The 144,179-nt window shown below is 37.2% G+C and overlaps 7 protein-coding genes and 2 long non-coding RNA genes across 12 annotated transcripts; 4 read left to right on the top strand and 5 right to left on the bottom strand.

Moving 5' to 3' along the window:
- Positions 1-13,026: 13,026 nt before the first annotated feature.
- LOC104095785 (ATPase family AAA domain-containing protein FIGL1) lies at positions 13,027-25,555 on the bottom strand. The gene is made up of 12 exons (XM_070195903.1): positions 25,236-25,555; positions 24,282-24,420; positions 23,724-24,074; positions 15,832-16,073; positions 15,410-15,656; positions 15,243-15,335; positions 14,988-15,089; positions 14,328-14,430; positions 14,008-14,091; positions 13,828-13,923; positions 13,563-13,690; positions 13,027-13,432 (listed from the first exon to the last, which is right to left on the bottom strand). Exons 1-12 carry the CDS (start codon positions 25,553-25,555, stop codon positions 13,331-13,333), a joined length of 2,007 nt encoding a protein of 668 aa, XP_070052004.1. The 3' UTR covers positions 13,027-13,330.
- Positions 25,556-35,619: 10,064 nt separating this feature from the next.
- Positions 35,620-37,394, top strand: LOC117279224 (uncharacterized). Its single transcript, XR_004509632.2, has 3 exons — positions 35,620-35,789; positions 36,294-36,420; positions 37,122-37,394. It is a non-coding gene; the product is annotated as an uncharacterized lncRNA (long non-coding RNA).
- A 573-nt stretch (positions 37,395-37,967) lies between these two features.
- On the top strand, positions 37,968-39,895 carry LOC138905310 (uncharacterized). Its single transcript, XM_070193823.1, has 2 exons — positions 37,968-38,174; positions 38,234-39,895. The coding sequence occupies exons 1-2, from the start codon at positions 37,968-37,970 to the stop codon at positions 39,893-39,895; spliced, it is 1,869 nt and encodes a 622-aa protein (XP_070049924.1).
- An 11,219-nt stretch (positions 39,896-51,114) lies between these two features.
- Positions 51,115-69,547, top strand: LOC104092231 (vacuolar protein sorting-associated protein 52 A-like). Of its 4 annotated transcripts, none has more exons than XR_011414124.1 (22): positions 51,115-51,244; positions 53,086-53,184; positions 53,267-53,362; positions 53,461-53,543; positions 53,660-53,717; positions 53,867-53,962; positions 55,027-55,128; positions 55,403-55,486; positions 57,053-57,133; positions 57,772-57,915; positions 61,708-61,799; positions 62,611-62,692; positions 63,468-63,650; positions 64,968-65,083; positions 65,226-65,293; positions 65,618-65,718; positions 66,799-66,849; positions 67,441-67,620; positions 67,704-67,838; positions 67,932-68,132; positions 68,275-68,349; positions 68,922-68,984. XR_011414124.1 is itself a non-coding variant. In XM_009597793.4 (22 exons), the coding sequence occupies exons 3-22, from the start codon at positions 53,336-53,338 to the stop codon at positions 69,354-69,356; spliced, it is 2,112 nt and encodes a 703-aa protein (XP_009596088.1). In that variant the 5' UTR covers positions 51,115-51,244; positions 53,086-53,184; positions 53,267-53,335; the 3' UTR covers positions 69,357-69,547. The 4 variants fall into 4 exon arrangements, 3 of the variants coding, with proteins under 3 accessions (XP_009596088.1, XP_009596061.1, XP_009596097.1); XM_009597793.4 differs by lacking the exon at positions 67,932-68,132 and adding an exon at positions 69,052-69,547 and having other exon boundaries at positions 65,226-65,284; positions 68,922-68,979; XM_009597766.4 differs by lacking the exon at positions 67,932-68,132 and adding an exon at positions 69,052-69,547 and having other exon boundaries at positions 68,922-68,979.
- On the bottom strand, positions 59,169-60,242 carry LOC138906817 (uncharacterized). The gene is made up of 2 exons (XM_070196521.1): positions 59,825-60,242; positions 59,169-59,728 (listed from the first exon to the last, which is right to left on the bottom strand). The coding sequence occupies exons 1-2, from the start codon at positions 60,240-60,242 to the stop codon at positions 59,169-59,171; spliced, it is 978 nt and encodes a 325-aa protein (XP_070052622.1).
- Positions 69,548-84,051: 14,504 nt separating the features above from the next.
- LOC104107707 (uncharacterized) lies at positions 84,052-86,487 on the top strand. Its single transcript, XR_688848.4, has 2 exons — positions 84,052-85,536; positions 85,613-86,487. It is a non-coding gene; the product is annotated as an uncharacterized lncRNA (long non-coding RNA).
- LOC104107706 (basic blue protein) lies at positions 86,130-87,351 on the bottom strand. The gene is made up of 2 exons (XM_009616582.4): positions 87,072-87,351; positions 86,130-86,669 (listed from the first exon to the last, which is right to left on the bottom strand). Exons 1-2 carry the CDS (start codon positions 87,238-87,240, stop codon positions 86,317-86,319), a joined length of 522 nt encoding a protein of 173 aa, XP_009614877.1. The 5' UTR covers positions 87,241-87,351; the 3' UTR covers positions 86,130-86,316.
- An 11,938-nt stretch (positions 87,352-99,289) lies between these two features.
- LOC104107709 (triacylglycerol lipase 2-like) lies at positions 99,290-104,307 on the bottom strand. Its single transcript, XM_009616585.4, has 9 exons — positions 103,719-104,307; positions 103,467-103,586; positions 101,339-101,479; positions 101,056-101,166; positions 100,629-100,772; positions 100,483-100,523; positions 100,318-100,397; positions 100,132-100,227; positions 99,290-99,757 (listed from the first exon to the last, which is right to left on the bottom strand). The coding sequence occupies exons 1-9, from the start codon at positions 103,923-103,925 to the stop codon at positions 99,435-99,437; spliced, it is 1,263 nt and encodes a 420-aa protein (XP_009614880.1). The 5' UTR covers positions 103,926-104,307; the 3' UTR covers positions 99,290-99,434.
- A 2,333-nt stretch (positions 104,308-106,640) lies between these two features.
- Positions 106,641-109,949, bottom strand: LOC104107708 (uncharacterized protein At3g27210-like). Its single transcript, XM_009616583.4, has 3 exons — positions 109,540-109,949; positions 107,685-107,765; positions 106,641-107,308 (listed from the first exon to the last, which is right to left on the bottom strand). Exons 1-3 carry the CDS (start codon positions 109,739-109,741, stop codon positions 106,884-106,886), a joined length of 708 nt encoding a protein of 235 aa, XP_009614878.1. The 5' UTR covers positions 109,742-109,949; the 3' UTR covers positions 106,641-106,883.
- Between the last annotated feature and the right edge of the window lie 34,230 nt (positions 109,950-144,179).

Below are 144,179 nucleotides of genomic sequence, written 5' to 3'. Positions count from 1 at the left end.
ATATATATATATATATATATATATATATATATTTTTTTCTTTTTCTTTTTTAAATTTTTTTTTTTTTTTTAACTTCAAGAATAAACTGAGAGTTACTCCATATAGATGAATTTACTGCTATTATATGCCATTAATCCAGTGAATATTTTAGTACATTCATCCATACAACAAAATATGAATAGCCCCCACCCCACACTTAGGACTGTGCGTTGTCCCCAATGCACACAAACAAGGTAAAGTAGGGTGAGAAGAACTCCCTCAAGTCAAGGTGGAGGGCTCATCCGCAGTCTGTGGAAGAGCATCTGCATCCATAGCATTCATCAGGACCCCCTCCGGCCTTTCAACATCATCCTCACGCATAGGGAGAGCTGTCATTGTCCTATCATCAACAACTGGAGCTGATTCTGTAGCAGGTGTTACAGCGACCTCAGTAGGCCTGTTGTGTGGAGCCTCAGTGACTATAGGAGGAACAGGAGTGGATGGTCCGGCAGTGGATGATGCAATCAGCTGTGAGATGTCTGTACCTGCACATTGAACCAGAGCTCTGAGGAGTAATGATATCTCCTTCATCATCGTGGCCTGCTCGGTCTGAACTCGGCTTAGATCCGCACGAGTCTGTCTCAACTCATCCCTGGTGGCACTCAACTCGACACGAGTCGCTATCAGCTCAGCCCTGTTCTCTTGCATATCTGCTTGCATCTGCTCAAATAATTGTTGAATGGTGAGCTTAGAAGACCTTCCCTTGTTCGGCTCTAGAACATGAGTGACATCGTATGGTCCTGGAGCTTTAGCCTCAATGTCGTCATTCTCCTTGTCCCATAGTACTCCCATCTCTGTCAAGAAAGCTGATAGGGTATTAGCAAAGAACAGCCTCCACTTGTAATTCATCCTGGTGCGCTGCATTTGATCATGCATGATGGCTCCTAAGTTGAGCGGTATCCCCTCTAATAAAGCATATAATACTAGTGCGCGGTGACGAGGGACATCAGTTTTGTGTTGGCATGGCATCAGGCGGTTACATATGAAATTTAGAGCCACACGTGCTAACGCACTCATGAATTCCTTGGCTATAGAATGGTACTCCATACTCCCATGCTTCCATTCTGCATCCTTCCTGGTAGGGCATAGGACAGACTTAATGTGTGCATAATCTGGTGTTTTGCATATGGAGTCAAACCTATCTGTAAGTGTGTGTGGCACCCTTAAGAAGTTATTCAGAGCTTCAGCTGACACATTAATATCTACCCCTCTTACTCGCACAATGTTGCCCCTGGCGTGACGCCAATTGGCGTAAAGCTCTCTAACAATGGTGAGGTTGGCTTTGCCGTGACCTTTCAAGATGGGTCCCCATTGTTGCACCTCTCGAATTGATTTTAGAAACTCTGAGTACTTTTTCTTAAGTGTTCCGATGTTGATCGGCTTTTCCGGAATATACTTCTTTGAAACCAGTATCTTCTTATAGGCTCGGAATGCCTTCTCATTAACAAAGTTTTTCTCCCAAGCAACTCGGTCTATGGGTTCACCCTCATCTTCATCACTCATGTCGACATGTAGGAGGTCATTATCCGAATCGGATTCGGACTCAGATTCTGTAGTAATCTTCTCCTTCCCTTTATCAGTCGGATCACTCTTTTTGGAGGCTTTTCTTTGGTATGTCACAGGCTCTCTTATCTCTATTCCTTTGCTTGGTGTAATAACCTTCTTCACTGTCCTCCTGACTAATGTTTCCTCTTCCTCTTGCTCTGAATCAGCACTTAACTGCCTAGGCAGCAGTTCCATTTCCTTCTCCGTCCGCTTCTTTTTTTCTGTGGATTTGGGCCGCCTGCTGCCCTTCCGGTAGGCCTTTTGGGCGGTTGCTTGTTACCATCTTTGTCTTGTTGCTTGGACGGTTTACTCGTTGCTGTCATTTTACGAATCTAAGTACCTGCAATGCAAAGAAATCAACAATTAGCATATGAAACAGCGAAGTTCAGCTTTAAAGCAGTTGCAACAGCTTGCACTTCCAATTATTCGTAAAGTCATGCCATTCAATACTTCATGGAATTATAGCTCATGGCTTTCAGCAAGTATGTGATAACTCTCTTCAATTTTACAAATAAGCATTGCGCTATATAGATATCGTTATGCCCAACATGAGGTCTATCCTAGCGACGCTCACTAACCACGGTCAATTTCACATAGCACCTCACTCGACCCCACACCTATTCTCAAGCATATACCAATGTTGCTCGGTTACTCAGACTTCACCGACGCCTAAATTTTCCTCATGGACAATTCGTCGAACATGTGATATGCAACAAGTGTTCCTAGTTCATTCTATCAGTTGGGTAATGCGACTACCCTCCCAAAATTTGACGAGATGAAGGGAATTATAGTTTATCATCTCGCAACCATTACAACTACCAAGAACGACAGCCCTAAACCCCAGGCTTTGTCAGTTCCTTTCTTAATTACATGTGTGATATTTGAAATTGCAAAACCTACTTGTTGCTACCATTGAGAGAGGGAAGAGAGAAGAATTAGGAGAGAAGCCAAAGAAAGAACGAAGAAGATGATGCGTACCTGTCGCGTTTGTATGCTTCGCAAGTTGAATTAAAGAGATTTGTATGCGTTTGTATGCGTCGCAAGTTCGATTAACGAATTTGTATGCGTTTGTATGCCTGACTTTTTTTTCTTAAGATGTGTTAAAATATATAGTACTTACCTGTGCGTGCGAGCTTAGACGCGACGCATCCCCTCTTCTTCCTTCAAAATTTGTTGGACGCGACACGGACGCGATAGGCAGACTTCACTGCCTTGAGCAATTGGCCCGTCAATTTTTTTCATGCTGAGGGGGATGCGACGCATCCGCCTCGTTTTCCCATATCTGGACAATTTATTTTTTTTTATTTTTTATACATACAAGATCTAATTCCTACAAAACAATGAACTAACTAACTTGGGTGGCCTCCCAAGAAGCGCCTGATTTAACGTCGCGGCACGACGCAACATGTTCTTCATGCCTCCACTAAATCCATCGTGGTCTTGTGACGTGCAATGTCACCACCCCAATAGTGTTTTACTCTTTGGCCATTTACCAAGAATGTCGCATTGGACCCCTTATCACACAATTCTATCGCACCATGAGGTTTCACACTAACCACTTCAAACGGACCCGACCATCGAGATTTAAGCTTTCCTGGAAAAAGCTTTAGCCTTGAATTAAACAGTAGAACTTCTTGACCTGGTTCAAACTCACGATGTTGGATATGCTTATCATGCCATCTTTTGGTCTTTTCTTTATACAATTTGGCATTTTCATACGCATGCAATCGAAACTCATCAAGCTCGTTGAGTTGTAGCAATCTCTTCTCACCGGCCAAGTCCATCTCCATATTTAGCTTTTTAATCGCCCAATATGCTTTGTGTTCAAGCTCGACGGGCAGATGGCAGGCCTTCCCATAAACCAACCTGTACGGAGAAGTACCTATTGGGGTCTTGTATGCAGTGCGATATGCCCATAATGCGTCATCCAGCTTCCCGGCCCAGTCCTTTCTATTCATACTTACTGTCTTTTCCAAAATCTGCTTTACCTCTCTGTTGGAAACTTCTACTTGACCACTCGTTTGGGGATGATAGGCAGTGGAAACTTTGTGCTTAACTCCGTATTTTGCAAGAATATTATTCAGCAATTTGTTACAAAAGTGAGTTCCCCCGTCGCTTATCAACACTCTTGGAGTCCCAAAACGTGTGAAGATGTGCTTCTTTACAAAGCTTACCACTACCTTTGCGTCATTAGTAGGAAGAGCAATGGCCTCCACCCACTTAGAAACATAGTCGACCGCCACCAAGATGTATCTGTGCCCGTTAGAATATGGGAATGGTCCCATGAAATCAATCCCCCAAACATCAAAAAGTTCTACTGCCAGAATATTTTGCAAGGGCATCTCGTGCTTCCTCGTGATAGTTCCGGTTCTTTGGCATCTATCACAACTTTTAACGAAGGCATGTGCATCCTTAAATAATTTTGGCCAATAGAAACCTGATTGTAGCACTTTTTGGGCGGTTCTATCCCCGCCGTGATGACCTCCATATGGCGAAGCATGGCAGTCATGCAGTATAGCCTTCATCTCTTCCTCAGGAACACACCTTCTCACCAACTGATCTGCACACTGCCTATATAAGAATGGCTCATCCCACATGTAGAACCTTACATCATGTAAGAATCTTCTTCTATTGTCAGGTGTCCATTCTAGTGGCGTCACCCCACTTGCAATAAAATTCACATAATCTGCATACCATGGGGCTTCACCTGAGGAGACTGCTAATATTTGCTCATCCGGAAATGTTTCTTTGATTGACCCTCCTTCAGCTACATGGTCCCGACTTTCTAATCTGGACAAATGATCGGCCACTTGATTTTCTGTCCCTTTTCGATCTCGGATCTCTAAGTCAAATTCTTGCAAGAGGAGGACCCAACGAATCAGCCTCGGCTTGGCGTCTTTCTTTTCAAATAAGTATCTGATAGCTGAATGATCTGTGTAGACGATGACTTTGGTTCCCACTAGATAGGATCTGAACTTGTCAAACGCCCACACCACTGCAAGCAACTCCTTTTCAGTAACTGTATAATTCATCTGAGCTGGATTCATAGTTTTGCTCGCATAATAAATGGAGTGAAAGATTTTATCCCTCCTTTGCCCCAACACCGCTCCGATTGCTATGTCACTTGCATCTCACATCAACTCAAATGGTTGTGCCCAATCGTGGCCAATGATAATTGGTGCAGTCACCAATCTTCCCTTCAGCTCCTCAAATGCTTTCAGACATGCATTATCAAACTTGAAGGTAACATCTTTCTCTAGAAGCCTGCACAAAGGAGAAGAAATTTTCGAAAAATCTTTAATGAAACGACGATAAAAACCTGCATGACCCAAGAAACTGCGAATGCCTTTAATGGATGTCGGTGGGGGCAATTTTTCAATCGTCTCCACCTTTGCTTTATCCACCTGTAGACCATCTTTTGAAACCTTGTGCCCCAAAACTATACCTTCACGTACCATGAAATGGCACTTTTCCCAGTTTAGCACCAAGTTCGTCTCTTCACACCTAGCAAGCACTTTATCAAGGTTCATCAAACAACTATCAAAAGAACATCCAAACACAGAAAAATCGTCCATGAATACTTCTACAAATCTTTCAACCATGTCAGTAAAAATAGCCAGCATACACCTTTGAAACGTTGCAGGTGCATTACAAAGACCGAAGGGCATTCTCTTGAACGCATACGTGCCATAAGGACATGTAAATGTAGTTTTCTCTTGGTCTTCTGGGGCTATAGCAATCTGATTATACCCTGAATAACCGTCCAGGAAACAGTAGTATTCCTGGCCAGCTAATCTATCAAGCATTTGGTCAATAAAAGGAAGGGGAAAGTGGTCTTTCCGGGTGGCATTGTTCAGTTTTCTGTAATCTATGCAAATTCTCCATCCAGTGACAGTTCTTGTAGGAATTAAGTCATTATTTTCATTAACTACTACGGTTATCCCCCCTTTCTTCGGCACACATTGAACGGGGCTTACCCATTTACTATCAGAGATTGGAAATACAATACCTGCATCAAGCCACTTAATCACTTCTTTTCTTACCACTTCTTTCATGATTGGATTTAGTCGGCGTTGGTGCTCTACACTTGGCTTGTGTCCGTCCTCCATGAGGATTTTGTGCATGCAGAAAGCTGGACTAATGCCTTTAATGTCAGACATTGTCCACCCAATTACTCGCTTGTGCTCACGTAGCACCCTTAATAGCTTTTCTTCCTGTAATTTAGACAAGTGAGAAGAAATAATAACAGGTAAAGTGTCAGAACTTCCCAAATAAGCATATTGAAGGTGAGGGGTAGGGGTTTAAGTTCCAATTTTGGAGCTTCTTCAATTGACGGCTTTGATGGGGGCCACTTGGCCTATTCAGGGGCTCAAACGGGATTATTCCTTGCATGTAAGCACATGATGCATCTAGAATATGCATCATCTCCTCAACCTCATCATCCATCTCCAAGCTATCAAACATCATGATTGCTTTTTCTAGAGAATCGTCTAGATATACACTCGTGTCAAGAAGTTTCTCATCCACCTCCATAACAGATATCATAGAGAGCTCCTCATAGTGGCGGGGAAGTTGGATTGCTCTGTAGACATTGAAGACTGCTTCTTCGTTGTCCACCCTCATAATCATTTTCCCTTCTCTCACTTTAATTATTGCATCACCAGTAGCTAAGAGAGGTCGTCCCAATATGATTGGAACTTGTTCATCAGCCTCGAAGTCTAGAATAATGAAGTCAGCTGGGAAGATGAATTTTCCAATTTGCAGCAGCACATCTTCAATCACTCCTTCGGGGTAGGCTATGGACCTATCAGCTAATTGCAACATCACAGTAGTTGGTCTCGGAGCTCCCAGACCCAATTGCTTAAACAAGGATAAAGGCATCAGATTTATGCTTGCACCCAAATCACAAAGAGCACGTCCCATGTCGATATTACCGATTCGCACTGGAATGGTGAAGCTGCCAGGATCCTTAAGCTTTTGGGGAAGCTTGTTTTGGACCCTTGATGTGCACTCCTCAGTAAGTGCAACCGTCTCGAACTCAGTCAATTTCCTCTTGTGAGCCACTATGTCTTTTATGTACTTAGCATACTTTGGAATTTCACGAAGTACATCCACTAATGGAATATTTAATTGAACCTGACTCAACATAGAGAGAAATTTGTTGAACATGCGATCGTCATTCTTTTTCTGCAATCTTTGGGGGAAAGGTGGTGGTGGCCTTGTAACCTCCATTCGCTCTGAACTTGCATCATTTTCCTTTGACTCTTTTATTGCCTTAGGTGTCAGCTCCCCCTCAGGTATAGGTTTTTCCTTTATCTTCTTTGGCACTTCCTCTAGTTCCCTCCCGTTTCTAAGTGTAACTGCATTAACTTGAGGGTTCTTCTCTGTATCACTGGAAAGTGAGCCTGTAGGTCTAGTATTTTGGTTTGGTGCTAACTGCCCCATTTGCCTCTCAAGATTTCTGAAATCGGTCCTGAGCTGTTGATTGTCTAGCAACAACTTTTTCAGCAAGTCATTCGTACTTTCTTCCATTTGTTGGGGTGGCTTCTGAGGTTGAGTAAAATTCCCTTGAGGTCTATACTGATTCTGATTCTGTTGATTTCCGCCCCATGAGAAGTTAGGATGATTCCTCCAGTTTGGGTTGTAAGTGTTCCCATATTGTGCATGTTGATTCATAGAACCTCTATTTTGTTGCCCCACATAGTATATAGATTCAGGATTCGTTGGGCACATGTCAATCATATGACTGTCTCCGCATAGTTCGCAACAAATAGACATCTGCTGTACATGTTGCATTTGTTGTGTTGTCATTCTATTCATCTGATTTGCCAATTTTGCTATATCGGCTCTCATGGCGGAACAGTCATCAAGCTCAATCAACCCGGCTGCCTTCTGTTTAATTCCCCTTCTTGAATCCCCCTCTCCTTGCCAATTATGGTCATTAGCAGTGAAGTTATTTAGCAAGAGTTGTATTTCACTATACGGCCTTGCCATGCAACTACCCCCACAAGCTGAGTCAAGATTCATCTTTGATGCTTCATCTAACCCATCAACAAAAGTGTGACCCAATACCTCATCAGTTTGACAATGATGCGGGCAGTCTCTGAGTAGCTTCTTGTATCTTTCCCAAGCTTGACGAAGTGTCTCGCCATCCCGTTGTTGGAACCCAAGAATTTGGCTCCTCGGCGACTTTGTCTTCTTAGTTGGGAAAAACTTGATCAGGAATTTCCTTGCTAGATCATCCCAAGTGTGGATAGAGTTCGCGGGCTCCTTTTGCAACCATTCCTTAGCTTCCCCCAACAGTGAAAAAGGAAATAGTGTCAGCCTGACATAGTCCTTGAAAACGTTCGGATAATTGTAAGTGTCCGTAATTTCCAAGAAGTTCTGAATATGCCTCTGCGGGTCCTCGTGAGATAGACCCACATATTGTCCTGTGGACTGAATCAGCTGTACCATGTACTGTTTGAGTTCAAAATGCCCAGTGATATCAGGCTTCACAATAGCCTGAGTCATATTCGCAAGATTGGGCCTTGCGGCTTCAATCACCGGACGCTCTCCATTGCCTGTCATCTCTATTGGTTGTGGTTGAACTGCGATGTCCAACTCTCTTTCTAATCTCGTTCTCGCTTCGAGCTCCCTTCTCACTCTATGTAGTGTTCGTTCGATTTCTGGATCAAGAGGAATGAGGTTGTTTGCACTTATACTCCTCTGGATTCGAGAGAAGATCCTGCGTTGATACAAACAAGGCAAACTGAAAATTAAAACTTGAACAAATATCTAATAAAAGCTTAACTTAGTCACGTAGCTAATTTCTAAGTCCCCGGCAACGGCGACAAAAACTTATCGGGTCCAAACACACTCACGCAAGTATACGTGGTCATCAAGTAATAAAGTAGTGAATAAAGTATCGTTCCCACGAAGACTTATGATTAACTTTTGACTAATTCAAACTCGAATAGCTTATTGATTCAAGATATTTCTAACAAAATATATAATTTTCTAAATTACTACCTAAAGACTATCAAATAATGAATTGCTAAGAAATAAACACAACACTTAAATAGTTTTGAATAACAATCAATAGGATATAATATTCCAGGGTCACGGGTCATCTAACATTCATGTTGCATTCTTGGTTTAAAATAACTAAATGATTTATCTGAATTGTTGATTCACAGGGTTAATTTCACTAGTAAGAATCTGTCGAGTTCTTACAAACCTATTCAAGTTAACTTAATACCTATATGTCTATGGAATTAAGTTTAACAAGAACGCATTTACAATTCCTGTATTGCAACCGAGTAAGGCAATTAGGTATATGTCTATCCTAATCGCGAATCCGTTCCCCGATGCCCGGGTTTGAGAACTTACTCTATTTACTTCTATATGCAATCTAGGGTTCCCACTTTCGAGTTCAACTCTAGATTCGTAGATAGTATTTCACTGTTAGCTACTCAGCAAAATAATTAAAAACAGAATTAAATAAACAACCCAATATGATAAACCCAACGTCGTCAAATTAAACTTCAAACATCAACATTCATGTATACCCATGACCCTAGAACAATAGGGTTCTTAGCCACTCATATTCAGGCAATCATCCAAAATTTCATAAGAGTGCATAAGAATCAATCAAAGAAAGAGAGAATAAGAACTCAAGACGAATTCCGTGGTTTTAGAACTTGGTTATAGCTTCTCCCCCTTCTTCAATCTATCCGCCTCTAAAAAAAGCGTTTTTAAGCTTTATATATTGCGTCCAAAAGTCGTGGGCTAGAGTTCTCCTAACCCTAGTCCAAATCGGCTTCAGGGGTTGATGCTAAGGTGGATGCGACGCATCCACCTCATCCTCCATTTCTTAACTTTGCATGTGAGGGTGGACGCGACGCATCCACCTTCTCTTCTACTTCCCAGTTTTGCATGCGAGGGTGGATGCGACGCATCTACCCTTCTCTTCTACTTCCCAGTCTCGGATGCTATGGCGGACGCTATGGGCCGACTTCACTGCTAAGGGTGCACGAAAGATGATGTTTTTCTAGGTTGGATGCGACGCATCCAACCCTTCTTCCTCTGGCTAGACCACCTTGTCTTCATATTTTGCACTCTAAACACCTTAAATCGTCACACATAACTTAATTAGTCATAAAACCAATAATTAAACCATGTTGGGAATTTTAAAGATCAAATAACATCAAAAAGTGGTTAAAACATGGGTAAAGTAATATCAACACATATCGAAATATGCCAAACATCAAGCTGCTTCTCTTGTCCCGTGAGATATGAGAGGGTTAGGATCGATAAATCGGGTAGTGCGAAATTTAGCAAAATAATGTTATAATGACAATAACAAAGATAATGCAAGTTGATAATAACGGCAATTAAAGAAGATAAAGAAGACACAAATTTAACGTGGTTCGGTCAAGGTGACCTAAGTCCACAAGCGGAGAGGAGCAATTTCACTATACCAACAAGAGTACAAAAGAGAGTACAAAATTAGAGTAAATACTCTAATTAGTCCAAAATACCCCAAGAGAATAACCTCACAAGATTACTCCAAAGAAAGGGTTTATACAAGTGTTTCCCAACACTCACTCTCTTACAAAATACTCTATAATGAAATAAATGAGGAGAAAGAAAGACAAAGTGAAAAGCTCTTGAATTGATGTGTTTACAAATGAGGAGAAACTTCTCTATTTATAACAAAAAATTCTTGGCCTAATAGTGGATATTATATCATGGCAAATGTCATGATTCGCAAATTTGTTATAGTAGATATTATGTCATGTCATGAAAATTTAGTCCCACTTGAGAAGAAACCAAATTAATGGCCATATTACAGAGAGCAACAACGAAGCAGAAGCACTAGCTGTCAATTATGGTGCTAAATGGTGTATTAATCTTAGCTTTTCACAGTTCATTCTGGAGATTATGTTATGTGCAATATGATTCAAAACAAAGATATACTACAAATCTGAAGCTCAAGAAAATTGAGGAAATTGTGCAGTTGATGGCTAATGCAAAAATTCATGTATCTCATTGTTACGTAAAGGCAAACCAAGTTGCAGACTTTCTAGCTAAACTAGCTACTAGTCAGGATCATGATTATGTCTTCTTATCAACCGATGGAAGGGGAAATTGCGTGAATGATGAGACCGACCTAACCTAAAGTTAAGGCTCTTGACTGACACTAGGAACCGATTAGGAGAAAGAAGCATGGCATGAGATAGGTGGCAGATCAATTTTCGATAGCGAATTACTTGACTCGAGGGATGGAGGAAGAGCCCTCCAACTCAAGCACGAAATCAATGTTGAGTCAAAAATCATCGAAAGGGGTACCACCAAGCAAGAGCGAGACCAGCCAAGGGTATAAGTATAGGGTGGAAAACCTGGCTTCTTCAAATATCCCATAACAAACAACAACAACAACAACAACAACAACAACTCAGTATAATCCTACTAGTGGGGTCTGGGGAGGATAGTGTGTTCGCAGACATTATCCCTATCCCGGGGTAGAGAGGCTATTTCCGATAGACCCTCGGCTTCCTCCCTCCGATAACTCTCCACCTTGCTCTTGGGGTGACTCGAACTCACAACATGTTGGTTGGAAGTGGAGGGTGCTCACTACTAGACCAACTCACTCTTGTCGTTTCTTCAAATATCCCATAAATCTAAACAAAATAGGGACTTCAAAGTTTGACTAACAAGCGAGAAAGTTTACTTTGAGAAGGGGTGTCCTAGCTGCAATTAAAAAGAGCGCTAACGAGCTAGCAAGAAAGGCCCTTGCTATAGAATCTTTTGATATGATTCACAGAGGCAAAAGGCCCTTTCCAGTTTGACAAATGGCAATTACCCTCTCTTTGAATCAGATATGAGAAAGCTAACTTCAGAGTTAGTTGAATATTCACTGTAGAAGTAGAGGTGATAAGATCTTTTTTGTTGTTGTATTGTTTTGCGCTAGCAGTATGTTTGTCACCTCTAGTGATGGTTGAGAATAAGGCTCATGTCGTATGTATTGTATCAAAGAGGTCAGGTTTATACTCGGTATAATTTAAATATAAAAAAAGGTAAAAATGTTAGTATATCTTTTTGCCCTCTTTAAAAGACGCAAACCAAGTGCCAATAAGCTAACTACTATTTTGAAAATGATAGTGCGATCGGGAGAAGAAAACAAAAACGGAAAATGGGAATATTTATCCTTATACTATCGAAAATAAGTTATATCTACCTTCTGTTTAAATTTTTTATTAAAAATAACCTTACCGTTATACTTTGGGATTAAAATTACCCTAGATGTTAAATTCTTTTTCAAAACTTTAAAAATACACATAGTACGATCTGAAAAAATTATCTGAAAAATGTAAACCTCCTGTTGTCTCACTTGTTCTCACATTGAATTCCTAATATTCAGGTGGCTCTCCGGCGAATACTCTTTCTCTATCACTTTGACGAAGCTCTGTGGATATGGGTCAACAGAATGAAATCGTACCAGCACGAGAGCATCAAATCATCACTTATTCCCAGTCTCAGTTTTATTCTTATCATCTTCTTTTCATCTCTGTTTTTTCTTTAATCCATTGCAAATATACATTAGAAAGTTATGGGTAAACAAATTCGTAAGTTCGTGTTAAAAGGTTAAGAAAAAAATATGTACTGTATAAAAGAATTGCCTGCTTTCACAATAACATTGGAGTTGGTCTTTTAGATAAATTGAATTGCACTAACTTTCATTATAACACCTAAGAATAAAATAATCTTGAATTTGTTTATATTTCAAGCAATTGTAGAATTTAAAAATGATAGTTTTACCATGAAAAACGGAGGCAAAGAAGCCAAAATGGTTGTTAATCAAGGAAAACCCTTTACAAGAGAAATATTCATCCGTGGGCACTACTGTTGAGATATTTGGTGTCTCTTTTCATTCTCAATATCTTCTTTCGTTCAGATGAGACTGAATTTTGGAGGTTCAATACATGCCTACTGGTTAATTCATCTTGGCCAAATATTTAGAAAACTATTTGCTTAGAATCTTTTCTGGTGAAATGCTGCTCTTCATTGCCTTTCAGCATATGCCTTTCCCTCTCAATTTCCACTCTCAAATCTGAGAGCTCGGCAGCAAGATACTTGGCAAAACGAGCACCACGACCTTTCATAAGCTGTAAATAAATCAGCGAATGTGTAAACAAGGCGTTATACCAGCAGCAAATGACCTTTCATCATCATCCCAATTCAGAAGCTGTAAACAAATCACAAAGAAATGTGAGAGGCTTCGGGCGGGGCGAGTTATTTGGTTGGGTCGGGTTGTTTAAAATGAAAGGTGGAGTGGATCTTTTACATTCAATTAGATTGTGCCACGTGTGATTTTTAAGATTTGAAGAGGGATTTAACTTATGGGGTTACTTATAATCCCAAAGTACAACGGTAAGGTTATTTTTAATAAGAAATTGAAACGGAGGATAGATATAACTTATTTTCGATAGTAGAAGGATAAATATGGCCCTTATCCGAAACAAAAATGTAACTCCAGACGCCCATCTCAAGACCAGTGTTCTGAACAGGTGACATCGATTAGTGCTGCAACAGACCTCCTAAATCGCCTAGTGTATTGGAGGATTCTTGTTTTGGATGGGTCATTAAGGTAACAGAGGAATTTACATGGCAGAACGAAAAAGAGAATTCAATTGCTCTCGCGGAAAATGTAAAAGGCATGCAACTACCAATATTTTCTCGGATGTAATTATTCCTCTGGCTACTAAATTGCTAAGCTTCCAAATTGTTTGTTCCAGTCCTCGTATGCACCAAGTTCAGTCGAAGACACAGAAGGTCTTACCTCTTGTAACGCATCCTCAAAGTCCTGTGTAAAACAACATATTAAAAATGCTGCCATGAGAAATTACCAACAAGTAGGCAACTGCCTTTAGCTCTTTCTTTTTTGTTTTCTTTACAGCATCTGACATCTGTTTTTCCCATGCCTGAAAAATTACCTGAAGATTTACGGGCCTCATGTCCTCCTTCTCTAGCTTTGTAATTTCAATACCCTGCTTAAGAGCTTCCCTTAATGGACCCATGGAAGCATCCTTCACTAAATTCTTCATGTCAGACCCAGAATACCCTGAAAGTTTAAGCAAACAGGATAATCAAAATATCCGCAAACAAAGGAAAAAGAAAAATAGGAACAATGAACGAAACTACAGCCTCATCAGCTGGGACTTGATATTTGCGAATGCTAGCAACATGAGTTGCGAATACCTTCCGTTAATCTGCAAATGGAGACAATATCCTCATCTGAGAGCTTAAATAACCCATCCTTTTCCAATAGACTCTTGATGATCCAAGCTCTTGCCTCTGCAATCCAAGACATATGGTCAACTATACTGGTCACAGTAGTCCATTCCTAATCACACACGAAAAACAAAAGATCACTTGCACCTGAGGAAGGAAGTGGAACATAAAGTCTCTTAGTAAGTCGTCTCCTTGCAGCCTCATCAAGTTCTTGGGGCCTGTTTGTTGCACCTGTTTCCATGAATCATATTATTAATTTTCTACTGCAAGTAACTAAATTACGGATTTTCTGCAGTAAAAAGGAATCTGGCAAATTAAATATCTCATTGAATTGCTCAGTATACAAACTACAACTCATGGATTCATCCATAATCAACACCTCTTGGTCAAACAAAGCAACAAAGGAACTTTTGAGTTGGCATAGGTTTGGAATTAGAACAAGTTACTTGGAGGGATCCAGAAATCACCTATAAGAAGAATTTGTTCGCTCCCAGTGTCAAAGCCCTCCATCTCAATCAGAAATTGTGTCTTCAAGCGCCTACTAGATTCGTGTTCACCTTCTGACTTGCGCTGCAACCATGTAAATTCTTTTAGAAAGGTCTCTATATCCCTACTTAGCAATCAGCTTGTGGAGAAGTAACGTCCAGCCAAGAAACTAAAAACATATTCTGTAATATGCACACCTCTACATGCATGATTGATGCTTTACCTTCTAACTTGTGCTGCAGCCTTATCAAGTTTTCGACCACAATGTCACTCCAGAAATTAAGTAGAGAACACTGAATTCTGCACTAAAAATCACCTTTCTTTATGTTTTGAGTCACCCTATTGTTTCCTTTTTCTGTAATGATTCTAAACTATTTTTTCCAAAATGCCCAAAGTCCCAAAACAGTAGGGAGTAAAAATTAGGTATAATACCAAATTTTATATCAGCTAGCTGAAGAGTTGACAAGAAATAAATTCCTCGTCAGTACAGGGCTCAAAAGCAATTCTGATCAAATCCAAGATTTCCATTTTTCAGAAAGGAAGCACGCAATTTACAAGATATGCTCTTTTTCAAAATATTGCAGAAATCATGCACTAAGGGAAAGGTTTCTCTTCACAGTGAAGTATCAGAGAGTACATACCTGAGACAGCAGAGAATCTATTTCATCAACAAAGATAACAGCAGGCTGACGACAACTGGCAACTCCAAAAAGTGCCCTCACCAACTTCTCCCCCTCTCCGATCTACAATCACAAATTCAAACTCAATAGACATTTCTTCATTTTTCAAGACAATTCCATCCACCTTTGAATAGATGTCTACTCCAAGATAGCTGGACAAGCAAGTACATTTCAGTTTTCCATAGAATAACATATATAAACAAAAAAACAACATACCCACTTGCTTGTCAAAGAGCTGGCAGATATGTAAAAGAAGGTCGCTTTTGCCTCGCCAGCAATAGCTTTCCCTATCATTGTTTTGCCAGTTCCCTAAAGCATGAGAGAGTTATAAGTTGAAACTGCTTCTTTTGAACCCATCTTGACTAGGCGGACTAAGAACTTACTGGTGGACCAAACAGAAGAAGACCTCGCCCTGGAGATCGGCAGCCTCTGAATATGTCTGGACGTAATAATGGCCAGATGACCATCTCAGTCACACATTTTTTAGCATGTTCCAGGCCAGCAATGTCATTCCACCGCACATTGGGATCGCGGTACATAATCTCATTGCTGATATGCTCAATAAGCCGAGGCTCTATATTCCTCAATTTCTCAGGTAGCTCACCATCAGGACCAACTAACATTTCCAAACTGAATGTACAGAATATGAAGAAGTAAGACGAGTGTCTCACATTATGAAGCACCTTTTTCAATCTTTTGCCAATCATCTTTTATAAGATAGATTAAGGCAATATAACTTGAATTAAAGAGCATAGTGAGCTCAAAGTAGATGTATACTGAAATAAAACAAGCTAAGTCAACTAACCATCTCCTTGTTGAGTCATCTAATGTATCTTCTCCTTTCCCAGCATTGCGAGAACTAACATTGCCTACATTATTGCCACTACTACCTCTGATAGGAGGAACGAAATTGCCTCGTACACCACGTCGTGGAAAACCATAGGACCTGACTCCACAGCCTTTGTTCGTCAAGGTGTTATCACTTTGTGGGGAGATTGAAGCACTTGGTGATCTACTCAACCCTCGCCTCTGTCTTGTGTCCATTTCCTACAGCATGAAATGATCAGAAGAGACAAAAAGCAAAACAAAAGATTTACAAATCTGAGAAGTTTCAAAAATAGCAGTCCTTAATAAACATGGCAAATTGATAATACAGCTCAAATTTGTTGCTCAATCTAAAACACATCTTTTTTATAAAGTAACGTAAAATTTTCCATAATTTTTAAAACACATCTATCAGATTTTATGATTGCTTTCTGAGAGTAAATCAGTTTTCTTTTTTCATAACCAGTGCTGCTGACTGGATTATAGAAGGTATGATATCGTTTTCAAACTGGAGTAAAAATCACGTAGATTTTAATATCCAACAAAACGCCACGAAGGCTTAACTCTCCAAAACGGGAGTACACAAACCACAAAGGTTTTAGTTTGCAGAATAATAAGAATAACACAAGTACAGAAATAAATATTAAATTCCTTAAGATTGTTATTCCCGGTCAATATTGCTGTATTTGTAAATATTAATTCTGCAAAATATAAGTTAACGTAATGAAACAATAATAATAAATTCGAGCCCACTGAATTCACAGTGTTTCCTTAAGGAATTTAATCCCCTCCTAGTACCCAAGGTAATGGATTATTTCCTCCCAGGATAGAACGAATAACACACTGGTGTAGCGGTACTTCAAACCCCAGTGTTTCGGCGAACACAAAGTTCGGTAGCAAATCACACTTACAGTTGCTTTGTTTGAAGTTAAAAAACAATGCAGAACGAAGGAGTATATACTCAGAAAAACGTATGGAAGTTCTGAGAGGAAGGAATGCAATGTATAGCCAATTTGTTGAGCGAATTGTATGTTGAGTTTTTGGTATCTTTCTTCAACATTTGCTGCTCATATATATAGCAGCCAAGAAGGAGTGCAAGACCAAACGTCCACCCTTCATGGTGGAGCAAGCATTACATGTTTGTGGAGCAAGCACTTCATGTTTGTGGAGCAAGCACTTCATGGTGGGAAGACCATTATCCGGCTGCCAAATTATCAATACACGGATTGGAAAATATCCGTTTACAAATACGGATAATCTTACGTTAATATTTACTATTAACAAATAAATTTGGTCCAAAAAATTAATCAATCAATCGATCATTTGACCAAATCCAAATCCAAATCCAAATCCAAATCCGAAGCCGAAGCCGAAGCCGAAGCCGAAGCCGTAGCCGAAGCCGAAGCCGAAGCCGAGCCGAGCGAGCGACGACGACGGCGCGAGGCTTGCTTTCTTCTTAACTCTTTAAGAGCTACAAGAAGAGCAATTATATATATACCCACCAAAAATGTCTTCCACTTCCAATATGGGACAATGTCTCATTGTTAAGAGGGGGAAACTTAAAATTTTACTCAAAATTTCATTTTCCCTCCATTTCCCATTCACCCTCATTTTAAGAATATTACATCTTAAAATAAAACCTCAACAATCCCCCACATGAATGGGGAATGGCTATATCACGGAAGTATGCATGAAAAACTGTGTGATTTACAAGCAAGGATTAATTGCATCTGGATAAGTAGGTTTCCCTTTGAACTTTCCGTAGTAAACTTATGTCGGATATACTCGGTCAATCGGTAGATTTGATATCTTTGAACCGTCGATCTTTGGTGTATACCTAGACAACCATAAGTCACACAATCAACCCTTAACCGTCTTTGGTTCTCATTGTTGTGTTCGTTTCAGCCATGAACACCGCCTGGTTTCATAAGTGCGTAGAGAACTGGCCTTACAAAGTTCTCCTTGAAGCGGCTCACACTTCACACTTAAATAGGTGATTCCTAAACGTGTCATCCTGTAGATACACTATTTGATATACCCCGTATCAAATTTAGAAATCATTAAAAAGCCTTAATGCTTTATCCTTGGTACTGAACATTGTCTCATCACGAGAATGGACTAAAATTTTATTTGACAATGTTGAACCGTCATTAATGACTTTGTTTGATCTCTTTGAACCTAGATCTTGGGATCTCCAGTCTTCTAGGTAGAGTTACCGCCACAATGACTTGTTCTCGGCCATAGCCCCATTCCCCTTGATGATTTCTCAACTACCTCTCTAGTTAGGCCTTTTGTAAGTGGATCCGACACATTATCACTTGACTTTACATAGTCAATTGTGATAATTCCTCTAGAGAGTAATTGCCTAACGGTTTTATGTCTTCGTCGTATATGACGAGATTTACCGTTATACATGACGCTCCCAGCCCTTCCAATTGCCGCTTGACTATCACAATGTATGCATATTGGTGCCAACGGTTTGGGCCAAAATGGAATGTCTTCCAAGAAATTCCGGAGCCATTCAGCTTCTTCACCGGCTTTATCTAAGGCTATGAATTCAGCCTCCATTGTAGAGCGGGCAATACATGTTTGTTTGGACGACTTCCAAGATACCGCTCCTCCACCAATAGTGAATACATATCCACTCGTGGACTTAGAATCAGTTGAACCGGTGATCCAATTTGCATCACAGTATCCCTCAATCACCGCAGGGAAATTACTATAGTGCAATTCAAAGTTCTGGGTATGTTCTAAATATCCCAAAACTCGTTTCATTGCCATCCAATGAGATTGGCCTGGATTGCTCGTATATCGACTCAGTTTACTTATAGCACAAGCTATGTCTGGTCGTGTACAATTCATGATATACATTAAGCATCCCAATACACGAGCATAATCCAATTGTGATATGCTTTGGCCTTTGTTCTTTGCTAATGCAAGATTCACGTCAATTGGAGTCTTTGCAACTTTAAAGCCCAAGTGCTTGAATTTTTCAAGTACTGTCTTAATATAATGAGATTGTGACAATGCCAGACCTTGAGGAGTCTTATTGATCTTAATTCCCAGAATTAAATCAGCAACTCCCAAGTCTTTCATATCAAACTTGCTATTGAGCATACGCTTAGTAGCATTTATGTTGGCAATGTCATTACTCATTATCAACATATCATCCACATATAGGCAAACAATGACTATGTGATTTGGAACATTTTTAATGTACACGCATTTATCACATTCATTTATCTTAAAACCATTTGACAACATTGTTTGGTCAAATTTCGCATGCCATTGTTTGGGTGCTTGTTTTAGTCCGTAAAGAGACTTAACAAGTCTACATACCTTCTTTTCTTTACCTGGAACCACAAACCCTTCAGGTTGTTCCATGTAAATTTCTTCCTCCAACTCTCCATTTAAGAAGGCCGTCTTAACATCCATTTGATGAATTTCAAGACCATACACTGCAGCTAATGCTACTAACATCCGTATGGACGTAATTCTTGTAACTGGAGAGTATGTATCAAAGTAGTCTAGACCTTCTCGTTGTCTATACCCTTTGACTACGAGCCTTGCCTTGAATTTATCAATAGTGCCATCATCTTTGATTTTTCTCTTAAAAATCCATTTAGAACCCAAAGGTTTATTTCCAGGAGGAAGATCAACCAATTCCCATGTATGGTTGTTCAATATGGATTCTATTTCACTATTGACTGCCTCTTTCCAAAACAATGATTCCGAAGAAGTCATAGCTTCTTTAAATGTTTGAGGCTCATTCTCCAATAAGAAAGTCACAAAATCTGGTCCAAATGAAGTAGACGTTCTTTGACGTTTACTACGTCTTGGATTCTCCTGATTACATGTACTTTCTTTTGTTTCTTCCCGAGGTCGTTTAGATCCTTCACCAAACGACTCACATTCCTTTTTATACGGATATATATTTTCAAAAAACTCAGCATTATCTGATTCTATAACTGTATTATTATGAATGTCGGGATTTTCTGATTTATGAACCAGAAATCGATATGCTTTACTATTTGTCGCATATCCTATGAAAACACAATCAACGGTTTTCGGTCCTATCTTTACCCTTTTGGGTTTAGGAACTTGCACTTTTGCCAAACACCCCTACACTTTAAAATAATTCAAGTTGGGCTTCCTTCCTTTCCATTGTTCATAAGGAATGGATTGTGTTTTGCTATGGGGCACTCGATTTAATATTCGATTAGCCGTAAGAACGGCTTCCCCCCACAAGTTCTGTGGCAAACCAGAACTTATCAACAACGCATTCATCATCTCCTTTAATGTGCGATTCTTTCTTTCCGCAATCCCATTAGATTGGGGCGTGTAAAGGGCTGTTGTTTGATGAATAATTCCATATTCTAAACATATTTCTTCAAAAGGAGATTCATATTCACCACCCCTATCACTTCTTATCATTTTTACTTTCTTGTTAAGTTGCGTTTCAACTTCATTTTTGTATTGCCTGAATGCGTCTATTGCTTCATCTTTACTATTCAGTAAGTAAACATAGCAATATCGAGTACCATCGTCAATAAAAGTTATGAAATACTTCTTTCCACCGCGAGATGGTATTGACTTCATGTCACAAATATCTGTGTGAATTAAGTCTAAAGGATTTGAATTCCTTTCAACTGACTTATAAGGATGTTTAACATACTTAGATTCCACACATATTTGACATTTTGATTTTTCGCATTCAAACTTGGGCAGTACTTCCAAGTTAATCATTTTCCGCAAGGTTTTATAATTGACATGACCCAAACGTACATGCCATAAATCATTTGACTCAAGTAAGTAAGAAGAAGCTGAAATATTATTATTATTTTCAACAACCATTACATTTAGGTTGAAAAGGCCCTCGGTGAGGTAACCTTTTCCCACAAATATTTCATTCTTACTAATTACAACCTTGTTGGATACAAAAACGCACTTAAAACCGTGCTTAACAAGAAGTCCAGTAGAGACTAAATTCTTTCTCATTTCGGGAACATGAAGGACATTGTTCAAAGTCATGACCTTGCCAGAAGTCATTTTTAGAAATACCTTCCCATATCCTTCAACTTTTGCTGTTGAAGCATTTCCCATATAAACTGTCTCTCCGGGTTCAGCAAGAGCATAGGTAGCAAAAGCCTCTCTAACTGCACAAACATGGCGAGTGGCTCCTGAATCAAACCACCACAGTTTAGGATTTCCCACCAAGTTACATTCAGAGAGCATGGCACACAAGTTATCAACATCATCATGGTTTACTACCATGTTTGCTTGACCCCTTTTCTTGTCTTTCTTCGGAGCACGACACTCCGTAGATTTGTGTCCGGTTTTCCCACAGTTGTAGCAGTTTCCACTGAACCGCTTCTTGCTTGGGTTGTATTTCGGACCAGAAGCCTTCTTCCTCTTTTTGTTAGCTTCAACAATATTTGCTCCCATTATTGTTGAATTTCCACGGCCTCTCCTTTCAGCAGCTTTATTGTCCTCTTCGATTCTCAACCGAACAATGAGATCTTCAAGGGACATTTCCTTTCGTTTGTGTTTCAAATAATTTTTGAAGTCCTTCCACAACGGAGGCAACTTCTCAATCATTGCTGCTACTTGGAATGCTTCGTTGATTACAAGACCTTCAGCAAGTAGATCATGAATAATCACTTGCAATTCCTGGACTTGAGTAATAACAGACTTGCTATCTATCATTTTGTAGTCCAGAAATTTTGCGGCAACGAATTTCTTCATCCCGGCATCTTCAGTCTTATATTTCTTTTCAAGCGCATTCCACAATTCTTTGGATGTCTCCATGCTACTGTATACATTATACAGATTATCATCCAGTCCGCTAAGAATATAATTCTTGCATAAAAAATCAGAATGCTTCCACGCTTCAATCACGAGAAAGCGTTCATTATCTGGAGTTTTATCCGGCAGATCAGGAACATCTTCCTTGATGAACTTCTGTAGACATAACGTAGTTAAGTAGAAGAACATCTTCTGCTGCCAGCGTTTGAAATCAATCCCGGAAAATTTTCCGGGTTTTTCTGCCGGTGCCAACGCCGGTGTTCGGCTTGTCGTTGCGTTGGCAGTCGCCATCGGAACAGCTTGGTTTTCGTTTTCAGTCATCATCTTTTCTGTAAAAGAATGACACAAACAAACGTTTAATACACGTTTTCAAACTGGAGTAAAAATCACGTAGATTTTAATATCCAACAAAACGCCACGAAGGCTTAACTCTCCAAAACGGGAGTACACAAACCACAAAGGTTTTAGTTTGCAGAATAATAAGAATAACACAAGTACAGAAATAAATATTAAATTCCTTAAGATTGTTATTCCCGGTCAATATTGCTGTATTTGTAAATATTAATTCTGCAAAATATAAGTTAACGTAATGAAACAATAATAATAAATTCGAGCCCACTGAATTCACAGTGTTTCCTTAAGGAATTTAATCCCCTCCTAGTACCCAAGGTAATGGATTATTTCCTCCCAGGATAGAACGAATAACACACTGGTGTAGCGGTACTTCAAACCCCAGTGTTTCGGCGAACACAAAGTTCGGTAGCAAATCACACTTACAGTTGCTTTGTTTGAAGTTAAAAAACAATGCAGAACGAAGGAGTATATACTCAGAAAAACGTATGGAAGTTCTGAGAGGAAGGAATGCAATGTATAGCCAATTTGTTGAGCGAATTGTATGTTGAGTTTTGTATTTCTTCAACATTTGCTGCTCATATATATAGCAGCCAAGAAGGAGTGCAAGACCAAACGTCCACCCTTCATGGTGGAGCAAGCATTACATGTTTGTGGAGCAAGCACTTCATGTTTGTGGAGCAAGCACTTCATGGTGGGAAGACCATTATCCGGCTGCCAAATTATCAATACACGGATTGGAAAATATCCGTTTACAAATACGGATAATCTTACGTTAATATTTACTATTAACAAATAAATTTGGTCCAAAAAATTAATCAATCAAAAGCCGAAGCCGAAGCCGAAGCCGAAGCCGAAGCCGAGCCGAGCGAGCGACGACGACGACGGCGCGAGGCTTGCTTTCTTCTTAACTCTTTAAGAGCTACAAGAAGAGCAATTATATATATACCCACCAAAAATGTCTTCCACTTCCAATATGGGACAATGTCTCATTGTTAAGAGGGGAAACTTAAAATTTTACTCAAAATTTCATTTTCCCTCCATTTCCCATTCACCCTCATTTTAAGAATATTACATCTTAAAATAAAACCTCAACAGTTTGATTATAAAATGACACAGAAGAACTAAAAGTGTCCTGCATCAAAAACAATTTGAAGCCAAAGGAAACATCGGAGCAATTCTAGTATTACAGAAATCACCTGAAAATGATCAGTTAAGTCCGGAAAGTGCATATCTTTTTTTTGGACAGAAGCTTTTTGGAAAAAAAGGCATTAAAAAAATAACAACTGGTGCAGTTTCAGCTTCGGTTTAAGGCATTGATCAGCCATCTTTTTCTATCAAAAAGCTAAGCCCATAAAAAATTTCTCCTCTTGCACCAATCTTCTTAGTTGTTATTGACATATACTCTTGTTCCTCTTGGATCTAAAATTGACTGTATATAGCACACAAAGTTTCTGTTGAATAAGAAAAGCTTATATTGCTTTGCATTAACTCTTTTCCCCCTCCTCTTGGGGGAAAGATTTAACCTGAATACTTCTGGGTTTTAAATTAGGGAACAAAGAACTGTGAATTGAACTTTCACATAACATTTTGCTGTGCATTTAAGCAAACAAGTCTTAACTAGGCAAATAAAATCCTAAAACATATTGTTCCAGAAAGTGGTAGCATATGATGACATAAGAAACTTAACATTCAAGAAGCTTCCACGAAAAGTACCAGCTTTGTTTTAGCAGTAACAAATCCACTCGCGGAAGCATCAGCATCAGTTTCTTCAGCGCACAAGGAGGATGAAATGTTTTCATCTCTAGAGCCACTGCTTTCCCTGTGCAACCGTCTTGTTTTGGAACCATTGTTACAGGTTCTTTCTTCCTCTTCATCTTTAATGTCCACGACTTGATGCTTTAGGTAGTTATGCTTTGTGAGAAACCTTTCAACAGGGCGAACCTCTGGGCTACTATCATTTGCAAAGCTTCTATTCTTCATCATGGAGAAATCTCTCGGACTCGTTTGTGCAGGCGTTTTCCAGGTCCTGCTACCCACATTGTCACGCCTTTTTAATTGATTCCCCTGCAAGATAATACACTTGAAATGACTTCATGTATTCCACAAAAACGATCACACTTTATTCACAAGCAATGGAAAGTAACTCGAATAGATATAGTAAATTCAAGAGAAACGGAAAATCATAGAAAGACCAACAAGCATGTAAAATAGGATTATCAGTGCTGATGACAGAAAAGCAAAGAAAATTAATAAATTATTTAGTCCACACACCTGTTCACCTATAGTTATGCCTTCGTGTTGCTGAAAAAGAGAAAGAAAGTACTTGGACTGCTTAATCTTCTCAACATCAATATCTTTTTCTTTGGTAAATATGCAGCCTGGATCTCTGCCTGCTTGTTCAAAGGCGTGGCTGAAGATATACAGTGAAGATCAGCAACTTCAACATGTAAGAATGCATTGGCTAATCAAATTATCTATATAGCTAATAAAAGTGAATGATTAAATGAGGAACAAAATGCACTATCCTTGTCAGGTTCTAATTGGGGGGAAAAAAGAATAAGAAACCAATGAAATACATGTAATATTCTGTTTATCTTCAATTTGTGAGGGAAAAAAAATCAATGATGCAATTGCAATAAGATATCCTTTTCAGAGGATTAATAGTTCACTGAAGTAATATCACGCTTGCTTTTCTTCTTTTTTTCGGTCAGATGCTTTACTTCAATTGACTCTTTGTTTTGAATGTTCTAATTTACTGTTGGTTCATTTGACAGATAGAATCGCATCACTCTTCATGTTTTCTCCTCAATTTTACTAAAGTGCGCTGATATTTCAAAACATTTGCACGGCTAACAGAAAATTCAGTTAAAAGGAAAAATGGAATCACATCAATATTCATGTTCTCTCCTCAACTTTACTAAACTGTGACGATATTTCAAAAAAATTAAAATTCAATTAAAGTTTGCTCACGAGAAACAGGTCTGCTGGAGCAGCTTTTTAAAATCATAACAGATTTTTAAGTCAGAGAAATTAACTTCCAAATCGACGCGCGCATTTTAGTCAACCGAGGTACGAAATTCAACATATCTAATTTATTGTTGGAATCCGGATATCAATTTCTGAATTTGTTTTCTACTACTACGATTTACAGGATCTACATAAATATATATAATATAATATATATACTAGTATTTTGCATAATTAAACTACCAAAAAAAAGTGTACCGATCGGATTCAGTAATGAGAGAGCGTCGAGCAGAATCAAACTTAGACAAAGCTTCACAGCGAATTGGACGAATGAAGGCATCGTCGACGTCGGAATGAGAATGCGAATCGAGGAAGCCGATGAGTCCTAATCCAAGTACTGTTGCGGAACTGAAATCCTTCTTTTCGAGAGCTACTTCTGCTCCAAATAGCATTGAGTGGAGCCTCTTCAGATTCGTGTCAATTTCTTTCCTCCATGATACCTCCGATTTTTCGTCCTCCATTTTCGCCGATTTCGAATTCGGTGCCGTATTTTGGGTACTGTCCTCCTTTCCCGCCATTTTTCCTCGTGGATAATTGATGCCAGGTATAAGTATTTTATTCAAAGATATTTTTAGTTGCAGATACGTCCCTGATGTTTCTCTACGTCTTACACAAGTCTCTTATTTTCTCATAATAATTAAAAAAATACTACTTTTAACTTGTAAGTTGTAACTAGTAAGCTTTTGGTCATGAAACTCTCTCAACTTTTACTTTCATCAAGAAAAATTTAATTGTAGCTCCGGTGCTAGAACTATCTATTGCGAAATACATTTTTTATAAATAAACGTTTGACTCTCAATTATTTGAAATTATCAATTTTTGCTTTACTTTATTTTAATGGGTGCAATTTTTGCACTAAGATTATATTCATATAAACATTGGTTTGGACTTAGGACAGTTCAATTCAAAAAAGTTATAGTATTGTTACTAGGATTGTTGAGTTTGGCATTTTAGAATCAACCAATTGTCAACAACAACAACAATAACAATAACCCAGTATAATCTTATTAGTGGAGTCTGGGGAGGGTAGTGTGTACGCAGACCTTACTCCTACACTGGGGTAGAGGGGCTGTTTCCGATAGACCCTCGGCTCTCTCCCTCCAAGAACTCCCCACCTTGATCTTGGGGTGACTCGAACTCACAACCTCTTAATTGGAAGTGGAAGGTGATCACCACTAGGCAACCCACTCTTGTCAACCAATTGTCAACATGTGCTAATTTTAATATTTTCACATGTTAGAAAAAATAAGTGAAGCATTATTCTCAAAAACGAACAATATTGCTTTCAAGGTGAACTTGAAAACTAAAAGGATACGTTTAAATATAATAATATATTTTATAAATCAAAGATTCATACATAAATAAATTCATAAAGAACATCATATCTATCTCGAATCACATATTTTAGTGAATTAGTTGCCATATGGTGAGCATATGCTACTATCATCTTGAACATCAATTGTTCAATAACTCCTGAAAGTTGTTGTCCAGTGATTTAAAGTATGATTAAGAATTTCCTCTATACCTTCCTTGGCAACTTTTAAGCACGTAACATTTGGTTACAAAGAAATTTTATTGATTCTATCCGTTCAAAATTAAGAAAAAATGATCCTTCTAACTCGAATTTATGAAGAAGAAGAAAAAAACCATAGTTATCCATAGCTAAGTATATTAAAGTAGAATAACTAGAAGACGGGTTAAAATTACAAATAACTTTATGAATTTTTTAACATTTTTTTTTCATACACGTAACTGAAAAATAGAATAAATATTTTCTAACGCGTGTTTCAGAACTCTAACAAAGGAAATGGCCACAATTTACACAATGTTATAAAATAAAAACTGTAAAGTAAAGACAAGTATAGAGAGAAACTGATATATTATTCAAACTTCAAACTTATGTACATAATGAACTGAAAACTCCTTTATTTATAGAAGAAAGGAAGCACTTGCGAGGCTTTTCAGGAAGTAGCTGTAAGACTTTTCTTTAGCTGCTTGTAAACTGTCTGCATGAGTTGCTTGCAACATGCTTGTTTAATAAGAAGCTGCTGCAAATCATTTCATTGAGGTGCTTGCAACATGCCTGCATCAGCTGCTTGTAGATAAACTTCAACAGAGTACTAAATGGATAATCTTCTTCAGGAATATTATCTATAGCGGAGTAATAAATGGACATCCACAATATAATTATTTTCATAACACTTCCCCTTGGATGTTCATTAAAAGGTTGTGCCTCGTTAAAACCTTACTAGAAAAAACCCAGTGAGAAAAATTCTAGTGAAGGAAAAAGAGTACACATATTTAGTAATACGCATTTCTAGTTGCCTCATTAAAAACCTTATAAGGAAAACCATGTGGGAAAAAAACTTAGTAAGGAAAAAAAGAGTACATCGCATATTTTACTTCCCCTGATGAAAACCTTGTTTTAAATATTTGAGTCTCCGCATTCCAATCTTGTATACCATCTTCTCAAAAGTTGAAGTTGGCAAAGATTTAGTGAATAAATCTGTCAGATTGTCACTTAAACGGATTTGTTGCACATCAATGTCACCATTTTTATGAAGATCGTGTGTGTAGAATAATTTTGGTAAAATGTGCTTCGTTCTATCTCCTTTTATAAATCCTCCCTTCAATTGGGCTATGCATGCAGCATTGTCTTCGTATAAAATTGGGGATCTTTTATCACACTCCAAACCATATTTTTCTTGAATAAAATGAATCATTGATCCCAACCATACGCATTCCCTACTTGCTTCGTGAATAGCTATTATCTCAGCATGATTTGAAGAAATAGCAACAATTGGCTGCTTTGTGGAGCGCCATGATATGACAGTACCTCCACATGTAAACACGTACCCGGTTTGAGATCGAGCTTTATGGGGATCAGATAAATAACTTGCATCTGCATAACCAACAAGATCTGCACTACCCTTGTTAGCATAAAACAAACTCATATCAAGAGTTCCCTTTAAATATCGCAAAATATGCTTAATTCTATTCCAATGTCTCTGAGTATGAGAAGAGCTATATCATTGCTAGTAAATTAACAGAAAATGCTATGCCAGGCCTTGTAGCATTAGCAAGATACATAAGTGCACCAATTGCACTGAGATAGGGTGTTTCAGGACCAAGGAGTTCCTCGTCCTCTTCTGGAGGTCGGAACGGGTCTTTATTCACTTCAAGTGATCGAACAACCATTGGTGTACTCAATGGGTACGCTTTGTCCATGTAAAAGCATTTTAAAACCCTTTATGTATAGGCAGATTGATGCATAAAGATCCCGTTTGCTAAATGTTCAATTTGCAGTCGAAGACAAAGTTTTGTCTTTTCAAGATATTTCATCTCAAATTCTTTCTTAAGATATTCAATTGCCTTTTGGAGCTCTTCTAGAGTTCCAACAAGATTTATGTCATCAACATAAACAGCAAGTATAACAAATTCTAATGCCATTTTCTTTATAAAAATACATGGACAAATAACATCATTTATGTAACCCTCTTTCAGTAAATATTCACTAAGGTGATTATACCACATGCACCCTGATTGCTTTAAACCATACAAAGATCTTTGTAATCTGATTGAATACATTTTCCGAGATTTCGAATATGCTTAAGACATTTTAAATCCTTTAGGGATTTTTATGTAAATTTCATTATCAAGTGACCTGTATAGATAAGTTGTAACCACATCCATCATATGTATTTCAAGCTTTTCACGTAATGCTAAACTGATGAGATATCGAAATGTTATGGCATCCATAACGGGTGAATATATTTCTTCATAATCGACTCCGGGTCGTTGTGAGAATCCTTGTGCGACAAGGCGAGCCTTGTATCTTTCAACTTCATTTTGGTCATTCCTTTTTCGCACAAAAACCATTTATGACCAACTGGTTTTATACCATCAGGTGTTTGGACTACTGGTCCAAAGACCTCTCTTTTAGCAAGTGCGTTCAATTCTGATTGAATTGCCCCTTGCCATTTGGCCAATCAGATCTTTGTTGACATTCTTCGACAGACCGGGGTTCAAAATCCTCACTGTCTTGCATAATGTTAAGTGCAATATTATAAGCAAAATATTATCCACTACTATTTCAAATCGATTTAAATTAATCCCATCACTAGTCGAACTTATTAAAAGTTCCTCGCTCACTTGAGTCTCGGGTTCAGCGATTTCTTCAGGAATCTCATAACTAATCAGATCTTGGGTCTCTTGAGGTGATCCCTTCATAATATCATTTTGATCATTTGTCGATTTTATTTTTCTAGGATTTCGATCCTTAGAACCCAAAGGCCTGCCAAGCTTCAGGCGTGCTTTAGGTTCACTAACTCTCATACTAGTAGATGATCCTGCTGGGATATCAATTCAGATAGGCACATTCTCTGTATGAATATGTGACTTAGTTATCCTTTATAAATTAGTAAATGCGTCTGGCATTTGATTTGCTATATTTTGTAAATGGATGATCTTCTGGACCTCCTGATTATATATATGGGTATGTGGATCAAAGTGAGATAATGATAAAACTTTCCACACAATTTCTCTTTTGATTTCCTTTTTCTCTCCCCTTGATTGTAGGAAATTTGTTTCATCAAATCGGCAATCTGCAAATCGAGCAGTAAATAAATCTCCCGTCAATGGTTCAAGATAGCGAATAATAGAGGGTGATTCAAACCCAACATATATTCCTAACCTTCTATGCGGGCCCATCTTACTGCGATGTAGTGGTGCTACTGTCACATATACAGCACATCAAAAAATTCGTAGCTGGGCAATATTTGGTTCATGACCAAAAACTAATTGTGACGAAGAATATTTATTATAATGTGTCGGTCTGAGACGGATAAGTGATGCTGCATGCAAGATAGCATGGCCCCAAACAGTAGTAGGCAATTTGTTTTCATAAGTAGTGGTCTTGCTATCAATTGCAGGCGTTTAATAAATGACTTTGCAAAGCCATTTTGAGTATGAACATAAGATACATGATGTTTAACTTTTATCCCAACTGATAGACAATAATCATCAAAAGTTTGAGATGAGAATTCTCCAACATTATCAATGCGAATAGCCTTTATAGAATAATCTGGGAATTGTGCTCTTAATCGAATTATTTGGGGTAATAGCTTTGCAAACGCCAGGTTGCGAGATGATAATAGGCACACATAAGACTATCTTGAAGATGCATCTATTAGGACCATAAAATATCTAAACAACCCACTCGGTGGATGAATAAGTCCACATATATCCCCATGTATACGTTCTAAAAAGGTAGGGGATTCAATGCTAACCTTCATTAGTGATGGTCTAGTGATTATTTTGCCTTGATAACAAGCATCACAAGAAAATTCATCATTTGTAAGAATCTTCAAGTTCTTTAATGGATGCCCACTCGAATTTTCGGTAATTCGCCTCATCATTATTGATCCAGGATGGCCCAAACGGCCATGCCAAAGCAAAAAAGTAGTTGAATCAGTAAACTTCCGATTAACGATAGAGTGTGCTTCAACTGTACTGGTCTTTGAATAGTATAAGCCAAAAGATAAAGTTGGTAACTTTTCTACAATGCACTTCTGGCCAGAAACATTATTTGTAATACAAAGATATTCCATATTCATTTCATCTACCGTCTCAACACGATACTCATTTCGGCGGATATCCATAAAACTCAACAAGTTTCTTCGAGACTTGGAGGAGAATAATGCATTGTCTATAATAAGTTTTGTTCCCTTAGACAGAAATACAATAGCTCTTCCTGAGCCTTCAATCAATCTTATATTACCAGAAATTGTAGAAACATTTGCTTTTTCCTTATGCAAATAAGAAAAGTATTTCTGATCTTTGAATATGACCTAAATTATTCCACTATCAATTACACAAATATCTTCATGATTGGTCTTTGATCCAAACATAATTTGAGGATTATCCATATTCTTAAAAATGACATAAACAAAATAAATATGATAGTAAACAGTATTATCAAAGCATAACTTTTATTTATGTACAACTATTACATAACCATACTATCTACTACAAATAACAAAAATTAAAATATTTACATCTCTACATATTCACTACCGATAACATGACTTGTTTCTCCTTTTGGGAGTGCAAAGTAATCAGCTACATCCAAATGCATGAAGTCTAAATTATCTTCAGAAATAAAATTTGCTTCAACATTTTTCTCTGTCTTCTTCAGGGAGGCTTGATATAGCTCAACCAGATGCTTTGGCGTACGACATGTACGTGACCAGTGCCCTTTTCCTCCACATTTATAGCATGCTTTTTCTAGCTTTGCTGCTTGCACCGCTTCATGCTTTTGCTCATTCCTTTTCCACTGCTGGTGGTGAGGAGGGTTCTTTGGTGCATTATTATTACCATGATTAGAGTTTCTTCCCCGACCACGGCCATGACCACGACCGGGGCCACGTCCTCTTCCACGCTTAGCTTGGTGGAAGTTCGTCTCATTCACTTCAGGGAATGGACAAGAACCAGTAGGTCGGCTTTCATGATTTTTCATTAATAGCCCATTATGTTGCTCGGCTACAAGAAGATGTGAGATAAGTTCAGAATACTTTTTGAATCCCATTTCTCGATATTCGAGGCATAAAAAGTGATGAAAGTTTTCTCCAACATATCATGATCAGTAATATTATCACCACATAGTTTCAATTGGGAAATAATTCTGAACATAGCAGAATTATACTCACTGATAGATTTAAAATCTTGTAGCCTTAGATGAGTCCAATCATAACGTGCCTGTGGAAGAACGACCATCTTCAGGCGGTCATATCTATCTTTTCAATTATCACACAGTATGACTGGATCTTTAACAGGAAGATATTCCATTTTAAGGCCCTCATCAAGGTGATGGCGTAGGAATATTATTGCTTTGGCACGGTCTTGGTTTGATGCCTGGTTTTTGTCCTTGATGGTGTCTGCCAGACCCATCGCATCAAGATGAATTTCAGCATCAAGCACCCAAGATATGTAGCTTTTGCCCGATACATCCAAGGCTACAAATTCAAGTTTAGAAAGATTTGACATTATTTAGAAAAAAAGAAAGTTTGTACATGTGATACTTTCAAAGTAGTTGCTCGAGATAGCAGAGTCTCGTGTTGATAAGTTATAAAATAAAAATTGTAAAGTAAAGACAAGTATAGAGAGAAACTGATATATTATTCAAACTTCAAACTTATGTACATAATGAACTGAAAACTTTTCTATTTATAGAAGAAAGGAAGCAGCTGCGAGGCTTTTCAGGAAGTAGCTGCAAGGCTTTTCTTTAGCTGCTTGTAAGCTGTCTGCATGAGCTGCTTGCAACATGCTTGTTTAATAAGAAGCTGATGCAAATCATTTCATTGAACTGCTTGCAACCTGCCTGCATCAGCTGCTTGTAGATAAACTTCAACAGAGTACTAAATGGATAATCTTTTTCAGGAAGATTATCTATAGCGGAGTAATAAATGGATATCCACAATATAATTATTTTCATAACACATAATAAGATATATCAATTATTAGCAATTTCCTTGCATTTTACTTTATTATTACTTTATTACTAAAAATAAGGGAGAAGGAGAGGAGCTTCTGTTCAATGTGAATTGACAAAAAAAAACCATGATATCTCACTTTATTCTTTTGTTTGTCCTATAATATAAATTGAGGTGCATCCGGTTATGTTTTGGGTAAGGAGAGGGGTACTTTGAAAATTTTAATGCTGTGTGCTTCTGTGGCTTGAAAAGGACAGATGCTCTCTCAAACTTCAACCCTGATTTGGTCTATTATTACTCGAGTTGCCATCCTACATTTTGGTAATTAAGGCAACTTCGCATGCCCTTAAAAGTGTACAAAATGTCATCCTATCACCTTTTGCCTTGCATGTGATGTGAAGTAAGAGTCCACCACGTGGCCTGCAAACGTTTGATTTATGTTCTTTCATTTTCCCATGTTAAGTTATTTCTCTATTACTACATTTTTTAAAATTTCTTTTTTTTGAGAGTTAAATGAGACCAATTGCATGGGTTTTAGAATTATTAAACTGGCATAAATAGTTTCCATTTAATTTTTTGCTTTCAAATAGTTTTTTTACTGTCTCTCCCTCTTAATTTATCTAATATGTTATGAACAAATAAACTAAAATAGCAACAACAAAAAAGTGCCAAACTAATAAACTTTGATAATTGATGAGAATTATAGACTAATCCCTGGGTCAACTTTCCGAAAAAGAATTTCAAATTGAACTTGCTTAATTTTTTATAAATTAAGAAGTCGTTTTCTGCTCTCTTCAAAAAATTGTGTTGCATTTCCCAGCAACAGCCGTAGAAACCACCATTAATTACTAAAGTTTTGGGAGTGTTTTAGATTTAAGATTAAAAAAATAAAATTAGTAGCAAGGGCTAAGAACGCAATAATATCAAGGGTTATTTATGATAATGCTTTTAATGGGCGCTTCTATTTTCATACGATGACAACTTGACTTTTATTACGTTCCCAATAATATTTAGAAGAAAAAGTACATAAATTAATTATATTATATAAATTTTTTATTAAATATAATTAGTTTGATTTGCAAAATTTGTAAGAAATGAAGACTTTTAAACCGGTGGTTTTAAATATTTAATAACTTGTGTGGCTATAAAATTTTTGAAATCCATGGTGGTAAACATGTCACAATATTTTTATCATTAAGGGCAAAATACTAAGTTTAAGTTAAATTATTTCTAAGTTTAAAAAAAAATATTGGAACAGACTAAAAAAAGGTTCAAATAAATTAATAAAGAGCGAACATATAGAATCAAATTGGAACAGGTGAAACAGATAAGTACTATTTGAATATTATCATTTGTAGGTTGTTTGAAGGTGGTGGTAAAGGTGAGGTGAATGGTCGAGAATAAAGATGGGGGGGGGGGGGGGGAGGAGGAAGTGTTTCGTAGGATAATGAAATAGAAAATAGAAAAAGACAGGTTAAATTTTTTAAATAATATAAATAATTAAAATTTTAATGATGTGTTATAGAAAATTTGAGGTGGGCATTGATATGCCATCCATGTTAGGCGATTGAAGAATATTTTTTGCCTTAATATTCTATTTAATATTAAAAACAAAACCAAGCATAATATTAACTACTATAATCGAGCAAAATACAATTTTTTTTATAAAATGCTAATCCTTAATATTATTGTGCCATTTCAAACCAAAATATTAAGTAATTTTTTATTATAATTCAAAATATTAATAATAAATTTTTTTTTTTTGTATATATAACAAGAAAAGAGTAATCTGATCAGGAAAAAACACAGACTCAAATTAAAACTCATGATATTACTGTTCAAACTGTAATAACTTTATCATTTGAATTTTCATGACTATTTTGAATGTCAAGTAAACATTTCAAGGTACAATTGCTCAAACATTTGTCTTTAATTTAAGCACTTAATGAGAAAAGTCTATAAAAGAAAGAGCAGAGAATTGGTATCTCCATTAGAAATAGTTGTTTCTATATTTCGAGGTTCACTTCTAATGTAACACATGTAAGACATCTCATCTTATTTAATATTATCAACAAATGAACTATCAATGAAGAAAAATGCAAACTCTTTGATTATTCACAACTTGACGAAGTTTAAATAAATTATATTTTTTTTCTTAAATATACGCGCTAAGAAACTACCAAAATGTGTTGCCTGTGAATTTTGTTCAACCAAAAATAGAATATGAGGAAATAACAACGCACAAACACAAAGAAAAGTAAGTTGATGAAATATTGCTCACCTTTTATTCATTCTTCATTGATGTTTAATCCCAACAAAATATGTTTAAAATCAAATGATTAACTCGAAAATGCAATAGTTTTTATTGAATAAAGATGTATATGAAATATCCATATTTAAATATATTATTTAAATTAATTAAAAAATCTTTGCAAAATAATTGGAGTAATACAATCAAGGAAATTATTGTTGTAATAAAATGTTGGGCCCATGCTCAGCATAGGCCATCCCTACTCTAGTTGAACACATAAGCTTCTTGTATTGTTTAATAATACTAGTTATAGTGTACGTACGTTGCGCGCGTGTATCACGTTAATCAATATAAAACATATACAAATTATTAAAAAATAGCAACAGAGGTAAAACTAAATGCAATATGTGTTTAAATGATAAAAAATGTATTAGTATATTAATATTAGGGGTGTACATGGACCGGGTTGGTTCGATTTTTGTTAAAACCAAACCAAACTATTTATATCCTTTTGTATTTGTAACACCCCAAATTTTTACTAATATTTGTATTTTCGATTGAGCATCTTTATAATGAGAAAAAAAATTTACTTCGCACTTCCTAAACGTGAAATTTACAATACATGAATATTCCTTACTCTAGGTTGTGTTAATACTAACAAAGAAGTTACATGGTGTTGCTATGCGTAACACTTAATATTGTTTTGATGAATTATTGTTAAATACATTATAATTAAGTTTTTTGGTTGCCATTCTTTTGTATTTATCTAAGGATATTTAGTAGTTGGGCAGCCATTTATATTTCATATTTATCCTAAATTCTTAAAGACAACCTTGATTGACTTAGTCTTCCATAAACTCCCCATTATCATTCTTTCAAGAAAAAGAAAAATACCCCTACCCTCTCTACTTCTTATCACCTGAAAACTTAATGAAAACTACCATAAATTTTCACTAAACCAACCAGCAAAATTCATTCTTGGTGAAGCTCAAGTTGCTCATCTCTTTTGTGGTAAGTTACTAAACCCGTTTTTACACTAGACAGCTATTAGTGTTTTCTTCATATCTTTTTGTATAAAGCTCTGTTTTAAGTGATATAAGACTTTCTGGAAAGATATTTCATAGATCTATAACTCTTATGAAGGAACCAAAATCTAGTTTGTCTTTTATTTACCCAGAAATAGGTGATGAAGTATAGGGAGGGTACTGCCCAGATTTTCTGTTTTACAAACCCTCCCTGTACTACTGTTAGTAAGTTTAGCATAACCTTTTGTACAAAATTGATATGGGGGTTATGCAAAATGTTCTGAAACTCTAAGACACATATCTACAACTGTAAAGAAGACCACACAGTCTAGTTTGTCATTTTTCATCTTCAAATCTGAGTCACAACACGAGGCAGTGATACTGTCTATAATTTATGTTTCAAAAATTTTGGGTAATGTTTACCAATATCATGTTTAGTTTAACATGTTAAATCACTGAACTTATATAGATATTTTATTATGTATTTAAGGTATATATATCCTTGTAAAAGCTAAGGGAAAGTATTTGAGGAAGTGGACGGATTTGGTTTGTCTAGGGCGTAGACGATTCGAACGTCCTCAAGTTGTGGTTGAACTATTTTGTGATAAAACACCAAGGTTTGTGTATAAACTTTGTACTCTTTTACTTGTTGGAATATTTTGAAATAACTTGATATTTTATTTTTTTTCTCTTCAATTAATAGTATTGTATTCGTGTTATATCAAGTATTGCAAGATATTTATTAAATCACCCACTCGTACGGATTGTTTGATCATTTTGCATTCTTGTTGAGACTTTGTCCTTCTTGTGGCAGTGACTTTGTCACTCGTCTTGGCATGCCTCTTGATTTGGATCTTTTGCCATCTTGACTTTGGATTTGTAGTTCATCTTAAATTATGGAACTTGTCCGTGTTAAGTACGAACTAGGAAGCCATTTTTAATATAGTTCTTGATTCTCTTGACTATTGGGTTTTGATTCTACTTTATTTTGGGCTTCGGTCCGTCTTGATATCTGATTTTGCTTAGTGTGATGGCATGACGTACATATTGGGCGAAAAATAAATATTTGACAAACTTTCTTGGATTGATAGTATACGCTTTCTCAACTCTTGAATCTTGAACATAGTTATTGATAATTGGAAATACTTCAAGGGTTGATATTTGATACTTTTGATATATTTGTTCACTTGTTTTAAATTATATTTCATTTGAGCTACCTATGACTAAAAATGAGAATTGGAGAAGTTAATGGCTCTAAGCCCCCAAAGTTTATATGCCACTAAACTTTATGCTTAGCGATAGTTGTTTTCTATCGTAGGTAATGTACGGGATGGAATTTGAAGACGGCCTTATGAAGTAGTCTTTTTGGGAGCACTTATGGAGATCACATTTGCATATGCATCATGGTTTTGTATAGTTTTGGGACTTGTACATGATATATATGTCACACTTATGTATGTTATTTGGAGGCTTGGATATTAAGACCAAAATCTTGTAACTTGAATTTGGTAACTTATTTTATTGTTTTAAGGTGTGTTAATAACTCAAGTCTTGTAATATGTTAAATTTACACTTTGTCTTATATATATGTACAGAGGAGAAAACTAATTTTTCTTTTTATACCCGATAGTTTGAAATTTATGTACAATACAAACCTGCAGTGATGTCGAATGAAAGTATAATTTTGTTAGGAAGTTACTTTAACGTGTTGATTATTCAAGAAGGGTAATATCACCTTATGTTGAAATTTTGACATTGTATTTTATTTTTTAAAAATAAAAAAAAATTATGAAGAGTATTTTCGAAAATAAAAACATTGCACTTTGGACCTCATTGCATGGGCCTATTTTCGCTACTAAATTATTCTGAATATTTTTTAATTAATATCTTCTTAATGTTGTAAGTAGTAAATTAGATTTGTTTCTTAAGTAACACACTCCCGAAGGAGTTGCTACAAGTTTTGGTATCAGAGCCTAGGTTTGTTATTCTAGGATTTTTGTTGTGATCGTACCTAATATTTTTGTTTTTTTTCTTTTTTTTTAAATGACTTGGAGATTATAATTTTTTGCATACTTGTTTAATATAATTTGATGTATTACTTGTGCATATGCATCATGTACATGTCCCTAATGCAGTGTGATCTTATCTTTTATAGGAATTTAATATGGCCTCTTTTTCGAATAGAGCTTTTGAATCCGTTGATGAAAGTCAGGCCCATTATAATGCTCCACCTCAACTCCAAGAAAGAGATGAGGTACCCTTGCCTAACCTAAATCATCATCGAGTTAGTGAAAATGAAGTGGACAATAATCCAAGAGCAATGGGTTATAGTACTCCTATTGGAACTCAGCCATCACTAGATTTGAAGAAGGTTTGTATGGTTACATTCGAAAAACTGTGGCAATCTTGCAACTTGAGGATTTTTCCAAGCTAATTTCAGCTGCTCTTACTTGGGAAAGAATTGACAAGGAAGAAGCTAGTAGGAGAGAAAACAAGTCTAGGAAGGGTAATTCAGATTATGGCGGTCCATCCAAGAAGGGAAAGTTTGAATATTCCAAGACTGAAAGTGCACAGAAGTCATCATATCATAAGCAGAATAAGCCAAATTTCTCTACTGCTAGTACTCCAAGTTATGGCCAAGGCAAAACTTATACACCTACTTGTGCACAGTGCGAAAATAATCACTATGGTGTATGCAGAAGAGCTTCTGGTACTTGGTTTAATTGTGGAAGTATGGATCATAAAGTGAAGGATTGTCCTAATCCTAATCCTCTTTCTTATACGCATACAGAGGGCTCATTTCAAAAGCCTATCACTACTCATTCTCAAGCTAATAGCGGTGCAAGACCTAGAAATATACAAGAGACGGGTTCGGGTGGAGCTAATCAGGCTAGTGGGTCGAGATCTACTGCACGAGTCTATGCTATGAGACAGAAGAATGACCAAGATAGCCCGGACGTGGTTGTTGGTAAATTTTACTTATTGGGTATATCTGTTGTTACATTATTTGATCCTAGATCTTCGCACTCTTATGTTTTCTCATCACTTGCATTTCCCGATACTGTTAAATTTGCAATACTTGACTTTTATGTTCTGGTCACGAGTCCATTAGGTCATCAGGCTGTTGTTAACAGGATTTACCGAGATTGTCCATTCATGATTCAAAATTTGGTCTTTCCTGCAGACTTGCTTGAAATGCCCTTCCAAGACTATGATGTTATTGTTGGCATGGAATGGCTCCATAGGCACCATGCATTGATTGATTGTAGGTTGAAGCAAGTAACTTTTAGAACTCCTGCATACTCGCACATAGTAGTTCAAGGAGAAATATCATTGACAACTAATATTATTTATGCGGTCTTGGCAAGGAAGATGATTTATCAAGGTTGTGATGCCTATCTTGCTCATATAGTCGATACACGATTAGGGAGTCCAAGTCTTAAGGACATACTAACCGTGTGCGACTTTCCTGCTATATTTCCTGATGATCTTCTTGGGTTGCCTCCAGAAAGGGAGATTGAATTTCATATAGAGCTTGTCTTTGGAACTACTCATATTTCTATCGCTCCTTATAAAATGGCTCCAGCTGAATTAAAAGAGTTGAAGGATCAATTGCAAGAACTTCTTGAGAAAGGTTTTATCTGTCCCAGTATTTCGCCTTGGGGAGCTCCTGTTTTATTTGTGAAAAAGAAAGATGGCACTCTTAGGCTTTGCATTGATTACCAGCAGTTGAACAAGGTAACAATCAAGAACAAATATCTACTGCCTAGAATCGATGACTTGTTTGACCAACTGAAGGGTGCCAGCTTGTTCTCGAAAACTAACTTGAGGTCTGGATATTATCAATTGCGCATGAGGGAGCAAGATGTTCCTAAAACTGCTTTTAGGACCAGGTATGGACATTATGAATTTTTGGTAATGCCATTTGGTTTGACAATTGCTCCTGCTGCATTTATGGATCTAATGAACCGTGTATTAAAGCCTTATCTTGATCAATTTGTGGTGGTGTTTATTGATGACATTTTAGTATATTCCAAGAACAGTGAAGATCATGATAAGCATCTCCAGATTGTCATGCAAATTCTGAAATAGAGACAACTCTACGCGAAGCTTTCCAAATATGAATTTTGGCAGAGTGAAGTGGCATTTTTCGGGCATATTGTATTAGCTGAAGGTGTGAAGGTTGATCCTAGTAAGATTCAAGCTATTGTTGATTGGAAACCTCTTAAAACTCCAACCGAGATCAGAAGTTTCTTGGGTTTAGCAGGATATTATAGGAGGTTCGTGAAGGGCTTCTCTATTATAGCTTCTCCTTTGACCAAACTTTTGGGGAAAGACGCCAAATTTGTGTGGGATGACAAGTGTCAAGAGAGCTTTCAAAAGCTCAAATCCTTGTTGACAAAAGCTCCAATACTTTCTTTGCTAGCTGAAGGAAAAGATTATGTGGTATACAGTGATGCAACTCACCGTGGCTTTGGGTTGTGTTTTGATGCAAGAAATGAAAGTAATTGCTTATGCCTCTCGAAAGTTGAAATCGCATGAGTTGAATTATCCAACTCACGATCTCGAACTTGCTGCCATTGTTTTTGCCTTAAAAATTTGGAGGCATTACTTGTACGAGGAGAAATGTCACATATTTATTGATCACCAGAGTTTGAAGTATTTGGGTATGCAAAACGAGTTAAACTTGAGACAACGTAGATGGCTTGAACTTATCAAAGATTATGATTGCACGATTGATTATCATCCCGGTAAAGCTAATGTGGTTGCAAACGCGTTGAGTCGCAATTCCCTTGCAAGTTTAACTCCAAGTCCTTTGCCCTTGCTTCTTGAATTAAGAGCCATGAATGTTTGTCTTTCATTTAATTCTAATGGTTCTATCATTGCTAATTTGTAAGTCAAGCCAGTTTTACTTGAGCAGGTCCAAGAAGCGCAGAAATTAGATGAGAAGCTTGTGAAACGGGTTGAAGAAGTCCAGAATGGAAGAGAATCAGATTTTACATTGAAGAAAGATGATACCTTATCTTATAAAAATATGTTGTGTGTTCCTAATGATGATGAATTGAGGAAGTATATCTTGATTGAAGCACATAGTTCGCCTTATGCAATGCATCCTGGAGGTACTAAAATGTACCGGACCATCAAGGAGCACTACTGGTGGAGTGGTATGAAGAAAGACATTGCGGAGTTCATTTTTAAATGCTTGGTATGTCAATAAATAAAAGTTGAACATCAAGTCCCATCTGCTCTACTGCATCCCTTGTCAATACCTGAGTGGAAATGGAAAGGATAATGATGGACTTTGTTTCTGGACTTCTACGCACTAAAAGGAATCATGATGCAATTTGGGTCATTGTAGATAGACTAACTAAGAGTGCTCATTTATTGGATATTAGAATGGCCTACTCACTGGAACGTTTGGCAAAATTATACATTAATGAGATTGTGAGGCTGCATGGAATCCCTGTTTCTATTGTGTCTGATAGAGATCCAAGGTTTACATCCAGATTTTGGTCTAGCTTGCAAGAAGCTTTGGGTTCTAGGTTGAATTTTAGTACCGCTTTCCATCCACAAACAGACGGCCAGTATGAGAGGGTAATGCAAATCTTGGAGGATATGCTTCGAGCCTGCATTATTAAGTTTGAGGGTAGTTGAGACAAACACTTAGCCCTGATCGAATTTGCTTACAATAATAGCTACCAATCAAGTATATGCATGCCTCCTTATGAAGCTTTGTATGGGAGAAAATGTAGAACGACTCTTTATTAGAACGAGGTGGGTGAAAGAAAATTGGTGGGTCCTAAGATTGTTCAAAAAACTGAAGATAAGGTAAAAATCATCAAGGATCGCTTAAAAATTACCTCAGACAGACAAAAGTCTTATGCTGATCTTAAGAGGCGTGAAATTGAGTATAAAGCGGGTGATAAAGTATTTTTAAAGGTTTCTACATGGAAGAAGATTATGAGATTTGGCCAAAAAGGTAAACTTAGTCCACGATTTATTGGACCTTATGAAGTGCTTGAAAGAGTTGGCCCAGTTGCTTATAAACTAGTTCTTCCACCAGAGTTAGACAAGATCCACAACGTCTTCCATGTTTCTATGCTTAGAAGATACCGCTCAGATCCATCTCATATTCTTCCTATTGAATCTATAGAGGTCAATCCTGATTTGACATATAGAGAAGAACCAATCCAAATCTTAGCGCGTGAGTTAAAGGAGCTTAGAAACAAGAGCATCCCCTTAGTGAAAGTTCTTTGAAAAAATTATTCTGGCGAAGAAGCTACATGGGAGCGAGAAAAGGATATGCGAATTCAATATCCACATTTATTTAGGAACTAGTACCAGGCAAATTTCGGGACGAAATTTATTTAAGGGGGAGAGAGTTGTAACACCTCAAATTTTTACTAATAGCATTTTCGATTGAGCATCTTTATAATGAGGAAATATTTTTACTTCGCACTTCCTAAACGTGAAATTTACAATACATGAAAATTCCTTACTCTAGGTTGTGTTAATACTGACAAAGAAGTTCCATGGTGTTGCTATGCGTAACACTTAATATTATTTTGATGAATTATTATTAAATACATTATAATTAAGTTTTTGGGATGTCACTCTTTTGTATTTATCTAAGGATATTTATTAGTTGGGCGGCCATTTGTATTTCATATTTATCCTAAATTCTTAAAGACAACTTTGATTGACTTAGTCTTTCATAAACTCCTCATTTTCATTCTTTCAAGAAAAAGAAAAACACCCCTACCCTCTCTCCTTCTTATCACCTGAAAACTTCATGAAAACCACCATAAATTTCCACTAAACCAACCAGCAAAATTCGTTCTTGGTGAAGCTCAAGTTGCTCATCTCTTTTGTAGTAAGTTACTAAACCCGTTTTTACACTTGACAGCTATTAGTGTTTTCTTCATATCATTTTGTATAAAGCTCTGTTTTAAGTGATCTAAGACTTTATGGAAAATTATTTCATAGATCTATAACTCTTATGAAGGAACCAAAATGTAGTTTGTCTTTTATTTACCCGGAAATAGGTAATGAAGTACAGGGCGGGTGCTGCCCAGATTTTTTGTTTTACAAACCCTCCCTGTACTACTGTTAGTAAGTTTAGCATAACCTTTTGTACAAAATTGATATGGGGGTGATGCAAAATATTCTGAAATGCCAAGACACATATCTACAACTGTAAAGAAGACCACACAGTCTAGTTTGTCATTTTTCATCTTCAAATCTGAGTCACAACACGAGGCAGTGATATTGTCTATAATTTCTGTTTCAAATATTTTGGGTAATGTTTACCAATATCATGTTTAGTTTGACATGTTAAATCACTGAATTTATATAGATATTTTATTATGTATTTAAGGTATATATATCCTTGTAAAGGCTAAGGGGAAGTGTTTGAGGAAGTGGACGGATTTGGTTTGTCTAGGGCGTAGACGATTCGAACGTCCTCAAGTTGTGGTTGAACTATTTTGTGATAAAACATCAAGGTTTGTGTATAAACTTTGTACTCTTTTTACTTGTTGGAATATTTTGAAATAACCTGATATTTTGTTTTTCTTCTCTTCAATTAATAGCATTGTATTCGTGTTATATCAAATATTGCAAGATATTTGCTAAATCGCACACTCGTATGGATTATTTGATTATTTTGCATTCTTGTTGGGACTTTGTCCTTCTTATGGCAGTGACTTTGTCACTCATCTTGGCATGCCTCTTGATCTGGGTCTTTTGCCATCTTGACTTTGGATTTGTAGTTCGTCTTAAATTATGGAACTTGTCCGTGTTAAGTACGAACTAGGAAGTCAATTTTAATATGGTTCTTGATTCTCTTGACTATTGGGTTTTGACCCTGCTTGATTTTGGATTTCGGTCTATCTTGATATCTGATTTTACTTAGTGTGATGGCATGACGTACATATTGGGCGAAAAATGAATATTTGACAAACTTTCTTGGATTGATAGTATACGCTTTCTCAACTCTTGAATCTTGAACATAGTTGTTGATAATTGGAAATACTTCAAGGGTTGATATTTGATACTTTTGATATATCTGTTCACTTGTTTTAAATTATATTTCATTTGAGTTACCTATGACTAAAAATGAGAATTGGAGAAGTTAATGGCTCCAAGCCCCCAAAGTTTATACGGCACTAAGCTTTATGCTTAGCGATAGTTGTTTTCTATCGTATGTAATGTACGGGATGGAATTTGAAGACGGCCATATGAAATAGTCTTTTTGGGAGCACTTATGGAGATCACATTTGCATATGCACCATGGTTTTGTATAGTTTTGGGACTTGTACATGATATATATGTCACACTTATGTATGTTATTTGGAGGCTTGGATATTAAGACCAAAATCTTGTAACATGAATTTGGTAACTTATTTTGTTGTTTTAAGGTATGTTAATAACTCAAGTCTTGTAATATGTTAAATTTACACTTTGTCTTATATATATGTACAAAGGAGAAAACTAGTTTTTTTTTATACCCGATAGATTGAAATTTATATACAATACAAACCTGCAGTGATGTCGAATGAAAGTATAATTTTGTTAGGAAGTTGCTTTAACGTGTTGATTATTCAAGAAGGGTTATATCACCTTATGTTAAAATTTTGACATTGTATTTTATTTTTAAAAAATAAAATAAAAATTATGAAGAGTATTTTCAAAAATAAAAATATTGCACTTTGGACCTCATTGCATGAGCCTATTTCCGCTACTAAATTATTCTGAATATTTTTTAATTAATATCTTCTTAATATTGTAAGTAGTAAATTAGATTTGTTTCGTAAGTAGCACCCTCCCAAAGGGGTTGCTACAGGATTGGTTCGGTTTTGTCGGATATTTTTGGCTTTTTCGAATTTTTTTATTACATGAATAATATGTCTATCTTACTTTATTAAATTTTATAAGTAAATATATATTTGATAAAAACTAAAAAAAATGGACAAATATATGATCTATTAAAATATTCTTATGGGAGAATTTTCTTAGTAACTCATGATAGTTATATTTTTAGTTGTCTGACAATAAATTTTCGTAAATATACACTTACAAAGTTAATTAAATTTAATAATTAAATATAAATATCAATATGATACCTATATAATGATATGTTCTATTTAATTTTCAATTATCGAAATGCCACTTCAAATTCGAAAAAGATATAAGAATATAATAGATCCTGACATATGAATATGGAAAAATAAAAAGATTGACACATTTCAATAACATTTGATAAGAAAGTGATCATACAACATATTATTTAAAGTTAATAAAAATGGAGCACGTCATATTCTATATAATATTACATCTCATAATAGAATCCCAAATATTTATAGATATTTTTTAAAGAAAATTATATATAAAGTCTTAAAAGTATATATAAAAATTATATATTTATATCCCGTGTTTGGTTCGGATTTATTTTTACTCAATTCCAAACCAAGTTAAAACCAAACCTCATCGGTTTTTTTAATCGATTTGGTTTGACCTTTCGATTTTGTGCGGTTCTTCGGTTCGATTTGTACACCCCTAATTGATATAATATATAGCTGAATTAAACATTTTCTGAATGACAATTAGTTGTAATTAGTTCTATAGTATTTATAGTTATAAATATTTTATTATATAAGATACAAATATGCTATGTTGTTGTATCTCATCTAGCATCTCTTTGTAAACTCTACGTTCATAATGTTGTTATACAAAAAAATATGTCTTCATTCAAAGTTAATCAAAATTATAGCCAAATGAACCTCTTCTTGTGTAAAAACGTTGCATGGATTCTTATTAATTTAAGTCTAAATTTTCTTCTTTGCACGTTCATCCAATACCAAATAAAAATCAATAATATCCTAAACTCACTTTGAATGCGCTCTGCTAATAACAATTTTGAAATTTCAACAGTTCACAATGTTGAGGTCAATTTTCAAAATTATCGGGGGGGGGGGGGGGGAAGGTGACAAATTTATAGTTATTTCAAGGGTTCCAAAAAAAAAATAGTTTAAGTTAAATTTAAAAAATTAACTGTAGTTGCAAATTCACATAGTATGATTGTAGCTTAATTTACTTCTAAATTAACACCATATTAGTTCAGACTTCTAAAAATTTAAAGTTAAGATTAAATTAAAACTCTTAAAAATTTAACAGGAAAAAGCGAACATACATTGCTAACGGATGTTCCATATTTTTAGGTAATCAATTATTGGCAATTTGGAGAAAAAAGTACTATTATATACCTTAGAGGCTAAGAATAAAAAATAAAAAAAAACTTTAACATTCACGTACTAAACTCCAAAAGGATATTTATAAAAACTAGTCAAATAAGGAAAAAAATTTAATAAGGTAAATTAATTGAATTTGAAGACATAAATATTAGGATATTCTTAAATAAAATTTTATTTGATTTTGAGGTCTTAAATATTAGAAAAATAATTAAATAACTATTTTATTTAGTGTGAAATTAACTTTTAAAGGGTAAAAAAGGCGAACGACATTTCGATATGGGCTTCGTGCTTTTAATATAGTATAGATATATATACATATAGATAAATTTAGGCTTGTATATTTTTTTATAAATAAATATGACATTAAATAATTATTTTGGGTGCTTAATTGAACATGAATTAATTACTTTATATGATTACATAAGAATACTTAAAACACATATTTAAATATTCTGCATTGAAATATAATTAGACGTTATTGTATTAAATAATTTTAATTTAATGTATGTGATTTTATGTCTCCATTTTTTAATAATTATAAATTAATTGAAGTCGCCATCGTTCTCATCTTGATTTTATACGTATTCCACAAAGGATGTATTGTCAATTAGTACAATTTACATAAGGTAAAATATTTTACATAAGGTAAAATATTATACTTAACAAAACTTTTGCCTAAAATATTTATAGAAATATAATTGGTTAATGTTTAAGAAAAAGGACTCCTATAGCTAAAAGGATTCCAAAGTGCTCATACGTTTCCTAATATGACTTTAGGAATTGAAAGTGTTCCATCCAAAGATTTTTACATGTTAATGAAACGTACAATTTTTTTTTACAGATATGTTGTATTACATGGCTCAAATAAGGAAGGATTTGGTACACAATCTCTAATTGATTTTGAAGTTCTAAATTTTAGGGAATGAATTAAATAACTATTTCTAAATATTAGAAAAATAATAAAATTATTATTTTGTCTGGTGTAAACTTAATTTTTAAGGGTAAAAAAGGCGAACGACATTTCGCTAAAGGCATTCGTGCTTTTAATATAGTATAAATACTAATATTTGGGCCATCCCTCCTCTAGTTGAACATATAAGCTTCTTGTATTGTTTAATAATATACTAAGATTTAATTTATAAAAATCCTTATTTTTATTATTCTGCTTCAAATAATAAATTTTGTTAATTAAATGAACATTCTTTTATGTAAGATTTTATTTTTATTATATATTTAATTATGAAAATATGGATAATACTGTTATGCTAGTCTTCGATTTTCGTTATACAAGGGGTGACAATGAAGCAAAATGGGTATTATATAGAGGAAATTTCATTTGTAGCCATCTCGGAAAAACTAATGGCAATAGGTAGCCACATAATAAACTATACAATTAATAGCCCAACACCAATTACAAGGGCTAGCCCAAAACCACAGCCACTCTTCCCCTTCAAATTTTGAACTTTTCAATTCCATAACCTACTTTAATCCATACCTTCCCCTTATTCTGCCACCTATAATTCCCCTTACAAATTATTACCCTTCAAACAATTATCTTTTATTTTTAATAGAAGCGAGTCCATAAATAATGAACTGAAGGATGTTTCAAGTTGTAACCACGAAGTTGCATGTCTTTTTTTTTTTTGCTTAATTAGTTAATGGGTTAAGCAGGCGTTATACACGGAGAAGGACCGTTTGTCTATTAATCCACAATTAAATTATTACATTTATTTCTCGGTGAGTGTTTAATATTTTAATTTTATTTATAGTCTTTACGTCAAGAGATCCAACAAACCCCACTTATGACTCATGAGTTCAAATTCATTTTCATTGGCCGATAAAACGATGACATAAAGTAGACTTAACAACATTTGATTACTGCTCCTTTTATAAATAATGAGTTTCCTTCTTTGAAGGAGTCTTCCCTCCTTGGTAAATTCCTTCAGGTGCAATTCTGCAAATCGCCCAAGTTTTATCTTTCTTCACTTTATTCATTTTCGATGCTCTCCAGTTTCGCTCACCTTTAGGTACCCAAATGTGTTGTACAGGGGAGGAAGAAAGGAATGCCACGATACTAATGGAGTTTGAATTTTTTATCTCAATCGTAAAAAATAAAAATACACCAAGTAAGCTAGCGTTCAACCCGACCTAACAAGTAGTTGGGGCATAGAAAGGCCTAGAATTTGGAAGAGAACTGTGGTAAAGAAGACTTGGGCTTCTGAGTATCTGATTACATATTATTTAACTCATATATACTTAAAAAAATATACCATATCAGTGTATTTTAGCCCATTGATCTAATTTTTCAAGTGTCACTATACAAAATATATACTAAATAAACTTTTACTATACAATTTATATATAATAGACTGTTACTATACAAAATAGACTGTCACTATACAAAATATATATTAAATAGACTGTCACTATGCAAAATATATACAAAATAGACTGTCACTATGCGAAATATATACAAAATAGACTGTCACTATACAAAATAGACTGTCACTATACAAAAAATATACAAAATAGATTGTCACTATACGAAAATATACAAAATAGATTGTCACTATACGAAAATATACTAAATAGACTGTCACTATACAAAAATATACTAAATAGACTGTCACTATACAAAAATATACTAAATAAACTGCCACTATACAATTTATATAGAACAGACTGCCACTATACAATTTATATACAATAGACTGTCACTATACAAAAAATATACAAAATAGACATTTCGCGCTATTAGATGTAATATGTTTGGGTCTTAGGGCTATTTCGTGTCAATGAGAAAAAACATGAGCTATTAAAATTTTGAGGGGCTATAGAGGATAGTTTTCTCTATTATATACCGCCAAGTCATATTACACGAGTGGAGATGACAACAAGTAGTCACTATTAAACATGTTGTTTAAAATATATTTATAGTTTACAATTTATTTAAAGATTAGCCAATTCGAACAAATTTCAAGACACAACGTTCTGAATTTTGAACCTCTCCATAAATTCAGATCTTATGTCCTGAATTTTAAATTAGTAGTTCACAAATTTAGAACATTTAGTATTGAATTTTAAATTAGCAGTTCAAAAAATTCAGGATATTTAGTCTCGATTTTCAAATTAGCAACTTAAAAATTTAGGACATTAAATCTTGAATTTCTAATTAGCAACTCAAAAATCCAGGATATAGACTTTAGGATACTTAGTCATGAAATTTGGATGAATTGGATAATTTTTAATTATATTGTAAGTTGTTGATATATTTTTAAATGACTAATCTTTAAATATATTATAAATAATGAATATATTTTTATAGGAATTTTTTCCTTCCTATACAATATTTGAAACTTATTTATCAAAATTATCCTAGTTTTGTATATTACCCACCCTAAACAAGGATTACTTATAAATTATATACAACCATAATTAATGCCTTAAATTAGGGGATTCAATTACACTTTTTTTTTCTCCTCTCCTCTTTCTTTATTTTTCTGCCTCAATTATGGGAGATGAATTGTTCTTACCCAAATTTTTGTGATATACTCAAATAACGTTCAAAACTTTTTGATTCTCATCGTTTTCTCCATTATAGATTCCCCTCTTTTTAATAAGTATATTCACTTATTTTCCCTCCTCATTATTTTGTTCTTTTCTTTTCTGTTTTTTCATTTGTTTTCTCCCAACAAGAAGCTTGTTCTTGTGCTATACATCGTTAGCACTCCGTCCTTGCATTTTATTCTTGCTTTCTCAATTATATTATATTTTCTATGAAAAGGAATTAAATGTATTATGTTTGAATGATGCATGTAAAATTCAAAAGAATGACAAAGTTAATTAATTGTATTGCATATAATTCTTTCTTATTTTTTGGTATTTTTTTTATCCATTAGTTACACAATATTTAGTTATTCAAAAACATCATCGTGCGAGAAGGTTATTTTCATTTTATTCTACCACTTATTAATGAAATAAATAAAAAAAATCATGCGATAAACGATATTTTAAGTGACAACAACACCATACCAATTTGTATGGTACAACATACAAATAAAAAATAAAAATCGTACAACTTTGATACATCTACAATAACATATAAACTAAAAAGAGTATTTTATATAACTAATTATATACTATAAAACTTATTTATAATTTATCTACAACTTTCATACATTATTTTACCCAGTTAAATATAACTACAACATCATACAACTTAAATACAATTTTCATACAAATTTTAGACAATATGTCTTTTGTATGTATTTTGTATATGATTTGCATATATTTTGTATGTGGTGTGTTCTTCTTCCTTTTTGAAATTCCAATCAAAACTTTATCTCTTAAAATAATTCTAATACATATCAACAATTTTATGTAAAAAGATAGTATATATAATTTAAATACAAATTTCATACAACAATTCATACATTACACAACTATTTTTCAACTTCCATAGAATATTTAAATAAAAATATATATAATTACAACAGAATATAACTTAAATATAATTTACATACAACTTTAATATAATTTCATAAGTATATAGTTCCAATCTGCAATTCAGCCAAAATCAAGTCTAATCTTCGCCAAACACCCTCAAAATGGAGATACAAACCCCATATTATATTCTCAATTATTTGCAACAACAACCAATCCAAACAAACAATAATTTTTGAAAATCCAAATTCGAATTCAAAGCTTTGAACTTTTTAATGGGTGTCAATGGTGGAGAATCAAAACAACTTCAAAATTTATTGATTGACAATTTCAATTTGAACAACAATTGTAAAACATGATAAAAAATTGCTAAGTTAAAACTCTATATTAAATCAATTAATTTTTTTTGATGAATACCCTGGAAAAAGAGAGATAAAAAGCATAGAAAAAATGAAGGAAGAAAAATTGGGGAAATAATACTAATATAAAGGGATACTCATTAATACTAATTTATATATAATTGATAAATTGTATATGCCTATGTAATTAAGTTAAAACTTGTAATAAAGTTTATAGGTACTATATGATGTAAAAATCCCATTTTTAAATAGGCTCCAAATTATTTATCTCTCCAATTCTTTTTGGCCTAAATCACAACTTTAGAGGAGAAAGATAGTCCAAAGCTGAAGAGAGAGTCCTAAATCCCAATTCCAAAACTTTAGATCTCTTTTTGGCTAACTATCAGGTAGGTCTCTTCTTCTACCTTTCTTTTTGGATAATTTACGTGTAGCGTACTGATTTCTACAATAGGATCTTGTGGTTTTGAAGTGGTTGTATGCTGTCGATTTATTATGATTTGTTTGCTTTGAAATGCATCTGTTCTACATTATCAGAAACAAGAATTCTGTTTTCTATTCTTATTATTTTTTTTTATGTTAAACGGGATTGTTTTCTAATGTTAAAGGGGTTAGCCTTGCCTGGATTAAGGCGGTGCCTTGAATTGTCCGACTTTCAAAAGAGATACTGTAGAGGGGAAATTCTCTACTGTCGCTTGTTATAGTTTAGGGGACCAGCAATGGGTGTAAATTAATTGAAATGACAAACAATAAAGACAAGTAAATAAGAGGAAGAGCAAGTGCATGATTTTCTTAGAACTCCATATCCATGATCGTACAAGGCTTCCTTTGAATAGCTTAGGATCAAATTAATTCTAGAAAGCTTAAGTATAAAGAGAATGTCAGAAAATACAAAAGTACAATGATAAAGTCTGGTTGTCTTGTGAGAGTGAATACTTCGTAACTGATTGTCCCTCGTTCATTCGAGAGCCATCCTACTTATAGGACCTTGGTCTCTTGGACTCCAAATCCAATCGGAGCCTCCATTGAGGAGAAGTGGGTTGCTAATTGAGGAGTCGGCGGGACACTCAACCTAATCCCCATGACTCGATCAGAGTCTGGCGGTTATTGGCCTAAATTGAATCGTAAGATAAAAAAGGCCCTTTTTCTCAATTTTCTCAATTATTTGATAATTATTAATACCAATTTTAGTATTTGGATTACTGTTGGTATCGATCTTAACCCTGACCTCAATATCTTCTTTTTTGTCTAAGAGAAAAATGGATAATTTTCCAATCAAAATATTTTCTAATTACTAACTATGAGCCTTAGGGCTCGTTTGGTACGAGGGAGAAGGGACTATTAATCTCGGGATTAAATTTGAAATGAGTTTATCCCATGTTTGATTGGGATAAAATCGTGGTATAACTAATCTCGGGATTGTAGTGTTATTTTTATCCCTATGAGAGGCTGGCATAACAATTCCAGGATAACTAATCTCGAGATAACTTGTTTCCGATCAACGACCCCTTAGGTCCTTTCTAGAAGGATATATCTTGAGTGCATGTACTTAAAAATAGTAATTTTTTTAATGTAGCTTATTTGTATCTTCACCCCCGCAACAGAAAACTCATCATCAAGGTCCACACTGATCATCCGAGGAAATATAATTTTCCTCATTTAGAACCCTTAGGTATTTTTATCATATACCTCTGTATTTTCCTCACTGTCATTCATGAGGGTTGCAGAATATGATGGAGAACTATTATCTTCCTTCTGCCTGGATTTTATAAAATCCACAAAATCTTTATACATTGGATGGTCTGTATTAAAACCAGATGTATTTGCAATATTTGAAGCTATTAGCTTCTGGTTTCCCATCTGGACAAGAATATTATCTCTGCCTGCATTTGTTCTTCCTCTTCCCCTTCTATTAGAAGAGGGGTTAAAATTGGTTCTCATCCTGTCAAAGATGAACAAATGGTTGTTAACTCAGAAATTCTCTAGTAAGAAAATCAGGGAGACTATCATCAGACCCTTTTTTTAAAATTATTTCAATATCAAATGGTGCTAATAAAGCTTGCCATCTTGCAAATATCTGTTTAGAAACATCATGCTTGCAATCTTTTATTATTATTATTATTATTATTATTATTATTAATAATAATAATAATAATAATAATAATTGTATTCCAGGGTGTTGTTAGCAAAATCACCCGTGTAACATTCAATGTATTTGTACTGCATGCAGTAAAGCTTGTATCTTTTCTGGCCATAAGGAAGTCGGAACATAGTCGTTGAACTCTAAAGACCATCTCTAGATTATTACCAAGACATCATCACAAAGCAGGTTTTAGAGAATCTTCTTGTTTTGTGTTTCAATTCGTAATATGGAAATGCTTGATCCTGATTTAAAAAAAGTAATAATGTAGAAATGCTTGATCTGGCTCACTCTTAGATAGCTGTTCGCTGTAAAAAGTTCTTGGTTTGCTCAAGTTGCTATGGCGGAGGTGGCTGGCAACACATCGGTAAACACTTGTTTTTCTCATTTCCGAGAAAGTTTCATGTTTTAGTTGGTGCACATTTTCATATCCTTCATTGTGTTGCCTTACATATGTGAATTTAGGGCAATGCGAATAATGGGCAGAAATTTTTCTTGGATTTGGGATCCTTTGTTGGCGATTTGAATATTGATGATGAAACTGCCAGGTGTGGTTTCATTTCCTGGCCTCATTTTGCTAATTTTGCTATAACGCTTGTTTGTTTTTCATTCTTGATCCTCTATATATGAAGAAATTTAGGACCTTTCTCTTCTTTCTTTCCAGCGCTGATATATCCCTTGAGGGGCTTGAGGAAGAGTTACAGGAATGTAAAACTGATGATGTAAGGATATCGTATTTATTTCACTTCACTCATAGTAACAGCTGAATATATTTCTATTAAAGATCGATATTTGTTACAATTTGATCCAGTTTTATCCCCTCTGAGGGACACTAATGATGGGTCTAAATTTGGCTTATTTGAATACAAAGGTTGTTGCAAACATACTTTCTAAAGGTACAACGTTGCGGGAATACGCTAAAGGCGTTGAACACAATTTGCGGCAAGTTGAATTGGATTCTATCCAGGTTTACTAATACATTAGCATTGTTCTGTCTGTATTGATAACTTGGGATTTCGAGTTGTTCCAGCTTTGATATTTAGGTATATCATGCATTTTTCTTTCTGAATCTTTATTTATTTTCTAATTTTAGAAAGAGAGGTAAGATATTTTCGTTCAACTTAGTACCCAGTGAGTGCTAATAACAAAAGTATTCACAAATACAAAGGCTTCCTTGTTTAACTGTGTAGTTTAATCAATAAAATCTAGTCACTTCTCTAGGTTATTTACAGTGCACACCCCAAAGACAAAAAGTATATGCAGTTGGATCTGAACTGAGATGTCACAACTTTACTCTGTTTGACTTGAAGCATCTCCTATTTCTTTCTTTTCACATCACTCAAATAAATCAGAAAGGAATTGAATACCAAAGCTTTCTGTTACTCTTCTGCACACTCCAACTGCATAGCACCTCCTTCACATTACCATGAGTTGGCCAAGGATGTTGAATAGATTCAGAAACATGCTGCATATCTTCCATGCCAGTGGACAATGTAGAAATAAATGGCAGCCACTGTCCTGTTACTTTGACGGCAATAGAATCTATTGCATGGCACAAAACATCTTTTTAATAAATTTTCTTGTGTTAGGCATGCATCATTTCACTGCATCCATTCAAAGCGTACAACTCTAGGTGGTACTTTGTTCTGTATCCTGATTTCACAGAGCATATGCCTCTTCTACCGTGTAACCAAAACAGAGAACTATTTCTGTCTCTCAACCATTCCTTTTCTTCGTAATTACTAAGCTGATTCAATAGACTGCTTAGTTTCCACTCATAGCGGTTCCTCCTTAATGTCCGTGCACTACAGCTTAGAGTTTTCTGTATATCCTTAGTCAAAGTTATATTTCTTTTCAGAAACCGACGCAATAAATCTAGTTGTCACAACACAAAATCATGTGAGACCTAATGAACTCGGGTTATAATGATGATCGATTATTTCATACTCATGTGCTAGTTTTCTTTAAGTGCCTTGTAAACTTGGTTATAATGACATTATTATGATATGTGCTCTTTCGTCAAATTAATAGGATTACATAAAGGAAAGTGATAATCTAGTCTCACTTCATGATCAAATTCGTGATTGCGACATCATTCTTACCCAAATGGAGACTCTTCTCAGTGGATTTCAGGTACTTTCCGTCAATATCATGTTAAAGTGGGTGACAATTTTTGCCAGTGTCACTTTTAGTAATATTTTCTATAATATCATTCATGTTCACGTGCTGGGATGACTTCGGTTTTATTTTGAGACAAAATCTCTAACAGGATTTCTTTGTCTCTGACTTCACTCACCAAACAAAGAAGAAAACGGAAGAAATTAAAGGAAAACGACATAACATCTTAAAGGTCTAGTTGCCTATATCTTTTGTCATTAAACTTGATATTCACTGTTTTATCTGCCAGGGAGAGATAGGTTCTATAAGTTCAGATATCAAAATTCTCCAAGAGAAGTCTATGGATATGGGACTGAGGCTGAAGAATCGCAAGGTATTATTGTTATAGGATGGACCTTCTTTTACTGTTTACAGTCTAGGCTTGAGCTTCCTTTATTTGGTTAAATGTAAGTTACATCTGTAGATAATGCTACCTTCTGATTCAGAAGCAATGTTCATACTGACAACTGTTATTGAAATGTATTTTAATGTTCATATGTGAAGAAATTATCAGTATAAAATATAAATGAATAAAAAGTGTGTACTAACTGTGTTTCATGTGTGAAGAAGTTATTATCTGGTCTGAACGTGTGGTATTGACCATTTCGTTTATCTAATAGATTTCTGGCTGCTCTACTTTTTACATTTATTTTCTGTAAAAGACCTCATGAGTAATGGTCATGGATGGTTGTGCTCCTTTTCTAACACAGACGACATGGAAAAAGAGGAACATAAACGTATTTGAAGGAGCTGAAATCTCCTATGTAGAAATCATCAGAGGAATATTTTTATTTTGATACATTTCCAGAGCATATGTAATATTCCAACAGGTGTGGATTATTGAATACTCTTTATGGAGAATCACATTTCTTTGTAGGCTTCGCTACTTACTGTATACATCTTGTATGTTGGTCTTTACCAAACAATAGAAATGCTGTTTTGCAAGTTGCATCAGTAGTTGCACTTTTGTTTCTCCTTATTCTGCTTGCAGAGTAAAAGCTACAGTATTTACGTGCTACAGTAGTAATGCCAGAGTAAAGAAATCATCCTAAGTTAGTCCTTGGTTTTAATGTCCTTTTAGCTGTTAGGGATGGCAATGTCTGTCTAAATTTTTTTTTCATAAGTTCTGTCTATATATATTTTCTCAAAAGGCATCAACACCCCTAAGGAAACAGAAAAACCTCTTGGTTGATCATCCTTATATAGATCAATCGAATTCTCATATCTTCTAGTACTTTTTGGCAATGATCATTACCACCTGGAGGTGCCTAATTTAAGGACAATGAATAGATGAAAGCATAAATTCTTGCTGTTGCTGTTGTCGTCTTCGTAGGCATTGTTACTGTTAGTGTTTGGATCATCGCATGTGTCCTTCGTATATTTTGTTGAATACCATTCCCTATTTTATTATTGTCTATTTTATTGCATGAACTTCTGAAATACTCTAAAATTAGCTGTTCACAGTTATGTTGACAATAATTTACTGCGAATTTCAATTTAATTTCAGCCTTAAGAATAGAACCATCCTTTTGTTAGCTTTTTGGTGCAGACTTTCTTTTGTAAAAGATATGGATGATATCATTGATCTGATCAGTGCCTTGCATTGTTTTAAAGCTTCTTCAGCACAGCCGTAGCGCAGTTGGTAGTTTTAATAAAATGTTTTAAACTTACTTATCAAAAAAGTATTCCAATTTAATCTCTCAGAAACTTCACTTCTTCCTTATATTTCTTCATGATATACCTCTTCTTAGACTTATTAGATGGATGCTAGTGCAAATTAGTCATGCAGTGGTGTCCAGTATACTTGATATGACAACCATATTTGAGTCCTAGTGTTGAGCTAGGAAGATACTTTCTGATGTTTGTAGTGTACTTGCTAAATGGTTATGTTATTTTGCAGGTGGCAGAGTCAAAGCTAGCAAAGTTTGTCGAGGATATTATTGTTCCTCCAAGGATGATAGACATAATTGTTGATGGAGAGGTACTTTTGGTTCTTTAGTTTGTTCGTCATAATATTTATTCTTACATTGTATCCAATAGTGAGTCAATGATGTGACATGTTGGGGCAACAGACTGTGTAGTAGCTTGGTTTATTCTTTTTTTTTTCTTTCTCAAAGTGATTATTATATCTAACTTTTTATGGTTTATAGCTAATGAATTTATCGAGTTACAATAGAAAACTCTTCTTCTCTGTTGTAGACTGTTAATACTGGACTTTGCTTCTCCCTTCTTTTCATCATTTCCCTCCTGGCATACGAATCTTACAATAAAACACTCTCCTTTTTCGGTAGTTGACTGTTAACACTGGACAGACTTTCTCCTTCTCCCTTCTTTTGCTATTTTTCCCCCTCATTTCATTTTTGGTCTTGGCTCTGCTGGTACTACATTTGATAATGGGGCTTTATTTGGAAAGCTTCTTCTAGTTATTCAAAAGCTCTTCTGAACCAGGGCAATTATTATGCATTATCTCTTTTTCATTCTCTTACCAAGCATTGACCTCTCCCTATTGGATAGCATGTAGACATCATTCTGTCAGATGTTTAATTTTCAAATATTTCATATTTAAATGCCTTGTTCACTCATGGCTTCTAACCTGCCATGCAACACTGATGTTTATAGGTTAATGAGGAATACATGAGGACCCTTGAAATTTTGAGTAAAAAGCTGAAGTATTCGGATGCAGATCTCATGGTTAAAACATCAAAAGCTCTGAAAGATGTTCAGCCTGAACTAGAAAGACTTAGGCAGAAAGCGGTCTCCAAGGTATGTATATGCCGAATAGTCTAAGCATGTTTAGGTTTGACTTTTACCATTTGATTGGAGCATTTGAGCTCAAACACAAACCTTGTAGATAGCTTAACCAACACATGAATGTCTGTGGTGTTGCTCAATGCAGTGCTTGAACACTCTTGTGATTTCATTATCCTGACTTTTGTCTGTGGAAACCATCTCAAGCGGATTTTGAGATGGTTTGGGATGCAATAGTGATTCCTGTTATTCGACAATATTCCTAAATTCGACGATGTTATTTAAGTTGGGATGAGACAGATGAATTGGGATGCCAACCTAGCACATCATTTGGAATAAGCAGGCTATGTCCAGTCGTGTTAGAAACAATACAATTTGAGATGAAACAATGAAATTGGGATGCAAACCTAGCATCTGTTCCAACCTACATATGCATTAACACTGCCTTTCACTGCTGAATGAGTAACCCCCAGTTTAATTCTAAGACTTCTTACATGTATCAAGATTTGAGACATTTTTCCATCATATTCTGAATTTTGTATCAGCCTTAGCTGCAGTGTTTTGGATAGCATGCGGCGACAAATAGTGACGAGGGCCCGCTTCACTGAGGCGAGAGGCGCGTAGCGAAGCGCTTGCCTTTTTGATGTGAAGCGACAATCTATACAAAAACATAAAATATTATATATATATATATATATATATATAAAACTAAAAACTCAATAACAATAATATATTAATAAATATATCAATTCAAAAATTTAAAACTCATTAGATAGTCATAGTAGATTCATAAACTAAAGTCTAAAAGTCTAAAACAAGCAACATCTATTCTTCTTCAAGATTTTCAAATTCTAGAACTTCAAGAATGTAAGTATTATATTGGCTATCATCTTCTTCATCCTCGGAGTCTTCATCAATTAGAGACCGGCTTGAACTTGCTACTCCCTTTCCCTTGTAATTTGAACTTGAAGAACTTCCTCTGAGACCATAGATATTCTCCTCAACTCCAGCCGCCATAGAAACAGTACCCCAATCACGATCATCTCCTACATACACTTGTTCATCTTTATGATTTTGGGAGGGCTCCAGTTAACCATTCATTTGCCTCGTCAATGTTATCCAACAAAATTGGATCAATGGTATCGCAAGCTTCATAACGTCGCCTCAATGTTCTATTGTATTTAATATACACTAGATCATTGAAACGCGATAGCTCAAGCCTATTCCTTTTCGGGGACCAACTTCTCAAGGCATTGATGGTATCCAACCTACACCTCTGAATCCAAAGTGTCTTCTCTAGTATTCTTGTAAAATAATCCCGGGTTCAGAAGATGGTCTGCTGCATGCAAAGGTCGATGGAGTTGATCCGACCACCTGCTATCAATAATCTCAAAAACTTTCCCATATTTCCTAACATCTCCCTCAAATGACGCTTCAATAGTCTCTTCGGCTCTATCCATAGCTTCATAAAGATAGCCCATTGGTGGTTTTCTCTCCCCATCCACCATACGAAGCACCCTAATCAAAGGACCACCAACTTTAAGAGCCCGAACGACGTCATTCCAGAATGATGGAGAAATAAGAACTTTCGCAGTTTCTTTCCCCGCAGCTTCCTTTGCATATCTATTATCTTTCCATTCATTTGAAAGAACTAGCTTTCTCAAGTTTTTCTTTTGCAAGTAAAAACTATGCAAAGTCAAGAAAGCCGTTGCAAATCTAGTCTTGGCCGGCCTCACCAAATTTCTTTCATTTGTGAATTTCCTCATCAAATTCAACAACAACGGCCTCTGACTGATGTAAGAATATATCTTGACGGCCTTAGTGAAAACTGTAAAAGTAACAATAACAATTTTATAGTTAATACTTAATTAGGACATAAGTATAAATAAAGTTAAAGCTTTAAAGATAACTATATTAAAGTTACCTGAAGCATATGGGTTTTCCTTGAATATGTCACCAAACATCAAGTTGATATAATGGGCAGCACATGGAGTCCAATAAATGTGTGGATACATAGCTTCCATCATCTTACCCGCACTAATATTCTCACTAGCATTATCTGTAACAACTTGTACAACATTTTCCTTTCCAATTTTATCAATAGTCTTTCTAAACAAGCTGTACATTTTGCTTCCATCCGTAGAAGAGTTGCTAGCATCGTAAGATTCAAGAAAAACACTCCCTCTTGGAGAGTTCACCAACACATTTATGATCATTTTTCCATTCCGTGCGGTCCATTTATCCATCATAATGGAACATCCAAACTTGTTCCATTCCACTTTATGCTCCTCAATAATTTTATCTATCTTCTTCACCTCTTTTTTAAGATACTCTAACTTCATGATAGCTAGGAGGCTTCATTCCTGGGCCATATTGTCCTACGGCCTCAATGAATTTATCAAAAGTTTTGTAGTTAACACAATTGAAAGGAAGCCCTGCACCGTACATCCATGCTGCAAAGGCACTTACGGCGCGATCCCTCAAAATCTTCTTGGCTTCTAAACCTGAACCAGAATCACCTTTTCCCTTTTCTTGATGTTTTGCCGAGAAATAAAGATTGAGAAGACCTTTCACCGTACGCGCCGTAGATGGCCCATTAGAACTATTTGAAGATTTCTTTTGAGTTTGGAGGGGGGGGGGGTCCCATTTCATCATCTTCATCAATTAGATTCACCGATGCTTCATAATTCATTTGAGTTGTTGTCACATTTTTCTTCTCAACAAATGCTTTTACTTCCTTCCTAACCTCGGGCGGACAAAGAGGATATTGTACTACATTTTTAAATCCACCTATCAAATGTTTGTGACGAGTTATTCCACCATGATATGTTTTTTCACAAAACACACATTTAATTGCGGATCTTGATGAGCCTTGTATAGCATAATTAGTATCAGATGACGCCATTTCAATGCTGTTTTATAGAAAAAAATTATCAAGTCAATAGGCAATTAATTCTACTCTATAAGACTATTAGGTCTATAACTGAAAAAACAGAGCCTAAAAAAAGACTCTACTGCCTCCGCTCTGCCTCTGCTGCTTGCTCGAAACAGAGCCAAAAAAATAAGAGAAGAAGAAAGAGGAAGGGAAGAAAGAAAGAAAGAGCCTCTGCTGCTTGCTCAAAAAAGAAAAAACAGAGCACAAAAACAGACTCTGTTTCTGTTGTTCTCGACAAAAAACATTGCAAAAAAATAGAAAGAAGAAGAGAAGAAAAAAAGAAGAAGAAGGAGAAAGAAGAAAGAAGAAAGAAGAAAGAAGAAGAAAGAAAGGAAACTCGAAGAAGAAGAGAAGCATACCTGGGCTTTCAGATGGCAGAAACTTGATGAAGAAGACGATGGCACTTGGCAGAAACTTGAAGCTTTCAGATGAAGAAGATGGCTGGGCTGGTCGAAATCTCCTTGGCTGCTCTGTTGTTCGAAGGTTGAAGAAGAAAGAAACTTCTGAGAGCTCAATCCCTAATCGCGACCCTTTTCTTTAGTCTTTGCCTTTTTTTTTTTTTTTTTTTTTAAAAAAAGCGACGCTACAGTATCGCCTCTCGCTACACAGGCAAAGACGAGTGCTTTCTGTAAATCGCAACGCAACAGAGCAAAATGGCGACACAGCCTCGCATCGCTACTCGCTATTAGCGACGTAGCGTTCGCTATTTACAACACTGCTTAGCTGCGTGTAATTTTCGTTGCTGCCCTCTGTTTATGTGAACCTCCTTGTCTGGCTTAGTCTCTCAAGCACGTTTCTCCACATTTCCTAACTGTTACACCTGCTGCATTTTAGTCATGTCTCATCTAATCCACTTTCCCGTTCCTATCTAGGTGTTTGATTTCATGGTTCAGAAGCTATACGCTTTAAGGAAACCCAAAACTAATATTCAGATCCTTCAGCAGAGTGTCCTTCTAAAATATAAGTGAGTTGCGTCTTCTTCTGGTTTCTATCATATACTGTATCGCTCATTACTCTCTTCCTGACTACTGAAAACTAGCTAATTTGTTTGTTCACAACACATTTGCTTCTCTACAATTTACTTGAATGACTGCATCCAAGAAGAACCCTCGATATAAATTTTTGTGTTAAACATAACATAGATAGCAGCATTTTTCGTGCTCCCGACTGCAGTTCTGTTTTGTTTAGCTACTATTTCCTTGTCAGCTGTCAGGACATTGGAGAATCTCCGAACAAATTTACTTTAACCTAACAATGACATCAAAATTTTGGCACTTGAGAAACTTCTTTCGTTTTTTTAGCCGTTTCTTTGGAAAAGAAATTGTAGAAAAAGTATGTGCAAAAAGAAGACATGGTTAAAGAGTTGTGGTTTTGTGAGTACTGAAAATCTATAAGTGTTTTGTGTGTGGAAGAAGAATTCTTTAAGGGAAGGTGCTTCATTGTTATTCTTCACAGATAATTTCTTTGGAAGAACTTGAAAAAGCTGTTTGGGAAAAAACTTAAACAAACAGGTTCTTTTTTAAAAACAAAGCAGGTTCTTCAAAAACTTAGAAAAAATCTAAAATCTATGTACAAACGAAAGCCAAACTTATGGCTATCTTGGAGTTTTGGGGGTAATACCTTTTATTGTTATTGTGTTCCACCTAAATGATTTCAAGCTTAAGAGGTCCCTAACTTAAAATTTTGATTATCATCAGCCTCAAAGCTTCTTTCCAATTTCCTTTTCACCTTTGAATTTCCTGGATTTAAAGTTATCTTTGCAATTACTTTCACAGGTATATCCTTTCCTTTCTCAAGGAGCATGGCAAGGAGGTGTATCTTGAGGTTCGAGCTGCATACACTGACACAATGAACAAGGTTAAGTTTTACATTATTAATTCACTTTGGATAATTTTGCCAGCTTAGATGATTGATGAAACAAAAGTAAATGCTTTTGATTTCCTAGATGTCTAACTCATGAGATCAATGTGGTAGCTCTTGACTTGCAAGTTCAGAAAGAGATTTAATATCCTTAAGGTCCATGAGTGCTTAAATTGACTGTTCCTTTGGCGCCCATCCTTGAAGTTGAAGACATTAAGTGGGCGTTTGGACATAAGAATTGTAAAATTCCAAAATAGGGGGAAAATTTTTTCAAGTGAAAATGGTATTTGAAATTTAGAGTTGTGTTTGGACATGAATATAATTTTGGGTTGTTTTTGAAGTTTTGTGAGTGAAAATTTTGAAAAACAGTTTTTTGGAGTTTTTCAAATTTTCGAAAATTTCCAAAATGCATCTTGAAGTGAAAATTGGAAATTTTACGAACAAACGCTGATTTCGGAAAAACGTGATTTTTTTTGGAAAAAAAGGAAAATTTTCTTATGTCCAAACGGGCTCTAAATGTTTGTTTATGAGTTGTAATTGTTTCTCCATGGTGTAAGGAAGTGGGTACAACACCTGATGTCTCTTGAGAGTTGCCTAATATATTGTTATATTTAAAATTGGAGCTTCCCTTTCATCCTCTAAGCTCTAGAGAATGTTATCAATCATAGTTATCAGTTATCACATCTACAAGTGATAAGCGACATAATATGCTTTTTGGTTAACAAGAGATTGTGTTCTTTCATGAATACTAAAGCGAAAATTTGTATCACAGGTTCTGAGTGCACAGTTCCGCGCTTATATTCAAGCTTTAGAAAAGCTTCAGTTAGATATAGCAACATCTAATGATCTGATAGGTGTCGAGACCAGAAGCACAGGTCTTTTCTTGAGGGGAAGAGAACCATTGAAGAACAGGTCTGCAGTTTTTGCTCTTGGAGAAAGGATAAACATTCTCAAGGTCTTCATCTTCTTTCTTAGAGCCTTGATCTTATGACCAAAAAGATTTTGCCACTTTAGAATTCTGCGGAGTGCTGGGATTGTGAATCTTGTGCATTATTGAATGTTAGTGTGCTTTAGCTTGTTCAGGTTTAAAGGTATCTGCAACTTTCACTCTGATAGAATTACTTTTTAGTTTGAATATAACTTTGATTTAGTGCGTTTAGAGGATGGACTGCCTGATAGTGGAGTGAATATATTTGTCTACTGACTAATTCATCAATGATAGCTTCAGACGCGTATGGTCTTAGCTCCTTTTATATAGCGGATACGTAATGGAAATGATGTGAAGCTCGTGTAAGTGAAGGAACCTATCTAATGACTGCTGAAAATCATATATTCTATGCTGCTTTGGTTCTCGGGCTTTTTAATTCTGTAGAATGTCATCTTTTATTTATTTATTTTGCTTATAAAAAAAAATAATCATATTTTAAGTATTAGCTTTTCTTGTTAGGGAGGAAGTTCTCTTTGAAATGTTCTATGAAGACCAGGGAAAATTAAGCTCCAAGAACCATATGAGTTGCATCTAGGTTCATTACTTGGTACAATTCTATACAAAGTTCGTCTTTTGTAGAGAATCATGTTTTGGTGTAAATTCTCTACTTTTTGGTATACTTCTTGTATACGGGAGTTTTTTCTCCCTTTTGATTAATACAATTTACCTTATCAAAAAAATTCTATACAAAGTTTTGCCCGGGTTAAACCTGTTTAGATTAAGATCATCCAAAACCTGCATCTCTGATCCATTTTGAATCTATTGGTCCAAGTTTCAAGGCGATTGAATATATGCAACATATTACTAGAAGAACTTGCTCTATCTTCCATAAACACCTGGTGATATGTGGAAACAAATAAAGTATCCTTCAGTACCACACTATAATCAAAAGGTACAAAGCCTGAGCTACCAGATTTCAATAGATTAGCCATGGAGCCATTCTAAAAAAGGAAAAAAATTAGCACTATTTGGTGAAATAGGTTCTTTTAGTACTAGCCATGGAGCCATCTGCTAGAGGTTGTGAACAATCCAAATAATCCCATTATACCAAGGCTTTTTGGGTGTTGCACAAAGGCCGCTACTTATGTTCAGCTAGCACTAAAAAGATAACTGCAAGTAAAACTGGTAGAATTATCTATTCCAAGAATCAACTATGTACATATTCAGTTTTCTATTAACTCTTGATTTGGTCTGGTCCACCCCATTGGTAGGAGATAAGAAAGTGTTGTAGTATTGTTCATGATGATTAGATGAAATATTGACGGTTTATACTTTCCACTTCAGGAGATTGATGAGCCTCCATTAATTCCACATATCGCTGAAGCCAGCTCAAAAAAATATCCGTATGAGGTCCTTTTCAGGAGTTTGCACAAGCTGCTCATGGATACTACTTCTTCGGAGTACTCTACGATATTCTCTATTTGAATTCCAAGTTTCTGATTTGTAATTCACTTTGAAACAGTATCCCTTTCCTACTGATAAAAGAGTGGTAGCTTTCCTTTTAAATATGTATTAACTTGCTTTTTTGTTTTATTTGATTAGGTACCTTTTCTGTGATGATTTCTTTGGAGAGCAGACCATGTTTTATGATATATTTGCTGGTACGGGAGGTAGTGAGTTAGATTAAACATTTCCTTGTCATGCACCTTGCTGCAGAAAATATCAGTTGTGCTTCTTAGAGTATTATCTGTAAAATAAAACTCAGATTTCAAAAGTATCTTCTCAACTCCAGATTAGCCTGTTTAGCAGAAGTTGTATATGCAGTTCTTCGGATTATCAATTATATCTCATGTTACCTTTAATCTGTTACATTAAGTTGAGATCTTTCAAACACCTTTAGTACATACTGAAATTTGCACTTGCTAACTTGATAGGAATAATGCAAATTCTTGGATTTTCAACGAGATTAATGATAAACATTTGTATGATATCAGGCCCATTTTCAGTAATTGATGAGCATTTCGGTACATTCCTTCTCAATAGTTTTGATGCAATTGGCTTAATGCTCATGATTCGCATCATACACCAGCACCAGGTATATTCCTAAGCTTCTATTCTGGTATTACTTTTCAGAATAAATGCAGCTAGTATTAAAATCCTATAATGCTTCAGAAGAATTGAAATCATCAAAAGGGGAAATTTGTGTCTGGTGAAGTTCCAAGATTCTCTTGATCATTGTGTTTTGAAGTCCTTTGGAAGAAAAACAAACAACTGTTCTGTCATTGTGAGCCAATTGGATAGTGCAATGTACTCAAGCTTAAATCACCAGGTGTCTGTCTATCTTCAATAATTGGCACCAGAATCTAACACCTACTGGCTTTTCACTGTAAAGTTGTCCTTACTACAAACAAATTAACATTACTGAATAATCATTTAAAAGCTTATCACGGAAATATGTGGGCTTAAGTTCGAAAATTGGTTTTCTCATATGATAACCAAACAATGACTGTTACTGATGAAATTGATTTATCAGAGATACTAATTGCATGCGGTGAAATAATCCATTATATAGAGGCCCTTACTTTTTGAACTTCCTTTCCTACGTTTTAAAATGCATTTAATGATAGCAGAAATCCTACTTGTGTGTTTTTAATGGATTTGCTTAGTAGGAATCGTTCTAAGCGTGTATTGTATATTCCTCTTTCTGGAAATTTTTCTATCTTTAAATAGACAGTGGAAGCAGAGATATCTACTTTCTGAATCGTACAATGTGAATTCTCCAAAATCTTTAATTGGGTATTTCAAATATAATTCGCGATGGGCTATAGATTGGACCTTTTGATGACCAATCTTTCACACTTTAGCAATAAGCACCAATTTTACCTCAGTCCTCTTCTATTACATTTTTATGTTTCTTTTTTTTTTTTCTTTTTGATAAAAAGCAAATGAAATGTGTCAGATATTCTTTTTTACATTTTTCCGTTTAATTTAAAGCTTATAGAAATATTTGTCTCATTAGAAAATTCATTGAGGAATCATTTGCTTAATGCACGTATATGATGGTCGTATAGCATGCCAAATCGCGTTTATGAACTTGACAGCAAATGTGGGTCCTTTTTGGCTCTTAATTATTGCTGGAATCTTTTCTTATCAAAGGACTGCTTTTATTTTCCAGCTTGTAATGTCCAGACGCCGAATTCCATGCCTGGATTCATACTTAGACAAGGTATGTATCATCTAATTCACTTTACCACCTAAGTCACCAGCATCAATGGCAATTGCACATGCATGTGGGATACTTGTGTCTAAACGAACTTAAAGGATTTGGCAGTTAATTTCATCAGATACTTATTTTTCACCTATTGCCTTCTGTTGGGGTGATGTTTGTCCTTGTGTTATTTCCCATTTGTTATTACTGTGATGTGGAAAAAGAACAATTGCACAAGCATAGCTGGGACATGCAGGATTTCATGTGCTGAAAGTATATAATATATTGAATTTGGGGTATAAAGTCTCATCTTGGGACTCATGGTGTTTGGCAGGACTACATAGCATCAGTAAAAAGAGAAAATTAAACAGCTTACTAATAGAATATGGTCAGGTGGACCATTTTAAAACGAGGAAGAAGGAATTAGGATTCATAATTCTAGAAAGGTTAAAAAAGGTGAATATAAATGTACCACAACTCCTTATGGTCTTTTAGAAAGTTTAACATGATGTTGGGACCAAAAGAACATTAAAGATAAAATGTTTTCTCCTAGTTATCTTGCCTTTACAATGGACTGCTTTCAACTTGTTTCTTAATGAATCTGGGCAGGTCAATATTGCTTTATGGCCACGTTTCAAGATGGTCTTTGACTTGCACCTCAACAGCCTGCGAAATGCCAATATCAGGACTCTCTGGGAAGATGATGTTCACCCACATTATGTCATAAGGCGCTATGCTGAGTTTACTGCCTCCCTTATTCACCTTAATGTAGAATATGGAGATGGGCAGGTTGGAGAACATGAAGGTCCACTTTTTACTTCATGGTTTACTTGCACCAAATTTTCTTTCATGCTGGCTGCTAATTTTTGTAGCTTGAACTGAATCTGGAGAGACTCAGAATGACTGTTGATGACTTGCTTGTCAAGCTAGCACAAATGTTCGCTAAACAAAAGCAGCAAACTGTATTCCTTATAAACAACTATGACATGATAATATCGGTTCTGAAGGTACGAAGTTACTATATTTTCCTTTTCTTTGATCAACAGGACATGAGTCATGAAAAGTTGAATAAATTTATATGGGTAATGCTCATGTATTAGTTTGATAAATTTCCAATGAAAAGAAAGATGAATTGTAAAGGAAAATGGGGGTCTATCAGACCATTTTCCTGGCCTCCTTGTCTGTCAAATGTAAAGAGATATCAAAGTCATGATTCCTGTTCTTATTACATTGCAAATCTGGATAGTGGCATGTCAGTGGCAGTAATTCCTTTACTCTGAAATTTTGCAAACCATCAAATTGTAAGTGTAACAGTATTGATTAATTCCTATCTGAACATTTGATACCATTGTTAGCAGATTTTACATAATTTGGAAGTCTAATTTATACTATTATTTACTGCTAAAGACTTAAAACACCAAGCAATCTTTCATTTGCTTTCAGGAAGCTGGTCCAGATGGTGGGAAGATCCAGCAGCACTTTGAAGAGCTTCTAAAGAATAACACATCCATATTCGTGGTGAGCACACACTTCAATTCTTGCAATCCAAGAATGTTTGAATTAATTGTAGTTATATATCTCTGATGATGATATTAGTTGAGCTTAAAGAAAGAAGTGATGATTCATATCGCCGACCCCAACTTTGTTTGGGAATGAGGCGCAGTATATTTCTCTGACAAAAATGAACCCCACTTCTATTATTGCTTTGACTATCAGTTAGGTGCCAAAGTAGACTTAGTGATCTGTTGAAAATAAATTCCATTATGTCCTTCCAGAAAACATCAGCTTTGAAATAGATTGAACCAGTAACACAGTTCATCTATATTTGTTGTTGGATACTTGATTTACCGAGAAAATATTTGGTCTTGATTGCAATCACGAATAGTGGATACCTTTTCCTAGATGAGTTTTCTTATTACAGATGGCATAAGTAGGATTTCTAATTAACGTTAAGAGCAACATATGTAGGGGATTTGTTGAACAATTTTCATGTCAAGCCTGTTTTACCTGATTCTACAATCGATATTCGAGCATTTTACAATCATAAACTTCAGTTGAAGGGTTTGTTCTTATGTTTGATTTTATTGCAGGAAGAATTGCTTTTGGAGCATTTTAGCGATCTTATCAAGTTTGTAAAGACGAGAGGGTGTAAGTGTTAACAATATGCATATCAATTTATCTCCAACGTTCTCAGATGCCCTGAATATTATCTTATTGCAGCTGAGGATCCAAGTATTGGCACTGAAAGGTCTATAACTATTGCTGAAGTCGAACCGATTGTAAAGGACTTTGCAAGCAGATGGAAAGCTGCAATTGAACTTATGCACAATGATGTCATTACTTCTTTCAGCAATTTCCTGTGTGGAATGGACATTCTAAGAGCTGCATTAACTCAACTTCTTCTTTATTATACGAGGCTTTCAGATTGTATAAAGAGGATAAATAGTGGGTCTACCTTGAACAAAGATCTTGTTTCAATTTCATCGATAATGTATGAGATCAGAAAATACTCAAGGACTTTCTAGGACATTTTTCTATTTTCGTGTTCGTTTTACAGTCTCTTTTGCCTTTTTTCTTGTTCTTTTTAGAGTCTCTTGAATCTCTGTATTTGCGTGTAAAGAGTTTCAGTTGACCATTGCATTGTTATTAAACTGACATTTTGTAAGATCTTATGTGTTTCAATGACATCTTCTAAATATATGTAATCCTTATGATATTCTTGATTTTGTGTTAGGTGAAATTTTTTATTTTGTGCCTCACACAACTGACACACACCTTGGGTCTATTTTGTTGTGAGACAAAATAAAGCCTCACACAACTAGTGTGCACACTGTAAAGTTTTTTGTGCTTGATATTTTACCGTATAAAAGATGCTTTGAGATTCCCGTTTTCCATTCTCTTTTCTGTTTGTTGGAAAGTTATATGTCCTGACTCCTGTATTTCCTTATAGGATTATAGTTTAGGAGGCTGGACTTATTTTAAATGTCTTTTAAGCTAAAATAGCTTTTCAGTCATAAGTTAAGAATTCTAGCTTTTGGCTTGTTTTTGTCATTTTAGCTTAAAAACAAGTGTTTAAAAGCATTTTTTTACTTTATCCAAATACTACAAATTAACTTAAAAGTTATTTTGACTCCAAACGGGCTATAGGTCCATAGTCCAAACTTAATCTTTTCTGACTTAACAACTCATTTTCACAAAAGAATCTCTTACTCTGAGCTTTCTCACCAATAAAACGAAATTAGAAATATGAATTAGCAGTACTAATTTATTACTACTAGTCAGCTGCTATCTTATATCTTCAAAGGCGTACAAAGTTCGATCATTACTCGTATCTTTAAAAAATTGCAGTTGAAAACAAAATTCTTTTAGATAGTTTCAACTTTCACGGACCAGAAAAAGGAGTTACTCCCATTAGAAGTTTGGACCCATTTTGGAACATAATAACGTAGTTTAAAAAATGTCTTTTCAATTCAGTTATTTGGGTTATCCCCTTCTATCCAAAAGGGAAAGCTCGTTGTGAGCCATTTCTATACTCTCCAATGGCGGTCTCATCCATAGCCAATCTCTTCTCCTTCTTCACTCCCTCAAAACCACCCACGCCCAAAACTACTCTCCTCCAATTCTGCACCGATTCCCTCTCTTCTTCTTCTTCTTCTTCTTCTTCTTCAAGCCCCAACCAGGAGGGTAATTTATTACTACCTCTTATCTCAACCAACGACCATAATAACCACACCCCTTTACCATTATCATCATCGTCTTCAAATTCTGATATTACTTCTGTAGTTTGTCCCTCACTTGCCTACGCAAACACCCTTTTCTTCAGATCGGCTTACAATGTTCAGGTAATTGTGGATGATAATGCGCACGAAGAGAAGCTTATTGGACGGTTTCGAAGGGAGGTGATGAGAGCTGTATTATTCCAGCCAATATTGCTGTATTTGTAAATAATAATATAAGTTATCGTAATAAAACAGTAATTAATTCGAGCCCACTGAATTCACAGTGTTTCCTTAAGGAATTTAATCCCCTCCTAGTACCCAAGGTTATGGATTATTTCCTCTCAGGATAGAACGAATCACACACTGGTGTAGCGGTAATTCAAACCCAGTGTTTCAGCGAACACAAAGTTCGATAGCAAATCACACTTACAGTTGCTTTGTTTGAAGTTAAAACAATGCAGAACAAAGGAGTAGAAACTCAGAAAATCGTATGGAAATGCTGAGAGGAAGGAGTGCAATGTATAACCAAAGTTGAGCGTTTTCAGTTTTTGTGTTGTGTGTCTTTCTTCAACAGCTGCTGCACATATTTATAGCAGTCAGCTTTGAAGATGAACGACCCTCCACCCTCCATTGTGGAGCATGCACTAGCTTGTTTGTGGAGCAAGCACTTGGCCATGGTGGGAAGAGCATTAGGCGGCTGCTATTGCAAGTGGTGGTCAATACACGGATTGGAACATATCCGTTACAAATGCGGATAATCTTACGTTAATATTTACTATTAACAAATAAATTTGGTCCAAAAAATTAATCAATCAATCGATCATTTGACCAAATCCGAATCCGAATCCGAATCCAAATCCAAATCCAAATCCAAATCCAAATCCAAATCATCCGAATCCGAAGCCGAGCGAGCGACGACGACGACGGCGCGAGGCTTGCTTTCTTCTTAACTCTTTAAGAGCTACAAGAAGAGCAATTATATATATACCCACCAAAAATCTTTTCCTCTTCCAATATGGGACAATGTCTCATTGTAAAGAGGGGAAAACTTAAAATTTTACTCAAAAATTTCATTTTCCCTCCATTTCCCATTCACCCTCATTTTAAGACTATTTCATCTTAAATAACAAAAACCTCAACAATCCCCTACATGAATGGGGAATGGCTATATCACGGAAGTATGTATGGAAAAACTGTGTGATTTGCAAGCAAGGATTAATCGCATCTAGATAAGTAGGTTTCCCTTTAAACTTTCCGTAGTGAACTTATGTCGGATATACTCGGTCAATCGGTAGATTTGATATCTTTGAACCGTCGAACTTTGGTGTATACCTAGACAACCATAAGTCACACAACCGACCCTTAACCGTCTTTGGCTCTCATTGTTGTGTTCGTTTCAGCCATGAACACCGCCTGGTTTCATAAGTGCGTAGAGAACTGGCCTTACAAAGTTCTCCTTGAAGCGGCTAACACTTCACACTTACATATGTGATTCCTAAACGTGTCATCCTGTAGATACACTATTTGATATACCCTGTATCAAATTTAGAAATCATTGAAAAGCCTTAATGCTTTATCCTTGGTACTAAACATTGTCTCATCATGAGAACGGACTAAAATTTTATTTGACAATGTTGAACCGTCATTAATGACTTTGTTTGATCTCCTTGAACCTAGATCTTGGGATCTCCAGTCTTCTAGGTAGAGTTACCGCCACAATGACTTGTTCTCGGCCATAGCCCCATTCCCCTTGATGATTTCTCAACTACCTCTCTAGTTAGGCCTTTTGTAAGTGGATCCGACACATTATCACTTGACTTTACATAGTCAATCGTGATAATTCCTCTAGAGAGTAATTGCCTAACGGTTTTATGTCTTCGTCGTATATGACGAGATTTACCGTTATACATAACGCTCCCAGCCCTTCCAATTGCCGCTTGACTATCACAATGTATGCATATTGGTGCCAACGGTTTGGGCCAAAATGGAATGTCTTCCAAGAAATTCCGGAGCCATTCAGCTTCTTCACCGGCTTTATCTAAGGCTATGAATTCAGCCTCCATTGTAGAGCGGGCAATACATGTTTGTTTGGACGACTTCCAAGATACCGCTCCTCCACCAATAGTGAATACATATCCACTCGTGGACTTAGAATCAGTTGAACCGGTGATCCAATTTGCATCACAGTATCCCTCAATCACCGCAGGGAAATTACTGTAGTGCAATTCAAAGTTCTGGGTATGTTCTAAATATCCCAAAACTCGTTTCATTGCCATCCAATGAGATTGGCCTGGATTGCTCGTATATCGACTCAGTTTACTTATAACACAAGCTATATCTGGTCGTGTACAATTCATGATATACATTAAGCATCCCAACACACGAGCATAATTCAATTGTGATATGCTTTGGCCTTTATTCTTTGCTAATGCAAGATTCACGTCAATTGGAGTCTTTGCAACTTTAAAGCCCAAGTGCTTGAATTTTTCAAGTACTGTCTTAATATAATGAGATTGTGATAATGCCAGACCTTGAGGAGTCTTATGGATCTTAATTCCCAGAATTAAATCAGCAACTCCCAAGTCTTTCATATCAAACTTGCTATTGAGCATACACTTAGTAACATTTATGTTGGCAATGTCATTACTCATTATCAGCATATCATCCACATATAGGCAAACAATGACTATGTGATTTGAAACATTTTTAATGTATACACATTTATCATATTCATTTATCTTAAAACTATTTGACAACATTGTTTGGTCAAATTTCGCATGCCATTGTTTGGGTGCTTGTTTTAGTCCGTAAAGAGACTTAACAAGTCTACATACCTTCTTTTCTTTACCTGGAACCACAAACCCTTCAGGTTGTTCCATGTAAATTTCTTCCTCCAACTCTCAATTTAAGAAGGCCGTCTTAACATCCATTTGATAAATTTCAAGACCATACACTGCAGCTAATGCTACTAACATCCGTATGGACGTAATTCTTGTAACTGGAGAGTATGTATCAAAGTAGTCTAGACTTTCTCGTTGTCTATACCCTTTGACTACGAGTCTTGCCTTGAATTTATCAATAGTGCCATCATCTTTGATTTTTCTCTTAAAAATCCATTTAGAACCCAAAGGTTTATTTCTAGGAGGAAGATCAACCAATTCCCATGTATGGTTGTTCAATATGGATTCTATTTCACTATTGACTGCCTCTTTCCAAAACAATGATTCCAAAGAAGTCATAACTTCTTTAAATGTTTGAGGCTCATTCTCCAATAAGAAAGTCACAAAATCTAGTCCAAATGAAGTAGAAGTTCTTTGACGTTTACTATGTCTTGGATCCTCCTGATTACATGTACTTTCTTTTGTTTCTTCCCGAGGTCATTTAGATCCTTCACCAAACGACTCACATTCCTTTTTATACGGATATATATTTTCAAAGAACTCAGCATTATCTGATTCTATAACCGTATTATTATGAATGTCGGGATTTTCTGATTTATGAACCAGAAATCGATATGCTTTACTATTTGTCGCATATCCTATGAAAATACAATCAACGGTTTTCGGTCCTATCTTTACCCTTTTGGGTTTAGGAACTTGCACTTTTGCCAAACACCCCCACACTTTAAAATAATTCAAGTTGGGCTTCCTTCCTTTCCATTTTTCATATGGAATGGATTGTGTTTTGCTATGGGGCACTCGATTTAATATTCGATTAGCCGTAAGAATGGCTTCCCCCCACAAGTTCTGTGGCAAACCAGAACTTATCAACAACGCATTCATCATCTCCTTTAATGTGCGATTCTTTCTTTCCGCAATCCCATTAGATTGGGGCGTGTAAGGGGCTGTTGTTTGATGAATAATTCCATATTCTAAACATATTTCTTCAAAAGGAGATTCATATTCACTACCCCTATCACTTCTTATCATTTTTACTTTCTTGTTAAGTTACGTTTCAACTTCATTTTTGTATTGCCTGAATGCGTCTATTGCTTCATCTTTACTATTCAGTAAGTAAACATAGCAATATCGAGTACCATCGTCAATAAAATTTATGAAATACTTCTTTCCACCGCGATATGGTATTGACTTCATGTCACAAATATTTGTGTGAATTAAGTCTAAAGGATTTGATTTCCTTTCAAATGACTTATAAGGATGTTTAACATACTTAGATTCCACACATGTTTGACATTTTGATTTTTCGCATTCAAACTTAGGCAGTACTTCCAAGTTAATCATTTTCCGCAAGGTTTTATAATTGACATGACCCAAACGTACATGCCATAAATCATTTGACTCAAGTAAGTAAGAAGAAGCTGAAATATTATTATTGTTTTCCACAACCATTACATTTAGATTGAAAAGGCCCTCGGTGAGGTAACCTTTTCCTACAAATATTTCATTCTTACTAATGACAACCTTGTTGGACACAAAAACGCACTTAAAACCGTGCTTAACAAGAAGTCCAGTAGAGACTAAATTCTTTCTCATTTCGGGAACATGAAGGACATTGTTCAAAGTCATGACCTTGCCAGAAGTCATTTTCAGAAATATCTTCCCATATCCTTCAACTTTTGCTGTTGAAGCATTTCCCATATAAACTGTCTCTCCGGGTCCAGCAGGAGCATAAGTAGCAAAAGCTTCTCTAACTGCACAAACATGGCGAGTGGCTCCAGAATCAAACCACCACAGTTTAGGATTTCCCACCAAGTTACATTCAGAAAGCATGGCACACAAGTTATCAACATCATCATGCTTTACTACCATGTTTGCTTGACCCCTTTTCTTGTCTTTCTTCGGAGCACGACACTCCGTAGATTTGTGTCCGATTTTCCCACAGTTGTAGCAGTTTTCACTGAACCGCTTCTTGCTTGGGTTGTATTTCGGACCAGAAGCCTTCTTCCTCTTTTTGTTATCTTCAACAATATTTGCTCCCATTATTGTTGAATTTCCACGGCCTCTCCTTTCAGCAGCTTTATTGTCCTCTTCGATTCTCAACCGAACAATGAGATCTTCAAGGGACATTTTCTTTCGTTTGTGTTTCAAATAATTTTTGAAGTCCTTCCACAACGGAGACAACTTCTCAATCATTGTTGCTACTTGGAATGCTTCATTGATGACAAGACCTTCAGCAAGTAGATCATGAATAATCATTTGCAATTCCTGAATTTGGGTAATAACAGACTTGCTATCTACCATTTTGTAGTCCAAAAATTTTGCGGCAACGAATTTCTTCATCCCGGCATCTTCAGTTTTATATTTCTTTTTAAGCGCATTCCACAATTCTTTTGACGTCTCCACGCCACTGTATACATTATACATATTATCATCCAGTCCGTTAAGAATATAATTCTTGCATAAAAAATCAGAATGCTTCCACGCTTCAATCATGATAAAGCGTTCATTCTCTGGAGTTTTATCTGGCAGATCAGGAACATCTTCCTTGATGAACTTCTGTAGACATAACGTAGTTAAGTAGAAGAACATCTTCTGCTGCCAGCACTTGAAATCAATCCCGGAAAATTTTTTGGGTTTTTCTGCCGGTGCCAACGCCGGTGTTCGGCTTGTCGATGCATTGGTAGTCACCGTCGGAATAGCTTGGTTTTCGCTTTCAGTCGTCATTTTTTCTGTAAAAGAATGACACAAACAAACGTTTAATAAACGTTTTCAAACTGGAGTAAAAATCACGTAGATTTTAATCTCCAACAAAATGCCACGAAGGCTTTACTCTCCAAAATGGGAGTACACAAAATCACAAAGGTTTTAGTTTGCAGAATAATAAGAATAACACAAATACAGAAATAAATATTTAAATTCCTTAAGATTGTTAGTCCCGCCAATATTGCTGTATTTGTAAATAATAATATAAGTTATCGTAATGAAACAGTAGTTAATTTGAGCCCACTGAATTCACAGTATTTCCTTAAGGAATTTAATCCCCTCCTAGTACCCAAGGTTATGGATTATTTCCTCCCAGGATAGAACGAATCACACACTGGTGTAGCGGTACTTCAAACCCCAGTGTTTCAGCGAACATAAAGTTCGGTAGCAAATCACACTTACATTTGCTTTGTTTGAAGTTAAAACAATGCAGAACAAAGGAGTAAAAACTCAAAAAATCGTATGGAAATGCTGAGAGGAAGGAGTGCACTGTATAGCCAAAGTTGAGCGTTTTCAGTTTTTGTGTTGTGTGTCTTTCTTCAACAGCTGCTGCACATATTTATAGCAGTCAGCTTTGAAGATGAACGACCCTCCACCCTCCATTGTGGAGCATGCACTAGCTTGTTTGTGGAGCAAGCACTTGGCCATGGTGGGAAGAGCATTAGGCGGCTGCTATTGCAGGTGGTGGTCAATACACGGATTGGTGGTCAATACACGGATTGGAACACTATTAACAAATAAATTTGGTCCAATCAATCAATCAATCAATCAATCAATCGATCATTTGACCAAATCCAAATCCAAATCCGAAGCCGAGCCGAGCGAGCGACGACGACGGCGCGATGCTTGCTTTCTTCTTAACTCTTTAAGAGCTACAAGAAGAGCAATTATATATATACCCACCAAAAATCTTTTCCTCTTCCAATATGGGACAATGTCTCATTGTCAAGAGGGGGAAACTTAAAATTTTACTCAAAATTTTTATTTTCCCTCAAATTCCCATTCACCCTCATTTTAAGACTATTTCATCTTAAATAACAAAAACCTCAACAAGCTGGAGTTATCCAGGAATGTAAGCGAAGGAGATTTTTTGAGAATGCACAAGACCCGTGAGGCTGCTAAGCGTAATCGTCGAAGGTGATTATGATTATCTCTTCTCCTTTTTTTTTTACTCTGTGTTTTTGGCTTTTCTGTTTTGTTTTTGTTTGTTTTGTTTTTACTTTCCTTCGAATCTTGTTAGTAGAGTAGTGTAGCTTTGCTAGAAGGATTCAAGTTATATACATTGATAGCAGGTTAATTACTATTTTAAACCGATTATCAATGCTTATGAAGAGAACTTATACAAGCAGAGGAAATTGAACTTGTTTGGGCTCCTGTGTATTATTTGAATGCATAGATAGATGCAATTTTAACTCTGTCTAAGCCTGATTGGTAAAGTATAGTCAGTCCACGTCTGGATAAAGGATGATGATTACATAGGTTGATGGCCATTGCAATAATCTAACTATGATGAATCTTCTGATACTGAAATAGAGCAAAATGGATACAAAGGATTTATACAGCTTCAGTTAATTTGACAATGATGATTGATTGATTGATTGACTGTAGATAGGTCAAATTCTAGTTAAGCTGCATTGCACTCGATCTAACTATCATGTCATTAGCTTGAATGAGGTAGCTAAATATGCCCCGCAAGTGATTTTGAAAGATTCAAAGTTGAAATCTTTGCCACTGTTAAGACAACATTTACACTATGCGCTCTATGTTTTTTGCGCCTCTGACATTAGAGTTTAGTTCTACTAGCATGTGTTTCTTGCCAAAGATTATGCTAATTTAATCTTGAAAGGAAAAAGCTATGTAGATTGTGGATCATTTATGCACTGTAGCGTTTGCTTGATTTGCGATGTATGAGATCCAAAAGGTTACTAATATGTGAGCTTTGTTAAGTTGCTCTTTCGATTGCATTATCTGCTAGTTCAAATCTTATGAACCTACTTACCTAACGATTTGAAACAGATGTTTTGAATGCACTAATTTTATGTGCATATTTATCAACCTCACATCACGTCCTTTACTGGAACAGACGTGGGCCACCACCATCAAGAAATTTTGGACAGGATAAGCAAGAGACATCCAAGAACAAGAGGAATGACGGTGATGGAGATAATTGGGAACTTCTTGATGGAGGTATCCCCAATTAACTGCAATTTTCAGCTCTTTTTTCTTTTTGGATCTTGGTAGGTTGTGGTTTATTTTCAATCATGTAGAGGCTTTCAACTCATGTTATATCCGGTGGGGATTGTTTCCTTACTGTATTCTACCAATTTTTTTTGTTGCAATTTACTAATGGAAACATATGATGTCTGATTCTAAAATGTTTTCAGATGCTCACACTAAATTATGGGTCGCCGGAGATGGGGTGGATTGCAGCAGCAAGGGTTTCATTGAAGAAGAAGGGGTTAGGGCTTCGAGGTCTGTAGCTGTCAAATCAGTAGATAGGCCACAAGGACAGCACATGCCTTTAGCCTTTAATTCAAAATTGTCATATGCCAATGAGGCGGGGCCCTATATTAGGTTTAATAATCCAGCCAAATGGGCCAGTATTATTAAGGATGTTGGGCCTAAAACAATTATTATTAAGAAACCAGACAAAGGGGCATGCATTATTAATGAAGTTGGGCCTTCAAACACAAAGAAAACAGATAAGGCTTATAACAACACATGCCCAAAAAGAAGAAATAAGATATTACAGATCTGGAAGGCTAGAACCCAAGACCCATGCCTTCTTAAAACACACTCTTCACCTCCACCACATAATCTTGATCCCCTTTCCATAGAACTCCATGCTCTGGAAATTAAGCGTATGATGTCTGATTTAGAAGGGAGTGTTTGCCCGAGCCTCTGCGATGCTGATAATGAAGGAAAATTGCCCCAGGATATAGAACTTCCTTCTATTCCTCCACGGATCAGGGAATTAGCACCAGTGTTTGGCTCAGAATCTGATTACTCTTCTCAATCTCACAGTGATACTCTATCCCTTCCTTGGTACAGTGATAACTCTTCTAATCAACAAATTGTTCATACTCCTTTTGTTATATCCACTTTGAAATGGACAAAGCTGGTTATGGTGAAGGCATGCAAAGCATTTGGGGTTAATGCAACTGGTTTTGAACACGAATTATTGAATATGATTCTAAGAATGGACCAGAGAAGACAATCTAAATTGCACCAAAGGGAGTCAGAAGGGGGTTGTTCAAAGACAAAAAAGAAGAAAGGATGTGACAGAATTGAAAAAATTAGTTTCGAATTTAAGCCAGGGTAAAGGGGAAGGTAGGGTAAGGGGCAGGATTCACAAAGCTCATTTGGGATGAAAGTAAAAATCCTTAGTTGGAACGTTAGAGGGTTGAATGAGAGTAAGAAGAGGGGGATCATCAAATCTTTATTGATGAAGTGGAAGGAAGATATAGTATGTTTGCAGGAGACAAAAATTGAAGAGTGGTCACAACAATTAGTAGGTTCTTTATGGGGAAATAGATGGGCTAGCTGGGCAGATTTGCAAGAAAATGGCACAAGAGGTGGGGTTATCATTTTGTGGGACAGGAGGTTGTGGAAAAGCATTAACATTCAGCAAGGTATATACTCGGTTTCTGTCATTCTAGAAAGTCTCCAAGAACAATTCAGGTGGTGTTACACTGGGGTATATGGGCGACATTCAAATGCAGCAAGAAAGGATCTTTGGCATGAATTGGCAGCAATAAAGGGTATTTGGGATGAGCATTGGGTGATATGGGGAGATTTTAATGTATGCAGATATGAGCATGAAAAATTCAACTGTCTTAGAAGGTCCAGAGTAATGAAATCTTTCTTTGATATTATATTGGAATTGGAATTGTTGGACTTACCCCTACACGGAGCTCAATATACATGGTCTAGAGGTGAAGAACAACTTCAGGCTTCTAGAATTGATAGGTTCTTAATCTCATCTGAGTGGAATGACAGCTTCAATGTAATAAAGCAGGTGGCTTTACCTAGAGTGGAGTCTGATCATAAGCCATTAATGCTTGAATGTGGGGATTGGGACTCCAATTCGTCTTATTTTAAATTTGAGAATATGTGGTTGCTAGCAGAGGGATTCATGGACTCAATTAAAGAATGGTGGTCCAGTTATCAGGTAGTGGGCAGTCCAGACTTCATCTTGACTCGAAAACTGAGAAACCTGAAGAAAGATATCTCATGCTGGAACAAGGAGGTATTTGGAAAATTAGAAACTCAAAAAAGTAAGGCACTTAATGAACTAACTATACTGGAACAATCATCTGAAGGCAGAGTTCAAACACAAGTTGAGAAAGCTCAAATGATCAACCTACAATCACAAATTCAGCAGTTAGCAAAGATTGAAGAGGTTTCATAGAGACAAAAATTAAGATGCTTATGGCTTAAGGATAGAGATAGAAATACAAAATACTTCCAAAAGATGGCTAATGCTCATAGGAGAAACAATTGCATTGATAGGCTACAGATGGGGGAAGTCATCATTGAAGATAAGGAGGAAATCAAAAGTGAAATCCTGAACTTCTACCAGCAGTTGTACACAGAGAATGAGCCTTGTAGGCGACATCTAGATTTGACAATCTAGCTAGGATTTCAGAAGCTGAGAGAAACTGGTTGGAAAGGGAGTTTGAGAAACAGGAGATTCTTTCAACTATTAGAAAATGTGCTCGGGATAAGGCTCCAGGACCTGATGGTTTTACTATGGAATTCTTTCAACATGCTTGGGAGATTATCAAAAAGGAAGTTATTGATGCAATGAATCATTTTCACCACAACTGTCACATGATTAAATCTATTAATGCCTCTTTTATTGCTCTGATTCCTAAAAAGAAAGGCGCAACCGAGCTCAAGGATTATAGACCAATCAGTCTTATAAGCAGTGTTTATAAGATTGCTTCTAAACTTTTGGCTGAAAGGCTTAAAACAGTCATTGGGAAATTGGTATCGGGGAGTCATAATGCTTTTGTAAAAGGGAGACAAATCACAGATGCTACTCTCATTGCAAATGAGGCACTAGATTGGAGACTTAAGAGTGGAGAGCCAGGGTTGTTATTTAAACTGGACATTGAGAAAGCTTTTGACAAAGTGAGCTGGTCATACTTGGTCACAATTCTGAGGCACATGAGCTTTGGGGAAAGATGGATAAGATGGATCAAGTTCAGCATCACTACTGTTAAGTATTCGATCTTAGTGAACAGGGGTCCAGTGGGTTTCTTTTCTCCACAAAGAGGTATCCGACAGGGCGATCCTATCTCACAGTTCCTCTTTATCTTGGCCATGGAAGGGCTTAGTAAAATGGTGCAGAAAGCCAGTCAGTTACAGTGGATATAAGCTTTTAAAATTGGGAGGAATGTTGGGACTCAAACTGCTGTATCTCATCTACTTTATGCAAATGATACACTGATTTTTTGTGGAGCTGAGAGGTCTCAAGTGATCCAACTAAACCTAACTTTGTTCATTTTTGAAGCTATTTCAGGTTTGCACATGAACATGTCGAAGAGTACCATTTATCCTGTTAATGAAGTCCCAAATCTGGCTGAGTTGGCTGGTATTATGGGATGTAAAATTGGTTCATTTCCATCTATTTATCTTGGTTTACCTTTGGGAGTAAAATTTAGATCCACTGAAATTTGGAACGGGATCATAGAAAAGTTTGAGAAGAAACTTGCATCATGGCAAATGCAATATCTTTCATTTGGGGACAGATTAACACTTATTAACAGTGTATTGGACAACATACCTACTTACTACATGTCTCTATTTCCCATCCCAACAAAGGTTTTGAAGCAACTTGATAAACTAAGAAGAAACTTTCTCTGGGAGGGCAATAATGAACGACATAAATTCCACTTGATCAAGTGGAAGAAGGTTACACAACCAAAAACTCAAGGGGGATTGGGAATCAAAGATCTAGCAACACACAATAAAAGCATGATGATGAAGTGGTTTTGGAGATACAATATAGAGGATTCTGGGTTCTGAAAAGTTGTCATCAAAGCCAAACATGGAGAGCTGAATCACTGGTGTTCAAAAGTCTCAAATGCCCCATACGGTGTGGGATTATGGAAAGGCATCAGCAAATTATGGAGTACTTTTGCTCAGAACATCCACTTTGAAGCTGGGAATGGTACATACATCAGATTCTGGAAGGATAAATGGCTTGGAAACTCAACCCTCCAAGCTGCATTCCCTAACTTGTTCACCATAGCCCAAGATCCTAATGCGGTTATTGCTGCATATAGGGAAGGGGTCAATTGAAACTTGAAGTTCAGAAGGGACATGCATGATTGGGAAATAAACGAGTTGCTAGACCTTTATGCAAGACTACAACAAAGCAATGTTAACTCCCAAGTAGTGGATAGACTTAAATGGGGGAATCATGGTGGAGGCATCTACACAGTCAAGGTGGGATATCAACAGATGTGTTCTAGTAATCCCATGATAGATAACTGGCCCTGGAAACTTATTTGGAGAACCAAGCTGCCACCAAAGGTTATCTGTTACACCTGGACAACATTATATGAGGCATGCCTCACACAAAATAACCTGATGAAAAGGAACTTCTAGTTACCTAACATATGCTACATGTGTTAAAAGAAAGCTGAAAGTACCTGCCACTTGCTCCTACACTGTGAGGTGGCCTCAGACATATGGTACATGTTTTTTTGCCATTTTGGTCTCAAATGGGTCATCCCTTACACAGTCAAGGACGCTTATAAGAGCTGGAGTTTATGGAGAGTTGATGAAGCCATCATGAAAATCTGGTCAATGGTCCCTGCTTGTATTTTCTTGTGCATTTGGACAGAGAGAAACAAGAGATGTTTTGATGGAAACTCAACTTCAATAGGTTCTTTAAAGGCTATGTGTATTGCAAATTTGTACTGTTGGTCTAGACTCTACCCTATCAATAATATCGATCAACTTTTGGATTTCATTAGTTCCTTAGCTCTGGCTTAGCCAATTAAGTATAGAAGCCGAAATATTTTTTGTAAGCTCAAATGCCAAATCATGTACTTCTTGCATCTTCTGGATGCCATCTATTGAAATCACTTACTTTATCAAAAAAAAAGCAGCAGGTTTAATTGGTGAAAAAGTTTTTTGATGTTCACTTCAAAGTGCAAGGATAGTGGCATGGTAGCTATTGGTCATTTGCCCCTAGGCTTTTGTTCACCTGGCAAAGGTAATACATCGGGCAATATGCTATATGCTATATGCAATTGACGCACATTACAAGTTAAAATTTGTTATACAAGTCTGGAACTTAAGTGGAGAATGGTAGAGAGGTGACCCATTGTCTACCGAGTTTTTAAGTTGAAAACAACCATTTCTGGTTTATAAAATTTTTACCGATGGGTCTGTGCAGTTCAAGTAAGAAGGTAACTTTTAGACTGTACAAATTATGATGTGCCAAAAACACTGCACGTACAATCCTGAAATTGAATTGGAGAACAAATTGGATTAAGGTATTGTGACGATTTATCTTTGGTCATGAATGCCTGTTGATGGTATATACCGAATATATGAACCAGGTATAGCAGAAAATAATTTCTGATAGTCATAAGATTATGAAGCTGGAAAACCTGAAAAATGAAATTATTGTCAGATTAGCACTCAGCTTATAGAACGAACTTTTTAGACTTTGTTGGTGATTTCAGATCTTGTGGTGGATGTTTGCTCTCTACTCTTTCTATTTTTACTTTTCTTTTCTTTTGGGTTGGGGGAGGCTGTGTGACTTATCTGTGTTTTTGGTTATATGGTATTTTATTACTCCATCCGTTCACTTTTAATTGTCAAGTATTCTAAAAATAAATTTTTATTTTTACTTGTCACTTTTTGCATATCAAGAAAAAAATAATTTATTTTTCCTGTTTTGCCCTTAGCATTAATAACTCATTCCAAATCATATTTCAAATCCATTAAGACTATACACTAATTAATATGGGTATCATGGTAAATTATGCACTTTATTTATTATTTCTTAAGAGTGTGCAAAGTTAATGGTGGACAAGTAAAGATGAACGGAGGGAGTTTTAGGATAAAAATTTGGACGGTCGAATACATTAAAGATATGATTGCTTGATCACGTCTGTTAACAACTCCCTTTGCTGGTGTAAGGCAAAGTATTGGTTTTGGAAAAAAAAAGGTGTATCTTAAAACTACATATAAATAGGTTTTCTAATGTTTGACATGTTTCATGCCCCAGGAATCAACATCTTATCTTATTTAAAACTGAATAGAAGCAGGAATACTAATGTTTAACAGGTTACATGCCCCCAGGATCCTTGGAGATTAGCTGACTAAAACATCATTTTACATCAATAAATGACACTTTTTTTGTGTGTATTAATAGTACAAACTTCGGTAGCATAGTGGTAATATCCTATGAAACTTGGAACATTATTCGCGGGGACCAAACGAGCGATGGGGGAGACTGAGAGGATGGTTTGTTGAAAATTCACCCGAGAAACAATCTCAATCAATCATTTTCTTGTGAATACGTGTAGATCGAGGAAAATATAATTCTATTGCTTCTTTCGATTTAACTTATATAAAATGGCTATAATATCTGAGTATTTATATGTATTCATCTAACATGTATAAGTAAACTGATATATTTAAGACGAATCTAGTTTACTCGCCTTTATTTACCCAATAGGTTTGCAGATTGAGTTTCTCTTTTGGGATGTTTATTAAACTCCCTCGTCCATCCGTTCAAAATACACACATGTCATGCCATTGACCGATAGTTGGTGAGCTTGCTGATGTAATCATGTAAAGCCACCAGTAATTACACTTCAGGGAATTGAGAAAGTGGGACGAATCATAGAGGTTTTAAAGAACACCACACACAATGGATTTCATGTTGTAGATGGAGCAATACCCGAATTGCATGAACTTGTCTTAAGAACTCACCTTCGTTTGGTGCTAAAAAAGAAGTGGTTCTTGAATGAGAAGAGTAGGAGAAGAGAGGATTGGGAAGTAGAGGAGAAATTCACTTGGATTGACTTAGCAGAAAAGTGGGGCAAAATTGCAGATGTTGCAGTTACAAAGGATGAAATGGAGATGTATGTTGATTTGCATCCCTTGATCAACACAACTCCTTATACCGCGGTGGAAAGTATGTCAGTAGCAAAGGTAATGGTGGTTTTCAGGCAAGTGGCGCTACACATGATCATTGTACCCAAATACCAAGCAGCAGGGGTGAGTATATAAGAACTTTACAACACCAACAACAACAACTACTACAACAACAACGCCTCAGTCCCAAACAAGTTGGTATTAATAGAGCTTTGTTAAGTTTATTTTGCAACAGAAGTAGTATAACTAATTTGTGTCGTGCTTCTGTAGGTATTTCCGGTGGTTGGAATCTTGACCAGACAAGACTTAAGGGCCTGCAACATTTTGAATGTCTTTCCCCATCTAGCAAAGTCTAAGCGCTGCAAAAAGGGGCACTGATCTTTCAATCTTTCCTACTTTTCTTGCAATACTTTGGAAGAGAGACAGCAGAAGTAAATGACAGGAATCCTACAGCCCACTTCACCATCAATTCCACTTCCTCTAGCAGGTAAGAGACATATCAAAGAAATTTTTTTTGCAGCATAAATTATGTAAATAAGTCGACAGAAATGATTTATAAAAACTATTCATTGTCATTAATTTATATAAAATTCAGTTACAGTTGACACAAATTCAAAATTCAAACTTTAGGTTATGAGACTACAGCATATTCTCATTCATCTAATTTGAACATGATAGAACTAAATTGTTAGCTCATACAAACAATACATTTACAACAATTCAGGGTAACCAACACAGGAAAATGATTTCATTAAGAAAAGCATTAATAGGTACGGCAAAAATAATGTGAAACAACAAAAGAAACAAATGGCTGTCATTATTTTATCTCCTTACAAAATTTGAAGTAACAGAATCACAATACATCACATGAACAACTTATAGACAAAATTAACATAGTGCTCCACTCCCTATAAATACCAGCTACTCCGCCTCATCAAGTGCAAAACATAGAACCAAATAAAGCAAAGTTTGACTTAGAACTGGAAGACTAGAGCCATTTGTATAGTCAATATTACTGCTATGAAAGTGAAGAACACAGTAGAAAAACGACGGGAATTAGGCGCTGCAGAAGAGGAGCTAGGGGTGGAAGAAGTAGCAGCCTGATTAGAAGGTGCATTTCCAGTAACAGTTGTGATCTTAAGCTTCATTCCTTGGTCACAGTGACCAGCTGTTCCACAAGCAAAATATCGAGTCCCTGGTTTGTTTAGTTTAACAACATCGTTACCCGCACTCATTGAGTTCACTGAACTGCTTGTATCACAACTCTTGTATGCACTTTCACCCTCAACTTCGACAACGCTGTGAAGGCCTGGATTATACCTAAATACTGCAAAATATATTGAAAAATTGAAACTTGAGCATATTGATGATTGGACGTTATGATATCTGGCTAAATATATCTAAACTTCAATTAATTGAAACATGTATGTCTGATCACTCTGCTCGTGAATCTTCACAAATTTTGTAAATTCTTAACCATGTACCATTTAATTACCCACGTGTACATTAAATTTGCATTTTTACTCCATATTTGAGGGTAATATAGTCCTATATGTAGTATAGATGTAACATACTTTCTACATAAAGGATAAAAGATGGACATTTTAATTAAAGGTTGACTGTACTTAGACAAAGATCAAAATCAAAATTTTATCAATAATTGAGAGACCGAAAGTGCTATTATCCCTAATTTTGGTATATATGAACAAGAAAAAAGCAATGAACGAACCTAGTGTATCTCCAATTTTGAATGTCTCACCAGACGCCCAGGAGTTGAAATCAGTGGATTCATCCCATCCTTGGCTCCCCCCAACAACATGTTGTGCCGCCATTGCTTTATTCTGGATTATTACTGTAACAATAGCAAAAATCAACAAAGATTTTCGTAGAGCCTCCATGTTGCTAAAAAAGTGATTTTGTCCTCGCTTGCAAAGCTTATTATAGGTACTAGTACTAGTTTATTTCTAAAAAAGATGAACCTGATGTATATAAATGCTTAGCAAATAAGGAGAAGTTACAATGGAATAAATACAGTTTTTAAAAGCTGTACGTACTGACATGATTGCCATTTTATTGATTTGGTACCAATCAATCTTGAATCTCAAGAATGTTTATAATTTCAAACTTTTGTGACAAGTGATCTTATGGTTGGAGCACTGCATGTAATGATAACAATCGTTTATTCTTTATCTGCTTGATCATGTTCACACAATTTGGTGTCTGATTGTCCAAAAATAGGAGAATGGGCTTATGAACAAACTTAGGCAGTTGAGTGTGATAGGGGACGCTAAGCAAATAATTCTGGTTGGTACACTGATATTTCGGAAACTTGGGTTCTAATCTAAGTAACCAGTCTACTTTTTTAATGTCAGTTAGGTGCTATTGATTTCCTATTATTGATGAAATAGATCTCTAGAAACCAAAGAAATATTCCGTAATTAGTTGGTGTCATCATCACACGCGAAATGAAGCTTATTTTCAGTAGAATTTTGGCAAACAGATTACTTTTGGATTTAGTAACTAATAGTCGAAAGACTTGTATATTTGTAGGCCAACACATGACTCTTTTGAAATCATAATACAACATTTTGCCCGTTTAATCTTAGCTTTCCTCAAGTGTAAAGTCAAAATCATTAGCGAAAATATATATGCATGCGGTCGAAATAGATTTCGGCCCTCATACGATTGATCGAGGTCAAAACATAATGGATCGAAGTCAAAACATAATGGATCGAAGTAAGGCTCCGTGATGGGTTCCGAAAATAGAACAAACAAGCTTCGAGCCCGAGGGATCGATCAACGTCGAGCTCGATATCATTATCAAGCTCGAATCCAAATCGAACTATGATGCAAAGAAAAGTTATCGAACTTGTGATTCAGAGACCGACCCACATCGACCCAGAATCAATTCAGGGATCCGAGTCAGAATCAAGCTCAAGTCGAGATCGAGAGCTCGAGTCAAGACCAAAAACTCGAGCCAATATCGAGCTCATAGACAAGAGCCGTTGCAATCCCACTAGAGGAGAGGATCTTGGCAGGAATTGTGGAAAAACTGATTTATCATGGGTCTCCCACTATCTATTTTTAATTGTATCTAAAGTAAGATCCCCCTACTATAAAGAGGATGATTATCATTTCTGTTAGGCCCAAGTTTTTGCTTATATTGTAATTCAAGCACCATATTCCCCTACAGTGAAGAATTATTTTTTCAAGCTTCATAAATTGATTCAACTTATTTAGTCCTAGCAATTATCTTCCTTGCAACCTTGTCTACTTTGCATTCTTATCAATCCATACTTGATTTTTCTATTCATCCTTACGGTTTGTATTAAGCTATACCACATATCCTTAGAACTACGTACAAATTCAATGCTATCCGTTTTTCGGGTAAACAGTTTGGCGCCCACCGTGGGGCTAAGGATAACGGTGGTTATTTGATACGAATATGCAAAAACACACCATTTTGCGCTTGTTTCCGAAAGCATTTCAGATTAGCAACAACTGACTACCAATCAAATGGCCTTACCTATCGACAACGAAACCGGTCTTCAAGATGAGAACAACAACTTGACACCCAGTACCGGAAGACCACTTGTCAACGCCGTTGAAGCTCGAATCGAAGTGCCGATAGATATCAATTCGCATATGGCCATTGAGGCGAACCTACATCCTGAACCTGAGAATAGCATTCATGGTGGCACTCGGTCTGCAACTCGAGATACCCATAACGTCGAGGAAAACGGCGTCATCCTGCGCATGATTTTTGAAATGTTGCAAGCTCAACAAGTAGCAATAGCTCAGTTACAGAGCCAAACCTAACTACCAAGCAGACCGGAGCCCAGTCCACTTCGAGAAATCAGCCACAGAACGGAGCCGGCCATAGTGAGGTCAAATGAGCAAGAATCGGGGACTACTTCCGAAATTGCTAAAATGCTCGAGGAGCTCACAAAGGAGTCGAAACCAACGATAAAAAAATAGAAACGTATAACTCCAGGGTCGATCAGATCCCGGGAGCTCCACCAATGATAAAAGGGTTGGATTCCAAAAAATTCGTGCAAAAACCTTTTCCCTCGAGCGCAGCCCCAAAACCAATCCCCAAAAAATTTCGTATGCCCGAAATTCTCAAATATAATGGAACGACCGACCCCAACGAACACGTCACTTCTTATACGTGTGCCATCAAGGGCAATGATCTAGAAGACGATGAAATCGAATCTGTGTTGTTAAAAACATTCGGAGAGACCCTCTCGAAGGGAGCAATGATTTGGAACCACAACCTACCACCGAATTCCATCGACTCGTTTGCCATGTTAGAGGATTCTTTTGTAAAAGCACACCCCGGTGACATAAAAGTTGCAACAAGGAAATCAGACCTTTTCAAGGTAAGACAAAAGGATAACGAGATGCTGAGGGAGTTCGTATCCCGTTTTCAAATGGAACGGATGGATCTGCCACCAGTCACAGACGATTGGGCTGTTCAGGCTTTCACTCAAGGTTTAAACGAACGAAGTTCAACGGCTTCACGACGGTTGAAGCATAACCTGATCGAATACCCAGCCATCACGTGGGCCGACGTACACAATCGGTATCAATCAAAAATTAGGGTCGAAGATGATCAATTGGGGTCTGAACCCGCTGCTCGAAGGGATATTAATCGAGAACAAGGTCCGATCGGTGATCGATACCGACCGTATAACGGAAACCGCAGAATCAGTGAATCGTGACATAGCCCCGGGCAGAATAACAAAAGAAGTGATCCAGGTCAAAGGTCCGGGGGGCTGATGAACAGAAGTAGGTTCGACATGCCTGCCGAATCTAAGGAAGCACCTCGGTTATCGGAATATAACTTCAGCATCGATACATCCGTCATCGTGTCAGCTATCGGACGCATCAAGGACACTAAATGGCCTTGACCCATGCAGACCGATCCTGCCCAGAGGAATCCTAATCAAATTTGCGAATATCACGGCACCCATGGCCAATGAACGGAATATTGCAGGCAGCTAAGAGAGGAGGTAGCCCGGTTATTCAACAAAGGGCACCTTCGAGAATTTTTAAGCGATAGGGCGAAGAACCATTATAAAAATAGGGATTTCGGCAAGCAAAACGAACAAGAAGAACCACAACATGTCATTCACATGATCATCGGTGGCGATACCCTTCAGGGACCGATGCTTAAACGCACTAAGACATCGATTGCGAGGGAAAAACGATCTCGAACTCAAGATTACACACCCATAGGAACTTTGTCCTTCAATGATGAAGATGCAGAATGAGTCATACAACCTCATAACGATGCACTGGTAATATCCGTACCTATGAATAAAACAAAAGTTAAGCGTGTGTTGATTGATCCAGGTAGCTCGGCCAACATCATCATATTGAAGGTCGTAGAACAACTCGGCCTACAGGACCAGATGGTACCTGCAACCCTGGTTCTAAACGGATTCAATATGGCATGTGAAACCACCAAAGGCGAGATAATTCTACCGATAAACGTGGCCGGGACCATCCAGGAAACGAAGTTCCACGTGATCGAAGGCGATATGAGGTACAACGCCCTTTTTGGAAGGCCATGGATCCACAACATGAGAGCTGTACCGTCGACCCTACACCAGGTCCTTAAATTCCCAACGTCGAGGGGAGTTAAAATAGTGTACGGAGAACAACCGGCCGCAAGATAAATGTTTGCCGTCGAAGAAGCGAATCCAATATCCTCGCCTTCGCCAATACAGGGTTTGGGCTCAAAAGGGGAATGAGATACCAAATAGCAATCACAGACATCGGCTTTAACCCGACCAGATAATCAGAAGATCGAAGAAGATGATGATCAAAGGACCCTTCGATCCTTCATGGTTCCTGATGATTCCGGCGCTACCAAATCAACGATTGAGGAGTTGGAGCAAGTCACACTAATCGAGCACTGGCCCGAACGGAAGGTATACCTGGGAACGGGGTTGACCCCCGAGCTCAGGAAAAAACTTATTCAATTTCTTATCGATAACGTAGATTGTTTTGTCTGGTCCCATTTAGACATAACATGAATCTCATCGGATATAACGACGCATCGGCTAAGCTTGGACCTAGGTTCAGACCGGTGAAGAAAAAGATAAGACCCCAATCCGAGGTAAATCACACATTCATAAAAGACGAGGTAACCAAACTCCTCAAGATAGGGTCCATTCGGGAGGTGAAATTTCTCGAATGGTTAGCCAATATAGTTGTAGTGCCTAAAAAAGGGGACAAGTTTAGAATATGTATAGACTATAAGGATTTGAACAAAGCATGCCCCAAAGATTCCTTTCCGCTGCCCAACATCGATCGCATGATCGATGCCACGGCCGGCCACGAGATCCTTACTTTTCTCGATGCCTATTCCGGGTATAATCAAATCCAAATGAATTCAGAAGACCAGGAAAAGACTTCATTTGTCACCAAGTATGGAACATATTGTTATAATGTGATGCCATTCGGGCTAAAAAATGCAGGGGGTACTTACCAACGCCTAGTAAATAAAATGTTCGAGGAACAAATAAGTAAATTAATGGAAGTTTATATTGATGACATGCTAGTTTAGTCCCTGCGCGCAGAGGACCATTTGACCCATTTGCAGGAGACGTTCGAGATTTTAAGGAAATACAACATGAATCTCAACCCCGAGAAATGTGCTTTCGGGGTCGGTTCGGGCAAGTTCCTCGGCTTCATGGTATCAAATCGAGGGATCGAGATTAACCTCGATAAAATCAAGGCAATCGAAGACATCACCATCGTCGACAGTGTAAAAGCCGTGCATAGGTTAACGGGACGGATTGCAGTCTTAGGCCGATTCATTTCGAGGTCGTCAGATCGGAGTCATAAATTTTTCTCTCTCCTCAAAAAGAAGAATGATTTCACTTGGACCCCGAAATGCCAACAGGCGTTAGAGGAATTAAAATGATATCTATCAAGCCCACCACTGCTTCATACTCAAAAAACGGACGAAAAACTTTACTTGTACTTGGTAGTATCGGAAATCGCGGTAAGCGGTGTCCTAGTTCAAGAAGATCAAGGTACGCAATTTTCCGTTTATTATGTAAGTCGAACTTTAGGAGAAGCAGAAACTAGATACCCACACCTAAAAAAATTGGCACTTGCACTGATAAGCGACTCTAGAAAGTTAGGACCGTACTTTCAATGTCACCCCATATGTGTATTAACAACTAACCCACTTCGTAATATTTTACACAAGCCCGAATTATCGGGCCGATTGGCCAAATGGGCCGTCGAGCTCAGCGGGTACGATATCAAATATCAACCCCGTACGGCCATCAAGTCTCAAATTTTAGCAGACTTCGTGGCCGATTTCACGCCAGCCCTCGTACCCGAAGTTGAAAAAGAACTCTTGTTAAAATCGGGTACATCATTGGGGGTTTGGACCCTCTTCACAGACGGTGCTTCGAATGTGAAGGTGTCCGGGCTTGGCATTATGTTGAAACCCCCCACGGGTGGCATCATTAGGCAGTCTATCAAAACCTCTAGGTTAACTAATAATGAGGCCGAGTACGAGGCCATGATTGCAGGTCTCGAGCTGGCAAAAAGCGTGGGAGCAGAAATGATTGAAGCTAAATGTGACTCTTTACTGGTAGTAAACCAAGTAAACAAAACCTTCGAGGTTCGAGAAGGCAGAATACAGAGGTATTTGGACAAGTTACATGTAACTTTGCACCGTTTTAAGGAATGGACTTTGCAGCATGTGCCTCAAGAACAAAACGGTGAGGCCGATGCACTCGCAAATTTGGATCATCGGCCGAGGAAGATGAGATCGATTCGGGGACTGTCGTTCAACTCTCGAGGTTCGTAATCGAGGAGGGGCACGCCGAGATAAACTCCACAAGCTTAACCTGGGATTGGAGAAATAAGTATATTGAATATTTGGGAAACGGAAAATTCCCATCGAACCCTAAAGAGTCAAGGGCACTACGAACCAAAGCTGCTCGATTCACATTGGCTAAAGATGGAACATTGTACAGAAGGACGTTCGATGGACCATTGGCAGTATGCTTGGGACCAGGAGACACCGGTTATATTTTACGAGAGGTCTATGAAGGCACTTGTGGTAACCACTCCGGTGCCGAATCACTGATTCACAAAATCATTAGAGCAGGATATTACTGGGATAGCATGGAAAGGGGCACTAAGGAGTTTGTTCGGAGATGCGATAAATGTCAAAGGTTTGCACCAATGATCCATCAACCCGGGGAACAACTTCATTTAGTCATATCCCTATGGCCATTCATGAAATGGGGGATGGATATCGTCGGCCCCCTACCATCGGCCCCAGGTAAAGCTAAATTTATTTTATTTATGACTGACTATTTCTCTAAATAGGTTGAAGCACAGGCGTTCGAGAAAGTAAGAGAAAAAGAGGTTATAGATTTCATCTGGGATTACATCGTGTGTCGATTCGGGATACCCGCAGAAATAAGATGCGATAATGGTAAGCAATTTACCGGCAGTAAAGTAACAAAATTTCTCAAAGATCATAAAATAAAAAGGATATTATCGACACCATATCACCCCAGTGGGAAGGACAAGTCGAATCAACAAACAAGACTATCATCCAAAACTTGAAGAAAAGGTTGAACGAAGCCAAAGGGAAATGGAGAAAAATTCTGCTCGAAGTCCTATGGGCATATCGAACAACATCGAAGTCCAGTACAGGAGCAACTCCGTTTTCTTTAGTGTATAGATCCGAAGCCTTAATTCCAGTCAAAGTCGGAGAACCCAGCGCAAGGTTTCGACATGCATCGGTGGAATCAAACCATGAGGCAATGAACACTAGCCTCGAATTATTAGATGAAAAACGAGAAGCTACACTCGTTCGAATGGCTGCACAAAAACAACGAATCGAAAGGTACTACAATAGAAGAACCAACCTCCGCCATTTCAAAATCAGGAATTTAGTCCTAAGGAAGGTCACCATCAATACTCGAGATCCTAATGAAAGGAAGCTCGGCCCAAATTGGGAAGGACCCTATCAGGTCCTCGATATAGTCGGAAAAGGATCTTATAAACTCGGAACGATGGATGGCAAGCCATTATCGAACAACTGGAACATATCACTCCTCAAATGATATTATTGTTAAGGTATGATTCTCTTTTCCTTTCGCCCATATATACATATTCGAATCTAACCCGACGCAGGAGTTCGATCAAAGACATCGAGACCTCAGGTTTTAAAGTACGCATTGCACTCTTTCCCCCCTTAGATCGGCTTTTATCCCAAATGGGTTTTCCCGGCGAGGTTTTTAATGAGGCAACAACTATGTGCTACCTGAGGGCAATTCAACAGTATCCGAGGTTTGTTCATAATCAACCTCGAATACTGGGGGGGCATTAGCCCTCAAATATATATCAAGTTCTGAGGCAAGAAAGATATTTCGTAACAACAGGGTTCCAATAGGAAAAGTTGTAAGAGCCAAATGGTCAAAACGAACCATGCTCATGTAGTTAGCCCGAGCCCTGACGCAAAACATAAACACATGTATAATGACTTGCAAAGAAAAGTTATCTTCTATACCGATATCTTATATCCAAGCAAAACTCCTATATTTCGAGATTTATTATGCAAACAGGATCGAGTTCGAATCATTCACTCGACCATCACGCCTACGGGCTATATTACTTCGAGTTAGAATCATTCACTCGACCATTACGCCCACGGGCTACTTTTATTTCGAGTTCGAGCAAAGACTCACTCGACCATTACACCTATGGGCTACATTACTTCGAGTTCGAAGCACGCACTCGATCATTATGCCTACGAGCTACATTACTTCGAGTTCGAATCATTCACTCGATCATTACGCCTACGGGCTACTTTTATTTCGAGTTCGAGCAAGCACTCGACCATTACGCCTACGTGCTACATTACTTCGAGTTCGGATCATTCACTCGACTACTAAGCTTAAAGGCTACATCGCTTCAAGTTTGAGTAAGCGCTCACTCGGTTACAAAAGCTACGAAGTCCAAATTTGATCAAGTTGCCTAAATCCTTGTGAAAATATTCATAAGGCATAAATAAAATCTTCACAAGACAGGAAACAGAACAGAAGCAAGTCGGCAAAAAAGGGATATTATTATATACAAAATCGTTTACATAATTGATTACAACATAAAAATTGAGGACTAAGCTTCTTGGTTATCCCCAGGAACGGTCTCTTCCCTATCGGGCTCCCCCCATTCTCGGACCCGCTCTTACTCCCATCATCATCATCGTTATCATCATCAGAAACCAAGGCTTCAGTTTGGGCTTCGAGTTCTTTGGCCCTTTTAATCTCTTCAGCGAGGTCAAAACCTCGAGCATGGATATCCTCAAGGGTCTCCCTCCGAGATCGGCACGTAGCAAGTTCAGCGACCCAATATGCTCGAGTATCGGCGGTCTAGGGTGCCTCTCTTGCTTGGACCTGGGCAGCTTCAGCATCGGCCCGATAGACGGCCACGAGTGCATCCGCATCGGCTTTTGCCTTTTCGGCGTCAGATTCGGCCTTTGTAAGTTCAGAGGCCAACCGAGCCTCGAGCTCCTCTATTCTTCTCGTTTGGGCCAAGTTTTTCTCCTTCATTTTTTGAAGTTGGTTTTCGGCCGATGACAATTGGGCTCGAGCAGTTTCTTTCTCTGCAGCAAAGCGGTCCATTCCTTCTCTCCACTCCAAAGACTCCGCTTTTATCACATCGACTTCTTCACGAAGCTTTCTGATCATCTCAATTTTCTGTTGCAGCTGTGAGACCGAAAAATTAGCCATCGTTCCGGTATCGAGCCCATAGGATTTTAAAAGTATTATTACCTGCTCGGACAGATCGATCTGATCTTGGTAAGCCTTGGCCAACTCAGCTTGAAGGTCTTTTATTTCTTCCCTCCTTTGGCCTAAGAGGAGTTTTAGGGAGTTCCTCTCCTTCGTAACCCGTTGAAGCTCGGCCTCATATCGACGCAGCTCGGTTCGGGACCGAGAACATGATTCTCGATGAACTGCCGCTGCCTGCAAAGAAAGAAGAAACGAAGTTAGAGAAGAAAAGCAAACTTAAAAGTAACGCCATATAATTTAAGGCTTACCTGATTCAAAGCCTGCTGCACTCCGTGAAAAATATCCGATCCGTCACTCGTACCGATAGTGTCCTCGACACCGATAAACAGGTCACGAAAAGGATCCTCTCCATCATGAGGCCTATCTAATTCGAGGGGTCCCAAAACTTTGGCCTCCCGAATCGCCCCTACGGAAAAAGCAGGGAAGGTGGGCGAGTCTTCGATTGCTACTGCCCCAAGCGAATCACCCGGGGGATTCTCTTCGGTTCAAAAAGATTCGAAAAGAGTCCCTTCAGACATATCCCCCATCCGTTGGCTTCGATGGGAAGTGTCTTCGATTTCCAGCAACTCGGGGACTCTGCCCGAATCTCTCTCCGATATATCCTCAGTTCGAGGCGGAGCCTTATGAATCACCATCGATCCAGCCGTCTGTGGAACGTTGGTGGTCTTCTTTGTTCAGGCTGCCACCGCAGACCCATCGTTCTCTTCATCCCTTAGACGCAGAACTGATTCCACGGTCAAAGGAATGATATTCTTGTTCGGCTTACGAGCCGTCTTCTTCTTAGATTTTTGATCATCGAGGACGGGGGCTCTTTTCCACTTATTATCTTTCACTGGCTTTGGGACAGAGGCCGAAGCCTCTTCCTCGACGGATGAGGGCCTCAAAACCGCATCTTTGCCCACACCTGCATACGAATTTTTTTATTGAAGTGTGTGAAAGGTATTCGGATTACCAAAAGATGAGAAAAGAAATGAAAGAACAAAATAATAGGAGATAACAACAGAATTACACTTACGCTTCATGTTTCACTCCTCGGAAAAATGTATATTCTCGGTCGGAATCAGGTCCGAAGTCCTTACTCGAACGAACCTGCTCATCCAGCCTCGATCCTTATCCTCGTCTATACTCGAGAACAGAGCCTTGGTATCTCAACGTTGGAGTTTTATTAACTCTCCTCGAAAAAGGCGAGGACGGTATAATCAGATAAGATGATCGAGGGTGAAAGGCATCCCCTTGATTTTACTCATAAAATATCGGATCAAAATAACGATCCGCCAAAAGGAAGGATGTATCTGGCCTAGCGTTATTAGATATTTACAATAAAAGTCTATGATAACAAGGTCGAGGGCATCTAACGTGAAATAGTAAGTATAAACGCTTAAGAATCCTCTCACGTGAGTAGTAATGTCCTCTTCGGGAGACGTCACTACCACTTCTTTGTTCTCCCAGTTACAATCTTTTTTTATCCGCTCGATGTGCTCCCGGGTTATCGAACAAATATATCTCGATACGGGCTCACATCGGCCAGGAACCGGCGAACCTTTATCGAGTTTGAAATCGGAGGTAACAACACACGCCGCCGGAACACACTCCTCAGGACGTGGATCCACCGGTGTTTTGTCGGCGGCGGATTGGGAAGAAGAAGCTTTTTCCTTTTGGGGGGAGGTTTTTGATATCTTCACCATTTTGATTTTAAAGAAGGTGACAAAGATTTGGTAATTTAGAAGAAGAATTTTGCAAAGAAGAATCACAGATTTGCGAATGAGCTCAAAGAATACGAAAAAGAACTTAGGAAATTTGGAAGACTGAAGATGTAAAAGTGATAAATGATAAAAGGAAGGGCTATTTATAGGTTAAAGCAATGGCGGTTCAGAATCAGCGGTGGCCGACCACCATCTGACATGCATTAAATGCCTTGAAAGACTAAATCGACGGGACAACCATCACATGCGTCATGGTCGAGCCCAATGTAAACGTCAGCTTATAATCCGATCGAGCCGTTGAAAAATCATATCGTTTCTCACCACATCCTTCCCTAGAAATGAGGGGACTATCTGTATGCGGTCGAAATAGATTTCAACCTTCATACGATTGATCGAGGTCAAAACATAATGGATTGAAGTCAAAACATAATGGATCGAAATCAAAACATAATGGATCGAAATAGGGCTCTGTGATGGGTTCCGAAGATGGAACAAACAAGCTTCGAGCCCGAGGGATCGATCAACGTCGAGCTCGATATCATTATCAAGCTCGAATCCAAATCAAACTATGATGCAAAGAAAAGTTATCGAACTTGTGATTCAGAGACCGACCCACATCGACCCCGAATCAATTCAGGGATCCGAGTAAGAATCAAACTCAAGTCGAGATCGAGAGCTCGAGTCAAGATCAAGAGCTCGAGTCAAGATCAAAAACTCGAGTCAATATCGAGCTCATAGACAAGAGCCGTTGCAATCCCACTAGAGGAGAGAATCTTGGTAGGAATTGTGGAAAAACTGATTTATCATGGGTCTCTCACTATGTATTTTTAATTGTATCTAAAGTAAGATCTCCCTACTATAAAGGGTATGATTATCATTTCTGTAAGGCCTAAGTTTTTGCTTATATTATAATTCAAGCATCATATTCCCCTACAGTGAAGAATTATTTTTTCAAGCTTCATAAATTGATTCAACTTATTTAGTCCTAGCAATTATCTTCCTTGCAACCTTGTCTACTTTGCATTCTTATCAATCCATACTTATTTTTCTATTCATCCTTACGGTTTGTATTAAGTTATACCACATATCCTTAGAACTACGTACAAATTCAACGTTATCCGTTTTTCGGATAAACAATATAATTGGTCATTGTTCGCGCTCTTCTAGAACGATAGCTAATCATACAATTTACATTAATTGAATTTCAACAATTTCGTCTCGTGAAAGAGGTGGTATTAATTACCCCTCCCCACCTACCCAGTCTTTTTTATTTGTGTAGTTCACAAGATTTTGACCCACCCATTAAAAAATAGAAGATTGAGCCTTGCAACTGTAAAAATCTTTTCATTTAACACTTGAACATGCAAACTAACTTTTGTACATACAAAAACTCCATCATTCCCTTTCTTTTCTTTTCTTTTTCTTTTCTCTCTTTCTAAATCTCTCTGCCTAAAGATCTTTTCTTCCTTTTTTTCCCCCAAAAGGGGCAGATGGGAGGAGATTCTCGTTCTGATAATCAAACGCCGTTTGATGAAAGGGATGATTAGCTTAGTGTTGGTTTCTGAAGAAGTTCACAATCTGGTTAAAGACAATATCTTTAGCAGTGATTCCAATAATGAAATCAGCATGAGCATAATCCTTGACATATTGAACATGCAACTTGTCAACATCGTGCAGTTTGAGATAATCGAGCAACGTCTCCACATCTTTAGAATCAGATAGTGCGTCTTGGCCTCCATAACTGATAAACAGGGGAAGGTCCCGAGGGATATTTGCCAAATTATACTGTGGAGGTTTAGCTTCACCATAATGCGCCAAATTGTAGTTGCTGCTCCCATAGTCATATTTCTTTAGAATACCATCTCTAACAGCTGCATTTAATTAATGATTGTTAAGATAAGTAGCAACATGATTAAGTAAATGGTTCAGCTTTATAATCATGTTTGATATGACGGAAGTCATTTTTTCATAAAAAATATCATTTGATGTTTGGTTGGTGAGTGAAAAAAAATATTTTCTAGAAAAGTTCTATATCAAATTAATAATAATATTAGTTATCTGTAGTAAATTAAAAATAATACGTCACTGAGGGAAATCATATACTCCCTTTTGATGATGAAAAATATTTTTCTAATTTTTTGACGAGTAAATATTAGAAAATACTTTTTTTCATAAAAAATAAATTTTGGCATACCAGATATACCAGGATCAAGGTGTTAGAACACACATAATTGAAGAGACTTACTTTGAGCCAAATGCACAAGGTTCTTAGTTGATGTGGGTTGAGGCTCGTTTTTCAAGAAAAGATCGACAGTGGAGGCATTTAGACAACAGTTCTTCCCTGTATCCATGTGGAAAGTTAAAAAATGTAGCAAATGCAAATGACTTTGTCAATTATTGAAGATTATGTCTAATTAATCAGATTTATTACCAGTAAGTGCAGTCATGAAGTCATAACAATCTACTCCAGGGTAAGCACACAAGGCCTTGACAAAATTAGACACAGGCTGACTGAAAAATAACAAATATTGTTATCAATTGAGAAGGAGGAGAAAATAAAAATTGACTACTAGCTGGCTAGTTATGAGTGATTTACCCTGTTGGATTAAATTCTGCAAGACCAAATATTGTAGTTATCTGTTGACATTGATACGCAAAATTAGTATCATCGAGTTTAATTGAATGAATTCCACTAAAGATAAATGCAATTAGAAAAGATGATTTAATTAATTTTGCTTTTACCTCGCCAACAAATGATCTGGCTGCAACGACCCCCAGTGCAGTGGTCATATGGCTCAAGTAAGCAATTGGACTGAGCAAAGCTGCTGATTTTATCTTGTCTATTTGTCTTCCTTCTGAGAATGACGCCAAAGCTATCAATGTTCCCTATAATTTTCATAATTCAACCATATTAGTTGTTTATAAATTATACTAGAAGTTGAAAGTATAATTCCTTTATGAAAGTCTTCGACATACCACTTTACGCAAGTCCCACGTGAAAATATACTAGAAATATTGGATACCATATATATTAAGAAAACACATCAAATTTTAGTGACGTGTTTTTAAAACACTGCAGGCATACGTTCAAAGTGGATAATTCACTAGTGAATTTAGTTGTTACATGAGTTCGTTCAGACTAGTTTCTGACTTTGTGTTCTAAACTTACCAATGAATGGCCCACGTAGTGAGTCTTCTGTCCAGTTTGTTTGAAAACAAGGTTAATGACAGTGGGCAAGTCATGGACCACAAGATCATCCCATGTCCAATTCCAGTAGTCCTGTATACCACAATCTTGATAAATAAGATATTTTAAAGATTAAAAATTATTTTAACAAGCCTAATATATATATATATATACCTCTTTTCATTGGAAATGACAACACAAAACCATAAAATTAATTTGAAGGATTAAAACGTGTTATTGCTTAACGTGGAATTGAAAGAAATACCGGATTATTAGGATCAAGAGACACATGACGACGACTGAATCTAGTTCCTCTGGTGTTGGCAATCCAAACATCAAAACCGCTGTCTGCTAAAATCATTGCTAGTGATTGTTCTGGTGAATTTAGTAGCCACGTTACTCCATCCTGCAAAACGATGTCCAAAATTTTGTTTGCTTCACCTACAACTAACATTTTAGTTTGAAATATTAACCGTACGTGTCCAACTTTTGTACTATTCGGTTTCGAACAGTAAAATCTGTCGTATTTACCCAGAGATAAACTTTGCGTCTTTAAGGTATGGCTTACCCATTATAGCTATTTCATTAAGTATCCGTTATCTTTTATCTAACATATATATCAGATAACTTTGTCCATTAAAATTTAGTCAAATAAGAAAATATTATAATTTTTTTTAGGTTTCTGTTAGGATTTAAACCCTAGTCTCTTATGATTTTTACATATTTAAATAACTGATTGGCTACACCTTTAAATAAAGAGTCACATGCATTTTTACATAGTTATTTCTGCATATTTTTACAAAATTGTTTGTGCAATGCAATTTATGTGATGTGCCTATGCGGATAAGCATATAAATCAATGTTTTGTAAGTTACCTTCCCGTGAGCAGGTACGCAAAAGGCCAATAAGCCAGGCCATATCTGAGTATATCAGCTTAATTTGACTAAATTCTATGGGATTGGGTCCAAGACAAAATGAGGAATTTTGTGCCCTCATCATTACGTGGCAAAGCTTAAGGTACATACGTACGGCTAGCTACTAGTACCTACTTAACAAGAAGATCTTAATTTTGGGATAAGAATGGAGGGAGCTCCAAACTGAGCTTTCATTTCTGCAGGTTGACATCATTAATTCTGTTATGTTCTAATAGTGATATACATTATACAAGAAAGAGGGTTCATCTTTCCCTCTTCTTATTTAAAGAGTAATGGATAGTAATAATATTGTTCTTATATTATCACAACGAATTTCTAGTAGATATTTGCTAAGCTGGCCAAATTGTACCTAAGAAAATTGTACATCTAGTGAGTTAATGATAGATGACGAGGAAATACGCGCAGTATTACTGTTTTGTGTCAAAATCCTTTAGGTTTCACACCTCAAATCCTCTCTCACTAAGGGGTCGTTTGGCGGGAGGCGTTAGAAAAAATAATGCAAGTATTAGCTCTATGCATTACTAATATCTTGTTTGGTATATTTTTTCAATATGTGTATAACTAATACTTGTATTAATTAGTTATACATCATACTTGGTATTATCCTATGTATAGGTAATGTATAGAAAACCATGACATTAGTATAGTTAAAGACAAATTATCCTTAAAGTCCCTTAAAGCTTGAGAATATGGAGGGCATTTTTGTAAACAACTATTTTTCTTACAAATTATGCAATGTATTATAATTTTAATACACCACACCAAACAATAGATAGAAAATAATATCTGCATAACTAATGCTTGCATTACTAACTCATGCATTACTAATTCATGTATTACTAATACACCTTATTCCGCACTATTCTTATACACCCTATCAAACGATCCCTAAGAGATTATGATAAGCCTTTCTTTAAGCTATATTTAAGCAAATATTTTATTGCAGTATTTCTGCCGGGGAAACAGGGATACAACAGTCACAAATCTACATTAAATAAACTAAATAGGGAATAGGAATTACTCACAAAACTTTCAGTCAGATCACTCACAAAACTTCAAAAACAACCCAAAATTCATGTCCAAACACAACTCTAATTTTCAAATACCATTTTCACTTGAAATTTTTTTTTTAATTTTTTTTTTAGAATTTTACAATTCTTATGTCCAAACGCCCACTAAGTTACCCCCTCTATTTCAAAAAAGATTGGCACTATTTCTTAATTAGTCTGTTTAAAAAAGATTGACACATTTAAATATTTTCTTAATAGGAAGCATATATAACCACACAAATGTTATGTCATGTTTGACCACAAGTTTCAAAAGTTTTACCGCCACACAAATGTTATGGCTTATTTAAGAACACCTATCTCAAAAATCTTATCTTGTTTGTTAAAGTTTATGTAAGTCAAACTAAGATAATCTTTTTAAAACGGAGGAATTAAGTTCCAACGTGCTTACCACCAATACCCCATGCTGCAATAAAACTGGCTGCCTGTTCTTCGCCTTCTGCCCACCACCACCTACGCGCCCTTCCGGAATTCTTTGCACACTTAATATGTAGCCATCATCAGTAGTAACCTGAAAAGTCCCAAATTGAAGAAACACATTTAAAATCCATTGCTTAATCTGGTGGACAATGTCATTTTGATGTGGCCATTGACGCCAAAAACAGATTAGATCAGAGCCTGAAATCAATTGGCAATTAATTACCTCATATTCCTGGCATTTATAACCATGAATAGTCACAAAAGTGGCGCATATACCACTTCGTACTGCAGTATTCACGCCATTATCATCAGTAAAAAAGACAAAAGGACCTCTCGTGCTGGACCCAAATGTTTGATGAGACTCAAACACTAAGATTATTAATGTCACAAATCCTAAAACGTCTAAATTCGACAATCTGTGGAGCGCCATTTTACTGTTGCTAGTAAAATTATCAGGTATTATAAGTGTGTGAAATTGAGATGCTTTGAAAGTAAGAATAATAATTTATAGACGGAAAGAAACAGAGCAATTAGCAATGCGCCAAAAACTGGGAATTGTTAATAGGAGAAGGTACGTGGGAAAACGATTTCTTCTTTGTTCTCTTGATTTGTCAACTGACTAACTGGACAAACTTGTTTCTGATTTCTTGATTTTCGAAAAGGTGTGGTGAATTTGTCACTTTGCTTCATTCCCGCTAGTTCTTTTACCAGTTTCTAGTGGGAACTGTGAATTTGGAGGGAATGGGTGTTGGAGCCCACCAAATTTTGGATTTTTTATGCGTTGCTTATCTCCTTTTTTGATCAACGTAACTGATCAGTATTAACATGCAGGCCAAGTAATGTAGAACGTCAGTCAGGAATGGGGTGCTTTCTTGATGTTGAAGGTCAACGAATTACTGTTAACAATTTTGAATCGAACTAATTTCACTAGTGTAATTTGCTCAATTTATGTAGAGATTAACTGGGTTTACAGTTGGCAGAATTTACATATCATACCGAGAATATGGGGCACATGTTACTTTTCTACTTAGATCCTTGTATAACGCCATATATATAGTAGGGCTATACAGTGGGCAGATTATGTATTTGTTGATGTTTGGATATGTGCGCAAATCCAGCTAAATCTAAAGACTGGTATATGTATTGCAACTTGTAAGGTTTTCCACTTGTTTAGAAGATGCACCTGAATATATCATCTCATCTTGTAATAACCGTTTAACGTGACTTTGTGATCTTACAGCTTTGACTAGTTCGACGTAGTTAGTCCTTGAACTGAACCATCTTTTATCTATAATGATAGTAGACTAAATATCTTCTGATTCTTCTCGCTAACTACACATAAATACCAGGCATGGCATTTTCTATTTGTTAACATTCTCTTCCAATCATCTAAGTTCATCAACTAATTAGGCATTCTTTCAGTTGAAATTGGATTATGCTAGCCAAACACCTCGCACGCGTTTCTGTAAATTATTAGAAAAGGGCAGCTCAGTGCACTAAGCTCCCATTATGTACGGGGTCCGGGGAAAGGCCGGGCCACATGTCTATTGTACGCAGCCTTACTCTGCATTTCTGTAAATTACTAGAAGACTAACAAAAAATGGTTTAAGACGGACATTTTTTTTGGCAAATTATACTACTAGGCATGCTGCCTAGTAGTTATTATATTAATAATAAAAGAAAAAATCACAAAGGAATAGTACAAGGAGGGCAAAAACGACAATAGTATTGCCTCTATGCCTTGGCTATATAATCATCCCTCTGCGCCTCCATTGCCTTATGATGACAACCTTATTTTAGGCGCAGGCATAGTCTCACGAGGGCGAATGATCTCATAGCCGTTAAGGTAATTTCCAAAGGCGTAGGAATAAGCAAACACATAATGTGTTAGACGGACATTTTTGTTATGTTATCTGCATGACTTTTTTTTCTTTTTTCAGTTGGACCTTTGCACAATAACTTAGCATCAATTGCCTATTATTATACAAATAAACGACTAATTAAATCATAAATGCAAATTGTTGTCCCAAAATATTGTGATTGCTTTTGAAGATAGTGACCAAATGGGAGGGACTGGATTTGGACGTTCCTTTGGTTTACCAATTACCTACTAGAAAACGATAGAAAATAGGGTTTAAGTATTATGCGTTGATGGTAAATAAGGTCATTTTTTAGGTAAATCTTCATGAAAATTTATTAACGTGTAATCTAGTAAAATGGTAACATGTTATCACAAGTTTAACTACACTGATAGTGATAAAAATCTTTCGTTTTTGTAAGTGTATATAATAAAATATTTGGCTGTTGCTTGGCTTCTACTGTCAAGTTGTGAAGGCAGCCCATACTATACGAAATAACAAGGGATATATAAAACTCATTGAAAGGGTGACGCAATTAATACCAATGCTAGCTGAACTTTTTTATTAGATGGAACAAAAAATATATCACAAGAAAGAAAAAGGAAACGGAGTTCGGATTATGTTGCAATCGGCAAATGTCCATACGTCAAAGCAATTGTACCAGGAGCCATAATACATGGAATCCGTTAGATATGGACTCATGATTATGTAACTTTTAGGACACAATTCACATTACGAGAAGTTCCCAAGATTAAAACCCAGTACACATAAGACACAATTACAATAGTAACAATAATAGTAATGAAAATACTAGGAAAATGATGGGAAAAAATCATATGAAACTTTTGGATGTTTTTACTCTGATCAAATACCCTGTTTTACTCAACAAAACGAAGTGCCCGAATTCAACGGGGATATTAAATTATAAGGACCATGTTAAACCGAGTAAATATTGTCCGATTTCTGATTTTCTCAATTTTATTTAAATTAATGGTTCCAGGTCAGGCTCGGACCCTACCAAGCAAGGAAGTTTTGATGGTCAGAAATTAAGGCAATGAGGTAAGAAATTCTTTCGGGCAACCCCCCCCCCCCCCCCCCCCCCAAAAAAAAAAAAAAAAACACACACAAAAGGAGAAACATGGCATAGTTTAAATAGGTAGTTTCAAAAGAAATGATAGTGGAATGGTACATTTCAACAGGTTACGTCCCACCTCCAGTGCCATGGCAGAAAGAATTGCCTTCTCCCGTAGCAGCAAATGAGAAATGTCAATCAGATAACAGAGGACTGGAAAACATATACGTATAAGGACAACGCCCAGGTTAATTAATTAACAAAGCTGTTCTCTATAGCTTTATACAGTACTTAGTAGCAATATATGTTTGTGTCAATGCACGCCTGATCTCACGGACTTCAAGTTTGGTTGACCACTGATGGTCAAATTGCACATCTTAAAAGTCAAAATGTACAGAACTCCAGATGCACTTGCACATACATACATAGAGAACTTATGAGAGCCAGGTTGTAGTTATTAGCTGATGCTATGCGTTGGAGGACTCATACTCTTCCTCCTTTCCCTAAAGCTGCCACTTCGCAACCTAGGAAGACAACATTGTGCTGACCTCGGTGAGTTGGCCTCAGTTTTTAGCTCCCCATTAGGGGTTCTCTTGCCACTAGACACCGGCGCATATGGTGTGCTAGATGTGGATTTGGATGGTAGCTGTAGATCAGCAGCAAGTCCATTTTGGTTGCCTTCAGCATCTTGTTCATTGGGATTCCGGTTTCTTGAGCTTTCTTTGAAAAGCTCAAGTAGATTCTTCCTCTTATGTTTTGGAGAAGATTGCGGTAAAGAAGCAGGAGGTCTTTCTACAAAAGGGGTTCTATTACCAGCCAAAACACCTCGATGCACAGGCGTATTTCCACGTGAAGGAGTGTTTCCAAGTGATGGTGTAAAATCTGCATTTAAGTCAAGAGAGACTATAAGATTAGAAGCGTGAATAGAAAGTGGCTGCTAAGCAACAAGAACAACTGTTCCGAACACTTCAATCCCTATCTTTGGTGCTGAGATTCCAATTCTTGCTGAGAAGCATGTTGCTATCTTCGCAATAACTATTTAGTTGGTGAGCACTTTCCTTAAACAAAAAACTCATGTAGCTTCATAGTACTAGATTTTCAAGATTGGATCTTCTCCAATTGACTTGTCAGTCATTACTGGTGATTTAACTTCAACGCAATGTTAAATAGGGAATTTTCTAGTTTATGAATATAGAAACACAAAAAAAAGATGGAGGGAGATTATGGACAATCATCAGATATTGGAGGTTCCTCTTACCTCCCTTAACGCTAAAGAAGTCGTCGTCGCAATCTGACTCCAACCAGGCCTGGGAATCATAGAAGGCCTCCTCTTTGCTACCTAAAACAAAGGAATGCCGCAGGCTATCAGATAAGATGAAATGTATACAGATTACAAATTATAATGACAATGCACAATTACTTGATCACGATATATCCATAAACACCCCTGGCATATAAAAATATTGAAAGCTTTTTGAGAATACTAGAGAAACAAAAGAAGAAAACTGAAAGAAAGCACATATTATGTCCTTTTGATCATTCATTATTCCACCACAATCCCAAAACATCACATTCAAAATAAATCCATCCATTTCAAACAAATAAGAAACCGGAATTAGTTAGGAACTTCTATTAGCAAACTAGCAGGCATTATATCTTCACTGTGAAAAATTGCACAAAAGTTTGTTTGCATAGATACACAAAAACAAAACTTAATTTACAGTAGAGAGTGCTCATATCAGACAAGTATTGAAAACACAAGGCAATGCACTGGGATGCTTGAAAGTAGTCAACGTAGGACCCCAACTAAGATAATAAACTCGCATGACTAGAAGGGAATTACATGTAAGGCCACTGGCAATATGCAACTAATTTTTAGAGGACTATCCTTCAGCTACTAAACAAGAAAAAGTCTGAAATAAACACAATTTGACATGTTAATCTCAACAGTGAGGTTAGCACAATGATAATATCAGATATGCAAACTCATTGTTCCTGTACCTTGGTTATTCTTTATTGACGACAAGCTCATCTTCATCAAGTATAAAGAATATTGAAAATGACTCTGCAATTGAATTATTCATATTAAGTTACGGGATGTTTTTGTTTTCCTTATATTAGTTAGGTGAGGTTTTAAGTTGTTCTATGAGAGGTTGTCTCCAGCAAAATAAAAAATAGTAGTAGTGCCATGACTACATGTGCTGCAGATGGCCCCATCAATAAAAGAATTTTGCCATTGCACAAGATTTTAACAATAACTCGTTAGTCAATCTTTCCTAATTGCAAAAAATTGAATGGACAGCTAATAACAAAAAAAAAAGGGGAAAGCAAACATAACTTATTAAAATTGTAATTTTCAAGCCACAAACTTTAACTGCTTTTTTATAAAAACAGTTAAATCTCGGTTTCATTAGCGACTAATTTGAAACATAATCATGAGCATCATGTCAATCAGATCGGTGTTATCAAAGGCGAAAAACGCAAAAAAGCTATAAGGTATGTTGAGGCTTTATCAGCAACCCGCAAATAAAGCATGGGTATTAATATAAAAAAACGCGCAACTGAAAAAAGTAAAAATATGTATATACAGTCCAATGCCAATATTTATAAGCATGAATAAATGAAAAAAATTATGATAAAATGAAATATCAATGGTTTAGTGTCGCCTTGTCAAGATTACAAGGAAAAGTATGACTTGAGTCTTGATGCTACACTAAGCGTCAGCAAAATAAGACAAAGAGCTTAACATATTTTGATCCTCGAATTAAGTGCGCCTTTGACAACTGAATCAGGTTAAATAGAACACCTCTATAATTTTCTCAAACATAGAAAAACCAGACTAACAATTATATAACAAACTTAAGAAACTAGCGTAAACACCAGACTTACTGAAAACTTAAAACTTGAAAAAATTGTTGAGCTTAGCAGGAAAAGAAGCAATATCACCCTTGTTTTTTTTTTTTACAGAAAAACCACAAAAAGCGGTTAACAGAAAGTGAATCAACGTCAAAGAACAGAACATGCTTAAACTAGAAGACCGCGCATACAACACCGAAAAAAAGCCCAAAAATAATTGCGATAAAAAACGAAAGGGTAAAGCAAGAAGATCGTACCATAGTCGCTAAAACTGGTTACTGGCACGACTGGCGAACGTTGAGGTTTGAGTTGAGGATCAGGGAGTTTGATATCACCATTATCAAGAGGTTTATCTTTAAGGGGTGATGGACTGACAAGCTTGTCATTTTTAGAGGCAAAAACAAGACGGAACTTCATCGCTGATTTTGGATCTTTATGCACTGAAGCACATGAACCCATTTCTAACACCAAACACCCTTTAATTCATCACCAATACTTTTCCTGAGAGGGGAAAATACAGAGAGTGAAGTAAAAGTGAGAGAATTAGAAGGGACAAATTGGGGGAGAGAAGAGCAAAGGGCGTGGTGTGGTGCCTTAGCGTTACGCTTTGACAAAGAATGGACAATTGTTGAAATCCCCAATGAGCAAAATGCCATATGCCAATTGTGGGGGCTTTGAATACCAAGTTATCGTAATTTGTAATAGGCTCTAGGAGGAGGACTCTGAAGTGTGGGTCCTACTTTAAAAAGTTTTGTATTATTGAAAATAAAATAATTTAATTAGATTTGGCTTTTCTTACGAGTTCATAAGTCATAACGTGTTCCCAAGAAATATTTTTATTTAAACTGAAATATAGAGTATTTACTTTTATAAAAATAAAAATAAAAATAGGGTCGTGGTAGGTTAAAGGAAAACAAAATAAAGAATGATTTGATATGAATAGAATAAAATAATTTTATTAACCAACTAGTGCCCATATTCAATAAAAAAAAAGATGATTGTACTTTGTGGATATAAGATACTCCTCCCGTTTCAATTTATGTTAATTTATTTCTTTTTCAGTTCATATAAAAAATAATTTATTTCTATATTTAAAAATAAAATAATTTATAGATATACAAAATATGTGTTCCATTTTATATCATAAGTTCAAAAGTCTTTTTTTCTTTTTTAAAATCTGTATTCACTTAAATAAGTTTGCATAAATTAAAACGAATGAAGTAATACTCCCTTCGATCCACAATAAGTGACCAATTTGTCTTTTTTATTTTGGTCCAAAATAAGTGTCTATTTATATAATCAAGAAAAAAATTAATTTATTTTTTCAAAATTACTCTTATGTACGTATCCTTAAAAAGTTTTATACTCCTCACATTAATTATGATGCAATATTTAATTAAATATAGTTTAATCACACTAACTAATTTTGTTTAAAATTTTATATTTTTTTAATAAGTGTGTTTATGATAAATTAATTATTTATTGTGGACCGGAGATACTAATATATTAATCATCTGCTGCTCATAATTCAACACAAATAGATGACTCCAAAAAGAATAGTAATTAAAAAGATAGTGGAGAGATTTTGGAATTTCACTTTCTCTGTCTCGCTTTTCGTTGCAAAATTGTTCAATTCTGAGTAGCGATTTCACGTGGGCCTAAAGCTCCGTGTTTGAATTCTCTCTCCGTCCAATTAGTTCTGCTTTGACATAAACTGTAGTTGAAATCATTATTTGCAATCAGTGTTTTAAAATGTATTTTCTGAGACTCTCCCGGGGCTCTTCTTTGGGCGGGGCAATTGCAAAACACCCTGCGACTAATGTATGAGGCTTAGTTCTGTAAGGTTTACGCATCAAACGTCCGACCGTTCGCCCTAAACACGCCTAACGCCCAACGCTCGGAGCTCGCCTAACAGTTCTAACGCAAATTACATGTCGAATTTCCTAATTAATATCGTTGACCTTCAAAATTCTTTAACAAATTAATGGTAAAAGTTCTATTCATCGATAGAAATATGAAGATTGAGCATAACTCTAATAATGAGACATAGTATTGCGAATTTATATCTTCACTTGTTATTGGTCGTGTCTTAGTTCATTTGTCTCTCCTTATTATACACTTTTATTTTGATATCTTAAACTAATTTGTATTTATTCATGAAGGAGTAATATTTTAATTATCGTACTAATAAAATTTTATTAATTATTTACTTTTAGGAAGGTAAAATGTGGAGTTTGATAATTTTTTTTAAAGAAATTATAAGTTTTTAATTATTTACTTTTAGGAAGGTAAAATGTGGAGTTTGATAATTTTTTTTAAAGAAATTATAAGTTTTTAATTATTTAAAAGTTAAAGACGTTATACGTGATTTGTATGCATTAGTTATACTTAAGAATTATGCTAGATATTTATTTTCTATGAGTTCCTTTAATTTTCTTTTAATTTTTAACTTTTAATTTATATTATATATTTTTTTGTGTTATTATGTTATTTTGTTAATTTATAAATTAAAAATTTTAAAGATCCATGGGGCTTACCCCCCCCCCCCTCCAGGCTTACGCCTAGCCCCATATCAAGTAAAACGCCCCGCATTTTAAAACATTGCTTATAAGTAGCGTATAATAGATTGTTTGACTAGTTTTTTGTGGGGATGAAGCGCGCGCGCACACACATACATACACACACACACACACACACACACACGACATATATATATATATATATATATATATATATATATATATATATATATATATATATTAATAGTTTTTTCAATTTTTATGTAATTTTACATGTTTATAAATATTTACTGTCATTATATTATTTTATAAAATATTAAAAATTAAATACCTATGGGGCTTACGCCCCATGCCTCGGGACTTACGCCTCGTTGAGGCATATGTAAAATGCTTTGCCTTACGCCCCACGCCTTTTAAAACACTGTTTGCAATAAGTAAGAAATTGTTTATTTCTTGAATTTGAGTTTTCCTTAATAATAAAAGAAAAAAAATAAATGATTACTCTTTTTATTTTTTTTCATTATTAAATTTAGTTAAAGTATTAATCAAGTGAGACATTTAAAAAAGATAAATATTTAACAAATATTATTATAGTTAAAATTGCTAATTTTTTATTATAAAAGAGCATAACCTTAAAAAACAGAAACTATATAATATATATTGGATTAAAATTGTATTGTTACATCAATTATTATTCTTGTGATGAAACTTTTATCTCTACCCCCAACTCGTACTCTACGACCAAACTTATGGCCACGTAAAATGTTATGATTACCTTTTCGTTCTTATCACCAGGCAAGAATGGCATCATTATTGAATGATTGACTCTAATCTTTTTAGGCAAAATACGATAGCCATGTGAAGAATCCATGCACCAACACTAAATTAATTTACATTATTATCAATCAATGCACTTAAGGAATCTCTTTCCCGTTTCCAATTCTGAATGGGATAATTTACCTTTTTCTAGTATTTAAATATATCGCCTTCTAATATAATATAGAACGAAAATTCTTTTAATTAAAAAAAAATCCCGTTTAAGGTCTTAGAATTTTACGGGATTGTCTTAGGCTCACAGCTGTCGATGTTGCTGTAAGATTTCTTTGTAATATGAGTATTATTTTCAGCATCACACACAACATGGACATTAATATATTACGTTGTGTTAACGGCGTGAAGATTAAGACAGAAAAGGAATTTAGAGACAACTGTTCTTGACCAGTTAACAAAAAAATCTGAAGGTTGATTTGGTCGTTTGAACATTCTTTTGGGGAAATTATTTGTAGTTTCTTTTAGAAAAAAGGTGTGTGCTTGGCTGTAATAGTTTTTGTAAGTGCTCTTTATAAAGTAAGTTAGTATTAAAAAACACAAACGAATTTTAAAGTTTACATTTTCAAGTGAAAATGGTAAGGGAAAGTCAATACATAACAATAGAATGGCGTTGGATGTGCTATATATCAATGAAATGATTGAATGGATACGTGCAAGTCAAAAGGATAGGTGCAAGCCAAACTATTGATCTGAAATTTCCTGGAAGTTTTCTTCTCTTTCTTGTAGTATTTTCTCGTCATAAATAATTAAAAATATGTGCTATTCGTGCAAAACATGCGTCAGATTTAACCACTTAACACACACAATTCGAACGCGCAAAATCGAAAGTATCTAACTACCATATCCTCACTCGAATTATTTTTAATTGCGTGAACCGTTCGGAAAATATATTTCCTTTTTAGTTTTTTACCTCAAGTTCTGGCCTATGCTAATGTAATGCTCCATCTTTTTCGTTTGAAATTTTAAATCCATTAACTGCCTTTTAATTTGCACGTTATCGTAATATAGTTAAGGTTGCGTCTAGCTAACTAAAATGTGCTTACTGTTTTCTTTTTCAAAATAAAACCACGAAAAAGTGGTTAGTTCTTATTGATCAAAAAACAGAAAAAGAATAAGGAAAATGCTGATGGGCTAGATACATTAATGGTGGAGCCAGGAATCCCAATAAGTATTTGAAGTTCTTTTGACGAAGGATACATATAATTTTTACCCTATTTGTACAATAAAAATTTTTGACTAAAGAGATTCAACTGCAAGATACAAATTGAAAAAAGGAGCTAATTTCTCTCAAAACTCTCTATGTGTAAAACATTATATATCGAAATTTAGCTAATAAACTTCGAGCAATAATCGTATCCGCTAGGAGTGTGCATTATTTTGATTAAATCGAAAATTCAAACAAAACAAACAAATTTTAATTTGGATTAGTTTTTCGGTTTGAGAAATTAAAATTTGAGTTTCTTGGTTTGGGATTTAGAAAAATAGAAATCGAAAAATCGAAAAAATCAAAATATTTAATATTTTATGTAATTATATATACGTAAATTTTATTTTTATTTAACATATATCATTTATAGAAGTTAGAATTTGAGAATTACCCTCTCAAGCTTTCTTACTTACTAGCCTCTTCGTATTAGGATACAGAACGTCATATTATTTACTAAGTAGTATGCACACCCCTACTATCCGCGTAATAGTATGTAATCCCTGCTCGGGCCATTATTATTTTGCATGTTATGGCGAACTATTTTTCAAATTTCGAATAGCATAATGAAAGAAATCGGTCTTTTTTGTTAAAGATACAAAGGATAAAGTAAAACATAAAAGGATTGATCCGGACCAGATAATAGCTTTATTTTCCTTTTCTAGGAAGAGCCATCATTTACGATTCATGAGGACAATAAAGCATTAGCTACTATTTCAGAATCTATGTTTATACAACATAAATTAACATATTATATTGTAGGGATAGCTAACCGAGAGAATACAGTAATATTTCATTTCTCAACGTTGACGTGAATTACATAACTATTTACCATGCTTATATCAACTGGCAATATTAAATTTAGCGTTCATCCTTTTTTTCCCCCTTTCCACCTGACAGTAACTTTCAAATTTATATTATTTACCTTTCCTAATTAACTATCTCGTTCAGAAGCACCAAAAAAGAGTAAAACGAGCACGGAAAATATGAAAGTTAAAAGTTTTTTTTCACTAGACTTGTTTACCCGTAAAACGGTACAGTTTAATTTATACGTGATTTATAGATAAGTGAATCGATTTGATCGTAGAATGATAAATAAATTAGACAAAAATGTAATACTTAGCCTTGAAGTTGAGAAAAAACAACAGAAATCGTGATTCCGGGAGCAGAGCTTCCGGAGACAGTAATAACAATCTAAATGAGCAAGAACGTAAAATTGTATTGAGTTTTGAACAGAATATCTTATATGCTTGTCAGAAAATTCGTGTCCCCTACAATGATTGGGGATCTCACTATTTATAGTTGTACCTAAGGAACAAGGTCCTAGGATCAAGCCCCTCTTAAATGACAATTACGAGGGTCATTGAAAAATGTGTAACGGTAGGCAGTGAATGGCATATTCTCTATAATGGACCGTGCACTTAATGCTATAGAATATTCTTTATTAAGTGCTACCGGGTGGCAGGTGTTTAGTTCGCCTTTATGAATACCATTCTCTTCGAGATCGTTGTCTTCGGACCCGACTGTTATCTATCTTTGGCTCCACGTGTCGCTTTCTCATGCGATCATTACATATGAACATATTTTAACCCATACAAATAGTCCCCCTACTTTACGGTGGCATAACCTTATGTCCACGGAAAGTTAGTACAGATACCCTTTTTGGCGAAAAATTCTCTAACCCCCTCTGAAAAATTTCTGACGGTTGATTAGACGCACGTCTCTCCGCATTTAATGCCCCGAACACGCGTCACCCCACCTCACGATTCAGCACCACTTATGCCGGTTATCAAGGTAATTATGACCACAATTTTAGCCGCTTATTCTCTTACTTATACACATCAAACTTCTTCATTTACACTTCATAATTTTACAAACTCTCTCAAACTCAACTCATATTTGTCTTCAACTTTCTCTAACCTTCTTCTTTAGAGAAAATCCTTTTCTCCATTCTGATAACAATGGCTTCTTCTTCCAGAAACCCTGGTTCCTCAAAGAATAAAGGTAAAGCTGATGATGATGCTCCTCCTACGGTGAGCACCATTATTCCAAGAAGTCTTGTCACAACTAAGGACTTCGAAGAGAAATATCCTTCCACTAACCCTCGCACATGGGCTATTGGTGTGTATCCGTATTCCGTACATCTTTCCAGCATTCCCGCTGTGAAGGAAGACTGCCACTATCATGATTTAAACATTATCGCTCCTGACCTGGCGGAGCGATTAACATTACCTAAGAAGGGTTTCACGTATTTTTATACGTATCCCTTCACTTTGGGACCGTTCTCTTTGAGCGGGAAGCTTGACTCTTTTATCGTAGAGTTCTGCATCCGTTACCAGGTATGTCAGGCACAAGTAAGCCCTTCTGTGTGGAGGACAATTGCTTGTATTCGGCGTCTATGCCAGGAGACGGGCGAGGAGTTGACCTTGGCTCGATTAACGAACCTTTATTCCCCCAAGATTTTTTGCCGGGGAATGATAAATTTCAGCAAACGTGGCTACCATGCTCTGCTAACCAGCATGGATGATGACAACAACTGTGGGTGGATGTAACGGTTCGTTGTAGTTTCCACCAGGGACATCATTCCGGTCACGACTCCATCCTTTCTAGAATTGTTGAACCAGACTCGTAAGTTCATCGTTTGTCTTTTCTTCTAGTTAAAGATCACCCCATATTGTTACTCATCCCTCATCTTTCACTTTTTTCAGCAACTCGGTGGACTCCACCGAGGGTTGAAGGCTTAGACCAGTGGGTCCAAATGATTTTGAATGTCACTACGCCTAAGACCCACACGTGAAAAGAACTGGCCCTTAAATATGGGTGGAAGGCCAAAAATCATAGTAGGTTGAACTCATCTTGTTTTTACCTTTCGTATAAGAAAACTGATTAACCTTTTTCTCCTGTTGAATTCAGGTCTACCCTAAGGCTCAGTTGTCGTCTCCGAGAGGATGTTTTGGCTGATCTTTCAGACGCGGCGAGGCTGTTGCAGGAGACCTTTGCCCAAACGGGTGTAGTCGGTATTGCATCCGGTGCAAGTGCTTCTTCTTGGAGTCCCCGATCGGAGAACAAGCAAAACAAAAGACGATGCTCCTCCGCGGCAGGGGGAAAAATAGAAAAACAAAGAATGCAGCGCCCGAACCATCCCCAGATGTTGTGGTGATGAGCGTCGCGCCCGAGCTGGCCACAGACACTGTAGTGATCGACGATGATAGAGAAGCTAGTGATGAGGAAGCTTCTCTACATAGAAGATGACGACCTTCATCAGCTCAACAGAATGCTCAATCTGTTGAGCTAGTTACACCAACCGAGGACGATGCCTCGGCACTCTTAGGGGGGTATGATATGGTGGAAAATACTAACCCTCGCTTCTGAGTCCCATTTGTCATGCCCGGTACCATGAGGATGAGTATCGGGTCCCTTCCATCTTTGGTTGATGAGCAACCAACCATTAGCACTGCATTTGTCGTAGCTGTTTCTCAACCTACAACGCCATCAGCTTCATCTCCTTCTTCGCCAACTCTGCCTTTGCCACCAACAATTGCTACATCATCTCCACCGGTCGTAGTTGCCCGAGAGGAGGATGTCCCTCTTCCCCAGTCCCCAGTTCATGGATATTTGGGGCAAACTTATGCTGCTCCCTTCGAAGATCCCCGAAGGAGGAGAAACGTCACCCTCTCGATTTCTACTGGATGCCATCTGCTGTCCCGACCGGTGGAACTTGCTAATTATCTGAAGCCTATGGATCTTAGAAAAAGATAGGAATAAAATACAAACTCTCTCAGGAGAGTATTTGTTGAATAATGCTGTGCACAACGCAGCGCCATTAAAATATTTGTTTTCTTTGTTGTTTCTTCTATCGTTGTTATGGCAAGGTATTGCGTTTTGTATTTCTGTTTTGCACGCTAACTTACTTGCTCCCGAGGGCCTTCAAAGGTTGATTCTTGATAAGGAGGAACTTACCTCCAAGCGGGATCAATTGTTGGCCAAGCAGGATCAGGTTGCTGCCTACCTTCTAGAACTAGAAGCACGAGCTGTTGAGGCTGCTGAGTTGGGGGCTCAGTTGCAGTAAAGCGAGCAAGAGGTAGTGACCCTTAGCTAAGAGATCGTCCCGTTACGGGTACAATTTGAAGAAGCTAGGGCTAAATGGGTTGAAGTCCATAATGTCATCCTTGCTTCATTCGGTCGCGAGGCTGCCTCTGCTGAAAGATTGAGTAATTTGGAGACAACCTTAAACTCCAAAGCTGAAGAAGTTACTGTTGTCGAGGAGAAGTATACCCGATTGGAGGAGAGATGTAACGACTTGACCGGTCGTTTTGAGCTCTAGCACGTCGTTCAGCGGTTTGAGGCCTTAAGCAGCTTCAATTCAGGTATTATGACTTGTACGTGTGGTCGGAGTTGAATTTCGGGAAGTTCGAAGTTGATTTGGAAAGAAAATTCTAAATTCGGAAGCTTTAAGTTGGAAGAGTTGACTAAGGTTTAAATTTTGAGTAAATGACCTCAAAATCTGGATTTGAAAGTTTCAATAGGTTTGTATGATGATTTCGGACTTGGGCGTATGTTCAGGTTGAGTATCGGGTAGTCCGAGATCATTTCAGCGCTCATTTTGGAAAGTTGGCATTTTGAAAGTTTAAGAATTCCTTAAGTTTGGATTGAAGTGGACTTTGGTGTTATCGATATCTGTTCGGGATTACGAGCCTTGGAATAGGTTCGTATCGTGATTTGTGACTTGTGCGTAAAGTTTGGCATCATTTCGGGATGTTTAAGTATAATTCAGACGCGTTCGGTAAAGTTTAAAGTTTGTAAGTACAAAGAAAGGTTTCGATCATTGGTTCATAATTGTGATGTTGTTTAGCATGATTTGAGGCTTCGACAAAGTTTGTATTATGTTTTAGGATGTGTTGGTATGGTTGGATGGGGTCCTGGGGGCCTCGGGTGTGAATCAGATTGGAATTGGGTTGAGTTTTGGACTTAAGGAATTGCTGAAGCTTAAGGCTTCTGGTGTGATCGCACCTGCGAAGTTTATGGCCGCAGGTGCGATACCGCAAAAGCGGCCAAGGGGTCGCAGAAGCAGTTCTAGCTGAGTTGTGCAGTGGTCGCAGGTGCGAGGGGGATTTTCGTATCTGCGAGCCCGCAAATGCGATGAGGCTCCGCAGATATAGAGTTGGAGAGGTATGGCCGGCTTCGCAGAAGCGGATGGGATCACGCAGGTGCGGAAGTGCAGAAGCGAGGGGAGGGATGCAGAAGCGCCCTCACAGGTGCGAGCCTTGGGTTGTAGGTGCGTCTGGTTGGGGCCTAAGTTACTTCCGCAGGAGCGAACATTTTTTCGCAGAAGTGGAGTCGCAGGTGCGGCTGGGGTGCCCGCAGGTGTGAAGACGCCTGGGCAGAATATATGTTGTTCAATCAGGATTTTTGCTCATTTCACTCATTCCTCTCCTGCTTGGGCAATTTGGCGGAGCCAACTTCATCATCTACCTTGAGGTAAGGAACTTCTACACATTATGAGCCAAGTACACGAGTTATATATGGATTCAAACATGGATATGGATAGAAATTTTGGGATTTTTGGTAGAAAACCTAGAATTTAAAATTTTGAATTTTGACCACGAAATTGGACATGGAATAAGGAATAAATTATATATTTTGGTTCGTCACGTTATGGGTAATGATTATCTTCAAGAATTTTCGAAATCCGGACACGTGGGCCTGAGGGTTGACTTTGTTGACTATTTGAGCGGTGTTGGGAATTGTTATAAATTGTTACATTATACACATTTGAGTATATTTTTATTGATTTACACATTGTTTGACTAGTTTTGGATCGTTTGGCTTTGAATTGAAGAGTTAGAGAGGCAGTGGAGCCGGTTATGAAATTTCAGAGCGAGGTAAGTCTCCTGTCTTACCTTGTGAGGGGGAAACTACCCCCTAGGTGATGTAATTGTTATGTGGTACTAGTTGTGGGTGTTACGTACACATGAGGTGACGAGAGTCCATACGTAGCTAAAATATGTTTATGTCCGGGTAGACTTAGGACTTTATCATGTAATATTTGAATTGTCTTGACTCATTTTGCTAGCTTAATTAATTGAAATAACAATTGAAATTGATTTAGAAATATATATATATATATATATATATATATATATATATATTATGCCGAGCTTTATTACCTTGAGTTGTTGCCAAGATATTTGATAAACGTAAAGGGGTATATTCACTATCATGCACGTATATCTGTATTGTAAGCACGTGCCTCGTGATTTGATAAGTTTCTTCCTTTCTTGTGGAGCGGGCCGAACGCCTCAGCAGTATAATAGATGCATCAATGGTTCGTGCCGCTCGACCCTCGGCAATGTTTACATTATTCTTTATCAGGCCGTACGACCTCGGCATTACCATGCGTTAGATCGCTAGCAGTCCGAATATTCACGAGATTATCTTTCCATTGATGCCTGGCATTTCATATGGTATTCCTTATTCATTTGATATTGGCACTTGATATTTTCCGAGTTGTTGAGATAGAATACGAGATTGAGAAATTTATATCGTTAAAAGAAATTTTGAAAGATTATGTTGGTTACCGTTTATTCCATTATTACTGTTGTGCTTCATATCGGTTTAGGATTTAGCATACTGCTTTATTGGACCTCTAGTAAGTGTCGATGTCGGCCCCTCATCACTACTTCTCCGGGGTTAGGCTAGATACTTACTGGGTACGCGTTGATTTACGTACTCATGCTACACTTCTGCACTAAATATGCAAGATCTAATAGGTTCAATTGGTGGTTATCTTGGCGCGTAGGCGCAGCTGTTGAGGAGACTTTATGTTGATATGCATTCCAGGCTATGTATCGCAGCCCATAGAGTCTACATCGTACCATTTACTTTACCCTGTCTTATATGCATTTCAGACAGATGTTGTATTATTATTGTACTCCTTAGTAAATACTCATGCAATTGTGACACCGGGTTTTGGGATGTTCTAGATATTGTTGTGATTTTACTTAGCATTTACACACTTTTATTATCTATTCCATTTAAAGTGTAAGTTTTCATGCTTTTAATGCGTTGATTTCTTTATCTAATAAAATTCACAATTTTGAAAATAATAAAATGCATAATCAAGCTGGTAGTTCACTATTTGCTTTCCTAATGGCGATGTTGGCCGCCATCACGGCCTATAGTGAGTTTTGGATTGTGACAACTTGGTATCAGAGCTCTAGGTTCACTTGGGTCTCACAAGTCATGAGCAAGTCTAGTATAGTCTTGCAGATCGGTACAGAGACATCTGTACTTATCTTCGAGAGGCTACAGGGCTGTTAGGAGCACTTCCCTTCTTTATTTCTCTTCGTACGATTTGATTCCATTAGAGCTTATGCCTTCATTTCCTTCCTACTCAATCTTATGCGACGTGGAGTGCTTGTTATCAATTCGGCATCGAGGAGTTGTAGTGGTACTGTAGACGTGGTGCAGGATGTTTCTCCCAGCGTATTCGAGCTAGTTATTATCGTCGTTTTGTGGAAGAGGTTCTGTCGTTCCAGCCCTATATCGGTATTGCCTATGGTTTTAAGGTTATGCATAGATTGTTATGATGTTCGTGCGTTGTTATCGTGCTTTGTTATTGTGAATGGTAGATTGCTCATTTATGGGTCGCGACAGTGGATGACCCGAAAGGATATTTTCTCGGTTCATGGTTTAGAGGTTTGGCATTTAATTCCAGCGGAGGAAAGGCAATCAGACTATGGATGTTCAGGCTTTGGTTGATGGAGTAACGAGACTTGATATTTTTTAGCATGGTGGAATTCTCACGTGTGATGTGATGTCAACGTCCTTATTTGAACGCATTAAGGTTCGTCGGTGTTATGATCTTCTTGATTTGCCTTCGGAGTAAGGTGTTGTGAAATGGTGTCTGAGAAGCGGTGTCACAACCCAATTTTCCCTCCGTTTGGGTATCGTGATGGCACCTAGTCTTTGGGACTAGGTAAGCCTAACAATAATTAAAACAACAACATTATTTAAATAGAATCTCTTAAAATTCCCAAAACTGGTAGTACAAGTCATAAGCTCTACAGAGTGTTTGCTAGAAAACTTTTAAATACAACTGTCCAGAAATAAGAATAAACAGTGCAAAACGAAAAGTTGAAGGTGACTCTGAAGCGTGCGAACGCAGCGGCAGGTTTACCTTGAGTCTCCGCAGCAACAGTCCACATAGCTAGCTAACGAACAAATACCTGGATATGCACAAAAAAAATGTGCAGAAGAGTAGCATGAGCACACCACAGCGGTGCCCAGTAAGTATCAAGACTAACCTCGGTGGGGTAGTGATGAGGAACAGTCAAGACACTCACTGGTCTAATAAACTAAACAGGTACAAGTATATGAGCAACAGAAGTATGATGTCTACATAAAGACTATGCAATATGGCTCACAGTACAGTAATGGTAATAAGGAAGGAAACAACCAGTGTCAGCGAAATATCATGAAAATGACACAGAAAAATGAATGGAATCCAACCTAAATCCGGAATCACGAATACAGCAAGGACAAGTAATAACGCAACAACTACAACCGCTTTTACATCGGGTTTTAGCCAACAACTTCACGAGGTACCGAACCTCGGACAATTTACAACTCACGGGTCTCAATACCTGAACCCTAACACTTGGCATCATGTGCCCTCATAACACCTCATAACCGCATTGACGACTCACGTGCCAATAGAGCCATTCTCACATAGAAGGCAAGTAAACAAGGCTGAGCATCTATGCTCAACAATATCAAGAACACTTGTTATCCGATGAGAGTGCTTAACTACGTGTATACTTGTGCAAGTGTCCTACCATAGTCCATATCAGCAAATAAGCATAAGGAAAAAGAACGGACAACACGTAAAATATTTTCTCACAGCTTTCACAAGATAAAGCTCACACAGGTATGTATACCACTTCACAAATATCAACAACAAGATGCCCCCAGGCCACAAATCATCACAAATCAATCCCTGACACAGCCCACCTTATCTCGCCACGTGTGCAATAGTAACATAAATGCCCGCCTTGTCTCGCCACACGTGCATAATAATGTTCCTACCTTGTCTCGCCACATGCGCAACCACACACACACACACATATATATATATATATATATATATATATATATATATATATATATATATATATATACATATCCCGCCTTATCACGCCGCATGTGCAAATATCAATGGTAACAATAGCACGACAGAAATCTCGTGCAACCCTATAATAACAACCGCATGACAGAAACCTCGTGCATCACAACAATAACAAGTACAACAACAACAATGACAATAATATAAAGTACGACAAGTAAATCAACTCAAGAACTTTATTTCACAAAGAAACGGTAGAACCAATTCACAAGGAATAACCACAGTAAAGAATGCTAGACGAAAAGAGAACAGCTCAACAAAGGGAAAACTAATGTGTAGCAACGAACCCACAATATACACTTCAACAACAGGGAAGCTAACACGAATCAAATAATGCCAAATAAAACAAATCGACTAAGATATATGATATCTAAACTTCTTTTAAGGTTGAGAAAATTACGAAGGATATTCAACAATTCAATTAAGGATAAGCAGCGGAAAAACAATCATAACCTCAATTAAGACTGGACAATTATAGGATGAAATAATATAAATTCCAAATAAAGATAAGCAGTTATGAAAAAATAGCATGGCTATAAAAGAGTTAATAGTTTTAGTTAAGGCACGTATGAATCAAGTAACAATAACAGTGGATCATGAAGCAATTGATTCTAATTAAGCAGGTAGATGTGAATCTAGTAATTAAGATATATAATCATAACAAGAACAACTACATATTCAATGAATACAAAGACCTAAGAACCCTAAAAGGCCAACTTCCCACAAATAAGTTCGTGCACGCACTCGTCACCTCTTTTACACGGACAACAATCAACATAGAAGACTCAAATCCTAAGGGGAAGTCCCCCACACAAGGTTAGACAAGATACTTACCTCGAACCAAGCTCAAACAAACGGTCACAATGCCTTTCCATGAATATCCAGCTCCGAATGGCCCAAATCTAGCCAAATACAATTGCATAACATGAATACAACAATAATAGACTCATCTAATCAATGAAATCAATATTTTAACAAAAATTCCAAAATTCGCCCTAAAAAGTCGACCCGGGCCCACATCTCGGAATCAGGTAAAAATCATAAAATACGAACACTCATTCACTCACGAGTCCAACCATATAAGAATTACCCAAATCCGACTACAAATTCCCCTTCAAAACTCAAAATCTTTATTGAAGAAGTTCTTCCAATGTTTCCCCATTTCAACCCCAAAAATCCGAAATTAAATAGAGAAACAACTATAAATTTATGCAATAAAACCAAATGCGAGTACGAAATCGTTACCCACAAGATTCCTCTGAATATCCCTCAAGGAATCGCCTTCTCCCGAGCTAAAAATAAAAAATGGAGTGAAAAATGAACTAACCCTCGATTCCAACCCCTTTCTGCTCAGCGATCCTCGCACCTGCGATAATTTCTCGCACCTGCGCCTACCGGACCTGCGGTCTAACCAGTCGCACCTGCGGAAGTCACTAACTCCCACAGCCTCAGCACCTGCAAGCCTTCTGCGCATCCACGGGCATCGCAGATGCAGAACTTCCTCGCACCTGCGACCCCAGGCCAACTCTCAATTCTCGCATTTGCACGTCCATCTCCGCACGTGCGAGTCCGCTGTTGCGCACAAATTCTCCGCACCTGTGGAGACTGCCAAGTCCAGCTCTTCTCGCACTTGCGCCTCCATCTTCGTACCTGCTTCCAAGGTCCGCAGGTGCGATTACACCAGAACTCAGACCTTCCCAAAACCTTGAAAATCATCCGCAACTCGTCTGAAAAAACACTCGGGGACCTCGGGACCCCGTCCAAACATATTAACAAGTTCTATACCTTAACACGAACCCGCTCGAGGTCTCAAATCACATCAAATAACGTTGAAACTACGAATAACACCATGAATCAAACTTATAAATTTTCAAATCTTTCAACTTCTAAAACCCGTGCCGAAACCTATCAAATCAACCCGGAATGATGTCAAATTTTGCAGTCAAGTCCCAAATAACATAACGGAGCTGTTCCAACTCTAGGAATCACATTCCAACCCCGATATCAAAAAGTCCACTTCCGGTCCAAATCTCCAAAAATTTGACTTTCGCCATTTCAAGCTTAAATCAGCTACAAACCTCAGATTTGTAGTCCATACACGCTCCTAAGTTCAAAATCACCCAACGGAGCTAATAGAACTGGCGGAACTCCATTCCAGAATCGTCTTCACATAGTTCTGACTACGGTTGAAATCCTAAGACTTAAGCTTCCGTTTTAGGGACTAAGTGTCCCAAATCACTCTGAAACATCCGGTAACCGAATTCAACCACGCACGCAAGTTAACATATATAATATGAAGCTGCTCAGGGGCTTATGCCGCCGGATGAGATTTAAATTCTAAAAATGACCGGCCGAGTTGTTACAAGCGGTTATGAGAGATGGCGGTGTGTAGGGTTTCATAATCAAATCGGTATTTCTGATGTTGATGACTCGAGGAAGATGATCTTGGAGGGGGATTCACGTTGGTAGCAATTTATTAGTTCAGGTTCTACAGAGATGGACTTTGATTTGAGGCGGTATTTGGGCAGCGAAGGATGAGGAAGGACATAGTGGGAGGTGTCTCATGGTGGTTGAATTGCTAACATGCCAAGTGTGAACAATAAAGGCCGAGAAGTTGCTTAAAGAGATGGTCTAACCGAAGTGGGAGTGGCAGAGTAGCATATAGATTCTGTGGTAGGATAGCCATATGCCTTGAGAAAAGTTTAGAGCGATTTGGGGATCATGGTGGACAGCGATTTGGTCTACATATTTTATTTGGATACGACGGAAAGAAGTTTGCTTGGAATGAAGAGGGGTATAAAAGCTTAATTATCGTTAAGGGATACGATGTGACTTTGAGTTTGGAATGTATTGTCGGACTTTCAGTTGATATCAATGGGGAATGAACAGACTTGTACAGCTGGTGGACGAACATGAGCTCTGGAGGGTTTACTGGATCTGTGATAGTTGTACCCAGTGCAATGTCGTTGGAAGATGTCGGTATGGAATTCCACAGGTGGGTTATTCCAGTGAGCAGGTTAGCGGTTGCGTGATTTGATGAAGTTTCTACGAAGAGTTCTACTTAATTACTACCCTACAGAAGGTCAAATATGCGATTGTGGCTGGTAATTCGGAATGTTCGTGAAAAGTTTAACAAGAGACTACAAGAAATTTGGCGAGTTGACGGTGCAAGATCATGATAATTGAGAAGGAGGAATCTTTATGGGTTCTAGAATTATGTGATTATAACTTAAAGCTATGTGGGGGAGCCCATCGCCTACCACTGGATCACGTGGTTGTCTGCTTGTGCGGTTTTTGGTTATCGGTACATTGGTGGATTATTTATGACTAAGGAAAGAAAACATCAGGGGTGATTCGAGAAAAGAACTTGATGAATGTGTGCTATATTTTACTTTATCGATTCATGTGCATATTTTGGGAAGACTCAAAGTTTATGCTTCTTGTGGATATGATGTACAAGAAAAAGAATCCATCTGGTTGCTTCTTTGGGAGTGTTAATGTGCTAACAGAACGTTGGAGTTTGATTATATTTGGGACCAGGTCATAGTGGGTGACTCTCAATAGTGGTTCTAACGGGTTCAAGGATGTAAGCGCGATGTCTAAGGATCTTTGGGTTCGTTGTGTGGCTGAAGACTGGGATTTTTATAGCAGAATGTGAATATTACTTGGGGGGATTTTTTATGTTATCACCGGGTCTGCGGGGTAGTATTAGAGAAATAAAAGAAATTGATTCGGATTCGCGGAAGGTCTTTCAGAATGGGTGTACTAGTTAGAGATGTTATTGTGCGCATAAAGATGGTATGAGATGGTTCATGGGTATTGAGACGATATGGTCTCGTGAATTGGGTCACTCGGGATGAGTGTTGTTGAGTTACGTCATGTTTTGAATGGAGCTGTTATTATTTCTAAGGCAAGTCAAGAGTAAACGGGGAGAAGTTGCATCGGTTATTAATGGTTGAAGCAGCATAATTGTGGCAATGATCAGTTCCTTCGGCGTGTTAAGTTATACATGTAGTTTGTGGTTGTACGTGTGTGCTTGAAAGCCACCATAAATTGATTGATTTGGGAGGTATTTGATTCAAATGGCCTTGTTGTATAAATGGATTCCGGAAGAGTTATGGCGGTTTAGACCACGACTGGAGGTTTGTCATTTCTGCGATTATGGGAATTCAGGTGTGTGTTGCAATGGTTCTTCTGAAATGAGTTAAGTGAAACGTTCCTAGCCAATGAAGTGTTTATTCTACCAGTAGTTCAGGGGTTATGATGAATTCTTGTACTCTTGCGTAAGGACATGATAGGTGCAGTGAGCGGCATGGGAATTGGAAGCTGAGGATCAAGGTTACGGCTCGGTGTTGATAACAATGTCACGAGCTCGGATGGCCAGGGAAGAATTTAGATGTTTAGAGTAAGCTGGCATTATCTTAGTGTCGCTTGAGAATGATATTTCGTGGAAGATGCATTGTGTATTGATTTGCGGATTCGTGATTTTCTTTACAGAATTAGTACGGTTGGTGGTATGGAGGTGCAGGATTTGCTACCTGGTGCGGAAGGTCGTTGGAGTATAACCCCCGGGAAAATCGTATGAGCGTGACAAGTTACTCACTTGATTGTTAAGGATTGAAACCAAGTATGTGGATTCTGGTACTATCTCTAATGTGAGAGTTTATGCCTGAAAGGCGCTTGATTCATTTGGTTGTGGACTGAGAGAGTTTGTTCCGGATTAGACGGCTGCTCGTATGTGTCATGAATAAGGCCATTGTGGATCCTTGAATGGTTATTGGTGTAAGGCCCTGTATAATTTTGCAAAAGAAAATAATGTTTCATGGTGCCGAATTGGTTTTTGGGTTGAACAATGCACTGAGGGATAAAGGAAAATTTTTGGCAGAAAAATGCGTTTCTGCGGTCCATTATGCGACCGCAGAATCACTCTGCAGACCGCATAATGGCCGCAGAGTGAGGCAGGAGAGGGGCAATTTTGGATGCCATTCTGCGGTCGACTATGCGACCGCAGAACTGTTCTGCGGTTCATTATGCGACCGCAGAACAGGTCTGCGGGCCGCATAGTGACCGCAAACCCAGGCAGATTTTTGGCCAACTTTGGACACCAATTATGCGATCCGCATATCGATTATGCGATCGCAGACCTTGTTCCGGAGCTTCATTTTTGGGTTTTTAAAATCCGACCCTACTTCGTTAAATACACGCTTTGGGCCATTTTTAAGCTAAAATCTGATATTTTAGAGTGAGAGAGAGTGCCCTAGAGTGAAAAGGTGTTCCTCAATAATTGTTCTTCAATTCTTGCTCAAATTTTGGAAGTTTAAGAAGGGAAACTCACTAGGTATTCATCCTAAAGGTAAGATTCTACACCCTAACCCTCAAATTCAAATTTTATCAAGAGTTGGGTAATTAGTAAGATAATTTTTGGGCATGATAGTTGTTCATCTTGCATGCATGTATTATCAAAGGGTGTAAGAATATTGTTGAGCTAAGAATGGTAAAGAATGGGTTGTGGGATGATGGAATCCTCCATAAAAGGACCTTGAAATCTTATGCATACCTAGTGTTTGATAAAATGCTCAAATGAGCTAGAACTATGATCATCTTTCTAATTTTGGTTCAATTTGTTATATTTCTAAAATAGATTGAAGTTGCTAAGAATTCCGGAATATTTTAGAGTTTAAGAAAGCTCTATTGAGGTATATTGTGTTATGAAACCCGGTGGACGGTCTATGAAACGCATAGGTATATTGTGTTATGAAATCCTGTGGACGGTCTATGAAACTCAAAGGTATATTGTGTTATGAAATCCTGTGGACGGTCTATGAAACGCATAGGTATATTGTGTTATGAAATCTTGTGGACGGTCTATGAAACTCATAGGTATATTGTGTTATGAAATCCTGTGGACGGTCTATGAAATGCATAGGTATATTGTGTTATGAAATCCCGTGGACGGTCTATGAAACGCATAGGTATATTGTGTTATGAAATCTTGTGGATGGTCTATGAAATACTTAGGTATATTGTGTTATGAAATCATATGGACGGTCTATGAAATACATAGGTATATTGTGTTATGAAATCCTATGGATAGTCTACGAAATGCATAGGTGCATCGTGTATGAGATGTATAGGTATACGGTATGAATAAACACTATGGACGGTCTATGAAATGCATAAGCGTATAATATGATATGTGAACACTAAGGACGATCTAATGAGACGCATTAGTAATGCAGACAATAGGTGCCACTTTTGCTGTCCTCGTTGTTTTAATTACATTATATTATGTATTCCACGTATAGATTATATGGCTCGGTTGACACTAGAAGAAGTTTAGAATGAGACAAGTATAATAAGGCTTGATATTTGAACCTACTCTATGTTTTGTAGTCTTTTGATGTACTTTAAATGCCTCTTATTTGAGTTACCGTATTTTTAAATGTTGTTCTGCCTGCCTTTCATACGAGTACTATTCCACATGTACTTATTTCTCTTTTGCCGGGGGGGGGGGGAGGGGGCGACATCTTTTAATGGATGCAGTTGGTTCCATAGCAGGCGGCATTGATCAGTGATAGCAGCACACTCTCCTCCCAGTAGACTTGGTGAGCCCTACTTTACTTCGGGGTCATGTATCATTTGTTTCTCATGTACTTTATATTTGATGTATAACCGGGGCCTTGTTACCGGCATTATCCTAGTACTCTTCTATATTTATAGAGGCTCCGTAGACATAGTGTGGGTTGTATATTGGTGCTGGAAAAGTCAAACTAGTTATGTTGTGTTTGAATTACTTATTCCACTTCAGACTATGAAAAATGTGTCTGAAATTTGAGACTTTAAAATGAAGTAGCAAATGGTAAGGATTGGTATTGCAGACATGATCACTTTATTGTTTGATTAATGAAAAATATGTATTCTCTTTATTCATGGATGAGTTTGGGTAGAAGGAAATCCAACAGGCTTGCTCGGCCGGGTTTACTCGGTTGAGCGCCGGTCGCGCTCCCCGAGTTTGGGGCGTAACAATTGGCCTAGTATGGGATGATCAGAATCAGCTTAAGGCCCGTTGAAGGGTCTAATGTGAAGGTGTGCTCTACATCAGGCCGGATGTGTTCATTCAGCATAGCATTGCTTACGGAGGAGTCTTCGGGCATTGGATATTATTCCTGTCGTCAGCTATTCCATGTAATACTCTATTATGCCAGGTGGGTTGTGAGACAACTTGATTATTCGCACATGTGTTGTGATCCCGTGTAGCTTGTGGTGTTATATGAGCAAGATGGCTCTCGAGATGCAGGTTATTTATTGCACCTTGGTCGTGCTTGGGTTTTAGTAGCGTATGGAACTACCCTTCTCCCCAGTGTTGTATTATGCACTTGGCGTGCTTGTGGTCGATATTCGAGCATTTCGTAAGTATAAGCATTTCGGCTTGATTGGTGTTTACTTATTGATTGTTATGTGTGGATTGGGTGGCACGCCGCCACGGGTATATTGTTTGGATCGGGTGGCACGCCGCCACGGGTATGTTGTGTGGATCAGGTTGCACGCCGCAACGATGTAATTTTTGGATCGGGTTGCATGCCGTAACAATGTCATATTTGGATCGGGTTGTACACCGCAACGGTGAGATGTTAAGTACGGTTCCTTATACTTATTTTGTGTACCTTGTTTCCCATCTATGGGATAGAGCCATAACATCAGTTTGGCCATTTTATTCGTTAAGCAGGCTGGATGGTTCTTTGCCAGAGTTCGTTCTTCCCTATGGGTCACATTCGAGTTGTAGCTAGTTGGTGCTTTGATGGCGCTGTATGATATATTAGCTGGCATTTGAGGTAGCTTGTTGCCCGAGCAGTTTGTACTATGTGAGACGAGGTTATTGGACCTTAAATCGGTGCGGTCAGATTTATGTAAGGTATATTTAAGAGAGAATGTCACTATCTAGTTCAGAATGAGGTAACGGTTCTTGTCAACCGGAGAAACTCCGCGAGCTATTGATTTGATGGGTGAATATGAGTTCCTGCACATCTTTTTCATCGTTGCAGTATTGCAGGAGTTCGAATTAGGATTATATGTGTTATGAGGTTCATTGCGGGCATCGGATTCATGAAATTGCAGCTATTGTGGTCGGAAGATGTTATTATGGGCAAAAGACTTATGTGGTGCATGGTGTGATTTCAGCGTAGGTGCATGATCATGTTTTGTATAGTGTGTAGTCATTGATGCGGTGTTCGTATGTTAGAATCGGGTCTCTTGGAGAATTTCGGATGTTGAAATTTGGTTCTAAGGCTTGTTAGCTAAGGTTATAAGGAGGATCTTCAGTCTGGCTCGAGCTAGTGTGCTCACATGGGTTGCGGTGTCATGGGTAGGTGCACGAGGTGTTAAACAGTGATTTTCGATAACTCCGGAATAGTTCTTGGCACGTTCGAGGATAAACATATGTTTAAGTGGGGGAGGATGTAACGACCCGGCCGGTCGTTTTGAGTTCTAACGCGTCGTTTAGCGGTTTTAGGCCTTGAGCATCTTCACTTCAGGTATTATGACTTGTACGTGTGGTCGGAATTGAATTTCGGGAAGTTTAGAGTTGATTTGGAAAGAAAATTCTAAATTAGGAAGCTTTAAGTTGGAAGAGTTGATTAAGGTTTGAATATTGAGTAAACGACCTCGGAATCAGAATTTGAAGGTTCCGATAGGTTCGTATGATGATTTCGGATTTGTACATATGTTCGGATTGAGTATCGGGCGGTCCTGGATCATTTCAGTGCTCATTTTGGAAAGTTGGCATTTTGAAAGTTTAAGAATTCCTTAAGTTTGGTTTGAAGTGGACTTTGATATTATCGATGTCTGTTTGGGATTCAGAGCCTTGGAATAGGTTCGTATCGGCATTTGTGACTTGTGCGTAAAGTTTGGCATCATTACGGTATGTTTAAGTATAATTTGTACGCGTTCGGCAAATTTTAAAGTTTGAAAGTTGAAAGAAAGGTCTCGATCGTCGATTCATAATTATGATGTTGTTTGGCATGATTTGAGGCTTCAACTAAGTTAGTATCATGTCTTAGGATGCGTTGGTATGGTTGGATGGCGTCCCCGGGTCCTCGGGTGCGAATCGGATTGGAATTGGGTTGAGTTTTGGACTTAAGGAATTGCTGAAGCTTAAGGCTTTTGGTGTGATCGCATCTGCGAACTTTATGGACGCAGGTGCGAGACCGCAAAAGCGGCTAAGGGGTCGCATAAGCGTTTCTGGGTGAGCTGGGCAGTGGTCGCAGGTGCGAGGAGGATTTTCGCATCTGCGAGCCCGCAGATGTGACGAGGCTACGCAGATGTGGAGTTGGAGAGGAGTGGCTGGCTTCACAGAAGCAGATAAGATCACGCAGGCGCGGAAGTGCAAAAGCGAGGGGAGGGCCACAGAAGCGCCCTCGCAGGTGCGAGCCTTGGGCTGCAGGTGCGGTTGGTCGGGGCCTAAGTGACTTCCGCAGGAGCGACATTTTTCCCCAGAAGCGGTGCCGCAGGTTCGGCTGGGGTGCTCACAGGTGCGAAGACGTCTAGGCAGAATATATGTTGCTCAATCAGGATTTCTGCTCATTTCATTCATTCCTCTCTTTCTTGGGCGAGTTATGGGGCGATTTGGAGGACTTCATCATCTACCTTGAGGTAAGGAACTTCTACACATTGTGAGCTAAGTACACGAGTTATATATGGATTTAAACATGGATATGAGTAGAAATTGTGGGGGTTTTGTAGAAAACTTAGAATTTAGTATTTTGGATTTTGACCACGAAATTGGACATGGAATTAGGATTAAATTATATATTTGGATTCGTGGAGTTATGGGTAATGATTATCTTCAAGAATTTTCGAAATCCGGGCACGTGGGCCAGAGAGTTGACTTTGTTGACTTTTCGAGCGGAGTTGAGAATTGTTATAAATTGTTAAATTATATGCATTGGAGTATATTTTTTATTGATTTACATATTTTTTGACTAGTTTCGGATCGTTTGGCTTTGAATTGAAGAGTTAGACAGGTAGTGGAGCCGGTTATGGAATTTCAAAGCGAGGTAAGTCTCCTGTCTAACCTTGTGAGGGGGAAACTACTCCCTTAGGTGATGTAATTATTATGTGCTACTAGTTGTGGGTGCTACGTACGCACGAGGTGACGAGAGTCTGTATGTAGCTAAAGCATGTTTATGTCCGAGTAGACTTAGGACTTTATCATGTAATATTTGAATTCTTTGGACTCATTTTGCTAGCTTAATTAATTGAAATTACAACTGAAATTGATTTAGAAATATATATATATATATATATATATATATATATATATTAGGTCGAGCTTTATCACCTTGTGTTATTGCCAAGATATTTGATAAACGTAAAAGGGTATATTCACTATCATGCACGTGTATCTGTGTTGTAAGCACGTGCCTCATGATTTGATAAGTTTCTTCCTTTCTTGTGGAGCTGTCCGAACACCTCGGCAGTATAATAGATGCATCTATGGTTAGTGTCACTCGACCCTCGATAGTGTACACATTATTCTGGATCGGGCCGTACGACCTCGACAAAATCGTGCGTTATTTTGCTAGTAGTCTGAATATTCACGAGATTATCCTTTCCACTGATGCATGGCATTTCATATGGTATTCCTTATTCATTTGATATTGGCACTTGATATTTTTTGAGCTGTTGAGATAGAATACGAGATTGAGAAATTTATATCCTTAAAAGAAATTTTGAAAGATTATGTTAGTTACCATTTATTTCACTGTTACTGTTGTGCTTCATATCGGTTTAGGATTTAGCATACTGCTTTATTGGACCTCTAGTAAGTGTCGATGTTTGCCCTTCGTCACTACGTCTCCAGGGTTAGGCTAGATACTTACTGGGTTCGCGTTGATTTACATACTCATGCTACACTTATGCACTAAATGTGCAGGATCTAACATGTTTAATTGGTGGTTATCTTGGCGCGTAGGTGTAGCTGTTGAAGAGACTTTATGGTGAGCTGCATTCCAGGCTATGTATCGTAGCCCACAGAGTCTCCATCATACCATTTACTCTAACCTGTCTTATTTACATTCCAGACAAATGTTGTATTGTTATTGTACTCCTTAGTAAATGCTCATGCACTTGTGACACCGGGTTTTGGGATGTTCTAGATATTGTTGTGATTTTACTTAACATTTACACACTTTTATAGAGCACAATAACATTTACACACTTTTATATGCACTTAAGTTTTCATGCTTTTAATGCGTTGATTTCTTTATCTAATAAAATTAATGATTTCGAAAATAATAAAATGCATAATCAAGTTGGTAGTTCACCGTTGGCTTGCCTAATGGCGACGTTGGGCGCCATCACGACCTATAGTGAGTTTTGGGTCGTGACAAGAGGCATAAGAGGGTCATAGAGCACAATAAGATTTTTAGCTCCACTGTCTGTGACCTTGATGTCATCCTCTGGGCCACCAGATCCGAGCAGGACAACCTTTTTGTCGAGGTTAACCATCTTAAAGAAGAACTTCAGTGTCGAGTGGCTTCCCTTATTGTTGAAAAACATATTCTATGTACAACATGAGGAGAAAAAACTTGGAAGAGGCCAAAGCGAGTGTCATTGACTCTTCTGGTGCTACCGACTCTTCTGATGCTACCGACTCTTCTGGTTCCTATTCCGAGTTCTCGGGAACTGAAAAAGAACCAGAAGGTGATGATGTTGAAGGCCAAAATGGTGAAGGCCAAGATATTGAACTGGCAGAGGATCCACCCACTTCTCTTGGGGGTGTAGATGCTTCTCTTCCTCCGGGTTCTGGAGATGCAACAACTTAGTTTTTGCTTTATTTTCTTTCTCATATCTTTGTACTTGTGTTGTTTGGCACGTTTATTGTGAATAGAAGCATCTTTTCGTTCAAGTATCGTGCAAGATTTTCTCTTTGTGTACTTTCTGTTAAAGTATTGCGCAAGTTTTCCTTTTTGTGTTCTTTTTGTTTTAGTATTCTCACAAGTTTTCCGCGCCAAGATATGTGAGGCTTTGGGTGTATTTTGTTCCCAGTAGTATTTGGAATCCGGGCACTAGTTCTTCCGAAATCAACCTTTTAATGTGAAGGTTTCATAAGAGAGGGCCCTCTCATGTTTACGGTGCTCTTGAAGAGGACATCTCATGTTCATTACGGCACTAGCATTTGAAGTATTTGTTTAACTTTCAAATGACAAAATTAATTCATCGATAGGACAAGAAACAAGATAACAATAAAAGGACTTTACTTTATTCATTCAATTTTCTAAAAGTACATAAGCATTCGTTGTGCTAAAAATAAATTGACATTACTTGTGGCTAACTTGTATAGCTTGTTTCTATGGGCTTGGCCGCACAGTCTTCGATCCCGATGATACAACTTTATTTGCGGGTTTCGTATTCCGGTCGATGTGGCAATCATTGTTGCTGCATCCTCATATCATTCCCCCCAGTGTTCAAATGCGAAGAATGCGAATTTGAACACTAGATGTTTTGCACCTTTTTTGAGGATTCCTCTAGTGAATGGTTAGATAATCTTCAGTTCGATAGCAAACTTCACTTCCCCTTAGGAATTTATGCTATCGAGCCAAAGATTATCTAACAATCCCCGGTGGCTTGCACTTGTGAATGGTCAGGTAATCTTTATTCGACAACAAACTTTATTTCCGGGTAGAAACTTTGCTACCGAGCAAAAGACTATCTAATCGCTCCGTAATGGCTCTTTGCTTGCTTGCCTTGTCATTTAAAGGTCTTATTTCTGCTGATGAAGCTTCCTTCGTAGTATGCTTTTCGTTGCTGCCTCGTTAAAAACCTTGCAAAAAAATCCAATTGGGACAAAAACTTGACGAAGGGAAAAAGAGTGCAGCACATACTTTCAGTATAGGCGAGGCTCATCAACAATAGTATCTCTTGAGGTGTGCCACACTCCAGTTGCTCAGCAACTTTTCTCCGTCTTGATTTTCCAACTCGTACGACCCCTTCCCGGTGAGAGCTGAAACCCGGTAGGGGACTTCCCACGTTGGACCTAGCTTCCCCGTATTGAGCTTTTGTGTGTTCTGAGTTACTTTCCTTAAAATCAAGTCTCCTACTTTGAAATACCGGAGGTTGGCTCTTCGATTGTAGTATCTTTCCATTCTTTATTTTTGGGCTGCCATCCTTATATGCGCCAAGTCCCTGCGTTCATCGAGCAGCTCCAATTTGACAACCGTTGCTTCATTGTTTATTTTTTCATCCGCCCAGAAATATCTCAGGGTAGGTTCTGCTACTTTAACCGGGATCAAGGCTTCTGCTTCGTACACAAAAGAGAAAGGAGTCTCCCCCGTGCTTGATTTGGACATTATCCGATACACCCATAGTACTCCTGGCAGCTCTTCGAGCCATTTTCCTTTGGCCGCTTCCAATCTCTTCTTGAGATTTTGGATAATCACCTTGTTTGTTGATTCTACTTGACCGTTTGCGCTCGGGTGATATGGTGATGATGTGATTCTTTTTATTTTTAAGTCTTCAAGGAACTTTGTGACCTTGGCGCCTATGAATTGTGGCCCGTTGTCACATGCTATCTCCTTTGGAATCCCAAATCTGCAAATTATATTATCCCACAAGAAATCGACGACTCCGCGTTCGCCGATCTTCTGATAGGGACCTGCTTCAACCCACTTAGAAAAATAATCAGTTAAAATCAAAAGAAATCTTACCTTACCGGGGGCCGGGGGCAGCGGTCTGACGATATCCATCCCCCCACTTCATGAACGACCATGGTGACAAAAATAACTGTAGTGGTTCTAATGGTTGATGTACCAACGGTGCGTAACATTGACATTTATCATATTTTTGAACATAAGCCTTGGTGTCTTGTTCCATCCGGGGCCAGTAGTATTCTTCCCTAATTAATTTTAACACTAAGGAATCCGCTTCTGAGTGATTTTCACAGATCCCATCGTGGAATTCTCACATAACGTAGTTAGCTTTGGAAGCTCCCAAACATCGGGTCAACGGACCTTGGAAAGATCTTCTATACAATTGACCTCCCTTGAAGCTGTATCGAGCTGCTTTAGTGTGCAGCGCCCGAGATGCCTTAGGATCTTCAGGCAATTTTTTGTGCTCAAGGTAATCAACGATCTCATTTCTCCAGTCCCAGACCAAATTGGTCGCGTTTACTTCGTAATAGCTATCCGCATCCAATACCGAATGCATAAGTTGTATGACAGTTTAAGAGTCTGATCCCTTCATTTTGTGGACGATCCAAGATTGGCTAGTGCATCTGATTCCGTATTCTCTTCCCTCGGGATTTGCGTAATTGACCATTCCCGAAACCGAGCGAGCAGACTCTGGACTTTCATTACGTATTGTTGCATGCATTCCTTTTTGGCTTCGAAGATCCCGTAGATTTGATTTACTACCAATTGGGAGTCGCATTTGATTTCTATGACCTCAGAGTCTAGTCCCAGGGCAAGTTCGAGCCCTGCAATCAAAGCTTCATACTCTGATTCATTGTTAGTCACGGGAACAGTTCTTCTGGCCTGCCTTAGGGTTTCTCCCGAGGGTGTGGTTAACACTATGCCAAGCCCGAACCCCTTCATATTGGAAGCTCCATCCATGAACAAGGTCCAAACTCCTGATGTCGACTCTGACACCATCACTGCTTTTTTGGTAGCCAAAGGCAACAGTCCCGGACTGAAATCGACCACAAAGTCGGCCAAAACTTGCGACTTGATCGGAGTCCTAGGTTATATTCTATGTCAAATTCACTCATTTCGACGGCCCACTTAGCCAGCCTACCTGAAAGTTCAGGTTTAATGAAGAATATTCCGCAGGGGAAAAGTGGTCACCACGGCTATCAGATGACATTGGAATTAAGGCCTAAGCTTTCGAGCGGCGACTACGAGAGCTAAGGCAATTTTTCCAGATGTGAGTAGCGAGTTTTTTCTCCCGTTAAAATTTTACTAACGCAATAAATATGAAATTGTGTACCTTCATCCTCACGGACTAAAATGGCACTTACCATTACCTACGAGACCGCTAAGTAGATCAATAGTTATTTGCCTTCCTCCGGTTTTGACAATAATGAAGGACTTGACAAATACCTTTTCAAATCTCTGAAAGCATGCTGACATTCCGGAGTCCATTCGAATTTATTCTTCTTTTTGAGTAGTGAAAAGAAATGATGGCATTTCTCCAAAGACTGGGAAATAAACCTACTCAAAGCGGCCAGTCTCCCTGTCAACCTTTGAACCTCTTTCACGTTTGACAGCTGATCCGGGATGTCTTCGATGGCTTTAATTTTATGGGGGTTAACCTCGATCTCCCTTTGTGACACCAGGAATCCTAAGAACTTATCGGAGCTGACCCCGAATGCACACTTCTTGGGGTTAAGCTTCATGTTATGCTTCCTTAAGATATCAAAGGTTTCTTGCAACTGTTTAAGATGATCACATACATTCAAAGACTTAACTAGCATACCATCTATGTAAACCTCCATAATTTTCCCTATTTGTTTCTCAAACATTTTGTTCATGAGCCTATGATAAGTGGTTCCAGCGTTCTTAAGCTCAAAGGGCATCACATTGTAGCAATATGTGCCAAAGTTTGTTATGAATGAAGTTTTTTCCCGATCCTCTGGGTTCATCTTGATTTGGTTGTACCCAAAGTAAGCATCAAGGAAACTTATTAACTCATGCTCGGCCGTCACATCAATCATTTGATCGATATTTGGCAGTGAGAACGAGTCTTTTGGGCACACCTTATTTAAATCCTTATAATCTACGCACATGTGAAATTTATTCTTCTTCTTTGGAATAACTTCTACATTAGCTAACTAGTTAGGATACTTTACCTCTCGGATTGAACCGAAATCAAGTAAATGAGTTACCTCTTCTTTGACGAACTTGTTTCTGACCTGAGCAATAGAATTTGGGGTGGAGACTTAGTTTATGCACGGTCACTTCTGGAAGGATACCTGTCATATCCGCATGCGCAAAAAATCAACATTAAATCTAAGAAAGTCGATAAATCCTGACCTGAGCTCGGGGTTCAGTCCTGTCTCCAAGTGAAACTTCCTCTCCAAAAACTTTCTGATCAATGCTACTTGTTCGTGTTCCTCCGTTGAGGACTTTGTTGCATCCGTTTCTTCTGGTACCTAGAAGTATCTTGGTACCCGATAGGATTCCGGTGACTCCACTCCCTGGTTAACTTCGCTCAGTTTGGGAACAAGCGCCGATTCCTGTAATTGCTATGTTGCATGCTCCTTCCCTTTGCTACTAGAAACTGAGATTGCAGTCATCTCCCTTGTCGCCGGTTGGCCTCCTCTTGTTTGTTTAATTCCTTTGGGAGTTGGAAATTTTAACAATTGGTGATATGTTGACAGTACGGCCTTCATCTCGTACAACCATGGTCTCCCCAAGATAATATTGTAACCCATATCGTCGATTACTACCTCAAAAAGGGTCGTCTTCATCACCCCTCGGCATTCGTGGGGAGCAAGATCTCTCCCCGGGTTGTCACGCTTGCCAGATTGAACCCGACGAGGAGTTTTGTGGCCGGAATGATACTTCTGGTGATCTTGGCTTGCTCCAGCACTGGATAATATTGGCTGAACTTTCTCGGTCCACCAAAACACGCTTAATTTTAAAATCTAAGACATTTAGAGAGATTACCAGGGCGTCGTTATATGGTAGCAGCAGTCTATCCTCATTCGTGAAAGTAATGTCATTCTCAGCGACTTCCCGGAGTCTCTTACTGTGGGTCACATACACTTGTCTTTTTTGCTGCCAAAAATATTACACCATTAATCTCATTCCCCCCGAAAATCATGTTGATTGTCAAACGTGGGGGATCCTCTCCTGCTTTCGAAGGCTCCGCGTTATCGCGATTGCAACCGTATTTGTTTTTAGCCCGAACACTCAAGAATTCTCTGGTGATCGTTGGTCCCATGGTATTCGCACCACAAATTAGGATCTACTTGGCTGGGATCAGATTTCATTGGCTTCAGGAACCGTGCTTATTTAATGTTCCTCACAGCCGACACCAGCTACACTACGATGATGTTAAAGTTGTATTCAGAAAGCCTGGGGTAGGAAGAATCTTGAGAACCCGATGTCTCCTTGTCCTGCAATGACCTATTATTCTGTCTGCGATCAGTTCTCCTATCGGTAGCGAATCTACCCGCCGATCAGAAACCTATATCGCGTCCTTCGGCCCGCTCATAGGTCAAAAACTGACCCCTTGAAGACCGTCGATCTGTGTCAAAATTATCCTTCAATTTCTCCTTATTCTTTTCCCGGTCCCGGCCTTTGGTTGTCGCCGGAAAGTGAGCTGATCATCTTCAATTCTTATCTTTGACTCGTACCAGTTGTGAACATCTGCCCATGTTGTTGCCTGAAACTCGAGCAGACTTTCTTTCAATTTCTAGGAGGTATCGAAACTTCTTAGATTCAACCCTTTTGTAAATACTTCTGCTGCCCATTCGTCTAGTATGGCCGGGAGCATCATTTTATTTTCTAGAATCGGATCACGAACTCCCGCAATAATTGGGACTCTCCTTGTGCAATCCCGAATATGTCGGCCTTTCGAGCATGTACCTTTTTGGCCTCGACATGGGCCTTAATGAAAGAATCTGCGAGCATCTCGAAGAAATCTATGGAATGCTCGGGCAAGAGTAAATACCATATCATCGTAAGGCTCTCTCCGAATTTCTTCAATAAGACTAACTTAATCTCGTGTGGCGCCAAATCGTTTCCTTTCACCGCCGTTGAAAAGGTAGTGATATGCTCCCGATGATCTGAAGTCCTATCATACTTCTTAACGTCTGGCATTTTGAACTGCTTCGGGATCAACTCTAGTGCTGCACTTGATTTGAACGGCAGTTAGGTGTATTTCTTTGAATCTGGTCCTTTCAATACTGGTGGTGCGCCCAGAATTTGATCTATTCGGGCGTTTATTTCCCTCATAAACCCCATGAGTTCAGTTTTAAAGGGATCATTCTCATTTTTGTTACCGGATCCGCTACCGTTCCCTCCGGCCCTGTCAAAGCCGACTTCGCCCTTCGAGGTGTTGTTATCGACTCTCTGCGTTGTTTGATTTGCGGGAGCATCACGAGGAACTGGACCTCATCCATTCGCGTTATTGGAAGCACCTGATAACGCCTGCCTTAATTCCGTCATGAACTGATCCTGCCGCGAGAGATGGCACATAATGGCCTTTTATTGCTCCCATAGGATCTTTATTGTTTCAACGACGTGCTCGTCTTCAGCATCATCAGGAGTTTCCTCTCGAACATGTCGTGGATATTATCCACCGTGACCGACGTGACCTCACCCCCTTCGTTGCAGGTATCACTGATGGAATCTTCGTGCTGAGACTGCCTTGGTCCTCAATATTGTGTGCGATGTTGACATTGTTATCTGCCATTTTTAATGATTTTTGCTTAGAACAAAGAATCAAACAAGTTAATAATAGATGCAAGGATCAATTCAATTACACAACTGTCTAGGCCCCATGGTGGACGCCAAACTGTTTACCTGTAAAACGGTACAGTTAAATTTATACGTGATTTATAGACAAGTAAATTGATTTGATCCAAGAATGATAAATAAATTAGACAAAAATATAAGACTTAGCCTTGAAGTTGAGAGAAAACAGTAGAAATCGTGATTCCGGGAGCAGAGCTTCCAGAGACAGTAATAACAATCTGAATAAGCAAGAAAGTAAAATTGTATTCAGCTTTTAACAGAGTATCTTATATGCTTGTTAGAAAATTCATGTCCCCTACAGTGGTTGGTGAGCTCACTATTTATAGTTGTACCTAGGGAACAAGGTCCTAAGATCAAGCCCCTCTTAAATGACAATTATGAAAGCCATTGAAGAATTTGTAACGGTAGGCAGTGAATGTCATATTGTCTGTAACGGACCGTGCACTTAATGCTATAGAATATTTTTCATCAAGTGCTACCGGGTGACAGGTGTTTAATTCGCCTTTATGAATACCATTCTCTTCGAGATCGTTGTCTTCGGACCCGATTATCTTCTGTATTCGGCTCCACGTGTCGCTTTCTCATGCGATCATTAAATATGAACATATTTTATCCCATACAAGACTTAGCTCCCGTTTGGCCATAGATTTTGGCTTCTTTTTTTCAATTTTTTTTTAATATTGTTTGTTTATCAAATATAATCATGTTTTGGAAAAAGTTTTTTCAAGAATTTCAAGTTCCCAAAAATTGGTTTAGGATAGTTTTTGGGTGAAATTTTATCTTACATTAACAAAACTTCAAGTTTTTTTCAAATAAAATGCATGTCCAAACACAACTTCAACTTCCAAAAATTATCTTTCAACACAATTTCAAAAACCTTTTTTTCAAGTTTCAACCAAATCTATGTCCAACGCTAGCTTAAAATCAGTCGTCATTTTTTAGCTCAAATATATATATATTTGATGGTGAAGTACTAACCATATTGAGTGACTGCGCCAGTTTAAGCATCAAACACTAAGGGTGTGTTTGGTACGAAGGAAAATGTGTTGTATAAAAAATATTTTTCTAGAAAATGTTTTCATGGAAAATGAGTGATTTTATCACTTATTTTTCCTTGTTTGGTTGGTGAGTGAAAAACTATTTTCGGAAAATATTTTTTAGTGTTTGGTTAGAGAATAAAAAATAATTTTTAAGAAAATAATTTTTTGTACTACTCTCTCACCCCCCCCCCCTCCCCCAAGTCACCATGTTTCTTGTAAACCCCCTCTCCCCCCCAAAACTCAACATTTTCAGGACTCTATTTTCTTTAAGAATTTAATTATTCTTCTAAAAATTCACACAAACTCAAAGAAACTAATGTGTTGCTTTACTTTTTTACGCAAAAACAACGTTGAAATTTGTGTTTCACAACTTTAAAAAATGCTCTTTTTTTGTAGAAAAAAGAAAGTACTTTTTCTACAATATATAAAAAAGTACTCATTTTGTTGAAATAAAAGCAAATACTTTTTCTACATCATGAAAAAAAAATACTCATTTTGTTGAAATGAAAGAAAATATTTTCTAGATCATGAAAATAAAATATTCTTTTTGTTGAAACGAAAAAAATAACCTTTTAGTACATGTTTTATTGAAATGAAAGAAAATACTTTTTCTACATCATGAAAAGAAAGTAGTTTTTTTTTAAAAAAAAATAATTAAAAAATATATTTTTATATCATGAAAAAAAAATATTCATTTGTTAAAAAAAAAAATACTTTATCTATAACATGAAAAGAAAGTACTATTATTAATATTTCTAATTAGGGTGGGGGTGGATAGTAGGAGTTGGTGAGGATGAGGAATAAGGTGGGGAATGTTGAAAAAGAGTTTTGGAAAAAATTTCCTTTCTTTTAATAGGGAAAATATTTTTCTCTAATTGGAGAAAAATAAGTTCTAAAGAAAAATATTTTTCAAAATATTTAAGTCAACCAAACATGAGAAAATTAAAAAATATTTTTCTTCGTACCAAACACATCCTAAAGTCTTAAACTTTATCTTTGTGTAATCCTGGACAAAGAAAAATGATAAAACGTAAGAATTGAACACTTCCCCTACTCTAGAGTTTGGTATATTTCTTTTTCACATAGTAATGATTCTTTTTTCCTTTTTGTTTTCCAAATCCAGTTTTCCTATCTTTTTGTTCCTTTCTTTTTATAACAATCTTGATTTTTCTGGAAACTAAATGGTTTAAGCACAGGGAGCTTTTTGTTAAATCTTTTTGTTTGGGATTTTTCTAGAACCTAGCAGTCACACACAAATATAAATGTAAAGGAAACAACGGAAAAGACGAAATAAAAAACATAATTTAGAGAGAAAATGAACTGTTTATTAGGCATGAATTGAACCTGGGTGAATTGATTCGCGACTCATGCTGATTGGAGGCAAATTAAGGGTCGGTACCTAATTAACAAGTCATATGTCATTAATGGTTTATTATTTGATTTTCATGTGTAATCAATCACTATTTTGACCATCATTATCTATTGTTGTTATTCGTTGTTTTCTTCTGTATAATTCCATCACCAGCTCATTACCAAATTGGCTTTATGTTAGACCATTTCCATCAATTTCATCGTAATAGTGATGTGTGAATCATGATATATCAAAAGAAATATACATGAATAGATAGATGGAATATAAGCAC

The sequence above is a fragment of the Nicotiana tomentosiformis genome, chromosome 2, assembly GCF_000390325.3.
Source record: "Nicotiana tomentosiformis chromosome 2, ASM39032v3, whole genome shotgun sequence".
Taxonomy (NCBI): Eukaryota; Viridiplantae; Streptophyta; class Magnoliopsida; order Solanales; family Solanaceae; genus Nicotiana; species Nicotiana tomentosiformis.
The sequence above is the reverse complement of the archived record's forward strand: the minus strand, read 5'-3'. Positions and strand labels throughout refer to the sequence as shown.

What these genes read in the sequence shown, in the direction of transcription:
- LOC104107709 (XM_009616585.4), bottom strand. Translation starts at nt 103,925, where the DNA reads ATGGCGCTCCACAGATTGTCGAATTTAGACGTTTTAGGATTTGTGACA. An exon ending in CCAGATCATTTGTTGGCGAG is followed by an intron (nt 100,524 to 100,628) that starts GTAAAAGCAAAA and finishes CAATGTCAACAG; the next exon opens with ATAACTACAATATTTGGTCT. An exon ending in CTTCATGACTGCACTTACTG is followed by an intron (nt 100,228 to 100,317) that starts GTAATAAATCTG and finishes ACATGGATACAG; the next exon opens with GGAAGAACTGTTGTCTAAAT.
- LOC138905310 (XM_070193823.1), top strand. Translation starts at nt 37,968, where the DNA reads ATGGCCTCTTTTTCGAATAGAGCTTTTGAATCCGTTGATGAAAGTCAG. An exon ending in CATCACTAGATTTGAAGAAG is followed by an intron (nt 38,175 to 38,233) that starts GTTTGTATGGTT and finishes GATTTTTCCAAG; the next exon opens with CTAATTTCAGCTGCTCTTAC.
- LOC104095785 (XM_070195903.1), bottom strand. Translation starts at nt 25,555, where the DNA reads ATGGCGGGAAAGGAGGACAGTACCCAAAATACGGCACCGAATTCGAAA. An exon ending in TTACTGCTAAAACAAAGCTG is followed by an intron (nt 16,074 to 23,723) that starts GTACTTTTCGTG and finishes TTCATGCTGTAG; the next exon opens with GAAATGGACACAAGACAGAG. An exon ending in CATTTGCAGATTAACGGAAG is followed by an intron (nt 13,691 to 13,827) that starts GTATTCGCAACT and finishes TTAAACTTTCAG; the next exon opens with GGTATTCTGGGTCTGACATG.
- LOC104107706 (XM_009616582.4), bottom strand. Translation starts at nt 87,240, where the DNA reads ATGGAGGCTCTACGAAAATCTTTGTTGATTTTTGCTATTGTTACAGTA. An exon ending in CAAAATTGGAGATACACTAG is followed by an intron (nt 86,670 to 87,071) that starts GTTCGTTCATTG and finishes TATATTTTGCAG; the next exon opens with TATTTAGGTATAATCCAGGC.
- LOC104092231 (XM_009597766.4), top strand. Translation starts at nt 53,336, where the DNA reads ATGGCGGAGGTGGCTGGCAACACATCG. An exon ending in AAAGGATAAACATTCTCAAG is followed by an intron (nt 63,651 to 64,967) that starts GTCTTCATCTTC and finishes TTTCCACTTCAG; the next exon opens with GAGATTGATGAGCCTCCATT. An exon ending in ATGGATACTACTTCTTCGGA is followed by an intron (nt 65,084 to 65,225) that starts GTACTCTACGAT and finishes TTATTTGATTAG; the next exon opens with GTACCTTTTCTGTGATGATT.
- LOC104107708 (XM_009616583.4), bottom strand. Translation starts at nt 109,741, where the DNA reads ATGGGTTCATGTGCTTCAGTGCATAAAGATCCAAAATCAGCGATGAAG. An exon ending in AACCAGTTTTAGCGACTATG is followed by an intron (nt 107,766 to 109,539) that starts GTACGATCTTCT and finishes CCTTTGTTTTAG; the next exon opens with GTAGCAAAGAGGAGGCCTTC. An exon ending in CTTCTTTAGCGTTAAGGGAG is followed by an intron (nt 107,309 to 107,684) that starts GTAAGAGGAACC and finishes ACTTAAATGCAG; the next exon opens with ATTTTACACCATCACTTGGA.
- LOC138906817 (XM_070196521.1), bottom strand. Translation starts at nt 60,242, where the DNA reads ATGAAGTTAGAGTATCTTAAAAAAGAGGTGAAGAAGATAGATAAAATT. An exon ending in GGAAAACCCATATGCTTCAG is followed by an intron (nt 59,729 to 59,824) that starts GTAACTTTAATA and finishes TTACTTTTACAG; the next exon opens with TTTTCACTAAGGCCGTCAAG.